General features: G+C 43.9%; 4 protein-coding genes and 3 long non-coding RNA genes across 7 annotated transcripts; 4 read left to right on the top strand and 3 right to left on the bottom strand.

Annotated features, from left to right (window-relative positions):
• Positions 1–8,407: 8,407 nt before the first annotated feature.
• Positions 8,408–13,442, bottom strand: hibadhb (3-hydroxyisobutyrate dehydrogenase b). Its single transcript, XM_060053562.1, has 8 exons — positions 13,303–13,442; positions 12,419–12,579; positions 12,225–12,334; positions 12,005–12,126; positions 9,776–9,909; positions 9,612–9,688; positions 9,346–9,502; positions 8,408–9,012 (listed from the first exon to the last, which is right to left on the bottom strand). The coding sequence occupies exons 1-8, from the start codon at positions 13,412–13,414 to the stop codon at positions 8,854–8,856; spliced, it is 1,032 nt and encodes a 343-aa protein (XP_059909545.1). The 5' UTR covers positions 13,415–13,442; the 3' UTR covers positions 8,408–8,853.
• Positions 13,443–13,767: 325 nt separating this feature from the next.
• Positions 13,768–57,711, top strand: tax1bp1b (Tax1 (human T-cell leukemia virus type I) binding protein 1b). The gene is made up of 18 exons (XM_060053576.1): positions 13,768–13,909; positions 18,258–18,450; positions 37,183–37,285; positions 38,686–38,876; positions 39,118–39,276; positions 40,094–40,242; positions 40,384–40,474; positions 41,044–41,229; positions 41,653–41,904; positions 44,556–44,720; positions 44,836–44,908; positions 44,985–45,103; positions 45,284–45,409; positions 45,921–46,007; positions 46,557–46,740; positions 46,846–47,003; positions 56,145–56,230; positions 56,700–57,711. The coding sequence occupies exons 2-18, from the start codon at positions 18,313–18,315 to the stop codon at positions 56,896–56,898; spliced, it is 2,466 nt and encodes an 821-aa protein (XP_059909559.1). The 5' UTR covers positions 13,768–13,909; positions 18,258–18,312; the 3' UTR covers positions 56,899–57,711.
• A 4,980-nt stretch (positions 57,712–62,691) lies between these two features.
• LOC132459055 (juxtaposed with another zinc finger protein 1-like) lies at positions 62,692–65,744 on the bottom strand. The gene is made up of 3 exons (XM_060053439.1): positions 65,549–65,744; positions 63,539–63,666; positions 62,692–62,862 (listed from the first exon to the last, which is right to left on the bottom strand). Exons 1-3 carry the CDS (start codon positions 65,742–65,744, stop codon positions 62,692–62,694), a joined length of 495 nt encoding a protein of 164 aa, XP_059909422.1.
• Positions 65,745–80,511: 14,767 nt separating this feature from the next.
• Positions 80,512–81,324, top strand: LOC132459021 (uncharacterized). The gene is made up of 3 exons (XR_009526077.1): positions 80,512–80,695; positions 81,022–81,068; positions 81,233–81,324. It is a non-coding gene; the product is annotated as an uncharacterized LOC132459021 (long non-coding RNA).
• Positions 81,325–94,217: 12,893 nt separating this feature from the next.
• On the bottom strand, positions 94,218–99,947 carry LOC132459173 (uncharacterized). Its single transcript, XM_060053564.1, has 2 exons — positions 97,549–99,947; positions 94,218–94,629 (listed from the first exon to the last, which is right to left on the bottom strand). Exons 1-2 carry the CDS (start codon positions 99,319–99,321, stop codon positions 94,570–94,572), a joined length of 1,833 nt encoding a protein of 610 aa, XP_059909547.1. The 5' UTR covers positions 99,322–99,947; the 3' UTR covers positions 94,218–94,569.
• Positions 99,948–133,520: 33,573 nt separating this feature from the next.
• On the top strand, positions 133,521–134,178 carry LOC132459174 (uncharacterized). The gene is made up of 3 exons (XR_009526123.1): positions 133,521–133,622; positions 133,752–133,845; positions 134,080–134,178. It is a non-coding gene; the product is annotated as an uncharacterized LOC132459174 (long non-coding RNA).
• A 3,509-nt stretch (positions 134,179–137,687) lies between these two features.
• On the top strand, positions 137,688–138,246 carry LOC132459175 (uncharacterized). The gene is made up of 2 exons (XR_009526124.1): positions 137,688–137,810; positions 137,897–138,246. It is a non-coding gene; the product is annotated as an uncharacterized LOC132459175 (long non-coding RNA).
• The last annotated feature ends 5,933 nt before the right edge of the window (positions 138,247–144,179 follow it).

Consider the following 144,179-nt stretch of genomic DNA (forward strand, 5'->3'; position numbering starts at 1 on the left):
ACGGACCACACATATTGCGCCAAATTAAACTTCGGTATGATCCATGCAGCTAACAATATTCCCCATTTCATGTAATTCAAGGATAAACTACACTCCTAATGAGATTACATAATTCATATTTGTACATTCAGTTTAAAAAACAACCAGAGGTCAGGGATTCTCTGAGGATTTGCACACAATGTAGATAATCGACACATTTCTACCCAATTAACAATTGCCGGTATAGATCCATTTATACATTTTATTGGTTTCTGATTGGGGCAGATGATTTAATTCACATTACAGAAATGTTTTGCTTTATTTAATTTTCTTACATTGCCTTACATTGGAGATGACAGTAGTTTCAAATGCAAAGGCAAAATACATATAACAGCAACATTACCTTGTAATTGTTACAGAGATTGAGGGAGAAATTGAGGTGGATTTCAAGAGCGATGAAAAGGACATGACAGGAGACAGAAAGAGCAATCAAGAGGCCACTTTGCCAGGGGCAGGTGATCCAGGGACTAGACTGCCAGGGACTGATGGGGTGACTGTGGAGGACCTAACCGAAAAATTAATGAGAAGGAGAGCAGAGAGGGCTCTTGTAAAACAAAAAAGAATCCATTTGTCACTAAGCAAGAGAAACAATTCAGTCAACAACAAGTTAAAACGAAAAAGCCATACAGGTTAAATTCACCGCCAATCATAATCAGCATTGTTGAAGCGGCGGCATCTATAGGGCTTCATGTGCTGAACATCACCCTTTCCAGGATATAATTAAACAAACACACTGTTATTTCTACTAGCTATCGCATCATAAAACCCGTCCTTAAATCAACCTAAATGATCCTAGTAATGCAACATAAATAACTAAATAAAAGTTAGATTCACTACTGAACTTCGTAATTGTTGGTGTGTAGATACCTTCACATGGCGAAGTCGAGCTAACAAACCAGCAGGCCCCGTTCACACGAGGCCTGCACGAGGCCCGTTCACACGTTCGTCTAAGGCCCCGTTCACACGAAGCCGAAACGGGCGAAACCGTTACGGTTTCGATCTATCCGGTTTCGAAGTATCTCCGTAAAGACGAAGCCAAGCGAAACCGGTTAGATCTGTAGAAACGCTGTGGTACACATTCCAGGCCCATAACGGGCGCTGCTTCTGGTACAGAAATCCAGAAGAAATGAAATAAGAAGAAGAGGCGAGCATGCGCATAAAGAGGCTGCCCTTATGCGCATGCTCGCATGTGATTTCTGAGACTCCGCGGGCTTAAGAGCCATTGGCTAGGAGGTCGAGGGGTGGGGCGATGACGTCATGGTTTGCGGTTTCAGTCGGATTCAGGCGTACACACGAATCCAAAATGAAACCGGGTAGATTTGAAACCACCTCCGAGGGTGGTTTCAGAAGTTTGTGGTTTCGGTCAGTGGATTCGCCGGCTTCGTGTGTACGGAAGGCCGAACCGTACAAGACCTTTGCGGTTTCGCCATGAAATCGGCTTCGTGTGAACGGGGCCTAACTCTAACAAGATAAAAAATATATATAATTACGCTGTGCATATACAAATAAATATCAGTATATGCATCATAAAGGTCCCGATACAATACAGACAGTTGACAATTCAAAAGAGGTAGCTATTTAATCAATTTACAAACCAGTGGGCGGGACAAAATAGTCCCTCTGCGGCGCGGGATACGTTTCTTTCTGGAGAAGTGGAGAGGGCGTCCTACTGAACGGAGGTGGGTATCCTACATAATCTACATTATGTTAAATGAAATGACTTAGTTCAAGTGAATTCTCCCCAAAGTATTGCATTAACATTTCTCATTTAACATAATGTAGGATACCCACCTCCGTTCAGTAGGACGCCCTCTTCACTTCTCCAGAAAGAAACGTATCCCGCGCTGAGTATGCTGCGATCTTTATAGCTCCATGGCTGGCACGCAGTGGGTCCCAGTGTAATTTGAGAAATGCATCCCTGCCGGCGATTTTCATTGGATTAGGAAATTATGGGCGGGACTATTTTGTCCCGCTCACGGACGATCTGGCATCTACGGATACGAATACTTTTGCTACACATTTACCACCTAGACGTGGTGCAAAACAACCTGCAAAAAACCCCACAGCTGAGACTTGCAGGAGCAGATTCGAGCAGTTGTAAAATGGATTTGTGCTCGCTCATTAAAATGCTGAATTAACATAGCGTTCTTTATCATTTTATTTGTGAGCAAATTTTTCACAGATGTGCAACTTCTGATGCATTAGTTCAAATTTGGGTTTACGAATGCACATCTTTTCGGGCATGTTCTCAGATGAAACACGGGTGTGCGAATGTGTTTTGCACCAACTGCGCTGCAATAATTGTAGCAAAAGGATTTGTGCACCTGTAACACAGATTTGCGTACTCATAGACCCTATTTTGTGTTTACAATGGTATATATTTTTTTTTTACGACTACAAAAGTACACAGCAAAAATCACAGTGTACATTGTACTCTATGGGTGTACATTTAACACTCATTTCGGGGTATATATAGGTCCAAGAGTTCAGTGTTCACTGAACACTGTTAGAAGAGCAAAATATGTACTCCAAATTTAGAGTTACATTTGAACACTTTGAGAGTGCAAATGTACTCTATTAGTGGTACTTTTGGGCACTCATTCAGTGCTTCCTTACACCTGCAGTGTAAACCTAGAACCCCAGAGAGAGAAAATATGTACTCCAAGTCAGTGCTTTGTAGCACTTCGCAGAGCTGATTATTTAATACTTCTAGAGTGAGAATGTACTCTGACTGGTGTACAACCAACACCTTTGAGGTGAATTATCAAAACTTCATGAATGAATAGTCTACACATTAGATTCTTGCTGCTGTTGTTGTTACAGTGCATACATATATAATATAGTTAACATTATAGTTAAACTTTAATTATTTTACATCAAGAACCATATTTAGTTTTACATTTATATGATGTAACAAACAACTTGAAAATAAATAAATAAATGCGTCCCTGTCAACCAATTAAAGGGGAATTCCGGTGTAAAACGGATTTGGGATATGTTTTGTATGATAATGAGTTGAAACGTTCGTTTTGGAGCACAAAAAAACGCATATAGACGCTTTCTTCAGTTGGCTGTTTTTAGCCGATTCTATCAAAACGCTATAAACTTGGAACAATGGGGGCAGTGGTTATGGTAAAAACTAAATCGCTATTTTAAACCATTTAAAAGGCTAGAAGTAGCCCGACACTTCTTTGGTAGTTCAATAAGGGTATTAACATATAAAACGAGGCATTGAGAACTTTGTAAGTGTACAGATTGTTTATTAAAAAGTACATTTTATACACACAATACCATCAGTAGATCACCCGTCGACGCCATTTTGTTTTCAAGACTCGATAAGTAGATTGGCAAACACAGAGATTGTGACATCCATCAGCAACACACAAGCTCTGGCGGCATGCCATGGGACCTTTAAAAATAAAATAAAAATTATCAGGATACAATTACCCTGTGAAACTTCACTACACGATCCACAGCTTCCCGGATACTGATTTTGACAGCTCCCTTCTTTCCACTTGGAGGTGGTGGCAGGAGGTAGACCAGCAGGAGAAGTGAGGCCATGTCACTATCCCAACCTGAAAAGGGAGAGCACATACTTTGAGCATGAAATACACCTGATGAAAGCACATGACACAACATAAAAGGTTCAAAAAGTTCTTGTCAATAAATAGTCAGCATCTAAAAAGGTGGCCAAATACAAAAAAAAGGGTCCTATGTTCCCTAGTCTCATACAAAGAGGGGAACATAGGGCCCGGGGAACATAGGACCTGGGGAACATAGGTCCCGGGGAACATAGGACCCGGGGAACATAGACACGCTCCCACTAAATTAAAGCCACGTGCCTCGTTAGCATTAGCTAAAAATGGTAACGAGGCGTTAGCTAAATTGAAGACATGTGCCTCATTAGCATTGGCCATTAAGTTTGACGTTAGCTAAAATCGTTAGCATTTATAAGTTGGTTATCAGATCTAAAAGACGAAGAAATGCTGAATATTCTGCATTCAGGGTTTCTGCAGGTTTGAACAAGTTAAATTTAAGACTTTAATACCTTCTTAAGACCCATTATGAATACAATTTCTGACCTATATGAAGGACACACGCACAACTAACTATGAAACATAGAAACCCTGTGCATTATTCACTTGGTACTTTTCTTACCTGTTTACATTCCCGTGAAGTTCAAAAATGTCTTCGCTCACTCGGAGCAATTCCTTGGCGATATTGATTCGATCCTCTCTAGTCAACCGTCTCTGCCGAAACAGTTTGCCGCGTAGTGTGGAAGAGGACAAACGGTCACATGTCTCTAGATTCAACCAATGAGAAGGCGCAGCGAGCCAATGACGAATCGAAACCTAAACCGACGTGCCGCCGGGAAAGTTTCAATCAACCGTTGGACACTCTAAAATAAACACTTAAATTACTCTACACCAGCATTATACTTAGAGACAACACCCAAGAGTGTTTCTGGTACACCCCAAAAAATGTACTTAGTGCCTATTCAACACCAAAGTGTATAAAATCTACTCTGGTCATGAATACTCTGGGATTTTAACACTTTGGCATTTGCTGTGTACTGTTACACATTTGTGACTTTAGAGTACACATGCAAAATAAATATATAGAACATCAAATTCACAGTGACTTTAGTGTACGCATTCAAATTCTGCAGTTACAGGTGCTAAAGACTTTTGCTACAATAATACCTTCATACTATTTAATCAATTTACCTCAGAAGTTACTCGACGGCCAGCAATGGAAATGAATGATCTCCTACGCCGTAAAATGGTTGTTTGGAACTATTCGAGGCTCCATACCCCGGAAGTAGGCGCTACAACGGAGTCCAATGGAAGTGTCGCCACTCTGTTATATCTACCACTTTGGATTATGTCAAAGCTTCGTGGAACCAGAGCCCGTCTACGAAGAGCCTGGGCACTCCCTATACGCCCCATTGTACCGATTTTGGTTGTAGTTCCATGAGACATCCACTGGGGGTGATCGCGGGCGAGTCCAGATTGAATGGGAGTCTATGGGGCTAAACGGCTAATTATGCCTCTTTCACCTGCTTGTCGTTGAAACATCGCAAATTTTATTGTAGATTCCGCAAGTTCAATATAGATTATGGTTCAAAAGTCGAATGAGTGAGTACTTATGTCCTTTCGATTTCTTACAGTTTGGGCCGTTGTTGGCCATACACGCTAGCATTCTGCTAATGAATGCTGATTGGTCAGGGATGGACTTGCGACTGATTACGACCAGAGACCCCTCTTGACGGCATCTGAAGCTGAAGAGCAATCAGAAACGTGTTAACTCAATTTTTGCGTACTGTATTTATATTTTCCTGCAGGCCCTTTTTAGATAGTATGTATGGTGAAAGTACATGGGCATAAATGGAATTTCTTCCATTTCTTGTGTTCAATGTTCAATGTGTTATATACATGGTAGGTACGGTATGACCACCTTAAATAATACAGTCAATATCCCGCTCAATATCATTTCATCTGTCATTGTCTATTTTTCGAAAATAAAGATAGTTTAAAAAAGAAATGCCTCGTAAATGTGCAATGATGAACTGCACTTACAGTGGAAACGGATTGTCCGTCTTTTCGTTTCCCAAGGACAGAAAAAGGTAACGTTCTTGCTTGCTCCTGTATGAATGGTCCTAGGCTACCTGAGGCTTCACCTGGTAAGGAAAGTTGCGCTGGAGCCCGGGTAATATCGCACATGGCTTATTCAAGTTGCGCGCTAGACATTCTCTAAAGTGTCGAGACTCAAGCACTTAACTCACCTTAATCGATTGTTCCATACAAATGGTTAGTTAACGATTTAACAACTTCAACATCTGCTATTACAGTCGTTATTTTTTTGTAGGACTTGGGCTATTGACCTTGCACAGAGGGAAAACCATCTACACCACTTGTCATTGATTTCTATGCATTCACTGATCTTTACAAAAAGAGAAATGATTTAACAACACTGAACATACTGAACAGAGGCAGGGGAAAAGGACAGAGGAAGAAGACTTGTCCGTTGTCACAGCATCAAGGTCAGACTGTAGAGATCAAGAAAGGAAGAGGCATGAGGAGAACAACAGAACACTGCTCTCTAGCAGATTGTTTACTGATGTAAACTAAATTGATGCAGTCTTAAAATTATGATTCTAATCCAGGTTTCTATTTTAGGAGAAAGAAATGGCTCATAATCGTTACAAAAAAAAAAGCTTTATCATCGGCACTAGTGAGGATTAGAAAAAACACTCTCTGTAAGTAACATACATATGTAAAACATTCGCGCATTTCTTTTTTTTACATTAGCTCACTAAAACTCTGTAACTAGGGTATTAAGCAAAAAAAAGCCTTACCTCCAACAGCTGGTGTTATCGTTGCGGGAAAAGGGAAGTGCTTTAGAAACTGCCGTAAAGCAGTACCTCTGACAGCATTACAGTGTGTGACGTCATCGCATGTTTTTAACGCCTTTTTAGAACAGATACGTGACCTTAAAAAATGCAATATTCAGCTGAGTTTATTATCTTAGCCCCACCCTTTGATAGCAACTTTCAAATTACTTGACAAAAAATTACATCGTGAGAAAAGTGGATTCTGAGGATAAAACCCCGTTGGCTCCCATTCATTCTGGACTCACCTACGAGCGCCCCGCGTGGTCAAAGATTATTACTGCAACCAGTCCAGAAAACCGGAACTAACCCGCGAGTGCCAGTTCTCCTCATATTAGACATTCTCTGGTGGAACCTTGCCTAGTTTAATTTAAGGCGAGACACGGCAGGCAAAGTCATCGATTCTTCAGTCACTGGTCAATTTTGATATTTTGGGCTATTATGCACCATTAACATGTAATGTTTCACACAAAAGAAAAAAAAAAGTCAAAACAAAACATTTAGGTGTTCACCAAAAGTTTGCTTTATTACGCACCGTTTCAAATTACAGCCGGTCTCTGTCATATGTGTTCCGTGGTATCGTTGGAAAGCACTCGATCTGCTGCACAACGTAAAACTGATATCTGATTGGCATGGCTGGACTCGATTTCCGACAAGACGATTGGTTCGAGTGTATCACGTGGTATGCTCTCAAGCTTCCTGGTTAGCTTTTGCCATAAAAATCTTTAAAGGCACCCAGTGCAACTTTCGAGGCTTAAAAATAAACATTCAATTTCTAGTCTTTTTTACACGTAGTAAGTTTCAATAACTCCATACCATTACATAACGACATTTAAGCAGCAAAGATGAGACGTCGTTGTGTGGTGAGAACTGATACAAAATCGATAACAACAACAATGCCGCCATTTTCTTTATTTTTTGTAACCTACAATAAATAAAGCAGGCTTCCAGTCAATGGAAAAATGGCTTCTCCCCACCGGCGATTGTTGTTGTTTACGATTTTCTATCAGTTCTCACCACACAACGACGTCTCATCTTTGCTCCTTGAATGTCGATATGTAATGGTATGGAGTTATTGAAACTTACTACGTGTAAAAAAGACTAGAAATTGAATGTTTATTTTTCATTGAATGTTTACATAAAGTTGCACTGGGTGCCTTTAAAGGCCGTTTTTTCAAAATGAGTTTTTCCTCACACGCCAAGCAAGGAATCTCCACTTCTGTAGCACCTACATACACCAAACTTTAGAATCTTATTCTCAGCTACTATATGAAGATTTTTTACATGGGGATTTGTTGATTCAACATTCTTGGCCTGATTTACATGAAATTTTATAGGCTACATAAAAATAGGGCGGCGATACATTTTTTAAGGCATTGGCAGTATTTTCTGATTAACTGGATAACGAAAGGAGATATCCATAATCCCCTTTGTAAATATTTTTCTATTTTGTATAGTAACATAAAAAAAAAGAATTTTGAGGCTGGCTTTTTCCAATGGTCCGATTCTTCGTTTCAAAATATATGCACATTTGTGCATATTTTATTAGATATAGCCTAATTAGCATATCTTTACATAAAATTACAGAAAACTTCCAATGCATTTTCTTCTTCTAATCATGTAGCTAATCAACCGGTAAAGTTTCATAAAGATATCTGTAAGTTAAAAAAAAAATCCTATTCACCTGCCGTGTCTCGCTTTAAGATTTAGACCTACTTTATTAATCCCAGACTAGTTAGGCTCTCCGTCTCACACAAGAATCCGGCTCATGAGATTTAAATAGTAAATTGTGTTTACAATTTAGACACAATTGTGTAATTGTTTGAACAAATTACTTCTACGTGAAGCAATTGCTCTAATTGTAATGACTATTCAATTATTTTAACTACAATACAACCCATGCGCAGATTGGAAAGATAATATTTGGATGGTTCTAGCAAACCAATTCAAGTTACCTTTGTTTAGAACAAGACCCAGTTTAAGTTTATGCTATTTAACTTTATTATGAACACTGATATGACGTAATCAATCTCAAAGTAACCATTCCAATGTCAACAGAAAATGAATCCATTAACAATAGGAAAAAGAGCAAAGTCATAAACAAAACATCTAACCTACAATGACATATTGTCAGTTTATTTTTAACACCAAAATTTCCTCCATTTTGGGGACACAGAAATGCTGTCACATTAGCTTTGCTGTCAGAAGCTTGGGACATCCTCCTTACGCCTCTGAAATCACTGTTTAAAATAAGAAAGGAGTGTTTTTTGTGGAAGAAGGCTCACATGGTTGTGTTTGAGATCTCCTCTTTCTCAATTTACATCTTGACATGAAGAAACAGTATTTTGGGTAAAAACAGTCCCATCCCCCAGAAAAGGGCTAGGCCTCTTAAGGCAGTGGCCTTGGCTGGAGTCTCGCTTTCTCTACTGGCCCTCCTCTTCGCGAAGGAACTGGAAGACCGAGGAGAAATCTTTGCTGGCGTAGCCCCGTGCGCACATCATGCGGTAGATCTGGTGGGCTAAGGACCCCAGGGGCACCGGTGTCTTTGTGTTGGTGGCCGTGTTCTGGGCCAGACCCAGGTCCTGGAGGGAGAGAGGGAGTGTGGAAAAAGATGGACATTTCAAGGCAAACTGAATTTAGAAAAAACAAATAAACAACCTTTCAATTCAACTATTGAAAACATATGATGTAGGGTAACAGTTCATAATTGGCATCATAATAAAACATGAAATATATGAAGACATCATAAAAATATTTATACTATGATCCGTTTTACTACGCTAGATATCTCTGCAAAGTTTTGACAAGAAGTTGGACTAGAGCTCACAACAGAAAATATATAAAAGTAACATACAATTCCAGATAATTCAAGTGGACAGAAATCCTGTTCCTTTCATGAAATTGAATGAACGGACCTTGGCCATCAGCTGGGTGCCGAAGCCCCCCTGGTAGTGGTTTCCCGACGGAACCCCCTCCATGACCCCAGGGACAGGGTTGTAGGTGTCGCTGGACCAGCAGCGACCAGAACTCATGTTGAGGATCTTGGCAAGTAGTTTTGGATCAAGGCCTAGTCTGTTCTCACATTATTTTGGAGGGGTTTGGAGAAATGGTCATGTCACCAGGGGTATATGTGGTTAAATGGACCATGTAGATCAGGAAATAATACTGAAGTAAAGCCCACCTGATTCCCAGGTTCATCGTCTCTGAAGTACCAATCATTCCAATAGCCAACAGCATGTTGTTGCAAATCTTAGCAGCCTACAACAATAAAAAAATAGTTAGTGAATCTATAGGTGCGTACATCCCATAAAATAGTCAGATCCTCTCTATCATGCTGACTCGTACCTGTCCGGTCCCGACCTGACCGCAGTACACCACGTTGGCTCCCATGCAGTTCAGAAGCTCTTGGGCCGCAGTGAACTCTGCCTCAGCTCCTCCCACCATAAAAGTCAGTTTCCCTGAACTGGCAGCTCCCACACCTAAGGAAAGGGAAAAACTATTTGTTTTGAGCAAATCACACCAAACATTGTTTTTTTCCAAAAAAATAAAATCACACAGCACAGATTTCAGTTAATATGTGTAGCTCCATAATACAAACAAAATTGTATCGGTTTAATTGAGCTAGAAGGGCTGTATTTTTACACTTGCTATCTATTTTGGACACGGGTTTTCCTATGTTTTCGAAGTATTCCTATGAAGATGTTGCCTGTTTTACAAACAAATCCAGTTCCACAAACAAATTCTTGACAAATTAACATATACAACCTGCTTTAAGAATATCAATGATAGGACCAATGTTAGTTTTCTTGCTTCAAGCACAAATTCAGATGGTTCTCATCCATTTTTATTTTAAGTTGAGCCATTTTTTTTTAAGAAATGCAATGCATTGTGGTGTTACTTGCAGCATATGAAGTTAGTGAGCAACTCTGAAGGCCAAGAGTTGTGGATTTGTTTTCTAATGTCCGACACTTCAATGTGTGTGGTCCTTCCCTGCAACAAAAACATCTCAATTTAATGCAGACCATGTTAACCTTTCCTCTTCTTTTCCCAAAGTGAACACATTTCACTGTCAGGGATATTTAATCCAAGCCTTGCTCCAATTTATACTAATTGAGACACATGCAGCCCCACATAGCTTGTCCGACTGGATAGAAATGGAAATTTGGTATTGCATGACATTCATAATACCAAATGGTCCTTGGAGCAATTATTAAACACCCTAAAATAGATCCATTCAAAGGTCAGTGCAGCAAAGTTCTGAGAATCCCAGGTCTGAAAAGGTGCAATGAAACAGCAAGGGAAGGTTTCAGATGTCAGGGTTCACACTTCCTCATATTCCACTCCAACCTTAATTAGCTAATGCCTATTGATTTACGAGTGTTTGCTTAAAACGTGAGTCGTGGATAACTGGATTTTGAACACTTCAGAAATGGGTAACGCATTGCCAGTGGCCATTAATTCATTTAATTGAAGGCCCTTTTGTCACAATTCCTTAAAAAAATCGCAAAGTTCTGAAAGAACTGGTATAAATTACTATTTTGCAAGTCTATGCAAACAAGATTATGAAAGTTCTACTCCGCTCCTAACTCAGATCCCATTTTCTTTGTAACATAAGTGCAAGGATGAAGTGGCCAGATGCCAAGAAGGTATGCTATTGCCATGGTGTGTGGACCGTCTGTCTGGGAGCGTTCTTAAGGGCTAAGCTTCTCATACATAGTACAATGCCACCATGTGTGGCGAATTTCCTTCTACAAAATTGCTATTAGCTAACTCTTTACTGAACGAAGTTGGCATAACCAACTTGTCCTTCCTCATTTCAGAGCTGGTAGCCAAAGCTGAAACCGTTTTTATTTATTTTTTTACAGCTGAAAAGGAATTAATTGCGAGTTAAAACATGGCCTGCATGTGTCAGAAACACTGTTCTTAGTGGGTTGTGCGGAGCACTCCGCCCTTTGCAAAACAACGCAGCACTGTTGCTTCACAGCAATATAGTTCAGAGGTTGGAGATATGGTTCATCATGATGCCGGTTTTTTCATTAAATAATATTTTAATAAAAAGGTCATCGATCCATGTTCCCTCAATCAGGGATTTGGGAATAGAGTTCAATATAAATCATATCTAGAAGCCTTAGAATGACGACCTATACATTTTGTTCAAAAGCTTAACAATTATTTATTAAATGTTACAGAATCTTCACGAACTACTCAAAAATATAAAATATTTTTATAATATTATGCTAGGGTGCATTATTCCTTAAGAGCTTGATGCTATGTATGCAGAGATACATAATTATCGATTCTAATAGGCGTCTAATTTTGTTTAATAATTAAGAGACAAATCTCTAGGGTTCAACTATTTTGTTCAGAATAGGAATATTAAAGGATTATTAAAACATGTTACAATATTAAATGGAAAACAATGAATATGCTGAATAGATATTTACCTTGAACTCTAGTGAGCCATTCTGCAATCTTCAAATAATCTCTTGAACCAGACCAACGCATACTTCAATTCATATTTAAGCCATCCTTTAGTGTGCAAAAAAATATTTATAATAAATAAAAAAGATTGACCTCCTGAAACTGGTGCATCCATAAAAACAGCCCCCATCTTCTCAGCTGCGGAGGCCATCTCCTTAGACACCGCTGGGTCGATGGTGCTGGAGTCTATGAGCAGGGAGCCCTTCTTCACCTTCCTGTTGAGCCAAACGCCCATCAACTTCATACAGCTGATGGTGAAATGGTGAAATTTGGACGTAAACATAACTAAATTAAGGTAAAAAAAAGGAGGTACTTGAGAATGCCATTGGGCCCTGTGTACACATCAATGACATTAGGACTGGAGGGAAGCATGGTGATGATGCGGTCTGCTTTGTCTGCCACTTCCGCTGGATTATCCAGAATCTAAGAACCAACAAGAGCACATCATGAGGACAGATCACACATTACATGCTTTAGAAGTGTTTGAGCCATTTAAAAAGCTGTCACCTGAGCCCCTAGCTCTTGCAACTCTTTGCAAGACTCTGGGAACACATCTGTAGCAATGACTGGGTATCCATGTTTCAGCAGGTTCTTTGCCATTGGGTTTCCCATATTGCCCAGTCCAATGAATCCCACTTGTGTCTTCGAAGCCATGGATCTTGTTGACACTTAACATGCAAACAAAAAGTTTGCAGTAGTCAGCATCATATTGATAATATCGTCGAATTTTAATACAATTTCTCCACCTTGACAGTAGATTGCCAGCCGTTTATAACCATTAATAGCAATTTTGTACAAGGTCTTTCCATGTTTCTGACGTATTACTGAACGCTTGATGCCTGCCCTTCAAGATCAATGTAATCTAAACGCTAATCATGCACCTTCACTTAATTTACTTGCAGTAAATAAGTCTGATAAAATGACATTGTATAACGAGTTTTGGCATTTCATTAGATTTTTCGCAGCATTCAGATTTTCGAGGGATACAATGTAGTCTACAATGCTCGATCCATTTGCCTTACCAACTGGTTTCATGTCTATAACACTGGTAATATTGGTTTAAGCCTACTATGAAGAATCCTATTCCCTCCACTACCAAGCGTTAGAGACCCCCACAACAGGAGACGGAATGGAATGACTCCACCGCGTCATGCAGTCAACATAGGTTAACTTTGGTTTAGACTTGACAGAGTCAAACATTAATTCTGGCATTTTCATATCACCATAAAGAGCACTTTATCGAAGTTAAGGATATACCACGTTTTAACGTTACTTAACGTACGTTACGTACAAAAGCATACTCGTAAAAACAGGTTTAAAGACGATGTTATAATTTTCAATAGGTGCATAGCATTGCAACTTGTAGAAACACTTTGTTTGACACCCCTTACCAAACGTAAATCCAACATGTTTGATAAACCTTCCCCCCAGGTACCGCGACCCTCTCAGAGCGGCCGCCATGCTTCTTCCTCTTGACCTCTGCATGACGTCAGAGGCAGTCATATATCTGACCCCAACCAATCACAGCACGGCAGCCTCCACAGCGAGAGCCAATGAGGTAAGAGGGCGTGTCTGGGTTGGCCCGATGGCCCGTACATTACGACACATTGCTGTCTACATACTAAAATATGATATTGTATTACAGTATACCGACTCATTTTATAAGCGTGTTCATTTAAAGCTGCTTTATATTCTGTACACCAATTATTAAATTGCGTACGGTGTCCCCTGCCAATACACCCGTAACAGTAAAGTTATTACCATTTTAATTTCAATTCAAACGGTTTATAAATGTATACCAACAACATAAATAACGTTTTTGACCGAAGAATGTAAATATAAATTAAATAAAGATTAACCTTTGGGAGTCCAGTTTTAACCGGAAGTGACGTAATGTTTTGTTATTCCAGGAAGAGGACTGGAAAGTACAGAACTGCGTAGACAATTATTCTGGCAGATTTGTTCGATTGTTCCTCTACATTTAGACATGACAACGTGGTGAGTTCATATTTTGCCCAATATTAATGTAAAGTGTTTTTTTCTAAAGGCTTATTTCCTATCAGATGTGACGGTTATTTAATGTAAATAGGTTGTTAGCTAGATGGCTAATCTGCCCGAGCAGCTGGTCATATCTTTCTGGAGGACAGAGTACTCAGAGACAGAGTAACACAGAGACAGAGTAACAAAGAGTACATAGAGACACAGTTACACAGAGTACATTGAGACAGAGTAACACAGAGTACATAGAGACACAGTGCCAGCCCATTACAAGGGGGAACCGTTGTTCTCAGGAAACACTGATGGTTGAGGATTAAGACAACGCATTCATATTTGTTCATCGTAGTTGTCATCAACGATGGCAGGGTGTTAAGATAAATGATGCTCTCTCTTAAAGGCCCACTATGCTTTTTTAGCCAAAATTACATCAATTATGCTGGTTGAGAGTTATTCTGATGGTTCTGCAACCATTTCTGGGTTGTTTGGTGGGTGTGTCATTGCCCCACTTCACCTCTCCAAGGAAAAAGCGCATATGCAACTTGCTCTGTTCGGACCGACACAATCTGGATGTGACGCAGCGGAAGTATCCAATCGCGCCTCGAAAAACTAGTCAGATTGTAGTTTCGAAAATGCTTTACGGCACAGACACACACCCAAACATGGCACCGGCTAGATATAAACAGCCAGTTGCGAGGCAATTGTTGCAATCATCATGGATCAATCGACTGATAAGGGACCCAAGAGGCGACTGCCGGTGGAACAAAAGAAGAATGGACCAGAAAAGAGATCAGACACGAGTTAAAGGGGAACTATGCAACTTTTTTGGCTTGATTTACCTTAATATAACAGGCTAAGAGTCATTGCGATGGTTCTATTATACATTTATGTTCGATTGTTTGTTGTTTCGACTCCCCCTTGCGCATCTTGGCGGAGAAAAGGAATATGTTTCTGCCGGCGACCCGCCGGCCACTCTCGCGGGAGTCTCAGGTCTCGCGAAGTAACGAATTGCTTTACGGCACAGACCCCCAAACACGGAACCGGCTCGATATAAACACAAGTAACTAAGGGATTGTTACATTCATCATAGATCAGCCAACTACAAAGAGACAGAGAAACCCAATGTCGGAGGAACAGAAGAAGAGAAAAGGGAGACTGACCGACAGAGAGACCAGACACTAGTAAACGTTGGGCAAGCTTTTCAGGAATAGCGTGAACTGAAAGAAAAAGAAGACTGGAAATCAGACGCCGACTTGGCCGTGTTGCTTTTGAAATTGAAAGTATCCTCGGGTGAACTTTGTCTTCGTGGTATTCTTGATGTTGATAGTCTCTGTACAAATGTGTTTGCTCAACCATTTTGTTGTGAGCCCTGTAAAAATTGTTTTCTCGACCGTTTTGTTGTGAGCCCTGTATGTTTCTAGCTTGCTTGGTTGCAACCATCTAAACATCTTTGTTTCCATGGGTGTTTTGCTGTTCGTCTGTCTCGTCCCCCAGATACAGACTGAACCCCCGAATCCAGGTTCTTGTTTATTTTGATTATTATGTTGGCCAACACTCTTACACAGATTGTTCTGTTCAACCTAAGATAAAACAATTATAATCTAGGGTATAAATTCTCCCCGTCAACTATAAAAAATGATGGATTTATGTTTATTGCAATACAAATACACCATTTTAAAAATGTATAACCTTGCCTACACTTTATGAACATCTACTTCGGACATGGCTCCGCGCATTCGCCGGCTTCTTTGAAAACAAATGCACATGGCTCGCGTAGAAGTGCATGGGGAAGGGTCGTCAACGAGTTGTTACACCAGTGTTGTACAATATCTACTACGGAGCTGTAGGGGGCACTGTGTAGAGAAATGTGCGTGCCAAAACCAAGAAAACAGCGAAGAAATGCCCAAAGTTGCATGGTGGGCCTTTAACTAACAGGCTAGTGCTTACCTAACCATAACCCTTAATGCAGCTACAGTAATAGTTACAAAATAAACAAATTTACTATTAACATTACAACCCGAGGATTTAAATGAAAAACGAACAATAAGAAGACGGAAGATATGCGTTCATATATGCCCTATAAGAGGTGATGGGCATTCAGGGCCGAGTGCGTTTAAAGGCCCACTATGCAAGATCGGGCATTTCTTCGCTGTTTTCTTGGTTTGGCACGCACTTTTCTCTACACAGCGCCCCCTACAGCTTCGTAGTAGATATTTTACAACACTGTCGTAACAACTCGTTGACGACCCTTCCCCATGCACTTCTACGCTAGCCATGTGCATTTGTTTTCAAAGAAGCCGGCGAATGTGTGGAGCCATGTCCGAAGTACATGAAGTGCGGACAAGGTTATACATTTTTAAAACTGTGTATTTGTATTGCAATGCACCTAAATCCATCCTTTTTTATAGTTGACGGGGAGAATTTATATCCTAGATTATAATTGTTTTATTTTAGGTTGAACAGAACAATCAGTGTAAGAGTGTTGGCTAACATAATAATCTAAATAAACAAGAACCTGGATTCGGGGATTCAGCCTGTATCTGGGGGACGAGACAGACGAACTTTGTTTCCAACACCCATGGAATCAAAGGAAAGGAAACACACAGGGCTCACAACAAAACGGTCAAGAAAACACATTTTTACAGGGCTCACAACAAAATGGTTGAGCAAACACATTTGTACAGAGACTATCAACATCAAGAATACCACGAAGACAAAGTTCACCAAAAGGTACTTTCAATTTCAAAAGGAACACGGCCAAGTCGGCGTCTGATTTGCAGTCTTCTTTTCCTTTCAGTTCACGCTATTCCTGAAAAGCTTGCCCAACGTTTACTCGTGTCTGGCATCTCTGTCGGTCAGTCTCCCTTTTCTCTTATTCTGTTCCTCCGACATTGGGTTTCTCTGTCTCTTTTTAGTCGGCTGATCTATGATGAATGTAACAATCCCTTAGTTACTTGTATTTATATCGAGCCGGTTCCGTGTTTGGGGGTCTGTGCCGTAAAGCAATTTGTTACTTTGCGAGACCCGAGACTCCCGCGAGAGTGGGCGGTGGGTCGCCGGCAGAAACCTATTCACTTTCTCCGCCAAGATGCGCAAGGGGGAGTCGAAACAACGAACAATCGAACAAAAATGTATAATAGAACCATCGCAATGACTCTTAGCCTGTTATATTAAGGTAAATCAAGCCAAAAAAGTTGCATAGTTCCCCTTTCACTCGTGTCTGGTCTCTTTTCTGGTCCAACTTCTTTTTATTCTGCTTTTGTTCCACCGACAGTCGCCTCTTGGGTCCCTTATCAGTCGATTGATCCATGATGAATGCAACAATTGCCTCGCAACTGGCTGTTTATATCTAGCCGGTGCCATGTTTGGGGGTGTGTCTGTGCCGTAAAGCATTTTCGAAACTACAATCTGACTACATTTTCGAGGCGCGATTGGATACTTCCGCTGCGTCACATCCGGATTGTGTCGGTCCGAACAGAGCAAGTTGCATATGCGCTTTTTCCTTGGAGAGGCGACATGGGGCAATGACACACCCACCAAACGACCCAGAAATGGTTGCAGAACCATCAGAATAACTCTCAACCTGCATAATTAATGTAATTTTGGCTAGAAAAGTTGCATAGTGGGCCTTTAAAGCTTAAAGCCCTGGGGGCCTAACACCAATTTAGTAACGTTATGGGAATTAACTTAATACTAGTGTCATATTGTTTGTTAAACCCCTGTGTTTGTTCTCATTGATTCAACGTTTTTTGATACGAAAGGACTTGCCTAAATGATACGCTATGTTCTTTGTAAAACAAGTTAAGATTTATCAAACAACTACTGAATTAAACCAGCACAATAAACTTCATACAATCCGGATTGTTGTGTCGATTTAATTTGTTATTACATCATGTCGATGTGGAAGTTATCCACATGATGTAAGATAACAATATTGAATGTAAATCTATTCGCTTTTCTGTATTTGTTATTTATTCCTGTTTTAAGCATTATTGAAGAATGAAGGCCTGAACCTAACTATGAAAAAAACTAACAACATCTTATGAAAAAATGGTTTGCAATAGCATTTGTGGCCTAGCTGTCATTTTTATTGCAATATTAAGAGAATGATGTGATCAATTGTTGACCTTGGTTTGCGAGGATAGGCTAAATATGTTTATAGGTTTAGATTGTTGTTTTCATGGTAACATTTTATTTTCCTCAGCTGAAGCATTATGTCCGAGGCCAGACCCTTCATTGACACCTGTTAATTGGTTTTACCCAACTAGTTTCTCAGATACGGGTTGTTTATTATTGCACAATAATGATAATGTTATCTGCTTTTGCTCTGTCATGTTATGTTTCTCTGTAGCCACTGCTGAGTGTTTCACAACCCTCTTCAAGAGAGAGCATCAACAGAATACAACATGGACATGTCAAACTTTGCCCATGTCATTTTTCAAAATGTGGGTAAGAGCTACCTGCCACATGCTGCTCTGGAGTGTCACTACACCCTAACACAGTTCATCAAACCGCATCAGAAAGACTGGGTTGGCATCTTTAAGGTAAGCACAATTTCTTAGTATTTTTTAATGGAATTTTTGGATTTACTTGTGTCAGTTTATATTTATTAGAATGTATTGACAGCCTATATCCTCCGATAGACTTTATTAAGGGGAATATCCTTTTAGAGCAAACCTCTTACTGTACCTCCCAGACTTCACTAAATGGTCGATGTATCAAGGAGATTATCAGAGCTATGAAGAGTAATTGACCTACCTTCTAAATCTCGGCTTGTTACTTTTAGAAACCACTTGACATGTTTGCATGAAGTTTTTGGTGCAAATAAATGGAAAGCCCTTACACTTGCACTTTAAAGAGAGAGTGAGAAAGAATTGATTTGCATTGATAAGATAAAAGTGAATTCCATGTGTGAGGATTTTGAGTGAAGCGGAATTCAAAAGCTGGGAAAGGGGAGCCAGGTTTTCTGCACACTTGAAAGTCCCAGATGGATCCACTTAAAGGGACCATGTTGAATCCAACGTGGAGGAGGATGTCATTAATTTTCACCTCCTCTGTAGTGAGAAGGGATGAGGGCAGCACAGGGCTTGACTCCTGCTGAAGCCTGCTTCTTCACCAGGGATCTGTAGATAATGTTTTTCTGGGACTAAATTTAAACAGTTGTAAACTGGTAGGCCTAGTTGCTCTGCTTGAAATTGTGGCCCACAGAGGGTACAGTTTCTAAAGCATTATTCACATTTGATCAGATGGGCAATGTTTTGTTTGACGACATTAAGTTATAGAAGTAGGGAGTTATGAATATAAATCCCCCTCATTACTATCATTCTAACAATGACCACATGAGAGGAACTGTTTCAGCACTAAGGAGGTTAATTCATGTTTTTTGCTCTAATCCATTCAACCTGGTTTCACAGAAATCTGTGAAATTACTTGGGATGCACCGAAATGAAAATTCTTGGCCGAAACCAAAACCGAATATACTGAAACCGAATACCGAATACGGCTTTTACAGTTTTTCATTCATTTTGCTTTTATTTTTCACCATTGCATAAATCAAACAATTAAACAATCAGTCCTTTATAAACTTTTTTGTCTTGCTTTTCAATAAAAAAAAAAATTACAAATTTGATACAAAATATTTATATAATACTGAACGTTTTCTAACATTTGAGCAGACCTTATAGCAAGAATTTAAGAACAATGTACCTTTAAGAAATATATATTTTTAAAAAACGTAAAAAAATAAAGAAATAAAAAATGTTCAGCGTATTATGTTCGGCCTTTTTACTCCTTCGGCCGAAACCGAACATTATGTTTTGGGCCATTTTCGGCCGAACATGTTCGGCGGCCGAATATTCGGTGCATCCCTAGAAATTACCATGGGCGCTTTGCTCAAAATCCGTGGTGGCCTCACGGAATCACTGCAATTTCCATGATGCGGCCGAGGATTTTGCTCCAATGCAAGTTAATGACACTCATATTCCGTGGCACACACACAGATCCCCGTTTCAACGACCGAGTCGACCCCGGGCGCTTAACTCAAAATCCATGGTGGCCTCGCGGAATCCCTTAAATTGTCTGTGATATGGCCACTGATTTTGCTCTAATGCAAGTTAATGACACTCATATTCCATGGCACACACACAGATCCCCGTTTCAACGACCTAGTCGACCCCGGACGCTTAACTCAAAATCCATGGTGGCCTCGCGGAATCACTTACATTGTCTGTGATATGGCCACTGATTTTGCTCCAATGCAAGTTAATGAAACTCATATTCCGTGGCACACACACAGATCCAGTGGTTTAGTCTATTTTATTGTAGTGGGTATACTGTGATGATTCCCTCCCAGCCTCGTACACACCCGTCCCGCTGGTACGTGTATGTGTGTGGCGCTTATTGGGTGTCGCACCACACTCAATAACGCAGGGGTCTACAACCCGCTGCATGGATTTAAGAGTGCAACGATTATCAACAATCATGGAAAGCTGAATAGGCTTATCAGTTTTAATAACAGTATGAACAAATAGAACACAAAAATGACAAGCTGTCCTTAGTGTATCTATAGTAGCAATAGCACCTGCTAAACAAGGTCAAAATAATTTGATGAACTGTTTACAACCATGGCTAACCAATGCATGAGAAGGAGATGAAAGGAGATTAATGTTCCACTCTTTCAATTGCTCTAATTATAGCTTTAACTGTTGTTATCTAACATACCATACAGTAATATAATTTTGTAAAAGTCTGAAATTACTGCACCAGGAATTAGCTTTACTCTCATTTGCATAGTAATTACCTTTATGAATTTCAATTGTGTATATTACCAACTGCATGTTGGCTGACATTTACCTAACTTTCTTTCCCTCCACTCTAAACAAGGATGCCTGTTTTTAAATTCCCTAGCCTGACACTCAGTCCGAAAGGCTGGTAATGGGTTCTCATCTAAAAGTAACAAGGAGATATACAGTGGGATTAAAACATTGTCTTCTGTTGATTACTTGTTATGTGGTATACACATTAATATGGGAGGACTGGACACACACACATCTTAATTCTTTATTTGAATCCACCAATCACATTACAAGAGACAGGATTCAAATATTTCAGAGATGAGATGGGTCTTTGTTCAAGGGTACAAAAAACATCTCCTGCGCCACACGGCCAGACTGCCTATCACTGCTGATATGGAGCAGAACTTTGCTAAATGTTTAGATTTTCTGCTGGAGAGCCCTGCCAGCCTTAACCCACTGAAAACACGGTTGTGGACATGCCCAAGCTGCCAAAAATATTCACTATTAGCTTGCATTGGTAGCCTAGGTCCCTTATTATTTCCAGAATGGGCTGGTACGATTTTATCATTGAAAGCAATTTCCATGTACAGATCAAACACACAGGCTATTTCAAGTAGGAGCACTTCCCTTCTGTCTCTGACAAAACATCAGGGGTATTTGTGATGTTACAAAACACATCAATAGAGCTGTTAAACCATTCCGGCATGATACATGAATGTTTGTACATGGTCACATTTTCTAGAAATACTTCTTTAACATTGCTGGGAATCAGATCGACAAGTCGGTCATGACGTGCAATACACATACACACGCCCACCCTTTCAATGGGAGAGAGGAGGAAAGTCCTCCTCTGATTGGGTGTGACCTTAAGGGGTCTGATTCGCGCAAAAATCTATTTGTGCTGCGCTATGAACCAATAACCAGGATTCCTGGCTGTTGAGCAGTGTTGCCAGATTGGGCAGATTTCCTACCCAATTGGGCTACTTTTAACCATGTTAGGCTGGAGAAATTATCATTGGGCGGGAAATCTGCCTAATCTGCCACCGCTGTCGATAACAAACCCGCTCTGCATTGCCACTCAGTCTAAGATACGCAAAGCGAGTGAAATCATCTGACGATAGGGAGATTCTAACGTTTGCGAATAAAGTGTACAATGGAAACATTGGAAACAGAGGACATTGTTAATTTTTTATTACACAAAGCATACGATACAAAAAAAAGCCTATTGTGCAATTAAACGATGAACATACAAACATACTGCCTTGAATATAGCAGTCAGGCTACTGCTTCTTTGTTTTGAGCCAAAGAAAAGAATATCATTCAACGCCGTTAAAATTGGTTTGCGTTAACTAGGGCTGGGCGATAAAACGATGACGATATGTATCACGATAGATACGTAATCTATATCAATAGATAATGCGTTCGATAGAACTTTTCGATATTATTTTTATTCCTCGTTGTAAGAAACCGGAGCAAAAAGTCTACTTCTAGCTCCGCTTTGAACCAGAGGTTGCGAAGCAACGTTGGTTGAACTATTGAAGATGGCTGCGCCCAGTGTGACTTGAAGCATGAACTGTTTTCATAGTGCTTGGACCGCTTTGGTGGTTTAAATGGCCATTTCAATCACTCGTATTACTGCAATACCTTACTGCGTCCGTATCTCTGCCTATGGCCTGACATGCTAATAGCCAATCGTGTAACAGTATCAAGTTTGGTTGCGCCATCTCATTGTCTCGTGTTCACAGAAACAGCGTGCTGTGGGATGTGAAAGATGAGTACCGCAACGAGCGAGGAAATAGTCGATAAAAATGGAAATGTCAGCTCGCCAGTATGGCAGTTCTTTTGGATTTTACAAGTCAGACCGTAGTCAGACTAATGTTGTCTGTAAATTATGCAAGACCATAGTCCCCGGCAAGACTGGGAGTACAACAAACGTATTTTACCACCGTAGCCGCTCTCACCCTTTGGAGCACAGCCGTATCAAAAAAACGGCCAACAACATCTGCAAATGCAACGCTGCAAAAGCAGCAGCAGACCACCATGGAGAGGTACTCGGCATCAGTGCCTTATGACAAAACATCCAAACTAGGGCTGGGCGATATGGGCCAAAATGAATATGTCGATATTTTTTTACTATATCTCGATACACGATATATATCTCGATATATTTTGAATCTCCTCTAGAGCACATCATAAATGCTCGATTCAACCATGTCTGGCATAATGTTACGTCAGTAATAATTCTAGTATTACTGAAACATAAGTCTGCATGTAGATTACATGAAACAACATATTGTTTAAACTCATTAGTGCTTTCTATTGGAACAATTTAGAACTTGCACATAAGAAAAGGAAAATCACAGCAAGTTAGATTTACCAACAAAGCATTTATTCAAACCCTTAATTATTTATTAACAGTTTGAATAATAATTATTATATATACACTGCCAGACGAAGGATCCAGTGCTATTCTTTTTCGAAACCAAATCCTCAGTTTCCATCCTTTTTTCTCTCTCTGGCTGTTCTCACTCACCGGTCGGAGGTACACACACACCTACAGCAGCGCGCCTTCCAGACTACGTCACACACGCGTGTCCATGAGAATCTCGTGGACTCGCAATGGGCGGGGGGAGTGAGTGTGTTTAGAGAGCCACAGGAAAGAGCGAGAGAAGGGAACGCTGTGCGTTCAAACCCCGAGAAGCCCAATCCCTATGAGCTCCCCACGCTACGGCCATCCGGAGGCGCAGAGAGCTTTTGGCCGTGATATTATATAAACAATTATATTATATATTATTATTAGAGCTGTCAGTTAAACGCTTTATTAACGACGTTAACGCAATTTATATATATATTTTTTTTTTTGGGCTCAAAACAAAGAAGCAGTAGCCTGACTGCTATGTTCAAGGCATATCTTTGTATATTCATCGTTAAATTGCATTATAGGCTTTTTTTTTTGTACCGTCCTGTTTTGATCAGTATATGCCAATGTTGTTATCAATAAAAAAACATTTGCACAAGGCAAGCCGATGCACTTCTCCATGTTGATAAGAGCATTAAAATGAGAAAAATGAATGGGACAAAGAATTCAAGGGATATTTAGCATAGAAAAAAAAAATAAGATTAATCGCGATGAATCATGAGTTAACTATGGCATTAATGAGATTAATCGTGATTAAATATTTTAATCGCTTGACAGCCCTAATATATATATATATAAGTGTGTGCGTGTGTGTGTGTGTGTGTGTGTGTGTGTGTGTATATGTATACATATATATATTAGGGATGGGCATGAGGAATCGTTTACTCAAGTACTCCTCGTTACAAATGAACTCGGTTGGTGGACAGGCAAACTCGAGTTTGCATATTCACACTCAAACAAAGTTTTCTGAAGCAAATGTATAAATTTTCTGTGCGGCGCCACAAACGCATGCCGTGGGCACAAAGCAAATGAAATGTATCAAATTTCTGTGTGCAGGCACGCCAGAATTCAAAAAGTTAAGAGATGGCGGTTAAAGCAAAGCGCAGCGAAGAATTTAAATACTTTAAAGAAATAGGCGATCATAAGGTGAAATGTAAAATATGCCAAGCGAAATCGAGCTACCAGAGTACTACAAGTAGGCTACTATGCGGCAACATATGCTCCTGAAACACAACGGTGAGTTCGGGAAAGCAGACCCGCAGGAACCAAGTGTGTCGGCTATTTTCACCGCCGCAAGACGCAGCCGTAATCCCGGCCGTGTAGAGAATATCACAACGCTGAGTATTTCCATAGTCCATTTGCTGCCGTTTTATTTGCAGCTTTAAATTATTTGCAATGGTTAGGCTACTTGTTTTTTTTTTTTTTTTTTTAAACCGTTACAGGCCTTGGTTCGACGTGATTTAAATTGTGAGACGCATATTTATTTTTGTAAGGAAAATGTGTTTTGAACGTTTGCAAAAATAAATAATGAATACTCTGATAACTCTGACTGTTTTGATGGAGAATAAGCATTACATGTTTGGTTGTTAATATTGCCGTTCATCATTAGGCCTATTCCTGCTGCAGATGCGTTGCATTCTAAAAATAGATTCGATTAAACGAGTACTCGATATATAATATAAGTATATATATATATATATATATATATATATATATATATATATATATATATATATATATATTAACGGCTGCGTTAACGCAAAACTTTTATCGTGCGATTAAAAAAAAATATTCCTTGATGGGTCCGAACACTTCCTTGTTCGGACCCATCACGTGACTGAACTAACCAATCAGAAGCTAGAATTTAGACTGAGGTAAACGGGAATCAGAGAGGCAGATTCAACAGAATATCCTGACTGTGTTAAATATATAAACATGTAAATATGTAATAATTGTGTAACATAAATATGTAAAGGATTAACTGACTAAAAATTGTAAGTACATTTCTAATAAATTAACTTTATTCTACAACTTTCAAATATTTAATTACTAAACCTTACATTATTATGGATTATTACACGGCTCTTCTCAATGCTGTAGACTGCTCCATTCACTTGCATGGGCCTTCCCAACGTTCAGCTGTCAATTATTTTTGTTTATGCTCCGTTCACTTGCATGGGCACTTCACAAGTTCCGGCGGTGAATTATATTTGATAATTCACCGTTGCCAAGTATAATTGACAGTTGTCAAGGTAAACAAAAGGATTTTTTGCTGTTCGCCATTTTAATCTAGATTAAAAAATTTAATCTATGCCCACCACTAGTGTGTGTGTGTGTGTGTGTGTGTGTGTGTGTGTGTGTGTGTGTGTGTGTGTGTGTGTGTGTGTGTGCGTGTGCGTGCGTGTATGTACCCTAACCCTTAAATACCAATTATCTTAATGTAACATTTAATAACAAATAATTTGGAACACTGAACAGATTTGAACCGAAAGAATACTATTAAAGTATAGCTAAATTAATAAAGAAATAACCAAAGATTGCAGTTGGAGGATGCTTTTTGCTGGTAGGCATAATAGGGCCCCTTTAACTGTTTGGTTGGTTTATTCAAATATCCTTATTAGCGCTTCTTATTAGGCTATGTAGCTTAAATAATGACATAATCAGGCCGTATAGAATGCAACATGTTTAATAGCCTAACTTTCAATAGATGAGGAAAAACATGAACGTCGCAATAACGAGGCATAGTGTTACGAGTAGCAATGTGTGTGCGGGAGAATGGCAGTGTGCGTAAGCGTGTGTGAGTGACGTCAGCGAGTGAGTGGACGAGCGAGGAGAGCGAGCGGTAGCGCGTGTGTCTAGTGAAGAAGCGAACGAGTCCGGTAGAATAAAGTACCCATCCTGTCAATAATCGGTGGCCCGTGGCCGCTTCATTCCGACCTATAAGCAGACAAACTGCCAGTCAAATCACACAAAACAATAGAGACAGGATCACACAGGCAATTTTTTTCGCGCTTGGCCCACTCTGGATAAATGTCGTTCATATCGCATATGAGGACTTCGACGGCTGTGGAGAAATGCAATCCTCCGTAGCCACGGAGAGCTGTGATCACAGAGAGGGCATCTCGTCACATATTTACGGCATCGATAGGAGGGGGCGCTGTCAGCAGACTATTATTTAGACAAATTATTAGCAAATTTCAATCGGACAATTTGACCGAAGAGTTAGAAAGGGCATATCGCGCTTCTGCCTTCTCACACCGCGAGACAGGTTCGTGGCTTCGAGTATCGCGATTTTCGGTTTGATACGCGTATCTTACAGCCCTAATATATATGTATATGTATATGATGTGTATATGTATATATATTAGAGCTGTCCCAAACGATTATTTGGGACAGCTCTAATTATTTTTTCAGTTTATTAATTTTTCAGTTACCGATTATTTCACATTACTTCATCAATGTAACTTTTCACACAATATGGATATCAAAACATTTGTTGTTAAAATATCAACATTTCTTTAACATGCCACTTTTTAGTGCAATAACATTGTGCAAACACGGCACTTAAATTGTGCAAACTGCAAAATAGTGCATTTTGATGCCATATGTAGTATCTAACAAATGAACAAAATAAGTCAATCAGGAGGAATATACCAAATATAATAATACTGTTCTACTCCTTTCTCCCTCTCTCATTGTGCAAACTGAAAAATAATGCACTGCCACCTCAGAGACCCAACTTCGAAAAGGATTTATGTAATTTAAATTGTCAACTTGTAGTGTGTGTTTACTACTTAGAACTTGTTGATAGATCGTGGAATTTTGACAGTCAACAGCTAGACTAGAACTACATAACATGACAAAAGTTCTCTTACTACTTAGAACTGGTTGCTAGATCGTGGAATTCCGACAGTCAACAGCTAGACTAGAACTACATAACATGACAAAAGTTCTCTTTTCACCAGAGTATAAAATCCGAACCCGACAAAGTCTATTCATAATATTGTAATGACCACGGAAGAGGCAGTGAATGAAGTGATTAGACGGCTTATTAGATACCTAATAAACCGTTGGAACACGCAAGACCGGTCACCATAGCAATGCTGGTAAACAAACCCTCGGAGCTCGTCTTTTGGCCAAGTTTTATACCACCAGCCTCTGTGCTCCCGCTACTGCTTGCCGCCGCTATTGTTATGAATTTAAACGATTGGCGACTAGCGTTCTGGTGCATATTTACCGCCACGACTGGAGTGAGAGTGGGGGGGGCGGGGGGGAGGCGACACGTCGACGCAAATTATTCATGTCGACGAATTTTTGAAGTCGATTACGTCGACTAAGTCGACTAATCGTCCCAGCTCTAATATATATATATATATATATGTGTATATTAGGGCTGGCCCGAATACCATTTTTCAGGCTTCGAATACTCGTTGGTTTTTCCGAGCGAATATTCGAATACTCGTTCCAGAAAAACACACCATCAAAAACAACATTAATAATCCCTATATACTCACTGGAACGGATTTTGACAGTATCTGCATATTTTGTTGAAGATTTAATAGCTTTTGAACGTTAATTAGTAGGCCCAAGTAAGTTGTAGTTCCTTCGTTTTTCCCCGTTGAAGCGAACAACTGTCGTTCCGTTCCAAATCAGCTGTCCTCTGCCATCTCAGCCGTTAGGGGATCTTTTCAATGCATCCTGGAACGTGCATCTTTTCAGGGAATTTGTACAATAAATCCATGACAAATACCGAATATTGATTGTCTTATGTGTCCATATTATATCCATTATATTGACCGGGTATTCCCAAGACGCTCACGCTCTGCAGCAAGCCAGTCACAGTTGATTGGCGCAGCGCTGTAAAGCGAACGTAAACAAACAACTAAGCTAAGGTTAGCATTTCGCTAAGCATTACTTTTCCTCCCAAGATCCCGCTAATGCTGTGTTGTAAAGTAAAGGGGAACATATCTATTCTTCCTCCACCTCTCTCGCTTCTCTGCTTGGTGTCGCTTATAGTTTGCCTCCCTCGCTCTGGTAACGTCATGCACGTGAAAAAAAACAACGAAGCTCCGAATACTGATTTAAGCTTTGAATACTAATTTTCCGAACGAGTATTCGAATAATTCGGGCCAGCCCTAGTGTATATATGTATGTATGTATGTATATATATATATATATATAAATATGTATATATATACATACATATATATTAGGGATGGGCATGAGTAGTAAATTCCAAACTCGAGTGATCGAAGGAATTCCTCGAGGATCAATCGAGTACTCGTTTAATCAAATCTATTTTTAGAATGCAACGCATCTGCAGCAGGAATAGGCCTAATGATGAACGGCAATATTACCAACCAAACATGTAATGCTTATTCTCCATCAAAACAGTCAGAGTTATCAGAGTATTCATTATTTATTTTTGCTAACATTCAAAACACATTTTCCTTACAAAAATAAATATGCGTCTCACAATTTAAATCACATCGAACTGTTTTAAAAAAAAAAAAAAAACGAAACAAGTAGCCTAACCACTGCAAATAATTTAAAACTGCAAATAAAACGGCAGCAAATGGACTATGGAAATACTCAGCGTTTTCTCGTGCAGAGAAGCGTGATCTTCTCTACACGTCCGGGATTACAGCTGCGTCTTGCGGCGGTGAAAATAGCCGACACACTTGGTTGCTGCGGGTCTGCTTTCCCGAACTCACCGTTGTGTTTCAGGAGCATATGTTGCCGCATAGTACTTGTAGTACTTTGGTAGCTCGATTTCGCTTGGCATATTTTGCATTTCACCTTATTAGTATTTCAATTCTTCGCTGCGCTTTGCTTTAACCGCCATCTCTTAACTTTTTGAATTCTGGCGTGCCTGCACACAGCACGGCACGCGCCACACAGAAATTTGATACATTTAATTTGCTTTGTGCCCACGGCATGTATTAGTGGCGCCGCACAGAAAATTGATGCATTTGCTTCAGAAAACTTTGTTTGTGTGTGTATATGCAATTTCGAGTTTGCCTGTCCACCAGCCGAGTTCATTTGTAACGAGGAGTACTCGAGTAATCGATTCCTCATGCACATCCCTAATATATATATATATATATATATATATATATATATATATATATATATATATATATATATATACTGTATATACACACACACACAATATGGGAATGGGAGCGTTCCTCAGACTTTTTCGTCTTCCACAGAACAAAATGTAAACCATTGCATTTTGAATGGAAGCATTTCTCCGGCTTTTTCGAGGGAGGGAGAGAGAGGGAGAGAGGGAGAGAGAGAGAGGGAGAGGGAGAGAGAGAGAGAGAGAGAGAGAGAGAGAGAGAGAGAGAGAGAGAGAGAGAGAGAGAGAGAGAGAGAGAGAGAGAGAGAGAGAGAGAGAGAGAGAGAGAGAGAGAGAGAGAGAGAGAGAGAGAGAGAGAGAGAGAGAGAGAGAGAGAGGGGGGCAACAAGGGGTCAATGCTTTGTATTATGGATACTCCAATTTTTATGGATACTCCAGCAGATGATATTTATATATAGGTCTTGTGGTCTCCGTATATAATAAATAAATATGTATATCTGCATTTATTTATTCATGTATAATGGCGCGTTTCCACTGCAGGGTGCGGAACGGATCGGATCGCAAAGGTGCGGGTCGGGTCGCGTTTCCACCGCCAAAAGTGGGCGTGACCCGGACTTTGCCGTACCCGTTCCGGCCCCGTTCTCAGGACTCCTCCGTTGGGGTACCGCAAACGAGACGAGACGCCTGAAAGGGTCCCGTGAAATTCTAGCTTCACCCCCCCTCCATTGATTGGTCGACAGAATCGTCACTTCCGGGTGACGCAGGGATAAAAACAAACGAACAGTAGCCTCGAGGTATTATTCTTTACAATTAATTACAATTAATTAAGCGTAAAACGCTTGCTTGGGCGAACAAGGAGGTGGAGACGTTCGTCTGCATTCTTGGGGAGGAAGACGTTTTTTACGATGTTTACGTAGCTGCCGCGGCGATCGACATCCGGCCTACCACAAAGGGTACTGTCGGCAGTGGAAACGCGACCTCGGAACTGAGCTGGGCTATACCGCCCCCTCCCTACCGCACCTTTGCGATCCGATCCGTTCCGCACCCTGCAGTGGAAACGCGGCATTAGGCTATGATCGGAGAACACCAGACCTCCTTGAAGCAACGAAAATGGTCTATTAAAATCAAGATGGATGGGCGAGAATAGTGATATAGTGCCATACCGTCAATATGAATTTCATTCATAGAATTTCCGAGAGGATGGTCAGATACAGATCTCGTTATAACAAGAATTTATATTGATGTAACGAGAAAGGATGTAATGATAACGCGAAGAATAGATAGAATCTATAGCCTAACTCTATATACATGTCAAATGTATGATATGCTGTACGTCTAGCCTAGCTTTTATATTGTTAATATTTGAATATTGTCTGGTTATTCCTGAACCACACTTCCCATAGAAAAAGTAGGCCTACGTGTTAGTTGGTGTTACAACCCTTTTCGTTGATTGGATTGGTGGAAGTGGATTGTCAATGGTCAGATACAGATCTTGTTATATCGATAACTACATGATCTACTTATAATATTATAACTAAATAATTGTATATTTATATAGGCTAATATATATTTAGATATTTAATTAATTCAATATTTAACCATTGCAATTCAATTGGGAGATTATTTTTGACTTCAGAGCGTCAAAACAACAATCCAATTCATCTGAATTATATCAGCAGACCCCCTCAGAAACTGAAACGTCCCTTAAACCCAGTCTCACACCAGATTGTAGTAAAACTGCCCACAGCGCAAAATGCATTACAATAACGGCTCTGAACATGTGACACGCCTACGTTTTGGCCTATTTTTTTCAATGGGCCTGCGTCCACGTCACGTGACTGTGATGGCTGTGGTGGTTGCCGTCGACCGCTCCCCATCTCTGTAGTTTCCTGTGTTTTAAACTCGTAATTAATAAGTTATGCCCCGTTTACACCATCCCGCTAATGGCCGCTAATGGCCGATGGACCACCGATGTGGAAGTCGGGGTGATTCGGGTGACATCGGGCTAAAAATGTATGATCGGGTCAATTTATCGGGGTAGCATTTACACATACCCGATGTTATAACGATAACATAACGATGTATGCCAGGGAAGACACCCGAAGTGCGTTTGGCGTCATTTGACGTCATTTCGAATGACGCCAAACACGTCAAATTACGCGTTTGGCGTCATTTGGCGTCATTTCGGGAGAAGGCAAAGGGGAGACTGGTTTAGACTGATATTTATTTATATATTTATTTATATTACAATAGCGATTTTATAATAATAGAACGCCGGTTCTAAATGGGCGAAGTACCCTGTAATTATAAAAGTAGGACATCCATCCATCACCCCCTATTTATACCCAAGTGGCAGATTGAGGGTCTTCCTTAACACAATCTGGTCACTCACAATCGTTATTTGTCTAGGGTTCTCGAGGGTCTTTCGTGTGTTGAGGTTGCCGATATAAAGACGATAAAACACGATAAAGCGCGGAAGATTAACGAATATAGCCGATGTGCCCAGGAAAATTCCCGAACGATTTGCGATGTCTTACGTTGTACTCCCGTTCTATTCCCGATTATAGCCGATTAGCCCATAGCAACACCTGGTAACCGATTCTACCCCGATAGACCCAAAATTAACAAACATGTTCGTTCTTTGCCGATGTTGCCCGTTGTTGCCCGAACATTGAGCATTTCTTCCCGTTTCTTCCCGTTGTCTAACGATGTTCCCGGGAAGAGTAACGGTGTTTCCCGATGCAACCACGCTATTTGCCGATGTTATAACGATAGCTGCTGATTTAGCCATCGGGCACCATCGGGGCCCACTATCGGGTAGGTGTAAACAGGGCATTACTTTTGTAATCAAAGTGACTTTTTTTTTCTCATATTTTTTTTTTATCACTGTCATATTAAAAATCTATGAAAGAGGGCATTCAAATATACTACATGATCAATTAGGAGGCCGAAGCCCTAAAGGAAATGTGCAATACCTAACTTCTGAGTCAAGGACAGTAACAAGTAAGCTATAGGGCTGGGGTCTCTTTTATAGCAAAGGGGGTCTCAAAGGATGCATACGATCATCAACTTTGGGACTCCAACACTACAAGAAATTACTCAGCAAGTGCTCCATCTCATTGCACCTCACCCAGCGTCTCGCTTGCAAGATTTTGGCCTGAAGTTCTTCCCAGACCTACACCCTAGCCATCCAACATGCATATCTGAGAATCAGGCCTCTCTTTATTAATGGCAAAAAGTTATGAGACAAATTCACATTAACTTTTTGCTATCTCATAAGGGGCGTCGTGCCGGCTCTTTCTGACCTTTTGACCTTTTGCTTCCACGGGGAAAAACTAAAGAACTCCAATTTACTTAGGCCCAGTGGTGAAGCTAGACCTTTTTTGGGTGGGCTCAAGCCCACCCAAAACTTGCCTTAGCCCACCCTATCGTTTCGTCCTCAAATCTAATATTCTACCTTTTTTTTTTACACAAGCAATGAGAGAATGGATGCTCTACACTAATGAACAGGTTCAAATGGGCTAGTGAAATCGAGCGCAACCTTCCTGCAGGAATCTCTGACCTCTGATTGGTGGGTGGGCGTCTCCTGTTTGACAAACCCAAAAATGCAGCACGAGTGCACTTAACATAGTTTCTGCTGTTTTGTCTGTCAAAAAAGCTAGCTAGTCTTCGAAATCGACAATTTCCAACTGTGTGATAACATGACCAGGTAATAATAATAATAATCATTTTAAAACCTTGACATAATCTGTCAGGTGTTTATTAAATGACAGTTGACGACCACAAGGCGATTCTATCTATGCCTTTTCTTGAATTGCTTCATGTTTTAGTCCGCAAAGGCTTGTAATGCTGCGTAGCATGATAAGCATGATTAGGTGCAAGGAGCAGAAAAAGTTGACATGGGTGCTAATCTTCAGTTGAAAAAAAAACGCTGGCATTATCAGCTAAGGGCATATTCATTGCCAGAACAACGTGAGCTAATCAACAAGTACCACATGTTTTAATACTATGAGACTGAAAATGCCCTCAGCTTATAAAAGGTTTTAGTAGTGAGCGGCAGACGGGACTTAGTGTCTTATTTATTTATTTTAATAAGTTACTTATTTTTTATTTGAAATAAACAAAACCAAGGGTCAGAAGTTTTACAAGAATTTGGATCTTACAAAGTCATGACAGAGGGACTTGGTGTCTTTATTCATGCTTGAAAGATGAACATATATTATTTTTTTTGAAAGGGAATAAGTTGATGAAGCTGACAAGTGACCAATGTTTACTCCTTAAAAATACTTTTAATTAAATGCAAACCCAAGTTAATAATTTGCTCTTGTTTCTATGTTTAGAGATACACACAGACTTAGCAGTCTTGTTAAATATCACAAATTGAGTTAATAAACTAAACTTGGAAATTGATTTAAGTTGTTGCAGATGTTATCTCCGCTAATTTTATTAATCTAAATAAATAAATATTAGCAGGTTCTCAATAGTAGGCTATTTCAATTCAGGGAGGGCGTGAAAAAATGTCTGTCTCCTAGGGGGGGAATGACAGAAAATAATTGAGAACCACTGGTCTAGAACATTTTGTACTTGTTGATTAGCTTGTTTGTTTTGACTGAAAATTAGCCCCCTTTTTTTTTTTGCATCAGAACAATTTGTTTTGCATCAGAAGTTTTATAAAAATGTATGGGTCCCTGAAAGTGAGACAACATAGTTTAGTGCTCCCGAAATATGTTTCTCATATTATTAATCTAGTACATGTTGTACCAATGTATTTCAGTATCTGTAAATGAAAAAAAAGGGGAAATATGGTCATTTTTGGGTGAAACTTACACAAAGGAAATTTAATATACCTCAAATTTGTTATTACAGTTCACATCCATTGATTATTCCTTAAACCAAACAGTATTTTTCCATTCATCACTTTAGTGGTTCAGAACTGCATTGTTTAGCTGACACTGCCAGCTATTGTCTTAGACATACAACAGCATAGTAACTAAGAAAATAAAGGTTGTGTAATAAAAACAATTTGGACAGGACTTTATATACTTCATATACCCCTGAGGCTTCGTTGGGTTGAGCCCCCCCAAAAGTCTGAACCTAGAATCACCCCTGCTTAGGCCTACTAATTAACGTTCTAAAGTTATGAAATCTTCAACAAAATATGCCAATACTGTCAAAATCGGTCCCAGGGAGTATATAGGAATTATTAATGTTGTTTTTGATGGTGTGTTTTTCTGGAATGAGTAAAAACCAACGAGTAGGCCTATTCAAAGCCTGAATAATGGCATTCGGGCCAAAACTAGGCTATACGTGCATCGGCTTGCCTTGTGCAAATGTTTTTTTATTGATAACAACATTGGCGTATACTGATCAAATCAGGACGATACAAAAAAAAAGCCTATAGTGCAATTAAACAATGAACATACAAACATACTGCCTTCAACATAGCAGTACTGCTTCTTTGTTTTGAGCCCAAAAAAATAAGTTAAATAAAAAAAATAACGCCGTTAAAATTGGTTTGCTTTAACGCCGTTAATAACGCGTTTAACTGACAGCACTAATATATATATATATATAATATATATATGTAATTATTTATTTAGTATATATAATAAATTATTATTATTATTTTGTTGCTTCATGGATGTCTGGTGGTCTCCGTATATATACGGAGAATACCAGACATCCTCGAAGCAGATCATATTTAGATTTATTTATTTATTTTGTTGCTTTGAGGATGTCTGGTGGTCTCCGAATATATGCTTCGAGACCGAAGCAACGAAATAAATAAATATAAATATGATCTGCTTAAGAAATTTGAGTATCCATAATACAAAGCATTGACCCTTTGTTGCATTTGTGGTTTTGACATATAGCCTACGTGACACGTGTCTGCCACGGAATATGCGTGTCATTAACTTGCACTGGAGCGAAATCCGTGGCCGCATCACGGAAACCGCAGTGATTCCATGAGGCCACCAAGAATTTTGAGTTAAGCGCCCGTGGTCATTTCACGGATTCCTGTGAGACCAGGTTGAATCCATTGGAGCCAATAACCATTGAACTAATCTCAAACGTACTTTAACCATGTAGCTTTATTAGTCAGATTACTAGGTTTTTGTTTTTTAGGTACTGAAGGTGTGTGTTGAAAGGGAACCACTCCATTCCGTTCACATTTACCAAGAATCAAGGCATATATGTTATCCAGCAATTTAGACAGACACACACACACACACACACACACACACATACACACACACACACACACACACACACACACACACACACACACACACACACACACACACACACACCATGTACATTTTCCTGGCTCTCATGCAAGCACTCTGTGGTGCTTGCATGCAAAGAGATCCTTGGATCTGAACTCCCTGTTCTCAACGACTCAATATCCTTGCTACAGCTCAGTAAGGTGCTGTAGTGGCTCTAACCTGGTGTTGAGCAGATGCTGTTCTGCCATCTATCTGCTATGGATATATCTATATGTGGCCTTTGTTGTTTTGAAAACTTAGAAACTATTTCAGAGATGTAATCCAGGCAACATGTCCATACACATAAAGATGTTTTATGAATGAAAAAAGATGGCCTTATTGAAGGTCTTGCCAGGAAAGAAATGTAAGGTTACATTTAGGATGAAGTGTGTTGTCAGGACAGGTAGTTGGAGTGGCTTAGCAGAAGACACAAACTGTCGCTGAGCACAACCCCTGTATATGATTGATGGAAAAAATGCCCATACATTTTTAGTTCTATGTCTGACGGGCACATAGACGGCATACTATCTACTACAATGGTTGCCATGGGCTTCTGTTGACACACTCCTTAATGCACAACTTGCTGGAATGTTGGTGAAACCGTCTCTTATAATGTGGTGTTAAAGGATTGCAGGGATTCAATGGGTTCTGAGGCTATTCATTAAACTTTCCTTGTCTAAATTGTCTACCTTGTTGGTCTAACTTCATAGCTTTGGCATCTGCTTCTTGCTACTTCATGGAGTATGAAAGCCCAACCATTGCCTTAATCTTAAGTAAGAAAGACCTTGTGGCCCGAGCTGAAGTTCCTCTCAATTCCTTTCCAGCTCTCTCAGCTACCTTCCCTGCTCTAATGAGTGCAGTGGTAATGGCCTTCAGTAACGATACTGCCTAACTAGGTGCACACTTTAATGGCTTCCTGTTCTTTACTGCTGCAGGCTGGAGCGCCCCTTGGTAACAACCGGGCGGCTCTGAGCCCAGAGCTGCTATCTCTGGCTCTGAGGAACACAACCAAGTATGAGGACCCGCGCCTTAATGCCGCTCACCAAATAAGCAAGGAATGATGTCCTTTATGTCGACATCATCGGCTGCAGATGGTTTTAGAAACAGTGGACCACCATACGTTGTGTGCTATAATTTGCATGGTTGATTATAGAAAATAAATGGAGCACTCCGGTTTGGGAATATAGGGGTCCTTGTGTTTGGAAGTCTGCGCAAGCCTTCAGTGCAGGCAGAGAACCAGCCTACATCATGTGACGGTGATTTAGTTTGACAGTTTTATGGCAGTTGGCTGAAGTTATGGATGTGTTTTCTGTGCTTTACCCCCTCATCAGCCATCAGTTAACAACACATAAAATACATATAATTACATTTTGGTTTTCATTTTGAAGTTGCCTTTGTATAAAATTTTCACCTATTTCCCTTTTCCTGTCTAAAGTGAGTTGTAGCTTCTACTCCTTACTTTGGCTGGTACTTGGCAAGAGACCTGCCATATGCAACATGAACATGGCAAGAAAGGACTAGTTAGAGGGATCCCTTCCTGTCTTTAAGAAATAATTTAACAGCCATCGCGAGCCAGATCACTAGCAGTCATTCATTAAACTACACCACGGCTAGTGTCACTCATGCAGAGCCTGAAAGATTATTTTGGAACATTCAGTATCCTGCACTGTTATGTTGCTTGCGTTAAACTGATGTACCTCATCCTCTTTCAGGTCGGTTGGAGCACTGCACGGGACTACTACACCTTCTTGTGGTCCCCTCTCCTGGAGAACTATGTGGAAGGCACCACGGTCAACAGAGTGGTTGTCTTTCAGGGTAAGACCATAGCATAACGTAATTTTACTTTGCCACCTTTAGATTAGGGATGCACCGATATGAACATTTTGGCCGATACCGATATCCGATTTTAGTTTTGCTGTTATGGCCGATAACCGATATTTACTGATATCGATATATGTTTTTTAAAAAAAGTTTCTGAGATGATCAAATTTTGTACAGACTGAAAGTCATGCAAACTGAATTTTTCAATGTCTTCCTTTATTTTCAGAACGTATTTAACTTCCAGATAACAAGGTTACAAGGCTACCATAAAACATAAATAGCCTAACCAACCTTTACCAACCAACCTATACCCTAGGGTCTATAGCATATAAACGCGTTGTCTGATTACATTTTAATTAATTTTTCTAAATTTACCAGCTCTCGTTTTGAAGAATAATCACACTCCATTCGTTTCAATGGGAATCGCGACGGTCTATACTTTCAACATAAAGTGTACATATTTATAATTCGAAATTCGTCCCAGCATTCATACCACAGATACTCTGGGGTCTATGGCATATAACCGCATTGTCTGATTACAGTTTAATTCATGATCACAATTTACCAGCTCTTGTTTTGAAGAATAATCACCGCGCCATTCGTTTCAATGGGAAACGCGACGGTCTATACTTTCAAAATAAAGTGTACATATTTATAATTCAAAATTCGTCCCAGTCTTTATTCCACAGATACTCTAGTGTCTATAGCATATAACCGTGTTGTCTGATTACAGTTTAATGTAACAGTAAGCTGGCAACATCGCTAATTAACACTGCAACTGCAAACTAACCACATGGAGATAACCATGGCCGCCGGTCAAACAAATTTTCTATTCTGCTTGCGAATCCGCCGTGTTGATAAACAAAAAATCCCCCTAAACACATGGCGAAATCCCCTTCCCCCTCCTTCTCCCTCTCCCGACACACAAACAGCAACTAGAGGATATACATCGGTTGTGGACATCGGCCCAATTTTATGATGCCAATATGTTTAAACATGTCGGCCGATACCGATATTAATGCCGATATATCTTGCATCCCTACTTTAGATAACACACTCGCCAAGAGAGTGGTAGGTCTACACAAAGAACGTTGACTCAGTTAAATGTGTCAGACTATTGTTTTTTGGGATAGCAATGCTTTGTTTAAATTATCTATTCACAAATAATTGTACAAATAAAAGTACATGCAAGTAGGGAAAAATATGCAGGATAAGTATTTCCAGGGAGAATGGTAAAAAAGTGGACTAGATGCTTGGTCATTATTGTTATGTTGCAGGCTTTGGAGAGCAGTAGAGCACTAGTAAACATCCATGTCAAGGCCTACCCTAGCCTAGTTCAGGGCGATGTGTGGCTCTGTGACACTGCTGTTTTAACTGGAGTCCTTCCTGTCCAGGATACTATGTGCCAAACGACGACGGGGAGTTCTACCAGTTCTGCTATGTGACCCACAAAGGGGAGATCCGAGGGGCCAGCACGCCCTTCCTGTTCCGCGCCAACAGCCCCTCTGAGGACGAGCTCCTGACCGTGGAGGATGAATGCAACTCTGACATCCTGGTGGTCACCACCAAGGCGGGCTTCCTCGAGGTACCAGGCCAGATTACGACCCACATTCATGTTGGCAACAGAAACGGTTATGCCCTGGCACGCAATGTGGATAATTGTTTATATCTACATATCAATTCAACAGGGTCCTAGGCTATTTGTAAAACACATACAATTGTTAAGTGTTTTCAGCACGGGGGCCCATAGCTACAGGATGGTCTGGTACGACAGCCACAGGATTTTTGGAATAGATTATCAAAATGCCTGCCTGCCTCCTACACAGCGCAAGATGGAAGAAGCCCAGCGAGAGAAGGAAGAGCTGTCGGGAAACATGGAGGTTCTGCAGCAGGAGAAGGAACAGCTGGAGGAGGAGAAGGAGCGCTTACAGAAGCGCTGTGAGCAGGAGGAGGAGATGCACTCAAAGCTGATAAGAGAGCACCAAGTAAGCACTACTGTCAAAGTCCATCTTAAACAAACACACACCAGACCAATTCAATAGGTAGGATTCAGGAGTTTCTTTTACTTAATTTAAGCCATATACATTTGATGTATGACATTTTCTGTTGCATATATTTTATTTAAGGTTTGCAACATACACTTATCGAAAATGCATTTTTTTTTAGGTCGAACTTGGTTTGAAGATTTGGTTAATACAAATGAAAGCTTCTGTTTGGAATTGTTTTAATTATCTTTTGTTTAAATGTTTAAGGTACATTAGGATTGTTTTAGTTGAAGCAGTCTAATGGCTGAAGTCTCAGTTAAGCCATGTAGTCTCTCAGTGCCTCCTAGTGGAAGGTGGAGTAACTGCGTCTTTTAACTCCACAACACAGAGATTCAAAGTGTATTGAGAAGAAGAGTAAATCAAATACTGACAGCTGTAAATGTGGGTAATGAACGTTTCTAACGTGAATTGCTGTGTTTTTATTGCAAATCATCAAATGTAACCGCAAATTTAGTCCTTTGGATATTTTATTCGTTGTGTATTTTCCATAATTCCGTTCTAAAAATAACTCTGACATGATAACAACTTTGGGGGCTGTTCATTTTATGACTACTTTGATATGTTTTTTTAATGTGTTTCCAATAGTTTACATATTAACACACTAGCATAAGGATATCGTCCAGAACTGAAAGTTATATTATTAACTGCAACCTGCCTTTTTGAACTTAGCATAAGATGATGTAAACAAACTAGAAGGCTTTACAAACAGACACTGGTGGTGTGCAGAGGAATGAGAAGTGTGTGCTTTATTATCCAGGAGCTCCAGAACTCTTCCCAGGCCCTGCAGGAAGAGAGAGAGGAGGTGAAGAGGAGGCTGGAGGAGGCCACAGCCAGGGTCCTGCAGCTGGAGCAGGACCTGATTGGAGTCACCCAGAAGGGTCTGCAGAAGGAGACTGAGCTAGATGGGTAGGTTCTGTTGGGCATCAGATTGAGTTGGTTTAGTTTGTGTATGTTGTGTTTGTTGGTATTGGATTACTGTTTCTATTGGATAGGAGTGCTTGTTATGAGGGACAGATTTTGTGTTAACATGATATTGTTTTGTCCTAGCTTGAAAGATAAAATAAAGAAGCTGACAGTGGATAAAGAGGCGTTGGAGTCCCATCTGAAGAACGAGAAGGATGAAAAGGAGCTCTACAAGGTACTGTGACATCAGGTGTAGAATAATGGATGCAAAATAGTTTAGCCTCTCTGTGTTTGTGTGTTCAGATTTATACCTTACGCCACATGAATGATGGTAAACACAACTATAGTGCTTTTTTATGCAAATCATACTCTTCTTTCATTTTCATGTTAGTATTAAATTTCATACACTTTATTTTTCTTCCTTAGCTTCTCTACCCTCAGTATTATACATTCATTTGTTTATTTAGTCTAAACAGGGCATGTATTTGTCTGCCTTCTGGTTGATCTGTTGTTTTTGAGGGTTGGGGTTTGTTGTGGTGGGTCAAGGGTCTGCCACAGAGAAGGAGCAGACACTCTACCTCATTTGACTTGTAACGCGTTCAGGCTATAGCGAGAAAAGTGACTTTATGGGCCTTCCTCAGTCTCTGTTTTGTAATTGAGATCATCATCTATGTTAATGGTCTTGTGCTATTTGTTGCCGACTCGCTATGGGCACCGTATGAACTAAGGCAAAACGAGTAGCCCAAGGTTTTAAACTTGGCCTGTTTCTGTGCCTGTTCACGTATGTGCATGCTGATGTCGAAGATTCACCTGAAGAACCGCGAGCTGGAGAACACGAAGCAGAGTGCGGAGCTGCAGCTGCTGAAGTCGGTGGACGTGAACAAGGACAACAGCATCGCTCGCTTTAAAGAGGAGGTGGCGCGCCTCCAGGCCTGCCTCGCTGAGCAGGAGAAGCAGCACCTCCAGCTCCTGGCCAAGGTCTCCCCTCCGGTACGACCATCAGCATTTAGTTGGTCTCCATTCAAGCAGAAAGGGTTATGTAGATTGCTCTTTATGTTGTTTCGTACATTATTTTTGATTATTAGTTTAACTGAGGTTCAATCTCCCGTTATTTATGTGACACTAGTTTGTGTTACTGTAATATACTGTAGATAGTTTTGAAATACGTATTGTTTGTCATGCTGTGACGGGAGTGTGTTGACCCAGGACCCACCAAATACTGTGTTTGGTCAAATGAGCACAGCATTCTCCTCACCTTTTAAAAAAAAAATAATAATAATAATAATGAAAAAGAACCATAGATAGATAGTAAGATATTTTCCTAAATATAACAAAACATTGATTGTGGCCATCCCCCAAGGTGTGACCTCATGGTCCATCCTTAAGGTGTGTCCTCTCCCATGGCTCTCCTAGGGGGACATGAAGGCCCTGAAGGAGCAGCTGAGGCAGAAGGAGGAGCAGCTGCACGCCACACGGCAGCAGTCGTCTATGTTGGCAGCTGAGCTGCGGGATGCCTCCAGCGCCCGCGACCACAGCATGTCAGAGTTGTATCGCATGAAGCTTGAGGCGGACGCCCTGCGGCAGGCCAAGACCGACACCCTGGCCCAGTGCACGCGCCTGGAGCGCCTGGTGGAGCAGCTGAAGGCGGAGGCCAAGCAGGAGGCTGTGAGTGGCACCGGATCTGGGGGATTAGTTATAGTCAATGGATATCAAGAGCTTTAAACGTCTATACACTAGGGCTGGGCGATTAATCGTATTTCGATCTCGATTTCAGGGTGAAACGTATGGAAGTAAAACTGTGCCATCAGATTTTGAAAATAAAAACCCATTAAATTCTAAGCACTGAATATTTATGCATAGAAATAACGTATCTGGATTTTTTTGCCTCTGAATTTAACCCAATATAACATTCAGCTTTATTTTTCAATGTTAAAAATTTTGAAATCAAATATTCAACGTCCCCAAATTCAGCATGCCAAATTCAGCGGCAAAATTCAATTTCTGAAAATTCTGTGTTAACATCCGGGGACCCGAGGAAGAGCAATCGATCCTAGATGCTAGATCGTGGTCAAGCAAGGAGAGCGGGAATAAGAGCGTCACTCGCTGGTTCTGTCTTTCTTGATACAAACGTTAATTCTAAACAGTATTTTACACAGTAGCCTATAATAGGATATGTTCAAAGGTAAATCAACGTCATAAATCACTGACAAGCTTTTTATGGGGAGCGAAGCCACCAAACAGTGTGACCCTAGGGGGCACTGTTGCACATTTTCTGCAACATGCACGAGTTTGCAGCGTAGACAGGCATGAAGTCGTTCACGTGCGGAAACATGCCCATGCTTAAAACTTAACGTTTGTATCATCATCGATCACTCGGATTGGGGGTATTCTTTTTGTAACACCGGTTGCGAGTTAATAGGCTGGAGCAAAACGGTTGATATGCCTCTGTGGTGGCATAACAAGAGCGCAACGAGCGCGCAGAGCCAACATTATTCCGCACGGAGTGAGTGATGATACAGATATGAGGATGACAATTTAAAAGCAGGTTGCTGTTGGGCACCTCTTCCCGAGGCTCGCCGTGCTTCCACTGGAATTACAGGCTGCTGCCGCTTCAGTGGTGCAATACTGTCGGCTCTGCGCTCTCATTCCACAGTGGGCAGCGGGCTTCAGCATCACATAACAGATCGCCCCAGCATCACACCATACGTAGGCAAAGTGACCTCGGCGGATTACCCCAAATTGGTGCCCTAATAAATTGGTCTCCTTGACCCACTGCAATTACTCTTACGTTGTATGTAAATCCAGCCTAGTCACTGCAATCACACACAAACACTTCACGTACAGGCATTAGTTCATCGTCTACTTCATACTGCAGTAAAAAAACAGCATTAGAACAAAAACATAAATAAAATACAAGACCCCCCCCCCCCCCCCCCTCACCTTGTTATTAAATGTGCTTAATAAATACATTTGATTTGATTAGCATTTTACAGACCGATACAATGGATAGGGCATTTAGTAAGGTCCACCACCGTTGCTTCTCTCCCCATAAAATGTCAGTGTTTAATGACATTGACTTACCTTTGAGCATTTCCTATTATAGGCTACTGTGTAAAATGCTGTTTAGAATTAAAGGCCTACGTGCAGGTTAACCAGAAGTTTTGATTAATGGGTATATCAAGCACTCAAAATATCATTTATAAAATGTCTCCAAAATAGTGTTAAAGTCCATTTTTGGTAGTAACGGGTGTTTTCTAACGCCATTCGGCGATGATGTCACGTTGGGGAGACGTGGTGGAAGGTAGCCTCAGCCTAGTACTAGAACTATTCTTCGTTTGCAACCACGTGATCAAAATGACGTAAAAAGTGCTTACGTCACGACGGCGGCCATCTTGGTAGGAAAACACAAGCGAAAACACAGGCGTCTTCTAGCAGCGAACACAATAGTGCGATACAAAGGTCTGAATATTTCTCAAATTCAAGCAGTCCCGACAGGGGAAGATACCAGCAGAAAGTTAACCTGTTAGGTTTCGATCCCTACAAGCTGATGATTTTAGCGAGGATCAGGCCCTTTTACAGAGTGTAGATTACGGGTTAAGGGTTTCCTGGTAAAAACCAACTTAGAACTTCAGGCGCAAAAACTCTCGCAAAGAACCTCTCACAAATTGATTGAGCCCCAAAACTTGGCAGTTATGAAGTGATTACCACAAATACGAGTTTTGGCGAGATATATTTGTGCCATGTCGCCCCGGTAGATGTCGAAATCGAAGTTGCTCCTCGGTCAACTCACGCGTCCGCTCACCTTGAGTTGTGATCACTTTTGGAATCCTAAAAAAACTGCAATTCCCATTCTCCCGTATGAAATTATTCGCACAACCGTGCACACACAGCACAACTGGTAGGCATTATTAGCCAAACAAAATAATACAATAGCGAAACAATTGAGGTTAGATACGCGCTTTGCGATTGAATGACCTCCACTCTAATGTGACTGAAACAAGTGTAGCGGGGCGCAATGTTGTGATTGTTTTCCTACCAAGATGGCCGACTTCCGGTTTGGTTACGAATTTTAATTAGCTGTGACGTCAGTTGCAAACGAAGAATAGCGTCTAGAGGTGGAAAGAACCACAAATAACATGTATGATGGCCCAGAGCCGTATCATTGTCAGACGTGAGAGGGCGAATGAGGAATTGCCGAGAACTGATGGTGGTCAAAGCCAATTAAATGCATGGTCAGAAGAGAATGTGTTTTACGATGATATTTGTGTATACTACTATCGTTCATTAACCCCCCCCCGGTTGCTGTGTGGTTTCAGGCCCGGGCGGAGGAGGATGCTGTGGAGGAGCCAGTGGCGGAGCTGCAGAGAGAGGTGGAGGACCTGAAGCTCAGGCTCCACATGGCGGCCGAGCACTACAAGGAGAAGTATAAGGAGTGTCAGAGGCTGCAGAGACAAGTGTCCAAACTGTCGGAGCAGCAGGGGGTAGGTCCCCGCCACAAACCATGGCTCCCAAAAATCAATCAATATCACCAATTGGTTGACTGTGTGTGTGTGTGTGTGTGTGTGTGTGTGTGTGTGTGTGTGTGTGTGTGTGTAGGAGCAGAGGAAGAGCTCTGCGGCTGAAGCTGCAACCGTTCATGTGTCAGTGAGTCCGGACACCTCGGTTCCAGGTAGAGATACAACTGACTGGCTGTAGCAGGTGTGAGTGCTCAGTTAGAGCCTGACCCCCCTGCTGTGTGTGTGCAGGGAGCCCGGGTTCAGCCGACCCCATGCTAGAAGCCATAATCCAGGAGAAGCTCAAAGGCATCAGCAGAGAGACCTCAGACAGGAATGACAAGTACAGGAAATACAAACAACTGCTGACTGTAAGAAACTCCTACATCCTGTTTTATACAAGCAAGTCAGTGATATGATCGTATAATATCTTTAATGGTGCTGTGGGTGTTTTTCTTAAGTAAGTTGTTCTATACCCAGGCTGTAGTTGGCTTATCAGAAAATAAGTTTGTGAAGAGAATTCCAGCTGATGAGGAGCGTTAATGTTCTAGGAGGAGAAGGAACGGAGCTGCATGTTTGCCGATGAGCTTTCCAAAATGGAGGTGAAACTGAAGGAGCAAGTGAAGACTAACGATAACCTCAAACTGCAGCTGGCAGCGGAGGAGGACCGCTACAAGGTAACCATTCAGTGCTCAAAGCAAAGCAGCAACAGGCAAAACACTCCCGCTAGCTAGCCGCCAAACATACTCCACCAAACGGAGCTCTCTATGGACGGCTGATACTAGATGTCTGTGTTTCTCTTTATTGCCGTGTGTGGCTGGCCTGGAGGATGTAGCCTTTGATGCCAGGGCCCCAGCCAACACAGCCATTGTGATGGTGTTGTTTATGAGGCAAGCTCTCTCTAAGAGGACGTTTTATGGCTGTTTATGTCGGGCTCTTCAGGCAGGAGGGCTTCTGAGGAGTCTTCCCCTTGTTGCCTAGGAGCTGTAACTGGGCTTAACTCAGGCATAGAGACATTCTCAGTGCTAGTGAAGGAATCCAAACAGGATGTTTTGCTTTAAATCCCGCTCTTTGTATTAGTCCCCGTTAGAGACGGACAGCCTTTTACACCATAAATGAATGAATTTAGGTGTGTATAACACGTTGCAGTGTATTTTGCTTCATAACTCATGTTGTATTGTGTTGCAGAGCCAGGTGGCGGAGAAAGGGCGCAAGCTGAAGGACCTGAAGGACACGCTTACCCTCCTAGTGAAGGAGAAGGAGCAGCTAGAGGGGGTTGGGGACCACCTTCATTTTCTCCTTTTATAAACTTCCACTCTAAAACTGAGCCCAGTCTGCCATTCCCTGCCGTCTGGGTGCTCTCGATCTGGTTTAGGTTTAACATTTCTCTCTAATTGGAGAAGCAAAGTCAATGAGATGTGATTTTCCGTTACTCTGGACCACAGCGATCTCTGACCCCGAGCACTGCCTGGAGGAGCACGGCTGGAGCTCGGAGCGGTGAAACGGCTCAATTTGAGGTTCAGAATGTAAATTAAATTGGCGCCTGCAACAAATTTCCATAAAACAGAAACTATCATTCCCTTTGAAATGGAGAAAAGTTTATTTTGTATGCTGGTTTAAGTGTTGGGTTGAGTGGCCAGGGGGATGGGTCTCAAAAGGAGCTGTTGTAGGAAGTGATTGATCGTCTTGAACACCGGAAGGCTTGGAAAGATAAAGAAGTATCTGCATACATATGGACCTCATCGCTCTGTCAATTAAGAACTAAAAGTATATTTTTACCATCAAATCGGGTTGAAATTGGAATAATGATGTTTGTGTTGCCAGGGTGTGAACAAGGGCAGCAGCAGGAAGGGGGATCAGAGGGAGGCTGAGAGCATTGAGGCAAGCACCCCCGTGTTCCTGCAGTACCCCATCCCTTACACCCTGGACGCCCCCACTCCCATGTTGGTCGCCCAGAGCTCCACCGAGCTGCACTTTGGGAATCCGTACTCTACCTCAGACCCACAAGGTCAGTATCCTCCTAACCCTTTCTCAAAATTCAGTGAAGAGTGGGATTGCAGGCATAGGTTGGAGCCCTTCTGACATGCATATTTCTTCTGAACAACATGAGCAGGTGAGTCCGACGAAGACTTCTCCGACGAGCAGCTGCTCAGACTGCCCCCTTTGGGCCCGCCGTCCTGGGACAGCAACGTGGTGTGTATCCAGCCCAGCCGCAACCTCAGCCGGCCCGACGACCTGGAGGAGCCCAAGGAGCAGCGCAACAACAACAACGTGAGTTCTGACAGAACACGGACACACTTATATGTAGCATGTATACATGTATATAGAAGGCCTCAGCCACCATTTGGGGCTGCCTAGGACTGGTTTCAACTCCATTTACCTTCGCTATAGCGCACGTCGATATAACCCCACCTCCATTTTGACGCCAACTTCAACATATCACGCTGCTTGCTTGGACCCAATTTTGCGGCCCAAAATAGGACAGTTCACCATGACGTCACAATACGTTGTTCCGGGTGGCAAAAGCCAATGCGTTCTCCAACGGCACCACTAGTAAACAAACCCTTCCACGATCGAGAAAACAAGAGTAAATGGCTTGAATGAATGATTTTCTTCTTGCAGGGTGCTACGGGAAGTCTCATTTATATATATATATATATATATATATATCATACAATATTAAAGATGAACTGAACTGAAATAATCAACATCGATAACGTGTCAGTTATGACCATTATAAAAAAAATACACAAAATGTATTTTAAAGGTCCCATGACATGCTATTTTATGTATTCTTTAATATAGGTATTAGTGGGCAACTAACACAGTATTCAAAGACGTTCCCGAAATTCAGCCGTGGTGCAGAGTTACAGCCACTCCGAGCCAGTCGCACATTGAGCTTCCCCAAAATGCGCTGTTTTGGTGTCTGTAGCTATAATGCAAATGAGGAGGAGGGTGGGGGTGTGGCCTGAGCAGCTTGCAGCCACCATGCGCTCTGTTTACAGTGGATGTATCGCAATGGCGAGGCGCACACAGCCTTTAGCCGTGTTCTGTAAATATTCTAGAACACACGGGAGTCCTGGAGCTCTATATCTAAATATTATCATATAGCCTACATAGATATCTATATCATATAATATATATTATCACGGCCAAAAGCTGTGTGATCCGATATTATGAATCTCAATCGACCGCGTTGGGTTCTCCGACGTTCTTCGACATCCTCATCATTGTGAAGTAGACTGAACCGCGACAAGGAGGAGATGCCGGGCAGCGCACCTCCGCCTCCGGCGGTGGTCCCTCAGCGGGGCTCAAGCGGGAGACATTCGCCGCCAACAATCCCTTTCTCCTCCACGTCGTGGTTCATGTTCCTGAGGGAGTCAAAGCCAAAGTTCCTTCCCCCCAATTCATTCTCAACCTTGGCTGAGATAACCCCCAATACGAGTCTTGTTGTAGAAATACCAGAGACGAGAGTCCGACGTGTTATGCGCCATAACACCAAAAGCAGAACGGTTATCCAAATAACAAGGAAGTGTACAACACTTGCGTTACAGTCCTGGAACTCTATATCTAAATAATATCATATAATGCATAGAAATCTATATAATTTAATACATATTATCACGGCCAAAAGCTGTGTGCGCCTCCAGACGATATTATGAATCACAAACGACTTTGTCGGGTTCTGCGACGTCTCTGGTTCTTCCACTTTCACATCAACCTGAAGTCGACTGAACCGCGAGCTGCCTGCTGCCGGCTGCCCGCTGCCGGGCGATGGTGCCTCACGGCAACCGGCGGCATGTCGCAGTTCATGTACTTCAGCGAGTCAAAGCCAAAGTTCCTTTCCCCCAATTCCTTCTCAACCATGGCTCAGATAACCCCCACTACAGTCTCGTTGTGGAAATACAAGACACGTCAAAGAACCGACAAGAAACACTTGCGTTACAGTGTGTGTATTCACACATACACACACACACACACACCGCACGGTCGAGTCTCATTGGCGGGCCAACGTCTCTGGGCGGGCCAGGCAGAGTAAGGTGAGGAGCTGAGATTCTTGGTGACGTCATAAATACAGACATTTCAAATCAGCGCACTTGAGCCTCCGTTTTTTCAAAGGCGAGCAGAACAGCTAGTGCTCGTTTTACACCAAACGCAGGTTTTAGCCACTGGGGGACCATATGCAGGCTAGGGGAACTCATATTTATGTTAGAAAACCTAATAAAGTGAGATTTTCATGTCAAAAAAAATCAATACCTAGCTTTTTTTTAGCAACAATAGAAAATGTGTCTTTTAGAGCGCCGATGACGACACTGGCATGGTAGGACTAGGTTGTTGCTGCAGACACGCGAACATCTTCTACACTCCACGGCGGAAAATAGTGATTTTAATATGGCTGGTTACGCGTTTGAGCCTGTTAGGAAACATGCCTGTAGTGTCCGACTGCATTTCAGGCTCCAGCTCCACCTTTGGATCGTGTGGGTGTGACTGGTGTGCGTGTGGGTGCTGCCGGAGCATTGACACTGTCATTGAATCGGTCTGCTGCCGAGAGGTCTCGGTCAACCTTGACCGTCTAATGGTGGGATTAGTTTGCATAACCATGCATAGGGCATTTCGGATGCTATGCGGCGAGAAGAGAGGTTTTCGAAGTGGCCATGCTCTCTCTTAGGGACGTCCGAGCGGAGACACTGGAGCGCCCCATAAATAGCAACCAAGTAACAAGGCGAAAACGATCATTCCCCCTTCGTTTTCCTTTGATGCGTTTCAGGAATATCTCCGTAAAAACGGACTCATTGCGGAAACGCAACGAGCTGTCCAAACGCTGTAGTACCTACATATTCAAGGCGCTGGTTCTCCACAAAAGTAAGTGGAGCGCATCAAGCCTGCGCGCTGTATAAAAACATTCAAGTCGAGGATGAGATGGTAGTTGTTAAACCTTTTAGATTGACTAGAAATACTTTTTAATGTACAGTTAGTAATTCAATTGACAAAGGGGCTGTATTTAAAGCTAAAACAGTAATACAAAAAGAAAACTAACTTTCAACAGAACTCTGACGTCGCTTCAGGCGTCCACACGAATCCCAACACGAAACCCCATAGGTCCGGATTTATTTGAAACCACCCTGGGACCATGGACCTATTAAAGAACATGGTTTATTATCTGCCTAATAACATGGTTATTAAAGACATGGTTTCACAAAAAAATCGGTTGAATGCACTTTGGGAGATACACCCGCAGATGAGCATAGATGCGAGGCGGATTCACGAGTGTGACGTTTACTTTAGGTGGATGTTGGAGGTTTACTTTCTGGTGGATGTTGATGGATATTGCACAGATGGATATTGCACGGATACATCTTACTATGAAACTACTTTTTCGAGTTTAACTCCCTCTGCATCAGCAATCAGCTAGTTGGCGAACGTTGTTTAATTAGCAGTTTGGAAACATAGATCTGTGATATCGTCTGAGTAATAGTTGATACACTTTAGGGTCGGAGTGCTAGCTTGTGGAGATTGATATGACAGGGGCTGATTGACATCGAAGGGCTAGTCAGTTTTAAGGCTGCCAGCCATGCAGGGACGTCGTTAGGCCTTTTTGGGGGGGGCTAAGCCCCCCGAAGATGTTCAAAATCCCCCCCTACATGTTACGATTTCCTTTTTACAAGGAAATCGTAACATGCCTACACTTAACATAATAAACCAGAGTATGAGTTGAAATAAATACTAATACAATTAGAAGTTGTCTTTTGGATTGAAATAGTTTCCGAGAGCGCTGGCGGGAGGGGCTAGGGCTGAGGGGTCATTTAACGTTACATTTTCTGAAGGGTCGGCGTCAGGCAGAGTAAGAGAAGTAAGAGACAAAAAGAAGACAAAACAGGATTTGCAGATCAGAGTGAAATTGTAAGTAGGTTCTAATGTGAAATTGCCTGAGGTCCACTTAAGGGACAGAAAAGGCTACATCTACTTTAATTTTAGAGTAGCCGCCCTAGACTAAATTCAACAACGTAGCTGCTAGCCTATGACAGCTATCAGTCCCTGCAGATTGCTGTTATAATCAGCAATATTGTGAGTGTGACAAGTTACAACGAATGGCTTGCTGTCCCTAATGGTATATCATTCAACTCATTGACCAGATGGATATACGAAGGTATTTTACGAGTGTGAGGGAGAAGAAGCAGAGCATGGTGAGTGGCAGAGGAGCTGATGCCCACTTTTTTAAAGTGGACCGCAGTCGCGCTCACTCGGTTTAACTTCGTTCAATAGGGGGATTATATTCAACACGCTGGATGCGCAAGCAGAATGATCGCAAAAAGAACATTTGTTTTACCGGTTGCCATGGTTATCTCCATGTGGTTAATTTGCAGTTGCGGTGTTAATTAGGATGATGTCAGCTTACTGTTTCATTAAACTGTAATCAGAGAACGCGGTTATATGCTATAGACCCTATAGTATCTGTGGTATAAAGGCTGGGACGAATTTCAAATTATAAATATGGACACTTTATGTTGAAAGTATAGGCCGTCGCGATTCCCGTTGAACCGAATGGTGCGGTGATTATTTTTCAAAACGAGAGCTGGTAAATCGTGAAAAATGAATGAAACTGTAATCAGACAACGCGGTTATTGCTATAGACCCTAGAGAATCTGTGGCATAAAGGCTGGGACGAATTTCAAATTATAAATATGTACACTTTATGTTGAAAGTATGGACCGTCGCGATTCCCGTTGAAACAATGGCGCGGTGATTATTATTATTTTTTACGGTTTTCGTTTACAGATTTTTCCTAAACGGTTGTGATTTACTAGTGTACTGCGGCCGGCTGCACTCCTGGCTGCGTCAAACAATGGATCACAGTAGGCTTCACAACTTTGCAGTCCTGTCAATTCATTGAAAATGACATAGCAGTGAAGCTAAACCGAGCCATTGAAATACATACTATATTTGGTGACCATTGACCTCTAGGGGTGTAATAATTAACGAAGACTCCTCTCTCTTCACATGAGTATATTTCAAACTTATTTTTAATGTCTGGTGATACTGTCAGACCGCCCCATATAGCTAATAAAATATTTCCCATGGCAACTTCAGAAATTGGCCGCCATGTTGAAAGTTGTCAATATCAATATTACATATCCACAGGCCATAGATTATGTCCAATCATCATGAAACTTGCCCTATATGGAATGTACCAAACAGCTTTTTCTAATTCAAAACCGTTTGGCCGTGACAGCCAATCGAACTTGACGGCAAAGCCTCCAAACAGGAAGTAAGCCTGTTCTCAGCAACTCTTTAACATATAATAGCCAAACTTGCTACATAGATATCATTCTGGGGACACCCAAACAATGTGCTGACCTTTGACCTCAGGGGGACGTCAAACAACAATGACTTTATTTACCAATCCGCCCACTTACAATATAAACTGCAATTCTTACTGGATTAGATGCTTCATGAACCACCTCAAGAACGGATGCTTGATAACATTGTGTCTCTGTTTGGGATATTGTTCTGAATACCCCTATGTATTTGTGTCATTTGTTCTGTCGGGCAGACGATAATGCGCCCTTACCTCTAGGTAGGGTCGTTTTTCCATTTGGTGAACATTGACACATACTCACATAATGCTCTAGTTCATTCCACTAGCCGTCGTTATTACCGATTACTGAGACGGCCGTCATGGTAGCCGATTACTTCCGTCCGATTACCGATACGGTCGTCATGTAGCCACCTAGCCGATTACGTCCGTTCGGCAGAATTAGTTTATCGAGTCCCGGTCGTCATGTAGCCACCTAGCCGATTGCAACCGTCCGGCGGCAGAATTAGTTTATCGAGTCCCATTATGCTTGACACCCACATTGCTGCTTACAGCTATATATATATATTTTTTTTGTTTCTACTTTTTTCACATACCGTATTATTTGGCAGAATAAATATTTCAGAAAGATTCAGACTTCAATTGTTCTGTGTTGTCAAATTTCATTAGTGACTAAACTAATTCAGGGATGCACCACACCATTATGTTAACCTCTGTTCAAAGTATAGACTATTTTCAGACACAATAGAGAAATATCAGTGGCAGGCAGAAATAGGCCTAAACTTTATTTGGAAAGAGTGAGTTTATGAAACTAGCCTATATATTCTTTCATTTGCATTGATGGATTTATTTCTAAAACATTTTCCTTGAACTCACCCCAATATGGAGACTTGAATCCTACCAACTCTTACATTTGTTTAGCTTATTTATATATTTTTTAAAGAGGACATCCTGAAGACTCAGGAGAGGGAAGCAGGAGGTCTTAAGGCAAGTAAAGAAAAGAGAGTGAGCCAGAAAACAGGCCCTGATAGATGCTCTGCTGTACTCTCTACTCTACTGTAATATGAATTAAAGAACCACTTTAAAGATGTGATGAAAATTTTTCGCATTCATTTCGGGCACTGCTAGGGGCTAAGCCCCTCCAGCCTCTAAATCCTAGTGACGTCCCTGCAGCCATGTATTAAGGGCTGGTTTCCTATTCAAAGGCAGCCTGTGGAAATGCATGATTACCCCAGCTGCCTTGGGCCTATATAATTCATTAATGCAGCCATGGGCAATGCGATAAGATGATCCTCCTGTAGACCTGGTTGTTTGCTTTTCCGTAACCATTTCAGCGAGCCTCAGAGCCTGACTCATTACCTGCTATGGCTGCTAGAGCAACAGAGTAGGAGTAGGTTACCATGCCAGTGACGTAGCTGATAGTTGAAATCCAACATTGCGGCACCCTGTAAAACGTTCACCGTACAATTTAATCCCTTTTAGCAAGTCCAGCCCTTTTTAGCTATTGTACCAATGAGAAGGAAGACAATACATCTGTTATATCAACTAAACTTCAAATTTCAGTTCAGTTCATCTTTAATATCGTTTTCGTTATCGTTTCAACTTCAGATCAACAACAATGTTTTTAACCACGTAACTATGTTAAAGGTCCCATGACATGAAAATCTCAATTTATGAGGTTTTCTAACATAAATATGAGTTCCCCTAGCCTGCCTATGGTCCCCCAGTGGCTAAAACTTGCGTTTGGTGTAAAACGAGCACTAGCTGTTCTGCTCGCCTTTGAAAAAACGGAGGCTCAAGCGCGCTGATTTGGAAATCTGTGCTCATGACGTCATGAGGAATCTCAGCTCCTCCCCTTACTCTGCCTGGCCCGCCCAGAGACGTTGGCCCGCCAATGAGACTCGACCGTGCGAGCGCCACATGTGTGTGTGTGTGAATACACACACTGTAACGCAAGTGTTTCTTGTCGGTTCTTTGACGTGTCTTGTATTTCCACAACGAGACTGTCGTGGGGGTTATCTAAGCCATGGTTGAGAAGGAATTGGGGGAAAGGAACTTTGGTTTGACTCGCTGAAGTACATGAACTGCGACATGCCGCCGGTTGCCGCGAGGCACCATCGCTCGGCAGCGGGCAGCCGGCCGCAGGCAGCGCGCGGTTCAGTCGACTTCAGGTTGATGTGGAAGAACCAGAGACGTCGCAGAACCCGACAAAGTCGTTTGTGATTCATAATATCGTCTGGAGGCGCACACAATATGTTATATGATATAGATATCTATGTATTATATGATATTATTTAGATATAGAGCTCCAGGACTGTAACGCAAGTGTTGTACACTTCCTTGTTATTTGGATAACCGTTCTGCTGTTGGTGTGATGGCGCATAACACGTCTGGTATTTCTACAACGAGACTCGTATTGGGGGTTATCTCAGCCAAGGTTGAGAATGAATTGGGGGGAAGGAACTTTGGCTTTGACTCCCTCAAGAACATGAACCACGACATGGAGGAGAAAGGGATTGTTGGTGGCGAATGTCTCCCGCTTGAGCCCCGCTGAGGGACCACCGCCGGAGGCGGAGGTGCATAAGCGTTGCCCGGCAAAGATCCCTTTCTCCTCCTTGTCGTGGTTCATGTTCTTGAGGGAGTCAAAGCCAAAGTTCCTTCCCCCAATTCATTCTCAACCTTGGCTGAGATAACCCCCAATACGAGTCTCGTTGTAGAAATACCAGATACGAGAGTCCGACGTCACACCAACAGCAGAACGGTTATCCATATAACAAGGAAGTGTACAACACTTGCGTTACAGTCCTGGAGCTCTATATCTAAATAATATCATATACATAGATATCTATATCATATAACATATTGTGTGCGCCTCCAGACGATATTATGAATCACAAACGACTTTGTCGGGTTCTGCGACGTCTCTGGTTCTTCCACTTTCACATCAACCTGAAGTCGACTGAACCGCGCGCTGCCTGCTGCCGGCTGCCCGCTGCCGGGCGATGGTGCCTCGCGGCAACCGGCGGCATGTCGCAGTTCATGTACTTCAGCGAGTCAAATCAAAGTTCCTTTCCCCCAATTCCTTCTCAACCATGGCTCAGATAACCCCCACGACAGTCTCGTTGTGGAAATACAAGACACGTCAAAGAACCGACAAGAAACACTTGCGTTACAGTGTGTGTATTCACATTGATGTGGACGTTGAAGAACCAGGAACGTCGGAGAACCCAACGCGGTCGTTTGAGATTCATAATATCAGCTCACACAGCTTTTGGCCGTGATAATATATATTATATGATATAGATATCTGTGTAGGCTATATGATAATATTTAGATATAGAGCTCCAGGACTCCCGTGGGTTCTAGAATATTTACAGAACACGGCTAAAGGCTGTGTGCGGCTCGCCATTGCGATACATCCACTGTAAACAGAGCGCATGGTGGCTGCAAGCTGCTCAGGGCCACACCCCCACCCTCCTCCTTGACACGCCCACCGAAACAGCGCATTTGGGGGAAGCTCAATGTGCGACTGGCTCGGAGTGGCTGTAACTCTGCACCACGGCTGAATTTAGGGAACGTCTTTGAATACTGTGTTAGTTGCCCACTAATACCTATATTAAAGAATACATAAAATAGCATGTCATGGGACCTTTAACAGTAGCCGGCTGGATCGCTTCTGGTCAGTGAAAGCCGTTCGCGTTCTTTCACCCGGGAATATCTTGACGCTTATTGTGACCAAGGATGTTGATCCAGTCAAAATTTTTCATCTTTGCGACTTGATTTTGCTCAGAGTAAAGACTGTATGATCAGCGTGTTTTTAGTTAGGTTTACCATATGAGGATGGTCCGGTCAGTTGTGCTTTTCTTTATGTCCACGCTTATTCCATTGACTTGTGTCCTACTTATGTAACAACATGGAGTGAATGTTTGTTTCTGCATACACTGTAATTAAAACAAGATGAATATGCAGCTTAGAATAGATTCCTCATTGATATGTAATGAAACAATGCCTCCAATCATCATAATTTCTGCTCAATTGTGCAAAGTAAATGAGAGTACTGTGGACGATTTTTGAACTGGTTTCTTTGTGGTTCCCAGAGCAACGGTAATGAGCCGCCGGCAGCATACGACGCCCAGAGCCCCTTCATGAGCGAGGCCCAGAGCCCCTTCTGCTTTGAGCCCAGGTAACACCCGCACCGGCCCTCTGTCTGAGCTGTGGCTTCACGCAGCAGTGTTGTACATGTCTAAAGTCCCCTCTGTCTTGCTGCTGCCGTTAATTTCCAGCAGGCCAACCAGTGCCTGAGACCTTTACCTTTTAATGCTCATCCCTTGTCTATTAAAGTCACAATGTGTCACATATCAACTAGCTTACAGCTTCAAGTAACCTTGACATATCTGATTTCTGAATGTTATCGATAAAATCACAAATCATTTCCTACAATATAAAATGCTGGCCAGCCCCGTACCTCTTTGTTTACAAGAATGGTCTTGGACACAGCCCAAACCCCGCCCTCTCTCGCCCTCCAACCGGGAAGTGACAGTTAGAGCGGACACAACACTAAAATAGTTCCTTTAATTTGTGAAAATCAATCAATGACCACCTTAACACTAGATCTCTTCCATCTTCCCCCATCGTTTGTCCTCCATACGCAGTGTGGACATGAAACGCTGTCCACTCTGTGAGGTCATCTTTCCGCCCAACTACGACCAGAGTAAGTTCGAGGAGCATGTGGAGAGCCACTGGAAGGTCTGCCCCATGTGCAGCGAACAGTTCCCACTCGACTGCGAGCAGAAGATCTTCGAGAACCATGTACTGACGCACTTCGACGGCAACGTGCTTAACTTTGAGTAGACACTGGTTAAATCCCATCTGCTTGGCCTGTATATCTTCTCCGCTCAATCACATCAACTTCTCTTCCCGCATGTTCTAGTGTGAAGATCTGCTCTTTAGGACCTTATAGTATTTTTGTTTTGTCTGCTGTTATCTTTGTTAGTTCGAAGGTGGTTTGACATAAAAAAACGTGAGATTGTATCTGACCTTCACTTATAACCCAGGGCTACTATATTCGGCGATGAGATGTGCAGATCTAAATAGGTTATTTTTAATGGTGCCTAAGTTCCTTCATTTGGGTATGACTTAATTAAGAGCTAAGACTGTTCTTCACTTGGTTCTGTCGTAGCTCTATTTTTTTCACTCGATTTTACAAATCAGGAAAAGATGTGTTTGTTTACCAAACGTACACTAGACTCCATCTAACCATACTCAAACAACCTCTTCAGATAGCAGTCTAGTGCACAATATGCAGGAGCGGAGAAGGAATTGCTTGTGTGATTACATTAACAAATTATTTCATGTGATGAAATCATATACTTTGTTTTTTCATATATGTAAACAATGATGTTGTAAAAGCCTTGATGATTCATGTACACTCTCATCGATTGTCTGTCTTGGTCAACTTCGGATGTTTGATTTCATTAATTATTTCAGTAACCGTCTGGATGATGCCTTGCATCTATTTGGGTCTTTGGTGCATGCCAGGCTTCTGTTATTTCTTTCTGTTCTCTTCAGACTTCCAACGATAACTTATGTATTTTAAAATGTTTGATTTGTTTTTAGCAAGCTCCATGTATTGCTTATTAAAGAATAAAGTCTGTTCAAAAGTCATCGGTTTGTTTTCAAAAGCATGCTTGTGAATTTGAATTCATGCTTCAGAAAAAAATTCTTCAGACTCAAAGTTAACAAGAAGCAGCTTAATTTTGAAAAATACAGTAAATCTAAAACAACTGATTGCATTGTAATTATCAAATACACGTCTGTATATATGTTATACAGGCCCACCGGACTCTCTCCCTCCCCATTTTTACTCCACTGACTCCTGTAATTCCATTATGCCATTTAAAAAAAATAAATAATTTGTGAGACAGGTAACATACAGACATGTCCCACAGCGCACAACAACCCTCCTCACAATTTGACAAACATAGCAAAACATTTTTTAATACTAAAATTGACTAAATTCATCAGCAGTTAGCCCCCCTGATCTCAACCATCCTACCCTCCCCTGACTTTCAGAAAGTTTTCTCCCGTCCATTCTCTGACTAACCTCCCCTTTGCTGCTGAAATTGCCGACCTTGTACGCAAATTTAAACCATCCACTTGCCAACTTGATCCTCTCCCTACAATACTGGTTAAAGGTTGCATTCAATCCCTGACCCCTCTTATAACTGCAATTATCCATTCCTCTCTCATCTCTGGTACTGTTCCGTCACCCCTCAAATCAGCTGCAATAACCCCTATTCTCAAGAAACCCGGTGCTGACCCCAGCAACTTCAACAATCTCTGCCCAATCTCCAACCTCCCCTTCCTTTCAAAAATTCTGGAAAAAACAGTTGCCTCTCAGGTTCATGATCTTTCTCACAATACTGAAAAAAAAAGTATTGTGAACCTGATTGAACAGTTCCAATCAGGCTTTCGCTCACTTCATAGCACCGAAACAGCTCTTGTTAAAATAACCAATGACCTCCTCATGGCTGCGGACGCTGGACTACTCACCATCCTGATCCTCCTGGACCTGAGTGCAGCTTTTGACAGCATTTCCCAGACCATCCTCATCGACCGATTAGCCTGTCTTGGAATATCTGACACACCTCTGGACTGGTTTAAATCATATCTATGTGGACGCACTGAGTTTGTCCAACTCAATAAATGTAGATCCCATTCTTCCCCCCTCTCATCTGGTGTACCCCAAGGTTCTGTCCTTGGACCCCTCCTGTTCATTATCTATCTCCTCCCTCTTGGCCATTTTTTCCGTAGATATAATATTCAGTTCCATTGTTATGCAGATGAAACCCAGCTCTACTTGTCCACCAAACCCACCCCGACCCTCCCTCCCACCTCCCTCTCCGATTGCCTCCAGGAAATCAGATCCTGGTTCTCCCAAAACTTTCTCAAACTCAACTGTGAAAAAACTGAAATACTCCGTATTGGCACCAAATCCAACCTCTCTAAAATAAATAACTTATCCATCTCCATTGAAAATTCATCAGTTTCCCCCTCTCCCCAGGTCAAGAGTCTGGGTGTCATCCTGGATAGCACCCTATCATTTCGGTCCCATATCAATAATGTCACTCGGTCAGCATACTTCCATCTACGTAACATCTCTCGCCTTCGCCCATCTCTCTCCCCCAACAGTGCTGAAATTCTGGTTCACACCCTGGTCGCATCGCGTCTGGACTACTGCAACTCTCTCCTCTTTGGTTTACCTGCTAAGTCCATACATAAATTACAACTTGTACAAAACTCGGCAGCCCGTATCATTACTAGAACCCCCTCCATCAATCACATAACACCTGTCCTGCAGCAACTTCATTGGCTCCCCATCAAATATCGCATCATTTACAAGATCCTGCTTCTCACTTTCAAGGCCATCAACAATCTTGCCCCTCAGTATCTTACCGAGCTTCTCCATCAAGACACCCACCAATTCTCTCAGATCGTCTTCCTCCATCCAGCTCACCCTCCCACCAGCTCGCCTGGTTACCATGGGGTCAAGAGCATTCAGTCGCTCAGCCCCCCACCTCTGGAACTCTCTGCCTCATGACATCCAACACTCCAGGTCCATTAACACCTTCAAATCTCACCTGAAAACGTATCTATTCACCCAAGACTACTCCCTTTAAGTCAGTTGCATTCTTGGAACTAGAATGAACACGCTGTTTCTCTCTTGTACACTGTTTTATTATGTTTTTTTGTTTTTTTTGTTGTCTACTATGGATGTTTGATTTCGTAAGGTGACCTTGCGTGTCAAGAAAGGAGCCCATAAATAAAATGCATTATTATTATTATTATTATTCTCCCCAAAATACATGAAAATATACTTCAATGCAATTAACGACAATACATTCACTGTACATAATATTTCAGTACCATAGATACTGTCAGTACAATACTTTGGCAATTCTCCTACACACAAATAGTATTTTAACATCAACGCCCATGCATTGACATTGGTGTTGAATAATCCATCAACGCCACTGTTTTTCACAAGACATTTGTAAGGTTCTTTTGATCGTGTAGCATTTCTCGGGCAAATAGCTGCTCCACACATATGGCACTAACCTAACAGACCAACGGGGGGACAGAGGCATGCCTCAACTGGGAAGATTCTTGAAGAAGGTAACGCTAATGAAGGTTACATAGATGTACAAAACCCCAAGTCAGTCCAAGACAATGACATTGGCGCACAATCTGATCCTTCATCACACAGTTAAAAGGCTGTATAGAAAGGGTAGGACTGAAATGCAGTGTTTTATGACTGAAGGAACTTACAGAAGTTCTAAATGCAAAAATATTGGAGGTGGGTTGGGAACAGTCCAAAAGAGCTGCTCCCAATGACCTTGTTCCTTCGATAATCCTGGACCGGTTCATAATCTAAATACAGGAGATGTAGTCTAAACAGCCTGCTTATGTCTGGGCAATTGGTTAGAAAAAGTGATTAATTCTTACATAGAAATAAGATGTACTGCATACTTCTGGGAAAAAAGCTTGAAAGACAGTAAAAAGAAGAGTGTCAAAACAACAGACAGGTGCCACTGACAGAATTGTGGCACCAAAATGCTTAAATAGTCTCCTGAGGTCATCTTCTGGTACTAAATAACCAGACTTCTTCCCCTAACAAGTACAAAAGTACGAAAACATTTTTTTTTTCGTTAATGCTTAGGCTCTATAGAGACATCTGAATGGGAACCATGAACACCAGTGTGTTCTCCGAGCCCTTCTTTGTGGCCATGCTAACTAAACCTCCACACCAACCGCTCCTTGTTCTGGTGATGAACTTATAAATATATCAAATAATAAAAAGACCCAAACATATAACGATAAATATAGCTGCGAGCAGCAATGTGGGGGGTCAAGCAGAATGGCACTCAATAAACTAATTTTGCTGGACAGACGTAATCGGTTAGGTGGCTACATGATGATATTGGCAAATGGTCATCACAATGAAATTACATTGTAGTTGCTTTGTAAGGGCCGGAATAGCCTTGCTGCTAACAACGCCCCCCTAGGCGTTGATGATGCCCAATTATTTGGGCATCATCAGGATAGGGTCATAAGACTATGAGCCAAGTTTGGTTTGGATGCATGAAGGCCTTGCAGAGAAATGAGCTCACTTCCTGTTTGACGTCCCCCTGAGGTCAAAGGTCACCAAATGGTTTGGATGTCCCCAATTGATTGTCATGAGTCTATGTACCAAGTTTGGCTATGATATTTGAAAGAGATGCTGAGAACAGGCTTACTTCCTGTTTGGCGGCTTTGCCGTCAAGTTTGATTGGCTGTCACGGCGAAATGGTTTTGAATCTGAAAAAGCTGTTTGGCACTTTTGATCAGATATGGCAAGTTTCATGATGATTGGACATAATTTGTGTCCTGTGAATATGAACTATGGATTTTGACAACTTTCAACGTGGCGGCCAAATTCTGATGTTGCCATTGGAAATATTTTATTAGCTACATGGGGCGGTCTGATCGTATCACCAGACATTTAATTTTAAATCAAAACGACTACATAGGGTGCGTTGAACTCGGCTTGGATCAAGGAATCTACTGATACCTTGTTTGTGAGTATTGGATGAATGGGTCGAAAGTTATAAACATGAATGCATGTCCAACTTTGACCTTTTTTCTCTTTACGAACAGTTCCAATCAGGCTTTCGCCCACTTCATAGCACCGAAACAGCTCTTGTTAAAATAACCAATGACCTCCTCATGGCTGCGGACGCTGGACTACTCACCATCCTGATCCAGTGCAGTTTTTTCACCAAGGCGTTCTATGGGCTGCCATAGACTCCCATTGAAGGATAATAATAATAATAATAATAATAGGAAAACATACGAAAACAATAGGTTGTCTCGAAGCTTCGCTGCAAAAATACAAAACTTACCTCCAAATGAGCTCCAGCATTAAACCCAGAGTCTTCATGTGCATAAATAGCTTTTTTTGAGGAAACATAAAAGAAAATATGACTGTTTTTGATACCCGGAATGGTTTTAGAACACGTAATCAACCACTGTGATAAAGAATGAATGTAAGGGAATAAAAAGCAGATAGAAAGAGAGTGAGATGAAGAGAGAAGCAGTGGTCACACAGTACACTTGTCAATCACAGGTACGATGTTGTCCATGAAAATTATGTGAACCCTGTGATCATGTGGTCAGATCTCGTTTCAACAGAAACATGACCGGAAAGAGTTACAAATATAAATCAATTATGTTGATTCAGCTTATTTCATAGTTGTAGGCTATACAAATGTTTATTAATTTTTGATTATGAAACAAACTTGCAACATGCTTTCCTGTTTTATGCATTCAGGGCAGGGGGCTTACTGAGTTATCTGTTGTTACCAAATATTTAAGTGTGAGCCAAACCATATGCAACCCTGCCTATTCTATCAAAATGCGACCTAGATCTGATCTAGGAGTGCCCGAAAGCTAGGCCTTACCCATCCTGGAGAGATCTAATCACAAAAGTCTCACTTAAAAGACAAGCATAACCGAGGCCAGAGAGAGAAAGAGAGAGTTGGTTGCCTGTGGTGGCTGGTGATTTTGTGTCAGGTGGTTGCTGGTTCCACCTTCTCCACCTCACTGCTACATCTTGCAGATGTTGTCAGCTGAGAGCGGCGGGTGGAAGTGGATGGTGTGATGCCGGAGGCCCTGAGACGCCTTATTGTTCTTCCCACAGTGGCACTTGAAAGGCTTGCGTGCCCTGATCTGGTTCCTGTGGCCGTTCTTCGCGTGGTACTTGATCCCATTCACATTCTGAAGAGGAAGGCAAAGATGATTAATGAGGCCCAGGGGGGATTGTATTTCTCACCTGTAACTGTGTGTTCATGATCAAAGTACAAGCACACAGTTCACCTTTGTTTACAGAAGGAACTTTACATGAGTGCAATTCTAATATACTCAAATGGCCGGCTAAGAAGAAGTGCCTGTCTGAGGTGTCTAATACAAAGATGACAAAGCCCTTGTAATTTTAACAGAACATTATAGTGTGCAGGGGGGTGTGGTGGTGGTGAGGGTGTTTGGCTCCAAGTTAAAGGTCCCGAGTCCTGCAGTCTGCAAGGTAAACAGTGAATGTGCTCCTTGTCGATCAGTAGTGCCAGTGCTGACCTGAGCTTGTGTCCTCGCCCAGAACCATGTCAGCCATACAATTTTCTCAAGCTGCACATCTTTTATTCCGACCACACACCCTCAGATTTGAATGAAAAATTCAGTAAAATCTATAAATCATTGGAGTGTACTCATTTTTGCCTTTGTGTTGACATGCTGTAATGCTCAACTGACACCAAGTTTTCCACTAGGAGCAGCTTGGTGTCTATTTGTGTCTCCACTTGGCAGTGAGGCGGTGATGGGGGCTTTGGAAGGGGGACAGCGCTCTAGATGAACTAAGGCTTTGTATCGAAGATAGTATCAAGAGGGAGAGACGGTGGTCTGCCTTGTATCTCTTGTTGTAGCCCGGCACGGGGCAGGCGAATGGCTTCTCGTCTACCCCGTTCATGCCCATGGAGCCGAGGATGGACTCAGAACTGATGGCGCTCTCCATGGTCCAGGACTCGTTGCTGTCTGACCCGGGGATTCCACCGGACGCGTTACGGCAGCGTTACGGCTGCGGCACGTCTTGGCCGCGACTTTGCCTTGCTTGCATTTCCACCGGGTGCGTTACGGCAGCGCAGCGGCAGCCGTATTCACGCGAGATCACGAGATCACGCGATAATCCTAAACCTAATGTACTCACCTTCCACTCCCAAAACGACTGCAATTAAATGCCACGCTTTGTCCTTCCGGCCATTGCCCTTATAAAAAGGATGATTTGATACATAAATGACGTTGTGATAGGCTACATGAGCTGAGTATTGTGTTTTATTTTGAAAATGGACCGGATGCTCTATGGCTTTTACTTTTTCACTTCCTGGCCTGCTCGATCTGCTCTGTTGAAATTGACGCGGTTCAGCAACGGCTTGCGGAAAAAATAGGAATGCTACGGAATGATAGCGCTGCGGCACGGCAAGCCGCTCCTGGGACGCTGCTTAGACGTTCCGCAGCCGCGCCTGGTGGAAATGGTCTCATTGATTAGAGTGGAACCTATCTGCTGCGGTGACCACGGCCAAGACGTGCCGCAGCCGTAACGTTGCCGTAACGCGGAGTGCAATGATGTGTTAGTGAGTAAAATAGCAACAGACAGCAGATAGAACATGTGGCTCTTTGGTTTTGTTTAATGATTGTTTTGGTTGTTAGCAGAGAGAAGGTAAAGCCTCCTGCTAATAATCCTTATCCATGTTGGGCATGGCTCGTCTCTGTGTTCCCAGGTTCCCTACTTCCTCTGGGGCCTGGGGCCAGAGAGAAACCTAAATCATTAAGCCCTACTTCCTGGAGTCCTGGGGAACAGTTGAATCGTGTAATCATTATTAAATAAGCTTGCGTGACTATCAAAACGCTGAAGGGCAAATTAACATTCCATAAAAAGCTTGACAAACATAGACATGGGAAAATGCAATCCTTACGTTGCTCTCATGAGAATCTCCTTATCGCCTGTGGCATTCCCCACTACCAGACAACCTGCCTCTTCCATAGTTAAAGGATTTGGACTATTAAGAACCGATACATTTTTGAGATTGTCTATGTCCAGATGTAAGTCAGCTATGACTGTTGTTAAACTCTCCCCATCTCGCTGTGTAGACAAGTTCATAAACAGCCATAAATGCAATTATTGCAATAACAACATTGACTACGCAACAATATACAAGAGTATGCATAAGTGGAGTTTATCGGCCCCACAGATCAGTGGATACACACTGACAGACAGTTTGTGTGTCAGGGAAAGGCAGGCCGCCCAATCAATGTGGGCAGCTAGAGGACTTATCAGTGTCCCCAAACGACTGTGAGGTGACGTGATCAGGGTATTCTCCAGGCTAGCCATGGAAGTGGGAAGTGGGGGAAAAGTGAAACTTGTGTCAAGTTGACATTGTGTTCGTACAACAGGGAATCAAGCACTAATTTGGATTCAAAAGCATTTTCTGCATTCCAATCAGTAAAGAAACACCCCCTAGTAGATTTACCATTGCAATTTATTGAAATATGGCTCTGCTGGCCTCAGTTTCTAAGTCTGTGAGCATGCATACGCTTCAACACAGAATTGAAAACATGTAGCATGGGTAGTCCGTATACACGTGGAAAAGTCAAGATACTGCTATGGGAGCTGCTAAACACTGGAATATAATGGATGGCAATGGGGAGAGAGAGAGAATTAGAGAAAGATAAAGAAAAAGAGAGAGAGACAGAGACATAGAGGTAGAGAGAGACAGACAGACAGACAGACAGACAGACAGACAGACAGACGGATTGACAGACAGAGAGAAAGAGAGAGACAGAGAGAGAGAGAGAGCGGCAGAAAGAGGGACAGACAGAGGGAGACAGAGAGAGAGAAACTATTCTCTGTCCTAGTTACCTGTTGGGGTACTGCTGTGGAAGGAGGAGGAGGAGTTCATGGGTGGGGTGACTGGTTGCCGCTGGCGTGCCGCTGGCGTGCCGGGTGTGTGGAGGCTCCGAGTCAGGCCTTCCCCAGCGCTGCTCAAGGAGAGGGACAGCTTGGGCTGAGACTTCTTCCTCACAGTCTGGTTCTCTCGCCGCGCCGCCTTGGTCATGAATATGCCAAGCCGGGGAGTTATTAAGGTGAGCCTGGGAGATTTCATCCAACTTTTAGGATCTCTTCTCCAGCAGTCTGCCCTTAAGAGACACGGTGCAGTCTCTAAGGATAAGTCTGATGGCAGCAGCCGGATAGGTCTAGAGGTGAGGTTGTTTGACGCCTTACCGAAAGCTTTTCACTGTGGAGTCTGTGCAGTATATCTTTAGACATCGTCAAGCCTAACCTTTACCGGCTCCTTAAAGGTAGGGGCTCCAGTTTGGAGAAACAGCAAGAGTAGGCTTCCTTCCAAAGCCACTCCCCCAAAACACGTGACTAGCTCGCTAGCTTTAAGTCTACCAGCCTTGTGGAAGACTCTGCTCATGGTATTTAGTTCCCGGGCAGACTTGCATGTAGTATCATTCGGCCCGAATAAAAGACGAAAATTGAACCTAGGGTATTTTTCGGCATGAAGACCCATAGAATAAGCCTTCCAGACCAGTGTTGTTTTTGGCAGGCATTTTAGATTTAGTTTTAGTCTTAGTCTTTTTGATGAAATGCTTCTTAGTTTTAGTCCCATTTTAGTCATTTCTATCTTTGAAAGTTTTAGTCTAGTTTTAGTCTGACGAAAACTCAAAAGGTTTTAGTCTAGTTTTAGTCAGACGAAAACGAGGCTTTTAGTGTGTGATGGGGGCGTGACTGTTAGGACAAGCAGCTGGCTCCATTTCTGATGTCTGAGCTCTTGATTGACATTGCACGCATATTATAGTTGGCGGGAAAAAAGCATGTTTTGAAACTTTGTTCGTCCACTCGTAACAATTTAGTCTCGTCTAGTTCTCGTCTGACGAAAATGTCTACATTTTTCGTCACATTTTAGTCTTTATATGGCTTTGGTGACGTTCGTCTTAGTCTCATTTTCGTCATGGAAAAAAGGGGTCTGACGACGTCATTTTCGTTTTCGTCTTGCCTGACGAAAACAACACTGCTCCAGACACTATTTTTCGTTAATTATCGAGTATAGAGCTTGCCCACGAATGCCCGGATCAATGTAACAGCCCAAATGGCTTCCATGTTATTGGCTAGGGTCAGTGTGAACGCTTCCAAATCGAAATTTATTAACCATTAATATTGCTCAAAATAGTACCAAACCTCTGCAGTAGCATGACTAGGGTCCCAACACATAAATCAAAGCATTGAAATTTGAAAACATAGTTAGCGTACCGGGAGTTTATTAAAAAAGACTGTTTTCCTGTGCCTTTCCGGTAGGTACATGTTTCCAGGAAGTCCACACAAGTCGATTACCGGCTACCGTAAATAATATAATAGAGGCGCCAAATAATTGTAAACAGCCAAGTATAAAGAGGGGAGATTGTTGAGTTTAATTTCTTGGCGCCTCCATTATATTATTTACAGTATCCGGTAATGAACTTCTGTGGACTTCCTGGAAACATGGACCTACCATTTACTGAGTTGTTGATGCTTCGTTTTATGTGCAGGGACGCTAGTCATGCAGAGGTTTGGTGCCAGTGGCGGTTCTACATCCAATTACGCCCCGGGCAAGATTTCCTCCAAGCGGGGGGGGTTTGTATCATGACCCTACGGACTTCAGTGGGGGTTTCATTCCGTCTGTGCACAGCACCTTCTCAACGAGCAGGTGTGCGCCTGCAGCCAGAGGGGGCGCCAATATACCAATTCCCCACACAATGTTATGTACTTCATTGAAAACCGCTTTGCGGCGCGTTTCTATTTTTTACTGCTCGTGGCGCCCGGCCCCCATCCGATTTGGCTCCCCACACAAATATGGCGGCCCGGGCGGCTGCCTGGTTCGCCCGTGCCTAAAACCGCCACTGTTTGGTGCTAATTTGAGCAATATTATATTCGATTATCAACGAAGAAAAGTGTCTGGGGGTCTTATTTTATGGTTCTTCATGCCAAAAAAGATCCTGGGTTCAATTTTCGCCGGAATTACACTTTAATACAGGCCTGCGTCAGTCACATACCTTTATTTTTCCTTTTTTCGTTCATGGCCTTTAATTTATTAATTGCTGTGTCAGGATGTTGAGAACTTCAAGAAATATGTCAAAAAAATCTTCTAAAATGAATTGCCTACCCTAGATTTAATAACATGAGGCATCTAAAAATAATCCCATTAAGACACTTTTGATAAAAGTATCTGCTAAATGACTACAGTAATGAAGCTCTCTGGTTGGAGTGAATGTATCATTAGATCGGATCCCATGAAAGAAATATATAAGATTCATTGTTGCTTTTTCGTTTTTTTATAACGGATAGTTAAATTGTTTATCGTATTAAATGTTTGCCGTAAATGTTTGCCATAAAAATGAAATGTTCACACAGACATAGTTTAAGCAAAAGTGGAATTAACAAATTAAGTTGAAAGCACTTCAAGATGTTTTTGAACGCATGGAGACAGTGGTAGACCCTTGTACCATGGCTGCTTACATTAGGCCTATACGACCCTGAGTCAAACACCATATCAAAGACCACTGGGATGAACCCAGGGCCCTTAAACCAGTCATCAAACTTATTTATTCTGAGGAGTGCAACAGAGGAATCTTTAACTTAAATTAAACTGATTAAATGAGTAGCAGCATTTGAAGTAGATTGAAACCGGGCCTATCCTACCTCAATGCAACAGTTAAAATATTATCTTTTCATCCCACTTATATCGTCGGAATTGTAATAAGGATTTGTATAATCAAAGAGTAAAGTAATGCCAGCGCCCATACTTTCATGTAAACAAATACATATGATTGTGCTGTCTTTATTTGTTGTGAAAGTGTGTTACTTATGAACGTGCAAGTTTACCTGTTGACATAGCTCAGGGCGACATAGGTAGGCTGCTGCTGCTCCTGCCTCTCCAGGAGACGGGGGACTGTGTCTGAAGAAGAGACAGAGAGGGAGAAGAAGACAAAAACAAGAAATGAGAAGAACAATAAGAAGACAAGAACAATAAGAAGACAAAGAACAACAAGAAGATGAAGAACAAGAAGACAAGAACAAGAAATTAGACGAACAAGAACAAGATAAGAACAAGAAATGAGAAGAACAAGATGAGGACAAGAACAAGAAATTGGAAGAAGAAGAAGAACAACAACAAGACGACGAAGAACAAGAGCAAGACAAAGAACAAGAACAAGATGAAGAAGAAGAAGACGACGAAGAACAATAACAAGAAGAAGACGAATAACAAGAACAAGAACAAGAAAGGAGAAGAACAAGAAATGAGAAGAACAAGAAATGAGAAGAAGAGGAAGAAATAGCAGAGAAAGAACAAGAACAAGAAGGAGGAAAATATTAGGCCTTGAGCATGGTACTTTTTTTTTATCTTTCCAATGTGTTAAACAACCTCTAGGTTGCCAGGTGGGTGGTTCCTGTATCAGTGGACATATAAGGGGCTAAGAAACATCCATTGTGACAACTCAGTCCAAGGCTCAGTCCGATTTCATTGCTCATAGGCAAATCTCAGCCCTTCCCCTCGCTGTTGCGCGTTCACGCACCATTGAACCATGTCCGAAACCATTGGCGTCAGTTTGGTTTGAAATGTGCTGGGGACAGAGATGCATTCGGAAGTGCATTTTTAGAAGTGCTGGGTACAATGAGGATCCACTCTTTTTTCTCTCTTTAGTGCCGGTAATGAAAGGTTCTGAAAGACGGCATAACAATGTAGCTAATTACTAAGGAATAAAATGTATACAAAATCTGTCTGGCACGTGTATGAAGAAAACGTTTTCAAAAAGCATCGGACATATGACCCACTATGTTCTGTTCCATGTATCCAATGTTGACAACGTGACATGATATGGCTAAGCTAACAACATAAACAAGAGGAGCTAGGAAAGGAATTTAACTGCGTGCTTAAGTTCAGAAGGGCCAAAGGTGTGGCTACACACAGCACTACAAAAGTCGTCAAGATTGAAAAAGAAAAAAATATTTGTTGCACAGCTGAACGCTGTATCACATCAGGAGCTGGCTGTTCTCAATTCACAACACGCATTCCATCAAAACTAGCTTACATCAGGCATTCTGACCAAAACTCATGAACTCCCCCCCACAATTATTCCAGAATTCAAGCAAAGCAAGAATGACCAAAAGTCACTTTGTGTCAACAAGAGACTGACTCCACCGACTATCAATTGCAAGTTAAAACAGCCGACCACTTGAGTGCAAAAAACAAAAGACCTCGCCACAGCACCAGCAAATCTTAAGCAATAAATATCGCGTCTTACCTTTATTTATGTGGCAGTGGTCTGCAGATGCATCCCGTGGTGTAGCCTACCGCATCCATTTAGTTCAACAGGTTATCGTTCTGATACTGTCCATGGTACTACCTGCTCTGGTGCTTCTTACCTATGCATTCAGGCTAAAATGACTTGATTGTCTGATGTCTCATCATCCCAGGCAAAGAGTATTGGTATTATTAGTAATGGCTACTTGCCAAATCGAAAAAATAACTTCACACAGCGTGTCTTTTTCCGATGTATTTGTTATCATTCGTAGCGTTGATCAGCAGAGAAATAATTCACCAAAGTCGATGACATTGCTTAGCAACCGAATACGAATGTAGTCTACAGCATTGAGAAGAGCCGTGTAATAATTAAGGGATAATTTATAGAATGCCGGTCATTATCGGGAAAATAAGCCCCGACAGGGCGAACAGGACACCGACGCGCAGCGAGGGTAATTGGTTCCCACTGAAGGGGCTTAAATTTGACGGGCGACGTTCTATACATTATCCCGCTTATTACACGGCTACGTGCCAAAACGAAAAAATGACTTCACATGGTGTGGCTTGTTACAATTTATTTGTTACTAGCATTCGTAGTGTTGATCAGCAGAGAAATAGTCTGCCAAAGACGTTGACGTCCCTTAGCAACCGAAGACGCTGGGGTTGAAAAGTTACCGGACTTCTTGAGGAGTGATACCAAAGACGTCATTATTGGCAAAAAGTCCTTTGTTTTCCTTGAAAGCGGTCAATTTATATCTAGCATTCACCGCGAAGTTGTGAAGAGCCCATGCAAGTGAACGGAGCTTTCCACTGCATTGAGAAGACCCGTGTAATAATACATAATAATTAAATTAAAGTTTTTTTTTTTTTTTTTTTTTTTAAAGTGGTGGGTACAAAATGATTCTTGACGAAATCTGGTGGGGACGCGTCCCCAGCGTAATCGACACCTATGTCCGAAACCCATTTAAAAGGTAGGGTAAGGGGTAAGGGGTTGGGCTAACATCCCCTTAAAATTTAGATTTTGGATGGGCACACTCAAAGAAACTGAGAACGCTCCAGGTGTGACTTGCTCCCACAATACCTTGCGAGAAAATGGGAAATCAAGAAAAGATGGCAGGCAAAAAGATGCAACAGGATTGAAAACCACAAATGTAAGTGTTTTCTATGTTAATAATCACGCCGGGGTCTACGCGGTAGTTCGGCCGCGGGCTCCGCAGCCCGACCTCAGGCAGCCCACGGCTGGGCGGCCCCACGGTCGGGGAGCTGCCGGGCTCATGTGGTATGATATCTATATGTTCCTTGTTCTAGGGGGACTTCAGGTTGAAGATAAGCTTTAATTTCCTGCCAAGTAATGCAATAATTCGTTTTAAAAATGCTTATTAGCCTGGAGTATGGTGAGTCAATGTGATGTCGTTTCTTTTTATAAACCTGTGTATTTTTTCATTTATTTTGGTAGAAATATCTATCAGTTATTATATATTGTACATAACATGTGGCCATAACCCAGTTCTACCATATAATTCCTATTTATTTGTTATTTGTTATGTTTTCTTTCAGGAGATCATTGAGGCCGCTGCCATTACAGAGCCCATCCCTCCACCAACTCAAGCACCTCTTCTGCATTGGTAGCACTAAAACCCCAAGCATTTCGAGTTGAGCATCCGCATCTGGCTCTAGCATGTCGCCATTTTCAAGACACACATTGTGGAGAAAGGCACAGGACGCAATATCCAGTCGGGCAAACGATGCCCGAACCTCCAGGGCTCGGAAAAGGGTTGACCTCAAATGGGTCTTCATCCGAACACCCGTTCAATGATGCTGCGCCCCCTTGAATGGTAGTAGTTAAAACGCCCCTGTACCTCTCCACGAACGGGGTCCTTGTACAGGGTTATTAGAATAGAATCTTTATTTGTCATTGGGTTAAATACAAAGTATTTACACAACGAAATTAAGGTGCAGATCTTGTTCAGTGCTTTTTCTTTAAATAAATAAATAGAATACAGTAGGAAATATTAATAAATATATAACAACAATAACTATAATAATAATATTAGGCAGATGGGCATAATTAAACAGGGATAACCACCATCACCGTCAACGTCTAATGACATACGTCGACGACTAATGATAACGTCACAGATTAGGGACTAGCAATGACGTCACAGGGTAGGGTTGTCCCATCTGGTAGTTAAAGAAGGGTAGGGGTAGGGGGTTGGCTTAAAAGTTAGGGTTATGGTGAGGGTTGAGCAGTGAGGGGTTGGGTTGAGCAATGAGCAATGAATTCGGATTTTGCCCAAGTCGCCCATGCATCTGCAACCAAACATGTGTGTACTTTAACTCAAGCCCATGTGCTTCAGGGTGTTTACAGGGTATTAGTGGCTACATGTTTCCTCAATTAAAATAAATACACTTTTCAATGGCAGTTGCGGGATATTGTGTATTTATCAACCATACCCAACATGTCATGCAGCTTTGTCTAGACAAGTCATCGGTGAGTACTATCCTGCTGTCAAAGACATGGTTTTGATGCTTGTGTTTTTTTAAAACAACCAATATGGTATATATGTGTCTAGAATTTCTGCAGCAAGTGGTAAACCCAATGTGACCTCAAGTCAGCCGGTTTGCAAGTGGAATCCAGGATCAATGAGAATGCTTGTCTCGACCCACATAAACAGCAACAGGTTGTCATACTTAATACCTCTTTAAAACAGAGTTTAAGCTGTTTCTTATATAGCAAGTATAAAACCAAGATACCTATACAGTTTGCAGTCTAGTCCTGTTTTTGTCTAATGATATGTTTTTCCCTGTAAGCTAATTGAATTGTGAGTGTTTTAAAACAATTGAATAAACTTTAGTGAAAGCTATACTGACCCTTTTTTTCTAGACCATAGTGTTATGACAAACGATGCTGAACCCGAGAGCAGACGGAGACGATGTTGATTTGATGAAAAAGGGTTTATTGAACGAGGCGGGGGAGCAGGTAGTGGATGAGGTAGCCGGGGGGAGAGCGAGGCAGGCGAGCTGGAGTGAGGGATCCGGATAACTGCAGGCAGAGGAAAACAGAGCTGGGTTGTGGTCAAAAAACAACAAGAGACCAGAGAGCGAGGTATCAAGAATTACTGGAGCCAGGCATGTATCATTACCACTGTAGTGCGTAGTACGATCTGGCACCGACAGCAGGGAATCCAAGGGTTTATGAAGGGGAGTTGATTGGTGATGAAGACCAGGTGAGCATGATTGCAGATGAGGGCCAGGTGTGAGGTGAGACGGACAGGAGGAGTGGCAGACCCAGGAGGAGGAAAACACAGCAGACTGCTGTGACCACACAACAAGCACATGCAATGGCACACAAGCATGCAGAACCACAAATCATGTTGCACACAACAAGTGATTCTTACAGTGATAATGACTTGCAGATGCGTAACTCCTACAATGCACAAAGCAAAGTCCTAATGCTGCCTTCATGCCAGCAACACAAAGAACAAGTCTAATCCTGCCATAAAGGACAGAAACTAGAAGGCTAACTGTTCAAGCTCAGAGGAAAAAAAGCTTTTCAAATAAGCACAGGTCAAATGATTCAGGTGATTTGCCTCCAGAAAAAAAGAAAATCCCTTTTTAATTAAAGAGAAGATTTTAATAATTTTAATGATCAACACAGAGATAAGAAACACTGCTATTTTAATCCTGATTGCGTAGTGGTCCAGTGGTATTTATAGTCCATATCAGCAGAGGCTTCTCCAGTGAGCAGAGGGAGGAAGATTCTCCTTACCATTGTTGAGAATAAAAAATGCAGATTGTCCCGACTACTGTAATGAATTAATGCCCTTAAATATGACTACTTTAATGCCTTGTATTGTTCGTTTCCCTGGGTAAAGGGATATTAGCACCCCCTATCGCCTATTGAAAATTACTTCAGGGAGGACGTTCCTCCCTTAAAGGCCAGATTCCACTGGACGCGTTACGGCAGCGTTACGACTGCGGCACGCCTTGGCCGCGGTCACCGCAGCAGATAGGTTCCACTCTAATCAATGAGACCATTTCCACCGGGAGCGGCTGCGGAACGTCTCAGCAGCGTCCCGGGAGCGGCTCGCCGCGCCACAGCGCTATCATTCCGTAGCATTTCTATGTTTGCCGCAGGCCGTTGCTGAACCGCGTCAATTTCAACAGAGCAGATCGAGCAGGGCAGGAAGTGAAAAAGTAAAAGCCATAGAGCATCCGGTCAATTTTAAAAAATAAAACACAATACTCAGCTCATGGAGCCTATCACAACTTCACATCCACATTATTACGTCATGACAGGTGGCACCAGGTCAGCAGTCAATCAATCAAGGGGTCTCAGAAGGTCGGCAACATGGATGACGAGAGACTCATTGTCAAAGTTCAGCAACATGAAGTCATTTATGTACCAAATCATCGTTTTTATAAGGACAATGGCCGGAAGGAAAAAGCGTGGCATTTAATTGCAGTAGTTTTGGGAGTGGAAGGTGGGTACATAAGGTTTAGAATTATCGCGTGATCTCGTGATCTCGCGTGAATACGGCTGGCTCGCAAGGCAGCGCTGCGCTGACGTAACGCGCCCGGTGGAAATGCAAGCAGGATAGAGTCGCAGCCGTTCCGTGCCGCAGCCGTAACGCGGCCTTAACGCGTGCGGTGGGATCCCGGCGTAAGGCCCGATTCCACTGGACACGTTACGGCAGCGTTACGGCTGCGGCACTTTTTGGCCGCTGTCACCGCAGCAGATAGGTTCCACTCTAATCAATGAGACCATTTCCACCGGGCGCGGCTGCGGAACGTCTCAGCAGCGTCCCGGGAGCGGCTCGCCGTGCCGCAGCGCTATCATTCCGTAGCATTTCTATTTTTGCCGCAAGCCGTTGCTGAACCGCGTCAATTTCAACAGAGCAGATCGAGCAGGGCAGGAAGTGAAAAAGTAAAAGCCATAGAGCATCCGGTCAATTTTCTAAATAAAACACAATACTCAGCTCATGTAGCCTATCACAACTTCACATCAACATTATTACGTCATGACCAGTGGCACCAGGTCAGCAGTCAATCAATCAAAGGGCCTCAGAGGGTCGGCAACATGGATGACGAGAGACTCATTGTCAAAGTTCCACAACATGAAGTCATTTATGTACCAAATCATCCTTTTTATGAGGACAATGGCCGGAAGGACAAAGCGTGGCATTTAATTACAGTAGTTTTGGGAGTGGAAGGTGAGTACATTAGGTTTAGGATTATCGCGTGATCTTGTGTGAATACAGCTGCCGCTCCGCTGCCGTAATGCGCCCGGTGGAAATGCACGCAGGGCAGAAGTCGCAGCCGTTCCGTGCCGCAGCCGTAACGCGGCCGTAACGTGTCCGGTGGAATCCCGGCGTAAGCCTCCATTGACTCCATGATTGACTCCCATTCATTTCCCGAAAGTGTTGGTGGCCGGTGAATAACATGGGGTTCAATGGGAGAGAGGAGGAAAGTCCTAAGGGATGTGAGTAGCTAAGGGATCTAGATCCCGCCTACATCTATTCAGGATTAGGGTTGAGCCCTGGCTGCGCTATGAACAAATAAGCAGGAGCCCTGGCTGTGGAGCAGCCCGGAGCGAGGGGTTATCCCCTCACGTTTAGGCTACGAGAACCAACAAACCTGCTCAGTCGTATGCCTCGTTACCACCGAGCGGTGCGCTACTGGTCGTTGCAGTACAGTGCAGCTCTGTTCGCTTATATTGACTAACAGAGCAACGTTTCCATTGCCCGTGGCCGGGCTGCGGAGCCTGCGGCCGGGCTGCCCGCGGCCAAACTGCGGAGCACGCGAGAAGGATTGAATTGATCTATAAATGAAGTTCCTCAATCTTAATTGGCTTAAAACCATGACCAACATTCTGAAACCCCCATTAACATCCACATTTGCCTCAAACAATGTTAGGCTTACAGCCCACGTAAATAGTTGTGAAATAATGTTCTTGTTGTCCTTTTAATTGTTTGTTACTGACCGTTCTGTTTGATATTGTGGAAAGGATGAATGATACAGAGCATGATGCATTTTAAATGGCATCACTTTTGGTTTTGTGTCTTCATTTTTCTTAAAACAATTGTAGCTGAAAATAAACAGTCAAATTAAAACCAATAGCTTCAGTCATTGAGGGCAAAAATCGGCCCAGATTTTATTATTTCGTTTTACAAATCAAGACTAGGCCTGATTTCACTAATTGGCTTTGCATCCTTTCCTTCTGCCATTGTAGTCCAAGACATGCTGCTCACCAGCTTTCAAAGTACAATGCTGCCACTGGTGGACGTGTATCAATTCACGTAATTATCCCTCAATGATATTTTGTAGTTCACCAAAACACCCTGAAACAAGTTGAGTCTCACATAGTTATGCCACCATACACCACTAACACTGCAAGCAGCCAATGGCAGTACCTTCCTCCCTCACTTTAAAAACAACCAGCTGCCACTGGTGTATATATACATACCTACTGACACACTGGCCCTGGGAGCCTCATACCTAAATGTTTCATTAATTGTGGATTTAGCAAGAGTGAGAAGGACAGCAGACCTCTCTGCTGTCCAACCTGGTTAATGGAAACACAAAGTGAGAAACACACATTAATGTCACCATTCCCCCTGCCAAACCCCCAAGGGGCCGTTTCACACACTGCTGTGCGGTGTGTTTGTGTGTCCAACGAGAAGAAATAACTCCTCACTTCCCTAATGAGCATGGAGGAATAGAAGCTGTGGATCAATCTACTCCCACACACTGTAAATCACACACACCTGGAGTGAGGAGGAGACAGGGAGGGCCAAACCTCCAGCTCTCCACTTTATTCTTCTGTGGGGCCACCAGCACTGAACCCCACCCTGGGCCCTGTTAGGGCTTCAGATTGGAACCAGGACTAGTGTTTATGAGAGGAGATGGAAAGCCGTCTAATAAGGCTACACAGGTGGTCCACTTTGGTGGTCAACCCGTTTAACACATTTACGTTTTCCCATCATTCCCATAGAAGATATAAATCATAGGTAGATACTAAGAATTGTCTAATTACAATGGCTACAATGAGATCAACACACTGTGTTACTTAATATATGGTTTACGAAGGTTTCATGGATTGTTTATTTCTTTTTAAAATACAGCGACCGAGCATCGAATTGTTAGTTGTTCTGCTGACTCAGCAGGTAGGCATGTTTGGGGGCATAGGAAAAACAAGATGCCAACAACCGCGGCCCTCATTAGAGCAGTGGCTGCAGCGCAGGCAACCCACAACAGGAAACCCAGGATTGATCCCACAACAAACCTTAGGCAGCAGGGGAAGTGACGCCTACTTCATCCCTTCACGCCCCCCCCCCCCCCCCCCATCATTCTCCCTCACACACACACACACACACACACACACACACACACACACACACACACACACACACACTAAGATTGTCCCGGACTCAGTCACACCTCACCCCCTAATTTCCACCAGACGTGGGCTGTCCCGTCCATCCCTCCCGGCTATGAGGGCACTGTGGGAAGTGCAGAGTGGTGAGAATCATGGCGACTTGTTTATGAGCGCTCAGAGCAGTGGGCGACATTTTTAAGAGAGTGGTGGCACAGGTAATTCATTAAGAAGGGAACCTCTCCGGAGGAAATGAAACTCCTTTCAGTTGGGTGTAGAGTCAGTCCATGTGGAATGTTGTAGAAAGAGCCATGATGTTTACGCCATGTCATGTGAATGTCATGTTTCAAGAACAGATTAATCATGCAGCCGCTATGCTTAAACGCAACTCGAAGAACGCTAAGATTTTGGAAAAGACATCACTGACTCATGATTCCCATTGTTGTGCACTGTCACCATGTCCAGCGCACTATCAACCATGAATACTTATTTTTGTTCAGCGTAGCAGCGCTGTACCTGGCCAAGCACTAGAACAGGAGTGCTGACATCTTAAGGAAATGTAATTAGGCTGAAAAGGTGCAGAGGGCACCAGTTACTACATCCCAAATGTATTACTTCCGTACCGATAGAGGTGGTGAATCAGATATTGTTCTAAATGAGGCCCAAGTGAAGGGGCACACAGTCCTATTGTTGTTGCACAGCGGTACTACTACTACTAGGCTTCAGAGCTCTGACACGTCAGGACTTTACAACAGCACTGAGAAGTAAACACAGCACTCTCTCGACATCTGTTCCTTGCAGGCCGGGAACCGTAGCAACAATGTCAAAATATCGGAGGGATTTTTTTATGCCACACAAGACAACCCTGCCATTCAAGAGATGGAGAATACTGAAAACATGGCTGAATGCTTACAATGGGATTTGAAAACAGTACTTCCAGTGATCATACTGGGGCTTCAAATGAAAGGTTAACCTAGTAAGGAGGTTAGATTACATTTATCAACTTTTAAATATTTTCAAGTAGGCCAACAACGAGGTGTATAATAACGGCTCATTTTGTTTTGTTATACGACCAAATATATGTGATTGTACACATCTCCCCGTCCATACTGCCTTTGTTCATGGGTGGCATATAACACATGATAACTACACAATAAATATATTTGTGAACCATCATCCTTTAAATCAAATAATAATAATAATTACAACTCACTGAGATGAATTGACAGTAACAACCATGTGTGATAAATGTGCTGTAATGTTTCCTAGTTGAGTCTTACTAAACCTCACTGCTGTGGTTCTGATCCAGTTCACAGTAAGGCAGTGCCCCCTGCTGTCTGAACACCAAACCAGCAGGCGTCCGGGGGGAAGACATGCAGAAAGAATGTGCTGTGCAGTTTTCCAGGCGCCTAATTATAAAGCAGAATGTGTTTAAACCAGCCGGCCACCAGATGAGGAGGAAGAGAGGCCAAATCTATCACCCTCTCTGTTATTAGGCTTCACAGGCACTTGGCAGGACACGCCAGATTTCTCACTTCTGACTCCAAGCGGGCACAGACCGAGGAGAGGTGGAAGGGGGGCATACCTTTTTTTCACTGTAGTCCAAATAATTGCCTCATTATTCCCCAATAAGTCATTCAGAGTTTTTTTCCCCATGGCCTCACACCTCGGACACATGCATGACACACAACCAGAGTGGGGAGGAAATTGAAACAAGTCCAGCAACAAACTAGAACAACAGAGAAGAAGCTGCACGCGTCAACTTCAATTAGAACTGGAGAGAAATTGAATGGCTTCAGCAGCATAGTGAAAATCTGCCTTCAATCATGTTTGTGTTATGAGTTATAACATATAGTAAAAGGTGGAATTCATAATTGCAACCCAGCTTGGATTGCAATTGTGAATCATTGAAAATACAAGGGCACTGAGAGAATGGGGGGGGAGCTGCAGATTATGAAAACTTGTCGCGCACGCATTGCGCGCGCTCAACCTCTTTGTAATTAAACCCATAGCAATCATGTGGAGACCCCAGTCGATAATGTAACAAATTTCTGAGCGCATAATACAATAACATTTTGCCTATAATGTTACAATGTATAACATTCGTTCACCACAAATTACTCTTAAAAGCAGTGCCAACATTCAATTTTTTTTTACCATTCAGCGAACAAAAGGCAACAGGCTGATTATCATTTATGCCGCGTTTCCACTGCAGGGTGCGTTACGGTTCGGTTCGCCTCAGTCCGGTAGGGAGGGGGCGGTATAGCCCAGCTCAGTTCCGAGGTCGCATTTCCACCGCCGACAGTACCCTTTATGGTAGGCCGGATGTCGATCGCCGCGGCAGCTACGTAAACATCGTAAACAACGTCTTCCTCCCCAAGAATGCAGAGGAACGTCTCCACCTCCTTGTTCGCCCAAGCAAGCGTTTTACGCGACATGTTCATTGTAAAGAATAATACCTCAAGGCTACTGTTTGTTTGTTTTTATCCCCACGTCGCCCGGAAGTGACGGTTCTGTCTACCAATCAACAGAGGGGGTGTGTAGCTCGAATTTTCCGGCACCCTTTCAGGAGTCTCAGTACCCCAACGGAGGAGTACTGAAGACGAGGGAAAAACGAGTATGGCTCAGTCCGGGTCACGCCCACTTTTGGCGGTGGAAACGCAATCCGTACCTCACCTTTGCGAACCGAACCGTACCGCACCCTGCAGTGGAAACGCGCCATTAGGGGGCCACTCAATGACAAGCAGAAGCGTCATCCAAACGCCCACTGAAGTGGTGTGAGAAATACCGACTTTCTATTCCTCATTCACAGGTAATTTACATTTCCTACGGAGAAAATACTACCTCAGGGTAGGGCTGCTCGATTTTGGAAAAAATGAGAATCACGATTTTTTTGGGTCAAGATTGAAATCACGATTCTTCAAACGATTCTTTTTGAGTTTGAAAATAAAATGCATTTATTCTGCATTTCAAAAAAAAAAACACAGTAACTGAGTTTTCAAATTTTTTAAAGGGGACATATTATGAAAACAGCACTTTTCCTGGGATTTGGGGTGTTGTTGTGGGTAGATGGTGCTCCCACGCGCATACAAACTTTGAAATAAGTCCGTACATGATTTTTTGAGTGAGATACACATTTCTGGAAGCAGCCCGCCCCCAGCTACCAAACGAGCGAGTCAGTTTCGGTGCCCCCTCCCAGAGTGGTAGATATAACAGAGTGGCGACACTTCCATTGGACTCCGTTGTAGCGCCTACTTCCAGGGTATGGAGCCTTGAATAGTTCCAAACAACCATTTTACGGCGTAGGAGATCATTCATTTCCATTGCTGGCCGTTGAGTAACTTCTGAGGTAAATTGATTAAATAGCTACCTCTTCTGAATGGTCAACTGTCTATATTGTATCAGAGGCCCTTTATGATGCATATACTGATATTTATTTGTAAATGCACAGCGTAATTATATAGCCTATATATTTATCTTGGTAGACGACCGATTGCCTGCTAGTTTGTTAGCTCAACTTCACCACCTGTGAAGGTATCTCCAGGGGTAAATTGATTAAATAGCTACCTCTTTTGAATTGTCAACTGTCTATTGTATTAGAGGTCCTTTATGATGCATATACTGGTATTTATTTGAATATGCACAGCGTAATTATATATATTTTTATCTTGGTAGACGACCGATTGCCTGCTGGTTTGTGAGCTCGACTTCGCCATGTGAAGGTATCTACACCAACAATTACGAAGTTCGGTAGTGAATCTAACTTTTATTTAGTTAGTTATTTATGTTGGATTACTAGGATCATTTAGGTTGATTTAAGGACGGGTTTTATGATGCGATAGCTAGTAGAAATAACAGTGTGATTGTTTAATTATATCCTGGGAAGGGTGATGTTCAGCACATGAAGCCCTACAGATGCCGCCGCTTCAACAATGCTGATTATGATGGGCGGTGAATTTAACCTGTATGGCTTTTTCGTTTTAACTTCTTGTTGACTGAATTGTTTCTCTTTCTTGGTGCCAAATGGATTCTTTTTTGTTTTACAAGAGCCCTCTCTGCTCTCCTTCTCATTAATTTTTCCTTTTCTAGTTGCCTTATTCGGTCCTCCACAGTTGCCCCATCAGTCCCTGGCAGTCTGGTCCCTGGAGCAGCTGCCCCTGGATCACCTGCCCCTGAATCACCTGCCCCTGAATCACCTGCCCCTGGCAAAGTGGCCTCTTGATTGCTCTCTCTGTCTGCTGTCATGTCCTTTTCATCGCTCTTGAAATCCACCTCAATTTCTCCCTCAATCTCTGTGACAATTACAAGGTAATGTTGCTGTTATATGTATTTTGCCTTTGCATTTGCAACTACTGTCATCTCCAATGTAAGGCAATGTAAGAAAATTAATTAAAGCAAAACATGAATTAAATCATCTGCCACAATCAGAAACCAATAAAATGTATGAACGGATCTACCGCCAATTGTTAATTGGGTAGAAATGTGTCGATTATCTACATTGTGTGCAAATCCTCAGAGAATCCCTAACCTCTGGTTGTTTTTTAAACTGAATGTACAAATATGAATTATGTAATCTCAATGGGAGTGTAGTCTATCCTTGAATTACATGAAAGGGGGAATATTGTTAGCTGCATGGATCATACCGAATTTTAATTTGGCGCAATATGTGTGGTCCGTTGCACTTGGTTCTGGAGGCACCCTCACAGAAGGGGGTTTCCTCCTCTTCGGCTTAGGGCGCTGAATGAAAACTGTTGGGACTGCATCGGGCCTCAACATCAACATCCCTTCTCTTTTTGTGGCAGTGAATTGGTCATCTTCAAAGTGTACCTATAGGTAGGCATGTAAAATCAGTTTCCATTGCACTTCAAATATCATTGAAAAGTCATAGAATTATTATGCCCTTTGAAATGCTAGCAAGTGATGTGAACATTACTTACATTACATCGTTTTTGACTGTTGCTGAACCCTGTCACTTGTAATTTTTGACGGCTGACAATTGCCATCCATTTCTTCCTGCTCTCTTGGTCCTTGGGGAAGCCATACATGTGGTAACCCTTCTCGGACCGATTGGAGCATCCACACGTTGCACAGCCAACCATGGTATGACCATTGATCTAAACCAATTTTGAATTTGCTCAGGGCTATTATAAGTATTGTAATGGCATAAAGTATAGTATATTTGCAACGTTATATGTTAATGGTTTGCCCGAAGTATATAGTGTTCCCTGCTGTGTCCATTGTTGAATCTGTTCACACATTCGCACTCACTTGTTCTTGTTGTCACACTAATTGTTTATAAAAAAAAAATACTATTTCATTCATCCAAGCGTAATGAGTTGTTATTCTTTAATATATTTGATACTTTGTGTGGCTTATATCTTAAAATTATCATGGTAAAACATCTTGAATACTTTGATTTCAATACAGATGTAAGGTTAGTTAAGGTTAAGCCAGTATGCTAACACGAACGTGAAGCTTTCCCTCAAACTTAAAAATGTATCTAAGTAATACTTATAGATAGCTTTCAGTTGTCCCCCAACCACTCTAAATGTAAAACTGACATTTACAAATATAAAATAATGCAATAACAGTCAGACAAATACTTGTATGTGTTTTTTTCATTCATATTTACCATTCAATATTGAAATCTCTGCTGTCGCCCCATAGAAAATCATTGACAGCGCGGCGTGTTTGGAACTATTGCAAGAGAGTCTAGCTGCAGACATCCACCCACACGCTCCAGACATCCACCCACACTCACCTCCGCTGCAGACAGAAACATCCACCCACACGCCGGAAATCGGATAATAAAAAATAAAAATCGGAAAATAAAATAAAAATCGGGCGTTACGTAATGTGTTTACATAAATGAACGGGCGTTAAGTAATGTGTTTACATAAATGAACGAAATAAATTAAGTTATAAAATTGGATAAACGCTTCCGGTTTTGGACAGAAGACCTGACACTCGCTGTTGACTTTAAAGGCACCCAGTGCAACTTTATGTAAACATTCAATGAAAAATAAACATTCAATTTCTAGTCTTTTTTACACGTAGTAAGTTTCAATAACTCCATACCATTACATATCGACATTCAAGGAGCAAAGATGAGACGTCGTTGTGTGGTGAGAACTGATAGAAAATCGTAAACAACAACAATCGCCGGTGGGGAGAAGCCATTTTTCCATTGACTGGAAGCCTGCTTTATTTATTGTAGGTTACAAAAAATAAAGAAAATGGCGGCATTGTTGTTGTTATCGATTTTGTATCAGTTCTCACCACACAACGACGTCTCATCTTTGCTGCTTAAATGTCGGTATGTAATGGTATGGAGTTATTGAAACTTACTACGTGTAAAAAAGACTAGAAATTGAATGTTTATTTTTAAGCCTCGAAAGTTGCACTGGGTGCCTTTAAGCTGGAGCTTATGGCTCTTCTCTTTCTGTAAATACACACACCTTATTCAGAATTCCCTCTGTGTTATACTGCAATCATCTCAATTTAATATTTGATAGGACACAAACTGATACTCGTATTGTAAAGCTGAAGGGCATCAGAGATTGAGGCTAATAATTATTTTAAATACTATGTATGAGTGGACAGGAATAGTTAGAACAATTCCCCTTTAGCTTCACCTTTTCTGACATATTTATATTAGGTCTAGCTATGTTACATTCTGTTGTCTTAACATCATAAGGTTCGACTGCATTCCAACATAATTTATCATTTGTTATTAGCATTTGCATTTTGCATTCCCATTTTGCATTCCTAAATTCTTACTCTGAACCAATTAGAGCCATTTAATATCTGGCTCTAATTGTCGATAATATTGTCTTACCTTGTGCTGCTGGATCACCTTATTTGCCCATATTTAAATACGACAAACTCAAGTCTGTGTTTTAACTTAGCTCTGTGTGTTACCAAAGTGAATAAGTAAAGTCATACAAAAAATCAATACATTGTAAACGTTATAACACTTTATTAAGAACACTCAACAGATAACTGAACTCAGAACCTCAACACACACACACACACACACACACACACACACACACACACACACACACACACACACACACACACACACACACACACACACACACACACAGCAATGTCACTGGCTGTCCACCCAGCGACCCAGAAACATGGCGTTGACCCGAAGATCCTCCTCAGCTGCCATGTTAAGGAAGACCTCCATGTCTTCCTGAACATCAAATGTGAAGAGCAGGGGATACTTTTCTTCTTCATCAGTTGAAGAACGTATCCTTTCCAGGAGCTCCTGCTGTTCTTTTGCGTCCATATTCGGAAATGCGGGCTCGACCACCTTCCCCCTGAGCAAACCTGCATTCTGACGCATCCAGCCACAATGTTGTCAAGTGGCCCCTGTTTAATGGAAAATGAAATGCCACCAAGTTGGAATAATTTTATATTCAATTATATTATTTTTGCAACCAGTTAGTTACTTAAACTAAGACTTGGAACTGTAAGGTTCTACACCCCGGACTGCAGACAAGCCCATCCAGATAATAACACATCAAATTAGACAACAACGGCACTGTGGTGGGAAACATAACTGGAGGGGGTAAGTCTGTCTACAGAGAGGAGGACCTGAAACTGTTGAACACTGAGTGAGTTGAACACCAGAATAATTGTGTCCTCTTTAAATACTTAAAATAATGAAAGACCATCACACCTTGGAGGATGGCACATTCTTTACAAAAGATTATTGTCATGACTGAATGGTGGAAGATTCAGGGAAATTATCATTGATCTTTGTGTCTAAGATCAATGCAGGCAAAAGATAGAGGAAAATAAGTCAGTGACTTATAAAAGTAAGCAGACAAACATTCATAAATATTGTCTACAGACATATACACATACATTCTTATATTCTTTCTACACACATACATATATCACCTTTAAATGTAATGGAATGTTTTATGTGGGATTCCAGGTGGCACTGAAGCTTCGTGTTTACGGTTGGTTAAAAAGTTGGGCATAGGGGGCAGTGGAAAAGTGTGCAGCAAGTTGTGCAGCGTTTGACTTCTGGCTTTGAATCATCCCTAAAAATCGAGTGATGCATCTACAAAAGACAGATTTTTTTTTTAACAATTGATGTTGTAATTGTAGAAAAAATTAAGATCAAAGACGATAAATTCTCACAGCACAGCAAACTATTTAAAGGCCGGTAATTAAGTAGTGGTTGTAGTGTAGACGAAAAAGGCTGAAATAGAAAAACTTAACATTTATTAGGGGTGTGCAGCAATTATTGTCCCTTCAGAGCATCAACTTTAACTATTATTGGCATATAAGTAATGATGAGATATATTTCTACCTCATACTGTACCTTACATCTGTTTCTCTCTGTCATTATATGTTTTATGAACTGTCCGAGCCCCAGCACCCTATTGACTGGGGGACATTGAACATTTAGAATCTGAGACAGGATAGTAGGCTATTACATAACAGTAATTCATTAACTTTTATCTGTTTTATTACATTTTTCATCTCTTTTACCCCTTTTAACTGAACTAAGCTATAATCTCTTAGTTATAAACAGATTGTATGAAATAAACAGGCAGATCGAATATTGAACGATCGATTTTGTCTATTGAATGATATCACACTTCTCAGCCACCGCTGCGGAGATGAACAGCTGATAGGTGCAACTCTAGTTAAAGCGAAAACGAGCTGCGTCAATTCAATTCGTGGTAATTATTTTATTGCAACTTAACTCTGTTTTGGACTACAGATGACTGTCAAAAGTCCAAATCTTAAAATCGTTTATGCTCCCAACACATCTACAAATCTCTAAAATCGTTTAATAAGACCCACTATAGGCTACACAACGTTTACAAAAAACATTTGCCTATCTTGCAAAAATGACACCTAGCTAGCGTTTGCCACCGTCAGTGTGGAATAAAACAACAAATGCTTCATATTGGTGTAACGTTCTGTTATTTGTTTGATGAAAAAATCTAAACTTAATGAAACTAATAGATTGGTAAAGAAATGCAAGTCTCGTGCATTTATAATTGTATCGCTGTGTATTGAATAGTCACCTACCATAACCTCCAAGTGCAGCTGAGCCGAACGTCACATCTTCGTGGCGTGCAGTGAGTCCCGTTGTTACACCGAATTCTGCGACCCACCGAAAAGTGTGACCCGAGGGGGCGCTGTTGAATAATGTGCAACTCGCGCTCCAGACATCCACCAGCACGCAATTTCCGGCGTGTGGGTGGATGTTTCTGTCTGCAGCGGAAGTGCGTGTGGGTGGATGTCTGGAGCGTGTGGGTGGATGTCTGCAGCCAGACCCCTCTCAACTATTGAGGCTTGCATAAACCACGTGACAACCACGTGACCACCCTGTCGGCGAGATCATAGCGTGTCGCAACTCTCTCCATCCATGGGTATCAATCACATTACCTTTTTGTTGTGGCGGCCATCTTTAGGACCATCGCGCCAACAACCGATTCCAGGGGAAATTGCATTGGCTACCGTTAACGTCAAAGAAACGGGCTCTGCTAACGTTAATCAGATGATCTCTCATCTCTCTGATAAAGAAAAGCAACGCTATTCCCAAAAAATTGATATTTTAGGTTTTGATCCATATTTACTTCCAAATCAACTACTGACCCTGCTGAAATCTGTCGTTATCTTGCCCAACATGTCTTTTGGCGACATTTACATTTACCTCGTCCACAATCCACAAACCATACACCGGGGAGTCCCTCAGGGCATACAAAAGCACGGAAGATTACATGTATTTTAAATCAGGATGGGTGAATGATCCTCGAGTTGGAGATGAAGAAGCTGTTCCTTTTTACAGGAAAGGTAAGATATGTGTTTACTACAATGCTAGGATAATAATTAACAATTGCCAATGGTGTTTCGTTTTTTAAAACTGACCTTACGTTTGTTAGCGAAAACATATTACATACACTATCCAGATATAAACATTAAGAACAATTTCTGTATGATGTTTATTAGACCTATGTAATCTGAATTGGAAGTGCTCGTTGTCATGAGCTATATCTTGTATATTAATTATTAGCTATATTAGTTAATTAGTAGTATGTGTATGCACCTTTATTTAATCTGGTGTGAAAAACATATTAAAATTTAAAACCGGATCATACCAAACAAATATCTGCTTGCGTGACCCCATGTATGTAAAGTGTCCTCCTTTTTGATGTGAAGGAAAAGGCCACCCTTCTTAGATAATGCTATGTATAACTTAAACATCATTGATCTGGCTATATTGCTTAACTTATAATTCCCGATTTGTGTTCCAAACTAAAGGTGAAGCATTCACAAAACCTTTCTGTGACCCCAACACATCCCTGGATCACAGTCCAAGAGGATGGGACAGTACTCATGGCTCATTGCACCTGTAAGGCAGGCCTAGGAGAGGTCTGCTCTCATGCAGCAGCTCTTCTGTACTCTGTGTTGGCTGCTGCTGATATTAAAAACGGGCAGGCTTGCACGGAGAAGCCCTGTGCTTGGGATCAGACAAGTATGAACTCTGTCAGAGGGGTCCCATATGAAGAGATCTGCAACATCAGTTTCTCTCATAAACAAGAGCCATGTTCAAGCTGCCAAAATCAAGGTCCTGGTCTTCCTGATATCAGACCATCAGATAAAGACTGCCAGTTATTCTTTGAGGCGCTTCATAATAGTGAATTGCGGGAGTCCAAACCAAAGAAGAGTGCCATCCTCTCTGTCATTGAGGGCGATGAGGTGATGCAACTGGACTTGCCAACTCCTCTTTCCACCCTGTACTCAAGCACCCAGCTGGAGATGGACTTTTCCTTGCTGCTGGTTGAGAGTACCAAGGTCTTTGATGATCTACATCTAACGAACAGGTAAACAATATAAACATTCTCCTTTTAGTTTGCCATAGGCCTACTTCAATTTTATTACATTGTATTTTAATATCCTTAATGGTCAGGCTGTGTATTGGTACACCTCTTTATATTTCTACCTCTTTATATTTCCTCTTGATAAGCCTTTCCGTTTTGAAAGTAGTCCTATGGATGATTTTCCTGAACGTAATAAGTTTTAGTGAATATGAACACATCAGTGGTAGGTTAATCTCTAAATAGTCATGTGTCACTAACTTTTTTTCCCCAGTGTTTGAAAGTTGAGGAGGAGACCAGGGAGCAAAGTAAATCTAGAGTATGGTTTGATCAGAGGGCAGGAAGAGTCACAGCGTCAGTTTTCAGTGAGGCAGCCAGAGCAGGCACATCTGCATCCTTGATCAAAAGAATTTGCTATCCCGTGCTTCTCGGTTCTCCACTGAGGCAACAAGGTAGATTGATTACAGAACAGTTTCATAGGAGATCTATGCATAGGCCTACCGTGCATCTCTTGAGAATTTCAATTTCAAGCTAGACAACCATGCATAAAGCAGAATTAATTGGTCTAGTTTGTTCTAAGGCTTACAGCTTGCATACAATACTGCTTGCAAGTTTGTGAAGCCTTTGTTTATAAGCCAGTAAATCAATGCTTTTTAATTGTCATAATGCAACACCTGGTAAATGATAGGCCATGATAGACATGTTCAAATTTTTATACACATCTTACATTCCAATCTTTGTCAGATGGGGTCAACAAAAGGAGGACAGAGCAAGGGAAAGCTATGTTGCTATGATGCAAGACCACCATGACGACTTCCAGGTGTTCATCATCAGGGTTCATCATCAACCCAGAACTCCCCTGGATTGGAGCATCACCTGATGGTGTGGTTTCCTGCACTTGCCATGGAGATGGTGTTTTAGAGTTAAATGCCCCTTCAAAACCAGGAACTGCTCTCTCACTGAAAGCTGCAAGGATTCCTCATTCTGCCTTGGCATAGGAGAGGATGGGGTCATGGCACTGAGACACATCCACAAGTACATGTTTCAAGTGCAGGCACAAATGCACATTGCAGAGGTGAGTTACTGTGACTTCCTGGTGTGGACACCACAGGAAGTTTTCACCCAGCGAATTTTGTATGATCCTCTCTTCTTCCACGATGCTTACGGCAAAGTGGTGAATTTCATCAAAACTGGGGTGCTACCTGAGCTGCTGGGGAAATGGTATACAGCACCACGCCGTACTCCCATAGACACCACAGCCACAAAACAGCCACATGAAGCGGGATGCTACTGTGGTCAACCTGCAGGCACAGATGTCATAATTTGCATAATCTGGAAACTGTAGGCGAAAGCACTTTCACAAGACCTGCCTTAAGTTGACCAGGGTACCTAAGACATGGAGATGTATGGAGTGTAGAAAACAAGTTTAGTATTACCAGTCCGTGACAGGGGAGCGAATGGGATGGGAAAATATATTATGTATGTATTGTAATTGCACATTTTTTGTTACCACAATGTGACCATGTACAATAAACATCACAAGTGTTTGTATTTTAATGAATAATATTTTTTATTTCCAAACTAAGTTTATACATATATATATATATATATATATATATATATATATATATATATATATATATATATACACACACACTTGATAGTTTACTTCGCAAAACTAGCAGACACAATTTTACAGGAAACTCATATGTAGGCTTGTATTACAAAACAAAGATTGAGATATATTTACATTTGTACACAATTGTTTAACGTTGTGACACTAAGGAAAACAATGTTAGTGACACCCATGCTATTGCGAGGGGATAACAGATTGGCAAATGTTGCACAGAGCACAGCACACTCTGACCATCTTGTCAAGAGATGTAAGCTCTCCTGGAGTTGCAGTCTGGCAGAGAGAAATGGGTATTGTGCTTTGTAAAATGGTGTACTTGTTCCTCACAAGACCAATCACCCGTTCAACGTGAATTCGAACAGCTGCTATCCCCCTTGAATACTCAAGTTCACTTGGATGCAGTTGCTTTTTACCTCTAGTGAAGGCAGGTATTTTGAGATGAGCACTGTACAATCCCACAGCATCTCCTACTGTGAAACCTCGATCTGCTAGGACCAAATCACCAGGTAACAGATTGGCCAGGTAGCCACAGTTCTCTGTAATGTACCTGTCACTTGCTCGCCCTCCCCAGCCACGAGACACAAACGATAGGACTCCCTGTGGAGTTATTGATATCAAGTACTTCGCAGTATTGTGGTGCTTGTATTGTGAATATGTTTGTGCTCGGGCTCTTAGGTTTTTAGGTCTTTCAATGAAAATTTCAAAGCAGTCTATTATGGATGTACAAATTCTGTAACTACTATTTTTGAAACACATGGGTAAACTAATTTGAATCTGTTCCTTACAGGGCCACAGTATGCATCTAGACAACCTATTATGCAAGACATTTAATGTACTGTTAAAAATCCGGCCCGCAGTAGGCTTTGACACATGAAATATAAATGAAACAAAGTGCAGTGGTAAATTCAGTCTCATTCTCATTGGAGTCATTAAAAAGCTTTGAAAGGGAGACAGTCCAGGTCCCACCTTGAGGAACTCTGACACAAAAGTGAAGACAACCATCAGCTTGGCAAAGGATGGAATTCCAGTTAAGTCCTGCACCATGTCATCATTGTCCTTGAAGGTTTCCTGGCTGAAGGATATCTTGCTAACCTTTTCCCTGAGCTGATAAACGTCTGACCTCAGTGCAGTACACACTTCTGTCAGTTTCCTCACAGTTTCTTGGCAGGCTTCATTGGAGCATGGTACACTGCTCTCAGCATCGACTGTGGAGTTACAGTAGTTGTGATCAGCTGTCTGACCTCTACCCTCCTGAGCTGAGGTGTCATCACAGGGTGCCACAGGTCCAACATCATGCGTCCTTCTCTTTCTTTTGACAGCTTGGATTTGCTCAAATTTGCTGTAGCTATTTATTTTTCGTTTGTGTTGCTTGGGTGTGAGATAATCAAACAAACTTGGCACATAGTCGGGGTGCAATGGATTCTCACTCTTCTGACCTACAGTGGTAGAATGAGATATAGTGACACATTAGATAGATACATACATAGATAAATGTATAAATAAGCAGTATAATTGTAGTGCAAAGTAGAAATATAAGGTGCAAGTGAACAGATAAAACATAAGGTGCTTTGAGACTGTATTATTATTATTATTATGACAAGAGTTTTAGCTGTTATTGTACAGTGTGATGGCATGTGGCAGGAAAGATTTCCTGTATATGTCCCTTAGACAGATTAATGAACCGTGTGTGAGACTAACAGGTGGGCTACACTGGGTAAGTGAACGTTCGTAACGCGCAAAAAATAGTTTTAGAAAACTAGTTTCATCACATCTGATCATAGCAGAAGGTAATTGTTACATCAGACGCAACGCGAACGGAACACTTCAGTTACGTGCCTGGTGTAGCCTTGTTACATCTCTACCAGAAATAAGTAATGGTACTCGACCAAAAATCGAATAATGCAATATAGATGAGCGGAGATAAAATAATTGTGACTGATCTTATTTTGTGAATCACTGACATCAACATTGTTGGGTGGCATGTCATTGTATCATCTTAGGTTTGATAGCTAACGTCAGTTAAGGAGTTAACTTACCCGAAATAAAGTGTTCATTGCACAGCCTGGAGTCCAGTGATCCCTTTTAATGGCAGCTAACCACTTATGTCTCCTTTCTGTGTTTTTAGGAATGTTATAAAACGTATGTCCCGGTTTTTTTGACTTGCTGTTATCACAGCCCACGGCACAGCAGAAAAGGCATTTTTACCGTTTACTTTCGGTCACTGGGCGGTCCTAAAGATGGCGCCGGCTTTACGCTGTGACGTCACATGATACCCATGTATAGCTCTGCCCCCTCCTACATAGGAAGGGGGCACATTTGAATATTACCTCCCACTTCCCCACTCCCCTCTAATCAGAGCATCGCTAAGATTGTGTGGACCAGAGGACGAGCAGCTCCGGCGGGGGGAACTCGGCGCTAGCCCTACAGCTAAGCTCCGGCAGGCCAATCTCTGCCGTATGGCTTCGACGACGGCCGGTGTTACACCGAATTCTGCGACCGACCGAAATCTGTGACCCCAGGGGGCGTTGTTGCACATTTTCTGCAACACAGACGAGTTTGAACAAGAGAGTCTGACTGCAGACATCCACCCACACGCTCCAGACATCCACCCACAGAACTTCCGCTACAGACATCCACGCACAGAAACATCCACCAGCACACCGGAAATCGGACACTAAAAAATAAAAATCGGAAAATAGAATAAATGTGTTTACATAAATGAACCGGCGAAATCGGAAAATAAAATAAAACTCAGGCGTTACGTAATGTGTTTACATAAATGAACGTAATAAATTATGGTATAAAATTGGATAAACGCTTCCGGTTTTGGACCGAAGACTTGACACTCGCTGTTGACTTTAAACTGGAGCTTATGGCTCTTCTTTCTGTAAATACACACACCTTATTCTGAATTCCTTCTGTGTTATACTGCAATCATCTCAATTTAATATTTGATAGGACACAAAGTGATACTCGTATTGTAAAGCTGAAGGGCATTAGAGATTGAGGCTAATAATTATTTTAAATACAGCAACTATGCACGAGTGGACAGGAATACTTAAAGCAATTCCTCTCTAGCTTCTCCTTTTCTGACATATTTATATTAGGTCTAGTTACATTCTGCTGTCTTAATATCATAAGGTTCGACTGCACTCCAACATATTTATCATATGTTATTTGCACTTTTGAGTTCCTACATTCTTACTCTGAACCTTCATTCATTTAATATCTGCCTCTAATTGTCTATAATATTGTCTTACCTTGTGCTGCTGGAACACCTTATTTGACCATTTTTAAATACGACAAACTCGAGTCTGTGTTTTTAACTTAGCTCTGTGTGTAACCAAAGTGAATAAGTTAAGTCATAAAAAAATCAAAACATTGTAAACGTCAAGTATTTTAAGAAGCTGCATTTCCCTCACATAGCCACTAGGAAGCAGGACCAAACATATAAGCTGTAAATACTATACATAGCCACAAGGGGAGCAGGACCTTACTGAAGGCTGCAATAACGGCTCCATCCACAGAAGGCAGCACCACAGACAAGTGAGTTACACCGGCTCCTCCCACTACTTCCAGGCCACGCGGATCAGACAATAACAGTAAACACGAGCCAGCATGCGAGCTAGTGGTGGATTGAATGATTCGTTTCCGTGACCCAGTTCGCGTGATTCAGTTCGCCACGAGGAGTCGTTCGCGAATCGTTCGTTCGTTCAGTCGAGTTTCCGGTAGCACTAACTCCACTGAGTCTGACTGACTCAGCTGAGAACCGTGCAATGGGGTCCATTCCATGATGCGATTTACCGCTACCGGAAACCAGGCTGAACGAACATACGATTCGTGAACGACTCCTCCCAGTTCTGTCGAGTTTCCGGTGAATCGATTCACCGGAAACTCGACTGAACGTGGAGGAGTCGTTCGCGATTCAGCCTAGTTTCCGGTAACGGTGAATCGCATCATGGAATGCACGCCATTGCACGGTTCTCATCTGAGTCAGTCAGACTCAGTGGAGTTAGTGCGACCGGAAACTTGTTCGTTCGTTCATTCGAGTTTCCGGTGAATCGAATGGTGAACGAGACGACCGAGAGAGACGAACCGGTTCGGTTCGTTCGTTCTAAAGACTCGTTCATTCGAACCGTTTCGCGAACGAACGAGCCAACACTAATGCGAGCCAGAATCTCTCGGCAGCCCATACGATAGGGTTAATAATGTTTTGGTCAGCTAGGAGACGCTCGACACGTGTCCAGATACGCTTCAACCTCCTTTTGCTTCATAGTCAGTTTACCATACCGAAATACTTTACCAATTAAAGTAATTGTTAAAAGCTATTGTTACGCGGCTCAGACGCAAAACAAAGAAACGGGGCAGGAGACAGCGCGGAAAGTCAATGTTTCTTAATTTAATTGACTCAAAAGCAATGAATCAAACAACAGATAAGAACATTCATGGTGCAAAGCACAAATCAAATCTCCCGCTCCCGCTCTCCCTCTCTCCAGGCCAGCCCCCTTTTATCCCGTACACGGGGACACACCCCGTACGCGGGCACACCCCCATCCTGGAACATGCGGGTCCAGGCCTATTAGAGTAAAGGCAGACAAAACACGTAGCACACATACCACGACAACCGAAAGGCCAATGTGGCCGTAACACCCCCCCCCTTAAGAAGGAGCTTGCAGAGTATCAAAAGACACCACAATTACAAAACCACTAAATTCCCGAACCCATCTCCAACTAAAACCCCTTTTCCTGGTAGGCGTTTTCCACTTTGTCCAAAACGTTGTCATCTGGGCTCTGGAAAACAAAGCAGACAAAGGAAAACATGGAGAAACCACATGACCACACCTAGTCAGTGGGAGCACGGGACAGGGTATCAGCAATCACATTAAGCGAACCCTTAATATGACGTATATCTAAACTAAATGGTTGAAGAAAAAGAGCCCAGCGCATCAACCGCTGGTTGGGGTTCTGAAGTGACTGTAAAAAAGTTAAAGGATTATGGTCAGAATAGACCACCAGAGAAACAGCACCCCCTACATAAACATCAAAATGTTGAAGTGCCCAAATTAACGCCAACGCCTCTTTTTCAATCACAGAGTAACTGTACTGATAGGAGAGAAACTTCCTCGAAAAAAAGCTAACTGGGCGATCGATGCCTTGCTCATCTTCCTGGAGCAACACAGCACCAGCTCCTACCTGGCTCGCGTCCACATGCAGCTTGAACGGCCTGTCCAACTGCGGCGCGGCCAAAACAGGAGAAGATGTTAGGAGCGCTTTTACTTTCTCAAAAGCAGACTGGCATACCGGAGTCCAGTCGAACTTCACCGAGGACCTCAAAAGATCCGTCAACGGCGCAACAACAGATGAGAAACTAGGACAGAAACCACGGTAAAACCCCACCATGCCCAAGAAACGCATCAAGTCCTTTTTACTTGTGGGTGATGGGTACCGGCCAATGGCCAAAGTTTTTGCCCGAACAGGACGCACCTGTCCTTGTCCTACCACCTTTCCTAGATAAGTGACTGTTGCCCTCGCAAACTCACACTTGGCAAGGTTGACCGTCAGACGGGCCTCAGAAAGGCGACGAAAAAGAGCCCTGATGACCTCCAAGTGCGCCCCCCAGGTATTGCTATGGACCACTACATCGTCTAGATACACAGCACAGCCGTCCAGTCCAGCTACAACGGTGTTCATAAGCCGCTGGAAGGTGGCTGGTGCGTTCCTTAACCCAAAACTCATCACATTGTACGAGAACAATCCCTCTGACGTAATGAAAGAGGAGACTTCCTTCGCACGGTCAGTCAAGGGCACCTGCCAATAACCTTTTAGTAGGTCAAACTTGCTGACAAACCTGGCGGCACCGACCTGGTCTACACAGTCCTCGATCCTCGGGAGTGGAAAACTGTCTGGTTTTGTAACAGCGTTGAGTTTACGATCTGTGCAGAACCTGAAAGTACCGTCCGGCTTGCCAACTAGAAGGCACGGCGACGCCCAGGCTGATGAAGACGGGCCAGCAAGTCCATTTTCGAGGAGATAGGCCACCTCTTTGTCTATGTGTTTCTTTTTCTGGGGAGAAACACGATAAAAACGTTGTCTGATCGGCAAGCTATCGCCAACATCAATATCGTGTTCCACCAAATGTGTCTGAGTTGGAGTATCGGAAAACAACATTGGAAATTCTTGAATAAGACGAATTAACTCTGCACGCTTGTCCCCAGACAGGTGCTGCAGCAACTGGGGAAGCTGCTTCAAGGTCTCAGAATTATCTAAGCGGGCACGCAAGACGCCATCGTCAGGAGCCCTGATCTCTTCTTGTTCCTGTGCTTCCACCGAAGGATCTACAAGAGAAGTAGGCGCTAGAACACCCTCACTCAGAGCCACAGCACTAACAGCGCCTCCTGCAGGCACGTTCGGACGTTCATGATACGGCTTTAGCAAGTTGGCATGACATAGCTGCGAGCTCTTTCTCCTGTCAGGGGTAGCCAGCAGATAATTAAGATCCGACACCTTTTTGGTCACCGTATACGGACCAGCAAACTTTGCCTGAAATGGTGAGGACAGGACCGGCAAAAGAGCGAGGACTTTATCCCCCACTTCAAACACACGGCGCTTAGCTTTCTGATCATAGCGCTGCTTCATCTTAGTCTGAGTGGCTGTCAGATTTTCCCGAGCTAGACGAACTGCCTCATACAGACGTTTTTTAAATCCATTAGCATAATCACTTAAGGCAAGTGGTGGCTCCTGGAGGCCTGCACCATCCTTAAGCACAGCCAAAGGACCACGCACTGAATGGCCAAAGACAAGCTCATTAGGGCTAAACCCTGTGCTCTCCTGTACTACCTCCCTAGAGGCCAGCAGCAACCAAGGAAGGCCTTCTTCCCAGCCCCGTCCCAACTCCATACAGTAAGCACGAAGCAGAGACTTTAACGTCAGGTGGAAACGCTCAAGGGCTCCCTGGCTCTGAGGGTGATAAGCCGAGGAAGTGTGATGCTTGATAAAAAGCTGACGCATGACCTGAGAAAAAACACGAGACATAAAATTAGAACCTTGGTCAGTCTGAACGACTTTCGGAATACCAAAAATTGAGAAAAACTGGGAAAGAGCCTTCACAATGGACCTGGTGGTAATCGCATGCAATGGGTAGGCAGCAGGGTAACGAGTGGCCTGACACATGATGGTCAACAAATATTTACACCCAGTTTTCGACGAAGGCAAAGGCCCAACACAGTCCAACTGCAAGTACTCAAACGGAGCAGCCTCCACTGGTATTGGCTGCAAAGGCGCAGGCTGAACAACCTGGTTTGGCTTACCAGTCATCTGACAGATGTGGCAAGTCTTTATGTATGCAGCCACGTCTTTTTTCAATTTCGGCCAAAAAAAATGACGCATAATGCGGTCATACGTCTTTCTAACACCAGAGTGCCCCAACATGTCATGGGCAGTCTTCATGACTGCTCGTCTAGCGGTTTCAGGCACCACAACCTGTAACCATGGCTCACCCATCGAAGTGTCAGTGGACGGCGTCCATTTTCTCACAAGCAGACCATTTTTTACACAGTAGCCATGAGCCATGCTCTCAAAAGTGTCAGCTGGGACAGCACGTTCAAACAATGAACAGAGAGACTGATCGGCAAGCTGTTCTTTAACTAGGTCTCCATACGAGAGATTCAATGGAAAATCTGGTAAGGCAAACCTAGTCTTCTCGGGAGGTACCTTGAGCTGCACGGCGTCCGCCGCAGCACGAGTAGCTGAGCGGGTCACGGCACAAGCTGCAAACACGTCAGGGAACTGCTCCGAATCAGCAGTCTCCGCTCTCAGCTGAGGAGAAGAAGATACTACAGACACAGGATTACTCCGCCAAACAGCTCCTCCCGCGTAATTATTCCCAAGAATCACGTGGACATCATCAACAGGGAGGGCAGGGCGAATTCCCAACTCAAGCTCCCCCTCAACCAACTCAGAAAACAACTTCACTCTATGTAATGGAACTTCAAAAGTAGTGAGGTCAATTCCCCGAACTAAAAGAGACCTTCCAGAACTTAAAGTGGGAGAAAATGGCAAAACAGACTCCATAATGAACGACTCTGACGCTCCTGTGTCACGGAGAATTTTAACTGGAACCAAATCATCACCGTCTTTTAAAGAAACAAAACCACTGGAAACGACCGGGGCGTAACTAGAATTCACTCCAGTAGGCTGCAACGAATCAACACTCGAGTCTGAAGGAGATACTGCCAACATGTCCGGCTTCACCTCAAAAAAACGCTCTTTTGATTTAACTTTTAGCACTGGACATGTCCACTTTGAATGACCAGTTGCATGACAGTACCGGCAACCCTGATCCGCGTCAGATCTACTTGAGCGATCTACTCCAGAAGCCTGATGTGACTGTGCACCAACGTTCACACTTCTATTGGTAGAAAAATCAACCTTGCGGACGTTAGATGAGCGCACATGAGCTTTGTGAGTCAACTCGTACTCATCTACCAACACCGCAGCGACAGACTCACTAGTTGCCTGCTTCTCCGCAACGTACGTTGCAACACGCTCTGGCAATGTGTTCTTGAATTGTTCGAGGACAATTAAATCTATCAACTCCTCATAAGACTCAACCTTACAAGCAACACACCATCGCTGACATTGCAGACGCAACTCCCTTGCAAACTCAACGTTCGTCTGGTCCGAAAGTCGCCGCATATTCCTAAAGCGTTGACGATACGCCTCCGGAATTAATTCATATGCCCGCAACACCGAAGCTTTCACCAGGTCGTAATCACGGGCCTCTTCCACAGTTAAGGCAGAGAAAGCCCGCTGTGCCTTTCCTGTGAGACGGCTCTGGAGCAGAAGCGCACGGTGTGAACCAGGCCAGTCCTGTGTATCAGCCACACGCTCAAACAGAAGAAAAAATGTATCGACGTCTTTCTCATTAAAGCGAGGAAGCAAGTGTAGACTAGTTGCTATATCGAGCTTATGACCTGCTGCACCAGGTGACGTTATTTTCCCCTGCCGAATGAGATCCAAACGCTGAGCCTCAAGCTCCAGCTTTTTGTGTTCCAACGACCTCCGTGCGCGTTCATTCTCCTCAGTGAAGCGGAGCCTTTCGAACTGCAACTGCTGCAAAACTTTACTGTTATCCAGCTGCATCTGAAGCAACTCTTTCTGCTGCTCAAAAGACAGCATTGCCGCAGGTTTACGAGACAGACCTTCCTCTTCGTCTGCAAACGAAGGGTTTCCGAGGTCCTCAACTAAATCATCGAGAGGTTCTTCCTTATCCTCTTCGTCAGACTCGGGTCTAAAGTCGGGCGCGTCAATCAGACCCTTCGCGCACAACGCCAACTTCACCGAAAGTTTGACGTAACTTTTAAGCCGAGTGGAAGGAAGTTCGATGTTATAATGGGCAGCCAACTGCATTAACTGATCCTTAGTTAATGCATTGAAGACAGCCCTGGAGGGTTCCTCAACAAACTTTGCAACAAGTGACGTCATCCTTTTAGTGATTAACGCGTCACACCTGCTGATCAACGGAATCAGCCAAATCTCCACGCCACCAAACAATGAAAACTAAACAGTGAAGCCCAGCGATAACGTAAGCAAAAAACCATTCCAATTTTAACCCAAATTGCAACTAAACGCGGATCTTCAAACAGGCCCGTGGTGGGATGAATTAAGCACCAAGCCCGGAGGTATCGCAAAACAACCAGAAAACTGGCGATTCCACCAATGCCTCGGAGTGCCCCCGAGACAAATGCTCTAGCCACAGGATCTGTTCAAAAATAAAAAACCACACGTCCCACAAAATACGCAAGCCCGAAAGGAATAGTTAATGGCCCCGCAAATAGATCGCTGAACTTACCCTCTCTCATTGTCCGACATTCCTGTGCCGAACAACGTAGCACGCAGCCTAATGCAACGCAGCTGCAGCCTGCAGGTAACACACACCTGTCTCACGGCAGAATTGCGAGTTTGGAACGAGCCCCCATTTGTTACGCGGCTCAGACGCAACAAAGAAACGGGGCAGGAGACAGCGCGGAAAGTCAATGTTTCTTAATTTAATTGACTCAAAAGCAATGAATCAAACAACAGATAAGAACATTCATGGTGCAAAGCACAAATCAAAAAAAATTAAGATCAAAGACGATAAATTCTCACAGCACAGCAAACTATATAAAGGCCGGTAATTCAGTAGTGGTAGTCTACACGAAACAGGCTGAAAAATGGAAAAACGTAATATTTATTAGGGGTGTGCAGCAATTAATTTCCCTTCAGAGCATTAACTTGATCTATTATTGGCATATAATTAATGATCAACTATATTTCTACCTCATACTGTACTTTACGTCTGTTTCTCTCTGTCATATGTTTTATGAACTGTCCGAGCCCCAGCACCCTATTGACTGGGGGATATTGAACGTTTAGAATCTGAGACAGGATAGTAGGCTATAACAGTAATTCATTAACTTTTATCCGTTTTATTACATTTTGAATCTCCTTTACCCCTTTTAACTGAACTAAGTGTTATAAACAGATTGTATGAACTAAACAGGCCGATCTAATATTTAAGGATCAATTTTGTCTATTGAATGATATCACACTTCTCAGCCACCGCAGCGGAGATGAACAGGTGATAGGTGCAACTCTAGTGAAAGCGGAACGAGCTGTGTCAATTCAATTCGTGCTCATTATTTTATCACAACTTAACTCAGTTTTGGCCTACAGATGACTGTCAAAAGTCAACATCTTAAAAACGTTTACACTCGCAACACATCTACAAATCTGTAAAATCGTTTAATAAGACCGACTATAGAGTGGGTATCACGTGTATGCTGTTACCGCTGTCGCTGGGCCGTCTCCACTTGCAGCTCTTTTCTTTTGTCATCTGTCATCATATCAGGGAGTCGGTGGTCTGTTTGATTATGTCAATGAAACTGGGACGCGGACGCAGGTTAAGGGCACGCCCACCAACAAGAAACAGACGCAGACGCAGCCTGACGTAACGTCCGTGCATACCGCACACTTTCAGTGGTGTTTGTAGCCTAGCTCCAACCCCAGACGTGCAAGAAAAATAATAATGCAAAATGGAAAATAAAAAGAGCAAGAGTGGCGCAGAAAAAGCGAGGATTAAAAAGTGAAAAGCCCTGGAGACACATGCAGCCAAATGTGCAAAAATCGGCAGCTTTTTCAATCAAGCGTGCTCGCGGTCTAAAACGACCAATGAAAACAGTGAAACGGGTAAGACAAGATGTTGAACAAAGTGCAACTTTACCTGCACCGTTCCAGTGAATTAATTAGCCTATCAAGTCAATGAATTGCGTGGCGTTGCAATGTATAGCCTGTCTAACCTAACGTTACATAATTTAAATAATATTATGATGCGATGCCACATAACTGGCCGTAAACTTTGTCTTGTAGCCCCTCAGATACAAGATGCATCACCAAGCACCAGCCATGAGCCCACAGGTCTAGAGTGTGCAGGTAGGATTGCTCATTAAGTGAATGTTATTAAGGTGCGGCCACACCAGACGCGTATCTCGCGTAATTTTTACGCGAGATACGCGCGTAAAATGTTGCTTGACCATTTTGTGTCAAAAATGGTCGCATACGCGCCATACGCGCCTACGTCACTCGCCTAGATGAGTCCATGTCCATGCAAGTGAACGGAGCGTTCCCTCTTCGTCATAACTATCAAACCAAACATCCTTCACATTCACCGAGCGAACATTACGAAAGTAAAATGCACATTTCTCGCTAAAAATGTTTCCATAAACGCATTTAATGGCGTAACTATGTTACTATTTCCACCCAGAATAAAGATAGTTGTCGGCCGTGGCTGCACTGGAGTCCGAGGTAGGAAACCCAAACGCCGCCGTGTTTTGGTGATAGAGTTTAGATCGGGTTAGATTAAATAATCTCGGATATAAATAACAATAATCGGGTTAAATAACTTCACATGGTGTGTCTGGTGTGTTTCCAGCATTCGTAGTGTTGATCAGCAGATATATAGTCCGCCAAGACGTTGAGGTTGCTTAGTAACCAGAGACTCTGTCCATGCAAGTGAACGGAGCGTTCCCTCTTCGTCATAACTATCCAACCCGGTATCACGCAATTGCGTGCTCCTGCGCACGAATGTTAATCTATTGAAGCGTGTTCCCGAGCACGATAGTCCGACTTTTTGCGTGTTACACAAAACGAAATGTAAACCAATGCATTCTGAATGGGAGTGTTCTAAGACAATTAACGTGCTCCACAAAACGGTACGAGAGAGAGAGAAAGAGAGAGCGGGAGGGACAGAGAGAGAGAGAGAGAGAGAGCGAGAGAGAGAGAGAGAGAGAGCGAGAGAGAGGCTTCAGAAAGGGTGTGCGCAGATAGTACAGTGCACCCTAGTTATGTTTATGCCAAAACCTATATATATAATTAGGCTGTGGAAATTGCAATAAGTTAAGAACACAACTTCGCACGTTGAGCACACAGCCGTGTGACTGGTTTATTTTGTAAAAAAGAAAACCGGAAAACAAAGCGTGCTGAAGGTAAACAAATCCAGCATGGTCTGTGACGTCATGAGACGCACGTAATCCTTAGGGACCGCGATCCCTGAACCACCAAGAACGTAAATGACATGCAGTAAACAACAACACAATTGAAAGAACAACACATAACGAAATACTGTAGGTGAATTATGTTACGGTCACTACAAGGCTATAATTATATTATTTAGCGTGTAATGAGACAATCTATAGCCAAATTGTCGAAGATGCCCGAGAATCTTCGGGGATATCAGCATGGGAAATCGGCGAATCAGACCCATGAAGGGGGGGGGGGGGGGGCACACTTTTGTTGAGGGGGGGGGGAGACACGTTTGTAGGGGGGGGGCACGCTCGACAACGAGAGTTGGTTTTTATTGAACGCTCGACAACGAGAGTTGGTTTTTATTGAACGAGACTTCAACACGGAACAGCTGCACGAAACGATGGTCACGTCACTCTCGGTGACGGTGTCGACAATAATGAACACACGAACAATGTTAATAGAACAACACACAACCACATAACATCCCGAACCCATTAACCCCACTTAATCCTAACAACAAAACAAGTTAAAGGTTGCATAGGTGATTTGCTTTTTTGGCCATTTTTGCAAAATTACTTGAAATCCTTATCATAACCCGCTTACAGCCACTGAGTTAGAAGTACTGACATGAAAATTAAACTTGTCAATCATCTGTGGAACGTGCAGGGCTCGAAAAACTCCAGCCAATCATATCCATTGCCACCGAGTTTCATTGGACAGTAAGTACGTCAATCAAACGGTCGTACTGCACTCCCCCTCCCCCCCTCCCCCGCGCCCCGCGCGCGACCCCTTCGTGCAGTACTCGTGACCCAGAGCTCGTGACCCAGAGCAAGCTCCTGTTTGTTGTTATCCTGCGGTATCTACTGGAACTAGTTAATCCACATTTGGACCTAGCAGTAGAAGACAATTTCCATGGCAGACAAGACGCCACCATCCCCACCACCACCACCACCACCACCAGCAAAGAGAAGGAAAACTCTTTTTCAGAGAGTAATTGATAATAAAAACGTTGTAAGAGAAAAACTGAAATCAAGAATAATCCTAGGCGCTGCTTTTGAACGTTTGCGGCAACTGAAGGACGAGAAGGGTCTAAAAACCGATGCTTGTGTGGCGGTTAACCTAGTTTCAAAGTTTATACCGTTTATACTCGGTAATACCGGTGTTGAGACGAGTGTATTACTCGGTGTGAAAATGTCCACACCGCGGCAACCCTAGTGAAAACCAGGACTTCCAATACAATTATATGAAACAAACATACATTTTCTAAAAATAGTAATGATTTATGTGACCGTTTAATGTTTATAACATCTGGTGCAACCATAGCCGCGAGAACGTATTCTCAGCAGGGGGTGCTGGGAAAAAAAACCCGGCCTGCACTAGACTCGCAACTCGTCACATTGATAAAAAAGATATATAGCAGCACAGCTCAATTACACCAGTGCATGCGCGCACAGTTGAAAATCGATCGTTGTGTTCACTTCCTTCACACCATGGTTCACATCCAGCTGCTCACAGAACAAGTTTAGCGCACCACCGCTACCCTCGCACTTTTTCATATAACCTTTTTTCAGCACTAGGACATATGAGCATTAAATAAATGCTGCGTCTCAACATGCCTTGGACAGCAGCGAGGATGACTCGCTTTGCCACGGGCCGAAACAGTTCGGAGCGACCACAGCCAGAGCGAACACAGCGGGGCAGAGGAGTGTCAGGAAGTCTTTGGTGTACACATCAATACGGCCTATTTGCACTACTGTTTAGTGGCAATGCAGTGTTTTATTCTATGCCTTTTTATTTTCGTATATTATTTCAATTAATACAATTTATTTATTCATGAAATCAAGATCTGGTCTTCAAATCTTTTTTCCAAATATAGGTCGTATTACAATGGGGTTTGTGTTTATATTCGGACCAATACGGTACAGCGGACGCTCACATGACGTTAAGCATTTCCTGGTGCATAATGTGACGCTTCAGAACCTAAAATCCCGTTTCTCCCCGTTGATACGACAACACATAACCGGCGTTTTCAGAAATCTCCACTTTGGCCGGAGTTTTTAGAAATGATCGTTTTCTGTGATAAGACAGGGCCTCGGACAGGGGGTGTTGCAGCACCCCCAAAACCCCTACTTCCCGCGGTACTGGGTGCAATTTACAGCTGAATGTAGTGCCATGTTGTTAAACGAAAACCTACGCTAGCCTGGCTCGCTCTCGCGCATCTCTGTTCGCGCTCGTGCATGATTGCGCGTCCAGGTACTTGGAATGGGTGGAGTCAGAGTCAGCGTTGAAGGAGAGGGGGTAGGACCATTTGAGTTGTGTATTTTCAAAATCTGCTGGCGTTTCGCAAATCGCGTACCCAACCTTTAACAAAAGCCCCATTTGTCAACTGAGAACCCCAATTCCCAGAATCCCCCGCGGCTCCGGAACACGGCGTAGCTTATATTAATCTTTATTATCTGAATGGGAAATGCAATATTTTAGGACAGATACACCATTAAACGCGTTTCTAATGACATTTCTAGCGAGAAATGTACATTTTCCTTACATAATCTTCAGTCAGTGAATGTGTATGATCTTTATTAATCTTTATTATCTGAATGGGAAATGCAATATTTTAGGACAGATACACCATTAAACGCGTTTCTAATGACGTTTCTAGCGAGAAATGTACATTTTCCTTACATAATCTTCAGTCAGTGAATGTGTATGATCTTTATTAATCTTTATTATCTGAATGGGAAATGCAATATTTTAGGACCGATTCACCGTTAAACGTGTTTCAACATTTCTAGCGAGAAATATACTTTTTACTTGCATAATCTTCAGTCAGTGATTGTGTCTGATCTTTAGTTTTATAGTTATTAGGATTTGATCGGCTCGCTCGCATGTTTCAACGACGTCAGGTTGCTTTCGCTAAACTAGCAGCTCACGTGCTTCCTGCGTTTGTGTTATTAAACTGTTACTTTATGTAACTTTTAATGATATCATCTTGTTAGAAACACGTATATCTGAGAGCCAACCCAGTCGCCAAAAGCATACGTTGACAGTGTACTTTTCGTGAACACTGGATTACGTCGCATTTCAACATAAAATAGCGTGTTATACACACACACACACACACGCACGCACACGCACACACAAGCACACACAAGCACACACACGCACGCACAGACACACAGACACACACACACGCACACACGGTGCATTTCGCTGCTAAAACAACAACAAAAAAATATTCCCTCAAATATTATTACTTTCAAAACGTTGGGCAAAATGGCCAATAATAGATCCACCCCGGCGTGGTGCCGTCTCCTTTTGACCTTTTGACCCCAGACTTCTGGGGGAATAGCTGAATCAATTCATTAGTCAATCAGAAGCATGTAAATATCGTCCCGGTGGCGTAAGAGGACGAACAAGGTGTCCTTCAACATCTACGCTTCCAGGAGATTGCAACATGAGCATATTCGAACATGTTTAATGGTAGTAATTAGCTGTCGAAATTGGAGGCCTTAATCAATACTGAGCAGCTATTGATTTGCTTCCCGATAAAGATTTGTCACAAATGACACGTAAACCAATGGTTCCCTATGGAAAAAATGGCGATTTCATACGCGAGATACGCGTCTGGTGTGGCCGCACCTTTAGAATTAATGTAATGAAGAGTATTGTGTAGACCTAGCCTGGTCCTACCAGACTCTTACTTCATTTCATTTGCACAGAGAGTCTGGACCTACTTAATTGACAAACGTTAACTCACTTGAAGGCGGGTGTCTTCAAGTGAGCACACTTCCAGTGCCACTCTGGATCTGCCATAACCAATCTCTAACGTTTGGCCGGGAATCACGTTGCGCGCAGGCTGTAAACAAACGAAACGCAGAGTTACGTATGTAACTCCGGTTCAATGAATCCTGGATGACCGGTGCATTAAGCACTGGATTTATCTGTCTCGCGCATGTGCAGTTCGAGTACCTATAGCAACAAGGTCACATGTGACCCTCGTGACACCGGATTGGCTATATAGCCCGGTGTCGACAGAGGATCTGTTCCCAGAACCTCTAGAACCACGAGACTTCTGAGTGACCTGTAACTCTGGCGGTCATCCAGGATTCATAGAACCGGAGTTACATATGTAACTCTGCGTTCTATTTCATCCTTACTGAATTAATTAAGCATTAAGCACTGGATGGCCAATACCAACAACGTCACGAAGAATCAAAGCGCTCACCCTACTGACCAGAGACAGCAGAGCTTGGCATCAGGACCATGCCCATTGGATGGGGAGTGGCAACGTTGACCCGGTAGAACCTGGAGAATGTGTTAGGCGACGCCCATGACGCCGCGGCACAGATGGTCCCCAGGGGCACCCCTCTCAGGGCAGCCCATGATGTTGAGACGCTCCTGGTTGAGTGACACCTCACCCTGGATGGCGGGGGGCGACCACTGGCCCCGTAGGCGTGCGTTATGGTCTCCACAATCCAGTGGGACAGCCTCTGCTTTGTTAAAGCACGACCCCTGTTAGGGCCACCATGGCAAACAAAAAGCTGCTCCGACTGGCGAATACCGGCGGTAGCAGAAATATAAGCCCTAAGGGCCCGCACCGGGCACAGCAGCTCAGACCCACCCTCCCCAGATGGGGGGTCAAAGCGTGCTAACTGGATGGGCTGGTTAAGGTGATTGCGTGGAAGCACCTTTGGCAGGAACGCAACATTCGGCCATAGAGTGACACCCGAGCCATCAGAGTTCCACCTCAGGCATGTATCACTCACTGATAGGGCATGCAACTCCCCGACCCGCTTGGAGGTTATGGCGAGTAAAAAGGCAGCCTTCATGGACAGCCACTTCAACCCCCCTTGACCCAAAGGCTCAAAGGGAGACGATGACAAGGCTTCCAGCTACAGCGGCAGGTCCCACACCAGTTGGAGAACAGCTTCCATTTGTTTCTGTACTGCAACCTGGTCGACGGTGCCCTGGCACTCATGACAGTACCCCTGACAGCCGCAGTGCACTCCCTCAGCAGTGGGTCGGGCCCTGCAGTGGCCAAGCCCAGAGCTGTAGGCGAGAGGGGTCGGATGCCAGATCTGACCCCCCAGCTGGGACAGGAGATCCCTCCTGTCGGGGTGGCGCCATGGCGAGCTGCAGCAGAGCCTGAGCAGCAGTGGATACCAGAGCCTCCCCGGCCAAAAGGGGGCCACCAGAAGGAGCCGGTGGCCCTGCAAAAGGACCCTCTGGAGTGTCGGTAGAACCAGAGGCAATGGTGGGTACGCATAGAGAGGCCTGTCCGGCCAATCATGCGCCAGCATGAACCAGCCCCGGAGAACCAGAGGGGGCAATGCGCCGACTCCTCCGAGGCAAAGAGGTCCACCTCTGCCCTGCCGAAGAGGCCCCACATTGACTCCACCACCTCGGGGTGAAGCCGCCATTCCCCCGGTGGAGGCTTCAATCGGGAGAGGAAGTCTGCCGCCCGATTCTGGGCCCCCGGCAAATAGACTGCCCGTAGGCTGGCCAGACGGGGAGAAGCCCAAGTCAACAGGCTCTGGGATACCCGGAGTAGCCGTGCCGACCTGGTGCCCCCCTGGTGGTTCACCTGGGAAACCGTGGCCATGTTGTCCGACCGGACCAGGACATGCCGGCCTGTCAAATGGGGCAGAAAGCTGGCCAGTGCCAGCTGCACAGCCCGGAGTTCCAGCACATTGATGTGTTGTGCAACGTCCCGGCCAGACCACCGTCCCTGCGTAGTCCTGCCCTGCCACACTGCGCCCCATCCCGAGAGGCAGGCGTTGGTTGTCACCAACTCCCGGCGTGCCGGAATTGCGCCCATGGGCACGCCTGCCTCCAGATACGCTCTCTTTCTCCATGGAGCCAGAGAGACGAAACACTGCAGGGTCACCTTGACCCTCCTCTCTGCCTGTGCCACAGACAGTAAGCCCAGAGGCACCACAGCTAAAGCAGCTGCCAGCTTGCCCAAAAGCTGAAGAAACTGAATAAAAAGCAGCCTCCTGCCGGCTCTTTGTCGTTTAAAAAAAGCAACAACGATAACAGCCGAATGGGTTTGCAAAGTCACTGCCGGTCAACGGATCTCAGCTTCTTCTTTATTCACACACACACAGCAGTTTCGTTGTTCGAGGTTTCCGCCCACAATCAATCATGAGTTTGTCTAACCAAATTATCAACAAAATAATTCAGCACGCATTAACCCTGTAGCTTCCTGCTCCTATCATGGGTTCCACCATCTGTTCTGACCCCAGACTCCCAGGCACCGTGTGTTTTCTACCATTAGATATACAGGCCTAATAATAATCATAGTTTACCATAGAATGTAATCATTAATTTCTACCACACATATCCCCTTTTGTGGCAGCCAAGATCACAACAAATACATAACAGTCGTTCAGGTCAGATTTTGCACTACATTTGATCATCGTTAAAAACCTTTAAGCATGTTCAGGGATTTCAACCTACATAATTCTCAGGAATTCCAACCTGTTGTTTAAGGCAAAAAAGATCTATCAAATGTCTAACTAGAATTCACAAATAGTAATCTTAACATAGTATTTTCAGCATGCATTGGAAATTAGCATTTCAGAATATATGGCATAGAAATATGAAACTCAAAAAATGACATTTAAAAAAATAAGTAAATAATAAGAATTTAAAATTAAGATTGTCCGTAAGCATGCATAGATTCGGATAGCTCTGATTATCTTCATGTATCGCTACTGTATAAATGTTGGGGGTTTGGGTTGTCCTATTTTATCAATTCTTATGTTCTCGTCTGGTCCGTATGCTCTCTTCCGCCTGTTTAGGTTATCATTTTCTAAGTCACCGACAACATCATTTATTGAAGGTAGTATTGGTTTCAAATTCTCGGCATCTTTTCATAATTACGTTCCATGGCTCTCCGTCATATTTATCTTCAAGATATTTGTTATGCTGACTCGATCCTAACAGCAGAAAACATTTCATTGAACATATAACGTACTTTTTCTGATGTGGGATACCTTCTATTCGTGTTCTATTTAAATTGACCTCTAGATCATATTCCTGCTGTGTCCGTTCTTTTAAGCAAAATTCAAAATCATATTTAGTATTTACAACATATTGTAGCGACCCTGGGACAGTTAAATAGTTTGTGTGTTATGTGTTGCATTGTATTTCGTTGTCCGTTATGCCAGTTGTTCTATGTGCATGCATTGTAATGTTCTTCTTGTCAATCAGTGTGGGGGCGAATCATTAGGTCAGCTGGGGGAGGGCCTTGGAAGAACAGGAGGGTGGGGGCCTGCACGTGAGTGAGACAGTGTTGGGGGTTGCCGGGGTAACCGGGGTTTGTTTTGGTGTGGGATTTCTGCCGTTGGTTACTGGTTCTATTTCATGTAGGCTACGCCGTCTAGGCTTCGCCTTATGGGCTTGTCCCGTGCGCGCGTCTGCGCGCGCTGAAAATTCAAACTATGCACCTATCAGCGTGGGCACCGCCCACATTTTCCACGGTATCGTGTCTATATAAGGCGGTGTATACCGTCGCTCATCCTCCCTTTTCTTTCAGCACAAGGGCCGCGGACAAACGGCCCTTTTCAGGGCCACCTGAGAGCGCTCCTAGAGCTAGGTCCTTTTCAGGACTCCTATGCGCCTCCTGTCCCGCCTCCCTGGCACCGGGTGACGGGCACTTGGCGTGCTTTTGGTGCCTCGGCGCCGACCACGCCGCGGCTGCTATGGCGGCCCCCGTCTCCTGTGTCGCCTGCCGGGAGCTGCCTGAAGAGGGGATCCTCTCCAGGCATCTCTTCTTTTCCCCTGCGGTGGAAATGGCTGACGCCATCGACCTGTTCGGACCTGACGTCGACGATGGCATCATCGACGCCTCCCTGGACGACGTCTTCGGCGACTCGGCGTCCGGTTTTTCCCGCTCTCGGGTTACAACCGCCACCGTCATACAACACGAGGGTCCGCGCCGGATGACCGATCTCTTTCGGGAGATCATGGGTGAGGCGGCGGCCATCAAAGGGATTCCCATGCCGGTCCCGCCTCTCGCCCCCGTATCTGACGATATGCAGGGCGAGTGCTTTCGCACCCCATCTTTTTCCCGGCGGGTTACCCAGTGCCCCTTGTTCCCGCCTTTGCAGCACTTGTTTATTGCTGCCGGTGAGGACCCTTCGACCCTGAAGGCTCCGGTAAGATCCTACACGGATTTCACCAACGTGGAGGGGTGGGCCGATACTCAGGCGAGGGGGATCCCTCGCCTGGAGCCTCCCCTGGCAGCGCTTCTCTGTCCGGGCGCCGGGCTCCTTAACGAAAAGCCGCTGCCCCCCGACCGCCTCCAGAAGCAGATTGTCGGCCTAACGGACAGGGTGTTCGTTTGTGCCTCTCAATCCGCGGCGGCGGTCAACAACATCGCCCTGCTCTCCTCTGCCATGGTCTCCTTGTCGGCTGACAGGGAGGCCTACGGCCCGGAGGAAGCCGCGAAATGGCTGGCGGTTTTTCCGCTTTTCCAGCGCCATCCTCCAGCTATGCCAGCCGATAGCCGTTTCGGCCGGCCAGCATATGGCGTGGGCTACCATGATTCAAAGGGTCATATGGCTCTCCCACACTGCGGTGCCGGAACGAGAGCGGGCCAGCCTCGTCCAGGGTCCACTAGCGCCGGATGGCCTATTTGGTCCCAGGTTCTCCGAGGTGCTCGCACACCAGCAGTCAGTCCGTGAGAATCGTTCCCGGTTCGGGACGATTCTCACGGGCTCCTCCCGCCAGCAGGCTGAGAGGAAGCGCGGTCTTGGCCGGTCCCAGCGTTCCATGGGACCGCCTCCGACTCCAGCCCCGGTGCAGCAGCCGCAGCCGCCGCGCACGGGGAGAGCAGCAGCGCCACGGACCGGGAAGTTCCGGACGCTTGCTCCTACTTTTTCTTTCCCTATTAAAGAAAAGAGTAAAGACCGTTCGGCCGAACGGCAGTACATGGTACCTAAAGAGCGATATTCCCCAGGCCACCTGCGTCCTACGCTTGTGGTGCGCTCCTCCATGTTGCCTATTTCCCCCTCTCAGCCCGGTGGCTGTAGGGTGACGGTCGGACGGCGTGTTCACATGGCCTCTGGTTCACCTGCTTCTAAGAAGCGGCGTCCCTTGGAGCCTCATGGACGGATCAGAGACTCGTTGCACGAGTCCGTGGATACGGCCGCTTGTACCGGTCTCCTGGTTCCCCACATTATAGGTGAGGAGATGGGTCCGCGCGCTGTGGCTACAGCCTGCGGACAGCGCATGCGCACAGGTGCTGCGGCCGGACGGCTCGCTCCCTGTTCAGCGGGCACGAGAGCGATGTCTAGACAGCTCGTTGTTTTTACAGCTGCTAGTTCTGGTACGTCTCCTACGCTCGCTGAGCCTCCTCCCTTTCGTGGGAAGCCCCCCTTGGTTCACACGCAGTGTGGAGGCGGTAGGGGCAGAGGAATACGGGTTATTCCTGGACGGTCTTCCTCAGCTGTCGGCTCGCCCTCTCTCCAACCGCTATGCGTGTTGGCAAGAGCGGTGCGTTCTGCCATCGTGGTTGGACACCACGTTGAGATGGGGCCATCCCATACAGTTCAAGCGTCGTCCCCCACCCTTTATGGGGTTAGTGGAGACCACGCTACGGGACCCGGCTGCGAGCACGGCTCTGGCAGCAGAGGTGGCACGTCTCTTGGTAAAGGGGGCCATCACTGTCGTTCCCCCCCACGAGTCTCACCTAGGTTTTTATTCCCGCTACTTCCTGGTTTCCAAGAAGTCAGGGGAAATGAGACCTATTCTGGATCTTCGTGTGTTCAACAGATTCGTTGCAACGAGGAAGTTCAGAATGCTCACGGTTGGAGCATTGTTCCGGTGTGTGAGAGAGGGCGATTGGTTCACATCCCTGGATCTCAAGGATGCTTACTTCCACGTCCCTGTTCGGCAGGCGCACAGGAAGTTTCTCCGCTTTGCCTTTATGGGTATGGCGTACGAGTACCAGTGTCTGCCGTTTGGCTATTCCCTGGCTCCGCGCACCTTCTCGAAGTGTGTGGAGACGGCGTTGGAACCGCTCAGACGTCAGGGAAAGAGGATTCTCTTCTACCTAGACGATCTGCTTATTCTGAGCAACTCAGAAGAGACCGCGAGAGGGGACACCATGTTGGTGATAAACCATCTCTCCTTCCTGGGTTTTGCCATCAACTGGGAGAAGAGCTCCCCGCTCCCCAGCCGGCAGACAGTCTACTTGGGGCTTTGCCTAGACTCAGCCACCATGACTGCGATGCTTTCGCCTCCTTGGCGAGACGCCATCCTGTCGGCGCTCTCCCGTTTTCACGTTCGCAGAAACGTGACCGCACTGTCCACCATGCGCCTGTTGGGGCTGATGGCAGCTGCCCACCCCGTGGTCCCCCTGGGTCTGCTTTTTATGCGCAGACTCCAGCGGTGGTTTGCTCGCCAACGGTTGGACCCCAGGCGACACAAGCTCAGGGTGCTCCTCGTCCCCCGTTCGGTGTCGCCAGACCTGGAATATTGGAAAGGACCCTCCGCCCTTCTCAAGGGTGTTCCCCTGGGCAAGGTGGCGTCCTACGTAGTGGTCTTCACGGACGCCTCGTTGACGGGTTGGGGAGGAACGTGCCTCTCTCACTCGGTCGGAGACGAGTGGCGCACGCCCCCTACAGCACACATAAATGTGTTGGAGCTCGACGCTGTGAGGAAAGTGCTGTTGCATTTCTTTCACCTGGTGCGCGGCCGCCACGTTCTGATCAGGACAGACAGCGTGTCGGCGGCGGCGTACATCAACAGACAGGGGGGAGTCCGCTCCCCTGCTCTCCACCGAAAGACGGTCGAGCTCTGGCTTTGGGCTCATCAGTATCTCCGCAGTCTGAGAGCCCTGCATATCGCGGGCGCCCAGAACTTTGGGGCGGACCTCATGTCTCGAGGCGGTCCCCGCCGAGACGAGTGGCGGTTACATCCCGACATTGTCAGACTGATCTGGCAGAGGTTCGGGACAGCGCAGGTGGACCTCTTCGCGTCCCGGGAGAACACGCACTGCAGGTGTTGGTTCTCCCTCAGCCCTCGGGATCTTCCCCCGTTGGGGGTAGATGCGTTGGCACACACACCTTGGCCGCGGGCTCTCTTGTATGCATTTCCCCCGCTCCAGCTGATCCTTCCTCTTCTGGAACGGGTCAGACAGGAGAGACTGTCCCTGATATTAGTGGCCCCGGAGAACCGTTCAGCTCTGTGATTTCCAGAGCTGGCCGCGCTCTCGCGGTCGGCGCCTTGGCCAGTACCATTCAGGCCGGATGCGCTTTCACAGGCCCACGGGACGGTGCACCACCCGCCCGATGTCTCGGGACGGCTGTTGGTTTGGCTCCTGAGAGGTTGATCCTGCAGGGCAAAGGTTTGCCTGAGACGGTTATCAACACTATTCAGAGTGCTCGTGCGACTTCTACTTCTTTCCTCTATGCGGCGAAGTGGTGCGCCTTCTCTAATTGGTGTGAGACGAACCACGCTGTTCCATCTCAATGCGAGGTGGGAAGCGTGCTTTCGTTTCTGCAAAACTTATTGGAAAAAGGTTTGGGGCTCACTCGGCAACTCTGTGCTAGAGTCCGGGACCCCTTTTACGGCTTAAGAATATAGACATGTTCTTTAAAGCGTCGTGGTTGGATTTCCTCTCGCCGGCTGGCGAGTTGGACTTGATTACCAGTCTTACTCCCCCACCTTTTTTTCAAATGAAAAACAGGCTAGGGGGTTTTTCTATTGGCTCGCCAATTGTCTGGTGGTTTTGTTTACCAGTGTGGCACTCCCGCCGTTTTCTTCAAATAAGAAACGGCCGAGAGAGTTCCATTATTGGAGAGCCGAATTCCGTAGCTCCGCCCCGGTGGTAGCGGACCTAATGGAAACCTAGTTGCTCTGGTTTTTCTTTTCCTTTCATGGGTTCCATGAAGCACGGAATAGAGCCGGGGTCTTTACAGACTCACTTTTTTCTCCCTTGATCATTGCCTTGCTTGATCTAGGAGGAATTAGTTTTTTATAAAGCTGTTGTGTTTTACACTTCCTTGGCTTTTTGAGTCTTAATGTGTTCTGGTGACTTAGGTCTTTTTGACTGGGGTCCAGCAGGAGTACATTGATCGGGCTCCGCTCGCAGCTTCACCTTAGCCCATAAGGCGAAGCCTAGACGGCGTAGCCTACATGAAATAGAACGATAGTTATGTTATTATAACTCTAGTTCTATGATTGTAGGCGTAGCCGTCTAGTTTCCCACCTGCTGTACCCTCCAATTGCTGAAAGAAAAGCTTGGAGGATGAGCGACGGTATACACCGCCTTATATAGACACGATACCGTGGGAAATGTGGGCGGTGCCCACGCTGATAGGTGCATAGTTTGAACCTATGCACCTTTCGCTTGTCCCTATCGCTTGTCCCGTGCGCAAGCGCGCGCACAGGACAAGCGCGCGCACGGGACAAGCCCATAAGGCGAAGCCTAGACGGCTACGCCTACAATCATAGAACTAGAGTTATAATAACATAACTATCGTTTCAGTGACCTGGTTTTGGTTCATTAAAAGTTCCTTCAATTACTAATGACTCGACATCGTTATGTCACCGGCGAGGTCATTACTATATATTGCATCCTGACGATTTTTGCTACACAAATAACAGTTGTGTGCCTCTATTTGTTTCCCTGTAAATTCGACCCATTTGTACAACCTATTTGTTTTTGCTTGCCTGAACAACTGGTCTGTTGTACTTAGCCTAATGCGTTCACTGGGATCAGGTTTATATTGTTTTAGGGCCCTAGCTGTTGAGTGGCGACCAATGCTTTTAGTGTTATTAACCTTCCAAATGGTTGTCTGCTCTACAAGAGTCTCTTCAAGAGACATTGGTGTCGATGTTAAGATCTTAGTCGCCATAGTTTCTGAATTCGCCATTGATATTGCGGTTGCCAGTGTTTCTATATTATCCTCTTTAGATATTATCATTGTGGTCACCTCTACTTTTGCTAGTACTGTTGTTAATTTTATTTTCCCCTGAGCAGTTGCTGCTGTACCATTTGTTGTTAGTTTGTTTATTTGATCACTCATGACTGTTGTTATTTCTCTAATTGGAGTTACGTTAGTGGCTGCTAGTATTGTTTCTTCCTCTCTAATTTAAGTTACATTTGTGATTTCTAATTTTGTGCTAAATCCCTGATATCAGAAGTTTCATTAGTCTTACTTGCATCTAGAGTTGAATTTAATCTATTAGTAGTTACCAATGAATTTATCCCATTATCTCCAACTGGAGGTTGATCTACTTTATCGGTGGCTGTGGTTACATTTACTTTGTCATTATCTGAAGATTTTAGTGGATTGCTTTGATAAATTTCAACGACCTTACCCGTTAGATTTTTGATTACACAAGGGTCTTCTGCTTCTAATGTAAAATTGAATGTTCTGTCTGACACTGCTTTAAGAAGTATATATTCTCTCATATTTAATTTATACTTTCTGTTATAGTCCCATTTTTTTCCTTACGTTACTGTTAAACACCATTTCATTGGTTTAGGTTGGATATGTACTTCACACAGATTTTTCCTATGCGCATGTTCATAATTCTGGCGGAGGGTTAATGCACATAATGGTTGGTTACCTGACATAACAGTAAACACAAATTCATTAGATTGGTTTTGCGGTGGTATTTCAGCATATAAGACTATTCTCCCTTTCTTGTTAACTATTCCTGAATGAGTTGGGGCCGGATTGTCCTGTGTTTCTCTCAGGCTTCTTTCGTACCAGCCTCTGATGGTGCGTTGGTGACTTTGTATGGTCCTTCTCTCCTGGGCTCGTTCCACTTTCTCCTGAACACCCTGAGGTACACTTGGTCACCTGGCTCCACCCCTCTTGGTGGTTCCTCCTCCAACTCTGGAACTCTGTGCTTCTCTCGCTGGGATCACAAACTTATGTACAGCAGTTAGTTGTTCAAACATATTTTCCTTAATTTTATTACTCTAATGGAAGTCCCTTTTGGGACCCTCGAATGTTAGGTGAAGGCATGGATCGACCCTTAAGCATTTCATGCGGGGTTAGATGCGTAGTTCTGTTAGTTTTCATGCGATAACTCATTAGTGTCAGTCGTAGTGCATTAATCCTTTAATTTAGTACTCTCATTTAATTTTGTTAATCTTTGTCTTATGCGTCCCATTCCTCTCTCCACCATACCTTGTGGTTTGAGGATTGTAGACACGGACTAGTCTTTATTTGTCATGCAGATGTTAAATCACTTGTTTGAGTGTTTTCTGAATAAACGCTGCCCTATCGCCTGAGCTAATTTGTGACGGAATTCCAAACCTTGGCATGACTTCTCTAGTCTGAAACTTGATTACTGTAGCCGTTGTTTTTTTTCTAATATTTCACAGTCATTTAGCTGGATGTCAATCATTGTTTGCAAGTATGGTGAAGAAAAACCTTGTTTTCTAATTTTTTTTTCTAATTCTCCTCAATACCTCCCCCCTTGCGCAATGGTCAAAACCATGCGCATTAAATGATAAGCAAATCTAAGAACGCCGTTGGTGCAATCAACGTCAAAACGTCTAACCTTAACCATCAGCAAACTAAAACCAATCTTTTGGGAAGGGAAATCGAAACCAGTATGTCCAAAACCAAAGCCCAATATGGGTGGGTTTACCATCAGCCGCCTGAAACCAGGGCCGGCGCTGGCCGTTTCGGAGCCCTAGGCGACTCGAAATCAACTTGCACCCTGGACAGGTCTTGAGCGGGGGGGGGGGTGCTACGCTGACGGTTTCGGGCCGCCCTGACAATTGCTCCCGCGCCCCCTCGCTTCTCCGTTCGCGTCGTATATTTTAATTTATATATTTTTTAATTAAGGGCGCCACCAGAGGGCGCCCCCAACGCATTTGTCGCCCTAGGCGGTCGCCTAGCTCGCCTATGCCGATCGCCGGCCCTGCCTGAAACCACGCTGTTCCAAAGTCATGCACTAAACCGAAAAACGTACATGCGTTAGTGGGCTTCTATACCACAAAGGTAAAATAAAATAAAATAAAACGCGACATGCCCCGTTCCAAGACCACCTCTGCTGCCAGAGCTGACATATCTGACTCCTGTTCCCCTTCCACCTTTCATCAGCCGGCTCTTCCTATGATGGTTGCAGGTCGTCACTTCATGATCAAGTGAGCCAGTGCTCACAGTGACTCTGCCAAGTAATCGTGACTGTGCCTGTTTTAGGTTGTCCCGGGCTTCAAGGTGGGATCTTACCCGTCGTTGGCTAACCAGCCTTCCATACTGGCTTATTGCAGGATGCCGTACCTGGGATACAATCAATCCCCACCCATATAGTGGTATAGATCGCAAGGTGGAGGGATGGAGACAGATTCTTCAGCCCCATCTGCCCTATGCAGCCAAGTGTGTGCGTAATGGATACACATCAGGGAAACTATAAAACAAAAGGTAATTTATCAGAGTTAAAATTATTAAAATGTTGCAGCAGCAGTAGTGGCATTTGAAAGGTAAACCCACTACTTCCGAATCCAAATTGACGAGATAGCGTCAATCCATTGTGGATAACCTCAATTAGGAATTTGGACACTTTTAATAAATTGTCTATTACTATCGTAAGGGGGTCTTCTGGAAATATTTTATTATTGTTATCGTGGCACCTAGACCTCGTCAGGTCCAAGCACCAAATCAACATCCACCTATCCACCGCGCTCCAGCAGAGACAATGGGTTGGGTCAGCTCCTCTTTTGATGAGTGCAACTGTGTTTGCCCATTATTCCTAAATCCTGTGATCAACTTGTAACTTGTCAGGGACACATCAACACTCAGCTAGGAGGAGATGGGGATTGAACTAGCAACCTTTCGGTTACAAGACAACTTCTCTACCGCCTGAGCTAAACCGACCCCCAGCCTCCTCTCGGCTGATTTATTACGTATGCGTCGGTCCGCGTCCGCCCTTTTTGCTTTCTTTACATTCCTCTCCCTTCTCCAAAGACTTTCTCCCTCTTAACCAACACAGTGTTTCACCAGTGCTCTGTGTACCAAGATGTAATGATCTATACCACATGGCGCTTTGACGCGATGGAGAGTCTCCAAGAACCACAGAATCACCAATCCCAGTGGTGGTTCTACGTTTTTTCTAAAACAGTGGACATAGGTTACATTCAGGGACCAATTACAGAGCACATCCAAGCGCACAAATAATCTATCCAGTACAATGCAAATTCATTCTCTTTCTCTCTGTTGTCTCTCTGTCCAGCCCCCACCGGCGGTTTTTCCTTACTTACGTTCCTTCTCTCTCTGTCATGGCCACTGTTGTGGTGCTGTGTATTCTGCCCCTGTGTTGGCCACGCCCCCTGTCTCTCTCTGCCTTGCCTGCCACTCAACTGCTCACACCTGGCCTGCATCGTCTCATCAACTCCCCTACAAATACACCTGGTTTCCCTGCAGTCATCGCCAGATCGTACTTCGTGTTACCGTGGTAGTTACTCGTTCCTGGCTCCAGTGCATCTCTCTAGTATTCTCTCTTGTGGAATTCTCGTGCCTCACCTTTGTTTTCTCTCACCTATAGTTTTTTGATCGTCACCTCCAGCCTGCAGTCTTCACTCCCTCCAGCCCGATACGCCCCACTCCAACCAACCTCCTGCTTCACTCCTAGCTGAACTAAATAAACCTGTTCACCGTCACTCCAACTCCTGTCCTCTCTCTGTGTTCTGCTCTTGGGTCCAGCAGCTAACGCTACCCTAACAGAACGATATGGCCTACAATGGACCCAGCGGACATGGACTCCTTCCGCCAAGCTCTCTCCACTCAAGGCGCCCTGGTCGGGGAACACAGCCAAGCTCTCCGGGAAATGATGGAGGCTTTTTAAGACCTCTCTACCCGGGTCACGCAGATGGGCGCCAAACTGGACATACTGGTCTCCCACACCACAGCTTCCCCGCCGGCAACGGTACCACCCCCTGTTCCTGCTCCCCTGGCTCAGCCGTCACAGGCCCTTTCATTCCTGCTCCTGAGCGCTATGCTGGGGACATGGGGACATGTAGGGCGTTTTTAATCCAGTCTTCCTTAGTTTTTGATCAGCAACCTCTTACCTACCCAACTGATAGGTCAAGAATTGCTTTTGTTTTTGGTTTGCTTAAGGGAAATGCTCTAGCGTGGGCATCTGCATTGTGGGACAGTGGATCCCGAGCTGGTGATAACTTTGATTTATGTGTTACTGAGATGAGGAGGGTTTTCGACCACCCAGTCGAGGGAGGGGACGCCGCCAAGCGGCTTATGTCCCTACGACAGGGCTCCCGCAGTGTAGCCAAATTTTCCGTGGAGTTTAGGACTGTAGCAGTCAACTCGGTCTGGAACGACCAGTCGCTACAAGGTCTTTTTCTTTCCTGCCTTAATGAGCCAATTAAGGATGAGCTAGGTACTAGGGATGAGGCAGACAGCCTTGAGGAAGTAATCTCCCTCTCCATCCGGCTGGATAACCGCCTCCGTGAGCGGCGTAGGGAAAGGGCTAGCCGCCCCATGTCTTCAGCGTTCTCTGGTCCCTCTCTTCCACACCTACCGAGAGCTGCTCTCCCCCAACCTGTGCCACGAGCAGTATCTGAAGGGGAGCCCATGCAGCTGGGGCGCACCCGACTGACCCAGGCACAGCGCCTCCAACAGATAAGGACCAGGGTTTGTCTGTATTGTGCACTGCCCGGACATTCCATCTCCGCCTGCCCGTCGCTGCCAAAAGACGAGGCTCAGCAGTGAACGTTGGGGCCCTGTTGAGTCACACCTCGTCCTTCCCAGTCCCCAACGGTTCACGCACCCTGCTGGATGCTACTCTCCTGTCCCTCGGCCACCCCCTTTCGGTGTCCGCCATGGTGGATTCTGGGGCTGATGAGAATTGTATTGATTCTGGGTTTGCTTCCCGAGTTGGCATTGCGTTGGAACAGCTCCCCTCTCCCTTAGACGCAAACACCTTGGACGGCCAACACCTTGCCCGCATTACTCACCGAACAAAGCCCCTGGAATTGATTGTTTCGGGAAACCACCATGAGACTCTTCAGTTTTTTGTCATCCTGTCCCCTCTGACTCCCCTGGTCCTTGGTCACCCCTGGCTCATGCGGCACAATCCCCAGTTCGACTGGTCTGCCGGCAAGGTGGTGAGTTGGAGCGCTTTTTGTCATTCGACCTGCTTAAAATATGCCCTGTCCCCAGTAGAGGGGGGTGTCCACTCATCCAAGGAACCCCCTGACCTGTCCTTAGTACCCCCTGAATATCAAGACATTGGAGAGGTGTTCAGCAAGTGTCGTGCACTTTCCTTGCCTCCCCATCGTCCCTATGACTGCGCCATTGAGCTCCTCCCCGGTGCCCCTATGCCCAGTAGTCGCCTGTACAACTTGTCCCGCCCTGAAAGGGAGGCCATGGAGGGGTATATTCAGTCTTCTCCCGTTGGTGCAGGGTTTTTAATTGTTACCAAGAAGGATAAGTCTCTTCGCCCCTGTATTGATTTCCGTGGTCTCAATAACATCACTGTTAGAAATAAGTATGCCTTGCCCCTCATCAGTTCCGCGTTCGAGCCTCTGCAGGGCGCCACTATCTTTTCTAAACTGGACCTACGCAATGCATACCATCTGGTGCGTATCCGTAAGGGAGATGAGTGGAAGACTGCCTTTAACACCCCCCTTGGCCACTTCGAGTACCTTGTAATGCCCTTCGGTCTAACGAATGCCCCCGCTGTGTTCCAGAACCTGGTCAATGACGTCCTCCGGGACTTCCTCAACCGCTCTGTCTTCATCTATATAGACGACATCCTCATTTTTTCCCGCAACAAGGAGGAACATGTCCATGTGAGGCAAGTTCTCCAGCGGCTGCTGGAGAATAAACTCTATGTAAAGGCTGAGAAATGCGAGTTCAGTGCAACCTCTGTTTCCTTCCTCGGTTACATAATTGAGAGCGGGCAGGTGAGGACCTGTCCAGAGAAGATCAAGGCGGTGGCAGACTGGACCGTTCCCGGGACACGCAAGAAGCTTCAGCAGTTTCTCGGTTTCGCCAATTTCTACCGGAGGTTCATCCGCGACTACAGCAGGGTTGCAGCTCCTCTCACTCGCCTCACCGCTCCCGCAATCCCATATACCTGAACACCAGAGGCGGATGTTGCCTTTTCGAGGCTCAAAGGACTATTCTCATCCGCCCCTATTCTGATCCAACCTGACACCTCCAGGCAGTTCATCGTGGAAGTCGATGCCTCTGACACTGGAGTGGGGGCCGTTCTGTCCCAACGTGCTCCTGTTGATGAGAAGATTCATCCCTGCGCCTTCTTCTCTCGCCGGCTATCACCTGCTGAGCGCAACTATGACATTGGCAAAGTTGCTTCCCAGAGCTGCTTGCGGTGAAGCTGGCGTTGGAGGAGTGGCAGCACTGGCTGGAGGGGGCGGAACAGCCGTTTGTGGTTTGGACCGACCACAAGAATCTGTCTTACTTACAGACAGCAAAACGCCTAAACTCCCGCCAGGCCCGGTGGTCCCTGTTTTTTGGGCGGTTCAACTTCGTCCTCACCTACCGTCCGGGATCCCGGAACATCAAGAAGGATGCCCTCACTCGTCAGTTTTTCTCGGAGAACTCGCCGGCTCCACCGGACACCATCCTCTCTTCTTCCTGCCTCAAGGAGATTGAGTCCCTTGTCCGGAGGGCCCAAGCTTCTGAACCGGATCCGGGTAACGGCCCCCCAAATCGCCTTTTTGTCCCTAGCTCTACCTGCTCCCAAGTTCTGCTGTGGTGCCATACGACTCACTTTGCCTGTCACCCTGGCGTGAATCGCACCCTGTCCCTCCTGAAGCGGCACTTTTGGTGGCAAACAATGGACGCCGACACACGGTCGTTCGTCCATGCCTGCACGGTGTGTGCTCGGGCCAAGTCCTCCCACCAACCCGCTGCTGGCCTGCTACGCCCCCTCCCAATCCCGGGTCGGCCCTGGTCTCACCTTGATTTTGTAACCGGTCTTCCCCCCTCTAATGGCCACACTGTCATTCTCACTGTCGTGGACCGGTTTTCCAAGGCTGCTAATTTCCTTGCCCTCCCCAAGCTCCCGACTGCCTCTGAGACCGCCCAGCTGCTTGTACAACATGTTGTTCGCCTCCACGGGATCCCTGCCGACCTCGTCTCTGACCGTGGTCCCCAATTCATTTCTCAGGTCTGGAAGGCCTTCTGTCGGGCGTTGGGGGCCTCAGTCAGCCTGTCTTCTGGTTTCCACCCACAGACGAATGGGCAGGCAGAGAGAGCGAACCAGGACCTGGGAACCGCGCTGCGCTGTGTGGTTGCGCGCAACCCATCTGCATGGAGCGAACACCTCTCTTGGATTGAGTATGCGCACAACTCATTGCCCAGTGCAGCTACTGGCATGTCCCCTTTTGAGTGCACCCTGGGCTATCTGCCGCCCTTGTTCCCCGCTCAGGAGGAAGACATCTCTGTTCCCTCGGTTCAGCACCATCTCCGCCGTTGCCGCTGGGTGTGGAAGGACGCGCGTGCCGCTCTGCTGAGCAGAACCGGCGAATCGCTGACCGTCGCAGAGTTCCCGCTCCTGCTTATCGAGTGGGTGAGCAGGTGTGGCTTTCCTCAAGGGACCTCCCTCTTCAGACTGGCTCTAAAAAACTAACCCCTCGCTTTGTGGGCCCCTTCCCTATTGATGCCATCATCAATCCGTCAGCCGTAAGGCTCAAGCTGCCTCGGGCTATGCGTGTTCACCCCACGTTTCATGTCTCTCTGGTAAAACCAGTCTCCACCAGCCCTCTCTGCCCCCCAGCCGCTCCCCCCCCTCCTCCCCGTTTGATTGATGACCACCCGGCTTTCACCGTCCATCGGTTACTGGACGTACGTCGCCGGGGTAGGGGTTTCCAATACCTTGCTGATTGGGAGGGATATGGGCCCGAGGAGAAGAGCTGGATTTCGCGGGGACTCATCCTCGAACCCTCTCTCATTCGGGATTTTCATCTGGCTCACCCTGAGAAGCCTAGGCCGCCAAGAGGAGTCCGTTGAGGGGGAGGTCCTGTCATGGCCACTGTTGTGGTGCTGTGTATTCTGCCCCTGTGTTGGCCACGCCCCCTGTCTGTCTCTGCCTTGCCTGCCACTCAACTCCTCACACCTGGCCTGCATCAACTCATCAACTCCCCTACAAATACAGCTGGTTTCCCTGCAGTCATCGCCAGATCGTACTTCGTGTTACCGTGGTAGTCACTCGTTCCTGGCTCCAGTGCATCTCTCTAGTGTTCTCTCTTGTGGAATTCTCGTGCCTCACCTTTGTTTTCTCTCACCTATAGTTTTTGGATCGTCACCTCCAGCCTGCAGTCTTCACTCCCTCCAGCCCGATACGCCCCACTCCAACCAACCTCCTGCTTCACTCCTAGCTGAACTAAATAAACCTGTTCACCGTCACTCCAACTCCTGTCCTGTCTCTGTGTTCTGCTCTTGGGTCCAGCAGCTAACGCTACCCTAACACTCTCTCTCTCTAACTCTCTTTACCTCTCTTTACCTCTCTCTCTACCTCTCTTTACCTACTTCCTTTGCTTTCACAAGTCTCCATAACCATTTTCACTTTCAGTAATCCTTTCCTTTCCTTTCTGGTTTATTCGTTTTTGGACACACTCCAAAACTAGATTATTAATCTCAAAAGACCATCGAAAGATTTGAATCTTCCCAAATAAAATTCTAACCGGAAAGACTTCTCCAATCTCATCGCCACTTCTCGTCGCCAATCCACACACTCTTCCTCTTTCCTTCTTCTTCTTCTTCTGTCTCACTCTTCACAAATCACTTCATCCGACCCCTCTAACTCAACTCAATGCTAACTCTTTCTCACTCACTCACTCACTCCTCACTCACTCGCTCACATATACACCTTAAAATAAGAATTCTCAGATTGTCATCTTTGGAGCTGTAACACATGACAACTTCATCCGAATCTAATGACCTGGCCGATCAGGATTCACTTTTAGGACACACTATCAACCACACACACACATACATACGCATACACCAAGTATACACACATACCAAATTCAGAACAAAGGAAAAGGTAAAGTTGTTTTCCGCTTCTGTTAGCTTTGTAATTTCTTATCACTACCTCCATGTCCCTATACATTATTTGATCAAAAAGTCCCTCCCATGGGCCATATAGTGCCGGATCCTTCTGTTCTTTCCTCCTATTTCTCAGAGATTTTTTCATCTCACCTTTAAGCAATATACGGTCTCTACTCAAAATCTCTACCGCTGTTGGTGGCATTCTAAATTATTACTCTATTTATTTATTTCGAAATACACTATTTATTAATACAATCTATTAAGTTTATTTTACTCGTTAATTTAGATGTACTTTCTTTATCTCTAAGGCTGCAGATGTGCACTCCTCCCCGGCACTTGGAATGTGGCCCCTCCCTTCACTGTTTTCTATTTTTAACCCTGCTAGACAGAGCCCTGCTTCTCTGCTCGTCCCCGCTGTTTGCTCGTCCCCGCTGTTTCTCCGTGCGCATGCAGTTAGAGTCAGCGCGATAATGTTTAAGTCAAAGAAGGTTTACACATTTATTCATTCAACAAATTAACTATTCTCTATCCGTCTAATTTATTTATGATTATCAATTACTTTAAACAAATTGACTATTCTCTGTCCGCCTAATTTATTTATGACAGAATCAACTAAAAAGAAAACGGGCCGTACAAGTCTACGAGGTAACTTAATCCTACCGCGGCTTGTATACAGAAATAAACCGATTTCTGCAACTTTTTTATAGCGTATCTAAAAAATGTCAGAATTGTTTGTACACAGGAAAAATGAGGGTATTTTTTTCATAGTTACCATTATTTTCCTCTAAAAGAGTAATTTTTACTCATTTTGGATTGTAATCATTTCCAGTGGCCACTAAAGTCTGAGGAAAAAAATAGAGTAAGGTTGAATCCCATTACTTGGCTCGCTTCAAAATCTCAGCCCTAACCCTCGCTGTTGCGCGTTCACGCGCCGTGGAGCCATGTCCCAATACCAGTTTAAAGGTAGCTTAGGGGGAGGGCTAACATCCCCTCAAAATTGAGATTTTCGATGGGCACCCTCAAAGCGCTTCAGTCCTGACTTGCCCCCACAATACCTTGCGAGAAAACGGAAAATCAAGAAATATCCTAGACAAGATGGAGGGCGAAAAGATGCGACAGGATTGGAAAAACACAAATGTAAGTGTTTTCTCTGTAATTAACTAGTAATTATTTTATTAATTATACTCTGCAGCCCGGCCGCGGGCTTCGAAGCCCGGCCGCGGACTCTCGGAAGATCGCGAAAGTCTGTGGCCGACTTTCGCGGAAGATCGCGAAAGTCCGCGGCCGACTTTCGCGGGCCGCCCGACCCTCGCGGGCCGCCCGACCCCGGTTCTCGGCCGGGCTGCAGACCGGGCTGCATACGACCGGGCTGGATATCATGTCGTATGATATCCAGATCTTCCATGTTCTAGTATCTCCAGGTTAAAAATAAGCTTTATACTAATATATTATATTATATTAGTAATATTCTATAAGTAATATTATATATACTAATATATTATATTATATTAGTAATATTACATGGTTAATCAATGTATTTTTTGGCAGTACTATATTGTGTACATAGCTATTATATTTTGTACATAACATATGGCCATATCAACCAGTTCTGGCATATAATTCCTATTTCCTTCTTATTCGTTTTCTTTCAGGACTTCGTTGAGTCCACTGCCACCAGCCCCCCCCCCCCCCACCTCTCCCTCATGCTCCTCCACCCCAGGCACCTCTTCCACCACCCCAGACACCCCTTCCAAGAGGAGAGTGCCAGGGGGCAGGCGAGGCATGAGGAGAGCGAGGCAAAGTTGGCGGAATGGTGGAGAAGATGTGATTCTCCACCATTCTCTCAAAAGCTGATTATTTATTTTTTTATTTTTTTGGGGGCCCCCTCAGGACTTGAGGCCCTACGCGCAGCGCGTAGTGCGCGTTATGGGAGCGGCGGCACTGTGTACAAGAGCCTTCCGTGGCCAGGCCACAGCTGCGGACAGATGGCCTAGTGTGAGTGCAGGCCAGAGAACAATGGGGCCATTTGAGCACGGTTAGGTGTGAAAACGGCCAACGGCCACGGCCAGATGGCCTAGTGTGAGTGCACCCTAATACCACCTTTAACATGTAGCTAAGTGACATTCAAAATAAAGGTATATTACGAGGGACAAATAGTAATATTTTTTTTTTAACACTTTATTTAAACATGCCAATTACAAAATATAAATACCATTTCAGGTTAAACATCTTTACAATGGGTCTTGCTCGTTGCCCGAGACAATGGCAGCCAGTCTGTCTCTTGTAACATTACCAGGGGTCTGGTTATCTGCTAGGGGGCACGGGGAGGCCATGATGACGTCACAGGGTAGGGTTGTCCCATTTGGTAGGGGATCGGTTAGGGGTAGCAATGAGGGGTAGCAATGAGCATGAGCAATGAGGGTTAGGGTTGAGATGTAGGGTTGAGACAGTGAGCAAAGAAACGGGATTGGGCCTAAATCTTATTGGAGTAATATCAAGAACACGCCCACTAAACTTTCTTAGGTTTCGTTTCTGCCGCCATTTTCTATCGTGAGCGGCAGTTGTGGACGGCGTTGAGACAGGTAAGTCAGCAAACTACTAAATTCGATTTTATTTAAGATAAAATGTCAGCAAAATTAGTTTTGGCCTACTTGAAATGTAATGCATGTGAGTAACATTGCAGCTGGCGAGTTTGTGGGTCTCACACTGCGTAACTGCCAATGTCGATGCTAACGTTAGCTTCAGCACAAACTATAATGTTAGATGTGAATTTAAACCAAGCCTCACTCTTGTTTGCTTCATTTACCACATTTATGCTTTCACTGAGCTTAATATTTACTGACCATTTTATCGAAGGTTTACTCTGAATTTGGTTTGTGCCCTCGGTTAGCAAGTGTGTTTTAATTAAATTTTCTATGGATCAGTCTAGTATGTGTGGACTGTTTTCTCTGCTGTTCGATTAGCAAGCACGTGTTGAGTTGACTTTTACCAGTTTGTTCTTCGGTTAGTAAGTGGTTTTTTCTTGTGTGGACCGCCAGCAAACGCGTGTATTTTACTCTGAATTGAGGCATTTACACCGACCGTTTTAGCCAACTGACATGTGGTAGCCTATCGAGCCTACCTGTACATAGGGCTTTAGCTAATTGTAGCATTGTAGCTTAAGCTAATTGTAGCATTCAATGCATGAATTGTTGTGCTCTATATCATCTTAGTATCTTTATCTTATCAGTAAGCTTAATATTTACTGACCATTTTATCGAAGGTTTACTCTGAATTTGGTTTGTGCCCTCGGTTAGCAAGTGTGTTTTAATTACATTTTCTATGGATCAGTCTAGTATGTGTGGACTGTTTTCTCTGCTGTTCGATTAGCAAGCACGTGTTGAGTTGACTTTTACCAGTTTGTTCTTCGGTTAGTAAGGGTTTTTTTGTGTGTGGACCGCTAGCAAACACGTGTATTTTACTCTGAATTGAGGCATTTACACCGACCTATCGAGTCTACCTGTAGGTAGGGCTTTTGTAATACTCAAGCTAATTGTAGCATTCAGTGCATGAATCGTTGTGCTCTATATCATCTTAGTATCTTTCTTTTCTTCCCCGTAAAGGATGCATGCTGTAAGAGTGAAGTACCGAGAGCGCCAGAAATACATTTGTTATGAAGGGCAACTGACCTTCAAATCATTTTTGGAGTGTGGTGAGTGAAACAAACTGCACAGCCTACTGGGTGTCATGTGTAAATTAGTGGTGATGTCTTATATTTATTATTATTGTGGTCGTCAAGGACCCTTAGAGGTATAATGTATTTGATTTTGGAACCCCCATCTCTAAATGTTGTTTCGTGTACACTGAGAAAATGAATGATTTGAGGTAATGTTCGCTGTAAAAGTATATTCTAGATTTGCAAAAATCTTCATGATTAAAAATAAGAAATAAAATGCAGATTTGCAAGCTCATAGCATTGCACTCGTAAACTTATAAAATCGTTGTTTTAAGTGGTTCAGATGTGAAGTGACACAGATGTGACCTATAATAAAAATAAGATGAATTGCACAACAGTATGAATCTTGTGCAATATTTTTTTGATTTCACAGTTTCCAAGAAATTTGAAATTCCTACCTTGGACTTAAAAGTCTATGATGATTTGAACACTGAAGTTGACGAGGACGCGTTTGCGTTTCTTGTAATGAAACCAGACCTGGGTGTGCTTGAAGTCTGTTTGCCCAAGGGCTCAGATTTTGAGGGAGTGTCACTTGTTAACTTGGAGTCTTATAATCCATTTAGTCCTAACCTTGTAATGCAACATAGCAGAGGTGGGACCAAGTCATTGTTTTGCAAGTCACAAGTTAGTCTCAAGTCTTTGCCGTCAAGTCCCGAGTCAAGTCCCGAGTCAAGACAGGCAAGTCCCGAGTCAAGTCACAAGTCAAGGCCGACAAGTCTCAAGTCGAGTCCCAAGTCCTACCGTTTGAGTTTCGAGTCCTTTCGAGTCCTTTCAACAACAGAGAAATAATATTTAAGATTTGTATTTATTAAGCCTTTTTTTGGAAGAACATTGTTCAAACACTCATTTCAAAAGTGTAAGCTTAACCTTTTCAAGCATGTCACCACTTTATAAAAGATATCCTCACTCTCAAAAATAAAATAAAATAAAATAATCTACATGTAATAGTAGCGTGTGCAGTGACGTTGAAAGGACTTTCTGTTGCTGGTGGCTTGCTGGTGCTGGTGGCTTGCTAAGCTGCGTTGAACACAATGGAACCTAAGCAATGGAACATAAGCAAAGGAACCTAAGCAATGGAACCTAAACAATGGAATGTCGTGGAGATGAGTTCCACGTAAGCAGCGCTTTGCAAATCTACAGTAGCCGCGTTTACATGGCACATCTGATCCACATAGATTTCTATGTTGCGGCATAGATCTGTTCCTAAAATGTGTTCCGAATGTACTGTATACATGGCAGTAACAAAAGTGTCCGTTATGTCTCTCGCGCACACCTGACACATCTCTGGACCGGCGACATAATGGATGTCTTCTCACTATCGGGGATTTTAAATTGGATTTTAATGAAAGCACAGCAGGAGAGAGCTTTTCTCTGCCTGCTCCTTCAATTAAGAAGGAGCAGGACAGCGCAGCAACGTCAATTTCTCGTCAGATCTTTATATTTACCCTAAGCTCCGCCGCAAACAATAGGAATTTGGATGCGAGTCCGCAGCCAAGACTGGAGGGAGAGAGTGGTCTAACGGGAATTTAGTGACCAGGAATCCTCGAAGGTCCAATTGCGCACTACTGCAGATGCAATTTCTCTAAGTTAAGAAGTATTTTAACGTTCAGCCTGCAAAAGTACTAGTAGTAGCCTACTCATTTACAGTTATTTCGGACGCGCGCGGACACGTCATTAATAAACACCCATGTCCCGTCGCTAAGCAACCGGACACGCTTACCGGACTACTTTTACGGAGTGATAACAAAGACGTGAATCAGGCAATAAATCCACTTTTCCACTTTTTGCCTACTGGCGCGCGGGTGTGTGTGTGTCATGTATGTATCATATAGAAACAACGTGGATCTAATTTGATTGGATGTCGTGCCGCAAACAGGTCACGTGCAAAGGGTACCGCGCATGCATGCGGCCAAACAACGCAAGAGAGCTTGCGAAACACTCGTCGAGGGGTGTTCCACGAACGGAGGTTTAACAAACACTGAGTTAACGCTGAACTCTAGGTTGATTTAACCAGTGCCGACTAACCCAGAGTTTTCGGTTCCACAGCGCACAACACAGGGTTGTGCGCGTCACCGCCAAACCTAAAAAGACGTGATGTATGGATCATGGAAACCCTGATCGAAATGGCGAAACGGGCCGCTTATTTCAATGAAATGGAACTTCAGGTTCTCCTGGGGAGCTATGACGAGGAGAAGGACATTATCACAAGAAAAGGGAACGCTAAAGCCTCTGCAACCCGGAGAACCAAAGCCTGGCAGCGGATCGCTGACCGCGTAAATGCGTTAGTTACACGTCAAAAGCATGATCGTTAATATTTGAGCCATGAATATATAAATATCCCAGTTAAGCAAGGGCGTAACCATGGTTTAGACATTGGGGGGGTCCAATTTTTTATTATTATTTGTTAAGTGCATTGCCTACAATTCTATATTTATATATGAAAATGTGGACATTTAGAACATAGTTTCGAGGACTACATTGACCATTTGAATTCACATCTAAAGGAATAGTGTAATAATGTAATGTCTGCCCCCCCCCCCCCCACACACACACACACATACACACACACTTTGTTTTGGTTAGTTGCTTACTGACCTTAAACACACCTACCAATTACAATTATGCTCTTCCAGTAGTACTGTAGCAAAAAGGATAGCTTCCAATGGAAAAATACCACATACCCATGACCACATGTCATTATGTTATCAGAAGAACAGTGGCTGACCTTCGTGATCATTTTGGTCTATATATTCTGCTTGTATTAGAAGTAGGCTACTTTTATGTATTGCTGACATGTAGGCCCAGGTTATAAACAATGTTGTAAGGCTGTCTAGTCTCATATTCAAAATTCTCACCTTATCACCTGCATGTCCAGAGCATGTCCCTGTCTGGCCACTACTTTCAGCATGCCTGTCAAGTTACTTACTGTCTGAAAAAAACTGCGTATGCTTGGCTGTTGGTCCAGTTTCTTCTGCTTTTTAGGTAACCTCAAATCCTCCATTACTCAACTTTACTTTCTTGGCTCTCACTGAAGAAAGAGTGTGGGGTAACCATGACAACGCAGAAAGTCGCGAGGTGGTTTCAAACTAAAAGTGTACAATTAGGAGGGGGGATTTACACACTCAACAAACGGAAATAAATTGAAAATAAATAAGACATAACCAGTGATGTTGATAGGTTTTCAATGTAGTGAGTCCCCGGGACCCACAGGTGGCGAGTTGGGTGGGTCCCTGAGAAATTCAATGGGTCCCGACTCCCCAGTTTAAAAAATGTGTTTCTTTTTTATTATTATTCTATTTCTTAAATTAAATTAATAATGTTAAACTCCTTGATGGTGGTATGATATGGTTAGAGCTGGAGTACTCAACCGTTCATGTTTAACACTAGAAACGCCGGGCCATTTTTACTTACTCCTAGCGCCGCAAGAGGGGTCAAATGACCCCTAAGTAATTTTAATGAGAGGCTGTGCATTTGCACATAATGATCACTAGGTGGCGCCAATGAGCTATTACCACGCGAGCGCCACATTTGTGTGTGTGTGTGTGTGTGTGTCACAAGCCTAGTCCTCACGATTTTGTCATAAATGTACATATATTCAATCAGAAGGATTGCAAAAAAAATCTTGTTTGATTTGCTCATTCGCCACGAATGAGCACAGCATCGAGCAGTGGAAACGTGGGTTTATTTACTATGAAGTTCGTATTTTTAATTGTTGAAATGAAATCAGCGATGACGAGCTAGTTGTTTTGGTAGCGGCTAAATTAGCATGTCGCGATACCTTGTACAGGGGATCACGTCTGCGCCGAGTAGATGCGCAGAGGGTTGAAACAGCGCTTGTCCGATCTGCTCACAAGAAGGTTTCTTTGGCCAGTTACTGTGATTAAACACGAGTTGTTTAATGTTCACAATGTATCGTTTTTCATGGGGAAAATGAGATGCGTCCCCGGGACGCATGGATAGTGAGTTTAGTGCGTCCTTTCAGATTTTAATGCGTCAGGGACGCAGGACGCGTACCTAGCAACATCACTGCATAACAAGAGACCGATCCATTGACAGGGTTCATAAAAAGAGAACATATATTTTACATTTTATCCTGCTGTATATTGGGGGGGACAGGTTAGTATTTTCTCAACATTGGGGGGGACACGACCCCCTCAAAGAATGCGTGGTTACGCCCTTGCAGTTAAGCATTCTTAAAGATCCTACCACATAACCCCTTTCTTCTAAAAAAAATATGTACTCCGATGGCTTCCAAGCGGTCAGCGGATCAAGTATAAAAATGAAGTAGGCTATAAAAAACATACAAACTGGTAAGCTTTTCCCACCATCGTATTGGTATAAATTTAAATAAGCAATTTTTTTAAGCCAATCGTGAAAAGGCCGACAGTCGGTAGACTGGATCTGGCCCTCAAATTGTCTTGACCCCGGTGAAGGAGCTGTTAATAAACATAAATTCAGGGCGCCCTGGCATGGAGGGGGTACCTGGAGGTACCTACCTCCTCAGAGAGTCAGGGGCCATACCCCACTGGTTGAATGTAGGTTTTTGTGTTTTCTTGTATTTTAGATTTTTTTTGCCTTCGAAGTAACACATGCAAACCATGTGCTTGCCACAGCGCATACTATTCCAAGTGTTTCATTTTTTGGTAACTGGGTAGAAAACCTAAAAGTGACAATTCATCAACTTCACAGAATAATAATTGTTTTTTGTCTCTCCAATAATAAGTAAAAATAATAATAATAAAAAAATATTTTTTATAAGCCTCAAGGATGTTTTGACATTGATTTTTGATAAAGTATGCTGAGTTTTGTTAAGTCACGCTCAGACTAGTGTTATTTGTATATTACAATTAAAAAAAAATCCCCCGTGACACTGTCACCTTTTTTCCTCTGAGGAGTTTGCAGGTCTGTCTTCAGACACTTAAAAAAGCATCTGAGGAATAACTAGCTTGGTGTGTGGATCCATCCTAATCTAATGTGATATTTTACATTACTCTTATCACAGATGATCCCCTCTTAATAATGACATGTTATTATAATCACACCTGTTATGTTAACATGCTAGAATCAGTGAGCCCCTCTACAAGCCACTCCGTTGCCAGCAGCAACAGCTCCTTTCTCAGCTCTAGTGCAGAAAATGAAGGGGACTCTGATGACACCATCATTTTGCAGCCTAGTCCTGGCCAAAGAAACAGAGATGACCTGACTCGTCTTGCTCGGGTAAGCTTTGCAGATGGAGAGATCAAGATGGTGATTCTGATAAAAGGGGTAAGGGGGGGAAATGGCCAAGTAAATTGGGGCATGGTTTACATTTTTGTCACTGTAAATGTAATTGGCCCCTCTTTATTTTCCCCTCACACTTAGATGATTGAAAAGATTCTGAGGGAGAAACCTGGAGGAGACAGGATCCTTACAGAGTACGCTCGGAAAAAAAGCCTAACAGATTCCAGAAGACGTGACATGGTGAAGATATTGGTTGCACACATGGCGAGTGAACATGGGTATGTTGTCATGTAATTAACATCCAACCCTAACATTTATGGTTTTATTTGGTTCAGACCAAGTGCAGTAGGCATCGGCATAGGAGTACTTTTGTTTGGATCTCATACGTGTGTGTGTGCATACTTTAGGACGAGCCCTTCAAGGCGTGTTAAAGAGGACTACGCAAAGGGCATCACTGCCTTGTTTCCATACCTGGCCGATCCCCAGGGCACTTTGGGCTATGTAAGTAAATAAAACAAGTCTAACCTCTTCACTCATTCCTTCTAGTATTGATCAAAAAACCGAGTGAGATTGCAACAAATTATTAACATTTCTAAATGCTGACCTTGTCTCCTAACCTCAACAAGTTGAACACAGCAGATGTCAGACTGGTTGACATTGATTTCATCAATTCTCCAGACAAGAACACGTGTTAGTTTTTTAAGGAGGAAAAATAAACACTTTCTTGGTTTTTAGGAGCATTATTACAATCCAGTAGATGGGGGTGGATTTCTTGCATGGAGAGTGAAAACGCTTCAAAAAGAAGCCTCAGAGGGACAAAAGAAAAGGAACCCTCAGCCACTGACAGGTACATGATTTTTAGTGTGTTCGATTTTTTTTTTTTATGAGTTCACATGTTCAATTCATCTTTAATGTGCATAGTGCTTTTTTGGTACAGTGATGTGCATCGCAGGGGGTTTAGCAAAAAGACGATTGGCCGTTTGTGTAAGGGGTGAAAGTGGCTTAACTATTTTGAGAAGTAAAGCAAGTATTGCATGAGTATGTGGTTTCACTGTTACAGGTCACTGTTCACTGATCACTGTTACAGGTGGTCCAGATTCTGGTGACAGAACCCCCTTCAGTAAGGAAAATCGGCTAACCACAGAAACCCAGTGTTGCGAGGCCATCGCACTCATGAAGCATACAACTGATGAAGCAATCATCAAGGAGAAGATGAAACAGACCTTCATCCATCGCCAAGAAATGGTTCATGACCCAGTGAAGTCCTCTGAAATATTCACCACCTTTCCAAGATTTCTTGACATCACAGGAATGGTATGTTGCTCTTCGAATGCCTTGCATTAAAATCAAGCTGAAATGAAAAATGACTTAAACAGATCACATTCCTGGTCAGCCCTGGTGCACCTATTAACAATGTATGCCATGTTGTTTTCTGTATTCCATCTTGTCTGCAGATAGTGCAGGATTTCAGTCTGATGTTTGGTGATGACATCTCTGCAAAGTTCCTGGAGAAGTGGCCTACTCACTACAGGCAGAAAGTCCTTGAACAAAGCCGTGGCCTCACCCAGACAAGCGACCTTGAAGATCTCCTTCATAACGCTGAATCCACAACAGAAGAACTGGAAGATGGTACACTCAAATTAAAGAAATAATAATAATGGAAGAAGGAAATGGTTTGGAACAAAAATATAAACATTTTAGTAAGAATGTCTTTCTGAATTTTCTTGTATTTTCAGGATGGGACAGTGAGATGTCCTCCATCTTGCTCCTTATTCACCTCATTCACCTCATGCCACCATCACCTCATGGCCGCAACAAGAGACCAGGAAAGCTCTCTGCCAGACAAGCCATTGACCACCTTGTGAAATTCATCAAGGTAATGTTACAGTTTAATTAAAGTTTAAAAGGGCTCACTGTTCTGTCCGTAATATTAAATCTTACAACTATACTCTTGTGAAATCATGTGATGACCATGCTCATCTGTAATCAGCGAGTGCCGTGTGATATTTCTCTGATTTGGCTCCCCACAGATCGATCACCATCAGCCCCAGATACGCTGATATGAATAAATCTATTTATTTTACATTTGGCAAAATAAAAAATATAAGGCTGAAATCTTGCATTTTGTGGCAATAAGTGATTCTGGTGGTGATGATTGGGCCCTAAACTGCAACAGATACATTTTAATAGCAAGACTGATTAAGTTTTCTTTTCACAGACTGGGACCAGTATTGAAGGGCATCTGGACAGCATCACAGAGAGCCGTCAACCCTATCTACTGGCTGTGGGAACCAAGAGGAGCGCCACACACAAATATTTCATTGTTATCGACAAACATGCAATCCCGTGTCAGTCACCAGATTCTCTTGCCTCTTTTGACAAGCTTTTTAAAGCTCATTTCGTCTTCGCTACCTCGTACAACAGGGATCTGGCCAATGTCTACCACTTCTTGCAAACCGCAGTTTATCAGATTGATACTGCTACCACCAAGGTGAATCCCAGGGTCAAAGAGATGAGAGCTCGGATGCTGCACTGATTTTGACACCTTGAGATGTTTTGTTTTATTTGCAAAGGCCCTCAAGCAAATGACAGTTCACTAATTAAGCACTTGAAGGTGATCCACAGACTTTGTTCAGGAAAGACACTTCGTCTGAAATGTGGTCAGCCTGCTTGTTCTCGTTTCTTTGGTACTTTTTCAGGGTTTCGAAAGCATCTTAAAGCACATGGACCTTGTGATCCTGGTGCAGGCCCCTCAACTGAAGATTTAGCTGTAAGTTTTGTTGATGACTTTCCATTAAACAGTGCCCCCTCTGACCCAGTCCTTCTTAATAAGAGTCTTGTGGACAGCTGTGCTGCGACAGTGGCTGAACTTAAAGTGGCAGGTGTAGGCAAAACTATCATTAACTCTTTGGTTACTTCAATGGAAGAGATTGTTGATGATATCCATAATCAAGCAAAAGAATCTGTGAAGCAGTGTCTATCTTTACAGGAACCTATCAAAAGTGAGGTTGAGTGTAAAATTGATCAGTGCTTTGAAAAAATTGAAAATCCTTTTGGTGTCTTAAATTCTGAAACTAAGAAGGCAGTATTTCACAGAGAAGTGGGGAAGGGTGGAACCCGTTGAATGTGTTCTTGGTACAAGATTTGATACACGGCGCAATCGGACTACTGGAACTTATGATCCAGTTGTTGTCACTGATAAATTGGTTTATATCCCAGTTTTGAAAACGTTAGACTTCATTTACAAACACCCTAAGATAAAAGAGATGATGCAGAGTCATTCCAGTTCAAGAAAAGATCTTCTTAATGACTTTTGTGATGGAGATCTTTTCAAGAGTCATCCTTTATTTTCAAAACAGAAGCATGCAATTCAGTTGCAACTTTTCTATGATGCACTTCACGCAGAACACTGCCAAATGATGGAGAAAACTCTTAGTCTTCCCTATGTGATGGGTGTTAAACGTTCTTGTGTTCTAAATTCTTTGCAGTACTTCAATACATGTGAAAACTTCTCTGTCGATATTATGCACGATATCTTGGAGGGCGTGGCACAATATGAAATGAAGCTGCTTATACTATACTTGATCAAAAACTACACAACATCAAAGGAAATAGACAGGAGAATTAAGAACTTTAACAATGGCTACATGGATCAAAACAACAAGCCACCTTCATTGAAGTTGGTAGAGGGCTCAAATGACTTGGGTTTAAATGCGATCCAATCTTGGTGTTTACTTCGCAATCTCCCACTTATATTTGGAGACTTGGTTTGTCAAGATGATCCACACTGGTATTTGCTTCTGTTGTTGCTTCAAATAGCAGATATTGTATTTTCTCCCATGTTATCAACTGGCATTACCATTTATTTGAAACATTTGATTTCAGAGCACCATGGGTTATTCAAGCATTTGTTTCCCTGCAAGAGGCTCCTGCCAAAGCATTATTTTATGGTGCATTATCCTACATCTATTCGTAAAATTGGACCACTTTTGCATACCTGGTGCATGCGCTATGAAGCGAAGCACAATTTCTTTAAAAAACAACTAAAAAGCTTCAAAAATATAACTAAAACATTGGCAAGGAAACACCAAAGTCAAGTAGCATATAGTTGGCAGACATTTGAGCCTGACAGACTGGTGCTTGGTCCAAGTAAAATGGTAGCTTTAAACGTGATGGACAGGGGCTGTGAGATAGCAGAGGCTCTTCAGGTATCAATTGACACTAAGGTGTTGGATGTTAGATGGGCCAAACACCATGGAAATATGTATCGTCCAGGTTTAGTTGTTTGTCTTAAAGATCCCATGCCATGCTATTTTATGGATGCTTTAATATAGGTATTAGTGGGCCACAAACACAGTATTCAAAGACGTCCCCGAAATTCAGCCGTGGTGCAGTTACAGCCACTCCGAACCATCGCACATTGAGCTTCCCCCAAACGCGCTGTTTCGGTGGGCGTGTCAAGGCAGGTCAAGGAGGGGGGTGGGGGTGTGGCCCTGACCAGCTTGTAGCCACAGTACCATGCGCTCTGGTTACGGTGGGCGTGTCAAGGCAGGTCAAGGAGGGGGGTGGGGGTGTGGCCCTGAGCAGCTTGTAGCCACAGTACCATGCGCTCTGGTTACGGTGGATGTATCGCAATGGCTCGTAGAAACCCATATTATACAGATATCTATATAATATAATATATAATATACATTATCACCTGGCCCTGAGCAGCTTGTAGCCACGGTACCATGCGCTCTGTTTACGGTGGATGTGTCGCAATGGCTCTTAGAAACCCATATTATACATAGATATCTATATCATATAATATATAATATATATTATCACCTGGCCCTGAGCAGCTTGTAGCCACGGTACCATGCGCTCTGTTTACGGTGGATGTATCGCAATGGCTCTTAGAAACCCATATTATACATAGATATCTATATCATATAATGTATAATATATATTATCACGGCCAAAAGCTGTGTGAGCCTCCAGACGATAGGCTATTATGAATCTCAAACGACCGCGTCTTCTTCAGATTGATGTGGAAGTGGAAGAACCAGAGACGTCGGAGAACCCGACGAAGTCCACTACGAGACTCGTAGTGGGGGTTATCTCAGCCATGGTTGAGAATGAATTGGGGGAAAGGAACTTTGGCTTTGACTCCCTGAAGTACATGAACCACGACATGGAGGAGAAGGGGATTGTTGGCCGCGAATGTATCCCGCTTGAGCCCTGCTTCCCGCCGCCTCGGCAGCGGTCAGCGCTAATCACCGCCTCCTGAAGCCGAGGCGGTGGTTCATCGGCAGCGAGGCTCCGGCGGGAGACGACCGCGGTCAACAATCCCTTTCTCCTCCATGTCGTGGTTCATGCCTACTTCAGGTAGTCAAAGCCAAAGTTCCTTTCCCCCAATTCATTCTCAACCATGGCTGAGATAACCCCCACTACGAGTCTCGTTGTAGAAATACCAGAGACGAGAGTCCAACGTGTTATGCGCCATCACACCAACAGCAGAACGGTTATCCAAATAACAAGGAAGTGTACAACACTTGCGTTACAGTCCTGGAGCTCTATATCTAAATAATATCAAATAATACATATTATCACGGCCAAAAGCTGTGTGCACGTCCAGACGATATAATGAATCACAAAGGACTTCGTCGGGTTCTCCGACGTCTCTGGTTCTTCCACTTCCACATCAATCTGTAGTAGACAGAACCGCGCGCTGCCTGCTGCCGGCACGAGGCACCACCGCCCGGCTGCCCGCTGCCGGGCGGTGGTGCTTCGCGGCGGTGGTGCCTCGCGGCAACCGGCGGCAGGCAGCATGTCGCAGTTCATGTACTTCGATGTCGTTCTGCCATTGCATTCAAAATTCTGTAACTAGCCTGTTACTACGAACTAAGCAACTACCGTACACGTATTAGCATTTAGCACTAGCTCAATCACGACTCCTTCAGAATTCTTGTGGGTGGTTACGAACCAACCAAGTGGGCAGGGCCATGAATAATAATTTGACAACGCTACGTCACAGTGTCACCTTATCCAGATCGGCTCATTTCTTCTGCCTTTTTCCTTTCATTGCCTATTGCATTCAGCAGACAAACTGCATAGATTTCAAACTTACCACAGCTCACAAACTTATTCAGACCTATGTTATTTAACAAACAATAGGAAAAATGTGATTTTAATGGCATGGGCTCTTTAAAGTGCTTAATGAGATGCCAGTTTTTCACAAAATCTACCGTGTTGTTCTTAAAGATGAGAGGTTACTGTTGTGTACATTTGCACTCCAAACACTGTGTATGGATGAGCATTTTTATGCATTTAAAGTTGTGTGTACTGCAGAAGGACCTCATGTTGTTGATGTCAAAGAGCTTTTTTGTTACAAAGCATTCGATATGCAGATGTCATACAGTAATGATGATTCAAGTTTGTTTATTGTCCCATACTGTTTCCTGTGATAAAAGAATCGCTAAGCTCTAACTATTGCACTGGAGATGAACAATGGAATTCTGAATTTCTTTGCCCATAACTCAAATTCTAATTTATTCATATTTTCTCCTGTTTAATCTAATCGACCCAATTTCAAAGAGCACATTGTGTCCAAATTGTGATGGCCCACCAATTGGGCATATATGTTTTGGCTGGGCTGATGGCAATTGCAATATTTCACAGCCTTATCTGCAGCTATTGATGGTGTTGTGATAGTGTGCATACCTGTTTACAATATTCTATTTGTTTTTATCAAAAAATTATAGGGATGTGTCACCCTGAAAGACTTTCCCCCCCCCCTCATATATTATGGGTGCTCAGTGCATGTGATATGCATTTAAGATTTAAGTGCATTGTTGAATATTCATTTTCTGGTATTTTTTATTTCAAACATTTTAATCCAGAGTTATCATTATTAAAAACAATATTTAGTAAAATACAACTCTTTATTGAGTGAAATAGAACTCTAGTCATAGTAGAATTAGACTTCTATTTTGAGGCAGTTACTACTCTGTACAGAGTAAAATACAACTCAATTAATAGTAGAATTGGAACTCTATTTTGAGGCAGTTACTACTCTGTATAGGGTAAAATACAACTCTGTATTGAGTGAAATGGTGTTGGAGTTGTTCTCACTTTATGCTAAATTGAGTACATTTTAATCTTGTGGAGTAAAATATGAACTCTAGATAGAATAGAAATAACTCTGAAAATGTAACTCTATGACGAGAGTAAATTGTACTCTTTTTGGACTGGGACCAAATACTGTCTTTTTGGGAGTAAAATTTTACTCAAATTGAGTAAAATTTACTCTTCAAAATTTCCTGTGTACAAGATGCTGAGTCTTTCATTACAAATAAAAGGTTGACCGAGCGTTGAAGCTGGCCTTTTGATTAAAACATGAACGGTCGGATATATAATCAATCAACCAGAATTTCAAACAAGTACCTATCGCTTCACCGTGCCAAGATCAGAATTACTAATTAACTATCTCAGTTTATCCAAGAGCTGCATCTCAGTCGGTCCACGATCAGCACATTTAACTCATTCACACTGCACTTTACACACCAAGCCTATTCTTCTAAAATAATGGTTGAATACATAACTACTCGACCAGATCAAGAACAAACAAGAAACTTCTCAAAATACCAACTCAAACGGTACCCCAACCAAGAAACTTATCTATTCAAAAGTGCGAGAAGCCTGTTTTCTCAAGATGCCAAGATCGGAATTAGAAATTCACCATCAATTGGTGCAGGATTTGCAGTTCAACTGATCCAAGCAAAGAATTAAAAATTCCCTATAGTCGGCATCCCAAGGAAGCTCTTCTCAAATAAAAACGAATTCATCCACAGTAATGAATTCTAACCCAACTCCAGCTGGGATCTCAAAAGTCCAACAGGTACGCACTCATTCGACCTGTGGACCTGTACCGTCCTATTGGAACTTTCTCACTAATTCATTCCTCTAGAAGACAGCCACAGGACTTTATAGTAGGCCTACTTAAACAAAACACCAAAACACCAATAACAACTACTCGTATCAAATAGGGAGCCACAAAGCATCTTGGTTATTTAAAACCACAGAGCGCGTATGGCCTATGTGCGTGCGCACGTCAATCTCTTCCGGAGCTCCCCTATCTCTCTCTCTCGCTCATTATCTATAATTTTGGTTCGTTTAATCGAAGAGACACTTGACCTGCTGCTCAGCGTTCAGACGGGGCAAGAACAGATCAAACGACTCTATCCTATATATGGCAAGACAACTTACCCTTGAGCTCTGGTCGTATGATCCGCTCGCGTCCCGTCCTCCGGCCCGGCAGCTGGCGAGTCCCAAATTCATCCTATTTTGTGACGCCAAATATGTGGTGGATTTTAACCGAGATATAAAACACTTCGACTAATTTAAGAGAGAGTAAAAGAAATCGAGGGTTCCGGAACAAGTATTGACAAAGGCCTTATCATTTAAAAAAAAGCAACAACGATAACAGCCGAGTGGGTTTGCAAAGTCACTGCTGGTCAACGGATCTCAGCTTCTTCTTTATTCACACACACACAGCAGTTTCTTTGTTCGAGATTTCCGCCCACAATCAATCATGAGTTTGTCTAACCAAATTATCAACAAAATAATTTAGGACACCAGTCTGAAGTCAGCACGCATTAACCCCGTAGCTTCCTGCTCCTATCATGGGTTCCACCATCTGTTCTGACCCCAGACTCCCACGCACCGTGTGTTTTCTACCATTAGATATACAGGCCTAATAATAATCATAGTTTACCATAGAATATAATCGTTAATTTCTACCACACCAGTCGTCCAGATACGGCAGGACCTTCATGCCCTGCGTCTGCAGGGGTGCGAGGGCTGCCGCCACAAGCTCCTGGGCCAGAGCTGCGGCCTTCGTCGGGTCGCGGACGACTGTCATCTTGACCCGGCCGAAGGCCTGGGGCCGGCGTCGGAACTGTAATTCGTACCCCCGGGTTAAGGTGGAAACCACCCAGGGGTCTATAGTACAGGCAGCCCAGTAACTGATCTGCTGCTGGGAAAAACAGCCGACGACCGGCCCCGTGGTCCTATCGCCTGGCCCCCCGGCCTCTGTCGGCTCTGGAGGGGTACCGGTGAGGCTCCGCGGCCCGAGGCCCGAGGCTGCCCGGGCGATGGGCGGGCGGGGGCACGAAAGTTATCAGCGGGCTGCTGGGCGGGCCGCCGACACCTACGTAGGCCCTCATCTCCCGCTGGGTAAGAGCGTGGCTGGGAGCGGCCCCGGGGGGCAGCCGGGGGGGCTCTAGACCTGCAAGGAGCGGACACACTCCTGTGAAGACCCGACAGCTGCAGGTTGGTTTGCCTAGCTTGGGCAGCTCGCTCCAGCGTCTCCAGGGCAGCTGACCCAAACAGCTCCCCCGGTACCACTGGCACGGCTCTGAGGGCCTTCCTGCACGCCTCCGTCAGGGGCTACTGAGCCAACCAGACCTGGGGCGAGTCTGGACCAGGGTGGACATAACACGCCCCAATTCCCTGGACATGAGGGCAAAGGCCTGTAGGGACGCATCGCTCAGGTCCTGCGTAGACGGCTCAACTGCAGCTTGTTGCAGCGATGTCGAGAGCGCCAGCATTAGGTGGGAGAGGGCCAATCCGCCCCATACGCGCTGCTGCGTCGTAGGCCTTCGAGAGCAGGTCGTCTGTGACCCTGCACTGGGGCCGAGGACACCTGGCATTCGGCCGCAAAGCCTGATCGGGGGTTAAAATGAGGGAGGCAATGGCGGCGGGCTCAACGGGTGGCATGCGACCCAGCCCATATTGCGCTGGATCCCGCATGGCAGCCAAGGCCCGAGCACTGGAAGAAGGACGGGGGAGAGCCTTGGCATCCTTCCAGCAGACGTGTAGCTCCTTTAAGTACTCCTCCGAAGGAGGGACAGAGAAAGGGGCTGTGGCAGGGCTGCGCCTGAAAAAGGCGCTAGGCTGAGCCAAGTCTGCCTGAGGAGCATCGAGCCCCAGGCGAGCCAGGGCCGTACGGATGACGGCCCCGATGGGGTTACCCTCTATGCTGTGCCCAGAGCTCTGGGCAGAGGAGCGGGAGGCCTACCCAAAAGTGTTCGAGGCTTCCTCCCCCGTGACACCCTCACTGAAGAGGTTAGCTGATGCCGCCAGCGTCAGGACATCGTCCGTGCCCGGCACATCCCCCAAGGCAGGGTCAGGCCGGATGCCAGCCACTGCGCCACCTGCCCCAGGTTGCAGGGTCAGGAGGAGTTCCTGTATCCTCACCATGTCGGACGACAAGCGATCCACCTTGGATGCTAGCTCGTCCCTAGCTCCCTTTTCCTGGTGGGGGGCACTGCTTTAACCCGACGCCATGAACGGCCGGGCTGAGCCGAAGGAAGTGACGCCATTGACGGAAGGTCGACGGCTGTCAGATGTTCCACCACTGCAAGCCTAGCCAGCCTGAGTGCCAAGGGCATTGAGCCGCAGTTCATACAGGCCCTCTCGGTAAGGCCCTCCCTCAAATGCTCGAAGCCGAGGCAAGAGGGGCAGCGATCATGGCCATCGTCAAGCTCAAGGAGGGCCTCACAGGCGCCACACACATGAGCCATCAGCAGAACACTTGGAGAGGGAGCACTGCCTTCACCAGTATGCTACTAACTCGAGAAAACACAAGACAGTGTTACCGGGAGAGGACGCGAGAGCGCAGTCTTCACCAGCAAGTGACTGAAAATAATTACACACTCAAATATACAGCAGTGTATATTCGTCCTCTCCCTACCGGGAGAGGACGCGAGAGCGCTGCCTTCACCGGTAAATGACTGAAAAGAAATACAAAAGTGTTACAGGGAGAGGGCGCGAGAGCGCTGCCTTCACCGGTA

The sequence above is a fragment of the Gadus macrocephalus genome, chromosome 6 (assembly GCF_031168955.1).
Source record: "Gadus macrocephalus chromosome 6, ASM3116895v1".
Lineage (NCBI taxonomy): Eukaryota > Metazoa > Chordata > Actinopteri > Gadiformes > Gadidae > Gadus > Gadus macrocephalus.

Excerpts from the sequence above, each read along its gene's own strand:
- tax1bp1b (XM_060053576.1), top strand. The coding sequence starts at position 18,313 with ATGGACATGTCAAACTTTGCCCATGTCATTTTTCAAAATGTGGGTAAG. Across the intron at positions 18,451-37,182 it reads ACTGGGTTGGCATCTTTAAG|GTCGGTTGGAGCACTGCACG; the intron begins GTAAGCACAATT and ends ATCCTCTTTCAG. Across the intron at positions 40,243-40,383 it reads AAGGAGACTGAGCTAGATGG|CTTGAAAGATAAAATAAAGA; the intron begins GTAGGTTCTGTT and ends GTTTTGTCCTAG.
- LOC132459055 (XM_060053439.1), bottom strand. The coding sequence starts at position 65,744 with ATGACCAAGGCGGCGCGGCGAGAGAACCAGACTGTGAGGAAGAAGTCT. Across the intron at positions 63,667-65,548 it reads CCACAGCAGTACCCCAACAG|ACAGCAACGAGTCCTGGACC; the intron begins GTAACTAGGACA and ends TCCCCGGGTCAG. Across the intron at positions 62,863-63,538 it reads GCTACAACAAGAGATACAAG|AATGTGAATGGGATCAAGTA; the intron begins GCAGACCACCGT and ends CTTCCTCTTCAG.
- LOC132459173 (XM_060053564.1), bottom strand. The coding sequence starts at position 99,321 with ATGACGTCACTTGTTGCAAAGTTTGTTGAGGAACCCTCCAGGGCTGTC. Across the intron at positions 94,630-97,548 it reads CGGACGCCGTGCAGCTCAAG|AGCCCAGATGACAACGTTTT; the intron begins GTACCTCCCGAG and ends TTTGTTTTCCAG.
- hibadhb (XM_060053562.1), bottom strand. The coding sequence starts at position 13,414 with ATGACTGCCTCTGACGTCATGCAGAGGTCAAGAGGAAGAAGCATGGCG. Across the intron at positions 12,580-13,302 it reads ACATGTTGGATTTACGTTTG|TGTCAACAAGATCCATGGCT; the intron begins GTAAGGGGTGTC and ends TTGCATGTTAAG. Across the intron at positions 12,335-12,418 it reads TGCAAGAGCTAGGGGCTCAG|ATTCTGGATAATCCAGCGGA; the intron begins GTGACAGCTTTT and ends GTTGGTTCTTAG.